The sequence below is a fragment of the Prionailurus bengalensis genome, chromosome B2 (assembly GCF_016509475.1).
Source record: "Prionailurus bengalensis isolate Pbe53 chromosome B2, Fcat_Pben_1.1_paternal_pri, whole genome shotgun sequence".
NCBI classification, from domain to species: Eukaryota; Metazoa; Chordata; class Mammalia; order Carnivora; family Felidae; genus Prionailurus; species Prionailurus bengalensis.
The window spans coordinates 30,962,655-31,101,698 of record NC_057349.1 but is presented as its reverse complement, the minus strand read 5'-3'; the positions used below and the strand labels follow the sequence as shown (position 1 = coordinate 31,101,698).

The window sequence follows — 139,044 nt, the reverse complement described above, 5'->3', positions numbered from 1 at the left end:
AATTGATTAAAGTACCCCACCTGACGTAAGGGGTCAGAAATGAATGGTAACTGCAGAGAAATGGTGTCAAGTCCGTTTCCTTGTTTGATTGTGGAGGGGTTGATGTTGATTCCTTGTTGTGACTGTGTAATTATTGGAAACCACAGAGTGAGTTTGCTCCATGACAGTGTACTCATATTTTTCTCTTGTGTTTGCTCCAGGGAGAATGGTGGATTTTCCAGGATACAGTCTGTCTGGTGTGGTTGCCTCTTTCTTCTTCGTACTGTTCACCATGAGGCAGCCAGGTACAATGAATGCCCTTCTTCCTTTTACTGTATGCCCAAATGTCCCAGCGATACAGTCAACATGCAGAGTTCCAAGTCAAAAGGGCTAGGACAATATTAGGACTGGGGATCCAGGAACCAAAGCATCTATGTTCCAGAAAGGGTCCTCCACTTCCAGCTGTGCTATCTTTGGGAAGTTACTTGAGTACCTTCTCCCTTAGTTTCCTTGTCTCTATGATAAGAATAACAGTATATCTGTGTCTTATAGGCTAGGACAGACTTTAGGATTAAATGAGGCTTCACATAAAATACTACCAGGGATGCATTAAGATATTCATCCACCTTCCTACTTCCATGCAAGACAGCACTTTGGAGACAAGACAATCGACTGCTTCTTAGCATAAATTAAACAGCATGAAAATACTTGGAAACAAGAAATAGAAGAGATTTCCAAGAAATGGATTTTGAAATCTCAGTAGCTGAATTGTATCTTTAAAAAAGATTATGGGGGCGCCTGGGTGGCTCCGTCGGTTAAGCATCTGACTTCAGCTCAGGTCATGATCTCGCGGTCCGTGAGTTCGAGCCCCGCATCGGGCTCTGTGCTGACCGCTCAGAGCCTGGAGCCTGCTTTGGATTCTGTGTCTCCCTCTCTCTCTGACCCTCCCCTGTTCATGCTCTGTCTCTCCCTGTCTCAAAAATAAAATAAATATTTAAAAAAATTAAAAAATAAAAAAGATTATGAAAATTAGGTGTCAGAGGGAAATGTCAGAGGCCCAAGGAAAATGTAGCATGCAGAAGTGGAAAACATATTAGACAGGGCACCAGAAGGCACAGGCACCAGACTGATTGCTGCCAGAAACTATGTGATATGACGTGGGGATGCCCTGCCCTCTGTGTAATGCAATTTCTTAACCTGTAAAAGACGTCAGCTAGATGCAATGAGTTCAGATCTAGCTTCATATTTGGATTCCATAAATGAAGAACGCAAGCACATCTCTATTCAGTTCTATAGTGATTTTTGACTTGATATTGATCAGCAAGTGAGAGAGTTGAAGCTCCTTTTTAGGATGATTGGATGTGGCAGAGAAAGTGAAAATGGCCCCAGAGCATTTTAGGATAAGAAAGAATATAATAACATGACTTATGAGATTATTAAACTTAATAACAAATAGAATTATTAAATATCTCTTCAATTTGTAGATAACAACAAAGAGGTCAAACTTGACTCAAAATTTGATTAAAAGGCTCAGACTCTCTAGACAAAACACTGCCCTTACTCCACCACAAAATGTCCTTGAAAAAACTGAATTGTACATACATAGCTCCAGTAACTGGAATCTTGCCTACTCCAGACCAAAAATTGTTTAAAGTTAAAAAATAATCCCAGTTCCTTACCTAGGACCAGAGAAATCCTGAAAAGCTGAAAAATCTAATGAATGAATTTATTACCTAAATTTTAGGAAAAATGATTATGAAAGCAGTCATTAACAGTATAGAGTAAAATCACTAACTATAAAATAAATTACTATAAAATATAAAATAAATCACTGACAATGTTCCCAATGTGAAAAATCAATTTATACATTAACTTATTTGAGAATAAAACAACCCAGAAATTGTAGCTTTAGTATCTTAAAGGAGAAGAACTTGAGATTCCAAATCTCAAATCTCACTGGATATAATGGCTTCGCCCCCAAAATCACACAGCTGGTGACAGATATAGTACTGACACTCAATTTTTTTCAACTGCATGTTCTCCTCAATACACAAAATTGTCTTTTTAACAGCAAAATGTGCAAATATTATGCTAGATTTCTTTAAAACACTGAAAATAAAACCCTTCCTTCTCCAGGTGCCTCCATTTTGATAGGTTGGACATCCCAAAGCAAGCATATTAATCTTCCAACTGACATTTCCCAGTTCCTCTTTTTCACTCTGTTTTGTAGATAGCTGGAGAGTGATTGGTCCTGCACATCCTATACTGGCTAGGATTGGGGAAGATGCTCTACTCACCTGTCAAATCCTTCCCAAGAGGGCCATGATGCCCACAAAGATGACATGGTACCGCTCAGATCCCAACGCAGTTGTGTTTGCACAGTGGGATGGACCTGATGTGACTGAGATGCAAATGGAGGAGTACAGAGAAAGGGTAGAGTGGATAAAGGATGATGTTCCTGAGGGAAGTGTGACTCTGAAGATAAACAACATTCGACCATCTGATAATGGGCAATACTGGTGCTGCTTCCAAGAGAAGAACTATTATGAAGAAACAAGCTTGTTGCTTGAAGTAGCAGGTGAATATCTTGGAAAAGACAGAGTCTTGGAAGGAGAGCTTTATTAACTTGTGGTAAGCTTATTGACAGTTGAAGAATTACCTTCTAATCATCAAGGCAATTCCTAATGCCCAGCCCTCTTCATTTGAAGAGGAATGCCTTCATTCGAAGGCAGATAGTTCTGAAGTCTTCAAAGCAAGCTCACCTAAAACAGTCTTCTCAAATTTAACTTACACAGTTTTGACTATTCTTGACAATGGAATGGCAATCTGTGACATCCGGTCATTAACAGTTTTTTCTGAGCCACAGATTTGTGGTATATCAGGCCAATGTGTTAGGGTAAGTCAATCACTGAGTGAGTGAGTCTAGCTGATTGCCCAGCAGTCATATCTCAATGGAATGGGTTGTTCTCTACCTGACCTCCAATATGCAGTAAATTAAATGTGAAAATTGTGTTTCATTGTGGAATGCCCCCCAGTTAGAAAACTAGTGCTGAGAACAAAGTGGTTAAGAACTTTGTGCTTTTATGGAGACTACCAAATATTAGTGTTCAATGAATTGAGGACTTCCAGACGCATTTGGACATATCCACTGTGATGCTCTTGTATTAGCAAAGTGAGAAACAGTTGAGAAAAAGGGGATGATTGACCAAACGATTTGTGCTAGGGAAAAAACCACGCATCTGAAAAGTAAATAATCATATGGTTCCCTGACAGGAATAACTCCTTCATATGCTAATGAGAAAATCAGGCAAATCCACTTATCTTCTCAGGGAAATAGTTCTCTGGAGATGTTACCATCTCTGACTCACGCTAAAAATGTTCCCTAACACTGTTTTTTCTTAATACCTACAACTACGATCATTATTTTTATGTTCTAGGTGATTGAAGATGGATGAAAGAGCATATTATTTCTGAGATGTGAAGAGAGGGAGGCAGCTGTTCACTATCAGGAACCTTTGAAAATAAGCCACACATTTCCTAGGGCTTTAGGTGAAGGGAGTGAGTCTCTTTCCCCCAGCAAGTGATAGAGTCAGAATTATCATCTATGGGGACCCCTTTGTTTGCGTTTGAGAGTGATGTTGGATAAAGAAAGAATTTCATGATTACATATAACTGGGATTTCTCAAAAACATTTTCCCATTTACTGGAAGGAAGATTTAGAAACAAGAGCTCCTCATGGGGCATCCCATTCTACATGTGCAGGTTATCTACTTGCTCCCCAAGGAGCAAGAATAGTCCCCATGTAGATGATTTCTGGCTTTATACTTATTAAACATTCTAATTAATCAGAGTCAAGGTATCATCTAAAATGTCGGACAGAGTTTGTGGCATTGGGAAGCTCAATGAATAAATTATAACACATCTTTCCTGGCAGTACTAGTGACATAAGCAAAATGTCATTATGTCCCTTTCTCTATTCTCCTCTGTTTGGATCTGAAGAAAAATACGTATGCTAAAGTTTATACATCCAGACTGGAGAACAAAGTGAATATGAACTCCAGTTTGAATGCGAAGAAGATTTTGGACTACTTCTTGCTCCCCAGACCTATGAACTCTTGCCCCCTCCCTATAAGCCATGTCACTGGGATCTCAGTTTCTATGATTTGTGCCTCCCTGGGTTCCAGGCCTCAGGGCTGTGTCTTCCTTCCACAGGTGTGGGATCTTCCCCTTACATCCACATGGAGGGACCTATAGAAAGTGGAGTCCAGCTTGTGTGCACTGCAAAAGGCTGGTTCCCAGAGCCCCAGGTCTATTGGGAAGATGCCACAGGAAAGAAGTTGCTGTCTGTCTCCGAGCATTCCATCCAAGATGAGAACGGCCTGTTCTATGTGGAAGCCACTCTTGTGGTGAGGAATGCCTCTTTGGAGACCGTGTCCTGCTTCATCCACAACCCTATCCTCAATGAGGAGAAGAGCTCAGTCATCTCCATTCCAGGTCAGAGCTCTGCCTCTAGTACTAATGTGCTCAGATTAACAAGAAAGGTTCAAGGGACTGTTCCTTAGCACTGAATATTCTTTTTATCAAGGAAAATATCTAAAATTTAATAATATGTATTAAAAGGTATAAACTATTAATGGTTGGAATTTTGATTGAATATTTTGATTGAATAGCTATTGTGAATGATATTCCAGTTATTTTCAAGTTCTACCTTTTCTTTTTGAATTAATTTTCTTTACTCACAAGTATGCATCACGTGACAAAGAAAATAAAACTATATTCTTTCAATTAAAATGTTTTCCTATGCCACATTGTGCCAATTACTTCTGGAAACCTATCATGTGATGATTATCAGAGATGGAGACAACTATTTACATAATAGCATCTTATCTATAACCTTATTTATAAATAGCAACAAAAACAGCAAAAAAGGCACAATACAACAGTGGAGTGTTGTGTCTTATGTTATTATAAATTATAGTATTGATGCAAAATGATATTTTCAAATGATTTTAATGGTTGAAAAATCCTCATGATGGACTATTAATGAAGATTATACCTATCTACCTACTTACGTATCTATCTATCTATAAACATTCACAATCATGTGAAGAATAATGGCTTTTAAATAACTTAAAACAGCACTAAGACTTTGGGACACTTTCTTATATTTAGATATTAAGATATAGTTATTCTTACTCATATAAATGGATATGTGAAAGAATTTAAAGTAAACATTACATGTGAATTTTTTTTGTCTTTTTTAAAATGTTTATTTTTTTTTGAGAATGAGAGACAGAGTGTGAGCAGGGGAGGGGCAGAGAGAGGGAGACACAGAATCCAAAGCAGGCTCCAGGCTCTGAGCTGTCAGCACAGAGCCTGACGTAGGCCTCGAACCCACAAACTGTGAGATCATAACCTGAGCTGAAGTCAGCCCCTTAACCGACTGAGCCACCCAGGGGCCCCCACATGTGAATGTTAAAAGGAGCTGAATATATATATTACATGCTTTATATATATAAATGCTTTATATATATGTTTAATCTGTCAGTTTGGAATTTGAGGTAATAATTGTGTATGCCCATATATTTTTATACTTTCCATGCACTTATAAGAAGAATATGTATTATTTTTATAAGATATTAAATTTCAATATGTTAAATATCAGGAAAAACAAACAATTTTTTGTGTGTGTGCAAAAAAAAGGAAACACAGCTGGGTCACAAAATGATCTATGGGAAAGAATATTTTTCTGCATTTAATTTCTTTTTTATAAATTCAGCTTTTCAATTCAAAGTAGAACTTTTTTGTTTTCTTTTCCTTTTATTTTCTTTTCTTTTAATAGTTTCTCTCCTTTCCTTAGATCAAATTCTTTAATATATTATTTTCATTCTTTTTACAGAGAAACTCCAGAATGAGCTAGGTAAGTAGACATTGGATGCACAAATGTAGAAAAGACTTTGCCTCCCAAAAGGAAAGTGGTAATCCCTGGACAAAGCCAGCAGGAGCTACCATGACAGCTCGTGATCCAGATGAGAAACTGAGGCAAGACTTTACCAAGTATCAAGTTCAGTTACTACCAAAGGTGACTAGCCAAATGCAGGCCTCCACAGCCTCCTTCAGGCACCATTGCACAGTGTAACCTTTGACTTTAAGTGTTCACAGGGACCCCAGTGAGCTTCAGATAGACACCCGTAAGGGGCACAGACATAATCTCTGCTCTATTTGACTGGAGGAAAGGGTGGTGTCCTTAGACACCATTCCTTTGTGTCTAAGGAATGGTATAGGACAGGCGGTGGGGCTCTGGAGGTCCTTTTAAAATATTTTAGTGTGAAGGGGCAGTGTCATGGTAACTGGAAGTCACTACCCATCACCTTAACCCTCTGGCCTGCTATGGTTTCTGCACCTTCTCCTCACCCCAGTGGATGGGAGCCTCATCACTATTGGATGGGAGCCATTACTTTCCCAGATCAGGCTGGAACAATGTGCTGGGTCAATCAATCATTTCCTGTTTTTCTGTTTCTTTTTTTTACTTAGTAGTTGGACTGCAGTATTATTATTTTACTGTACCTAAGATAAAGATAAATGGTTTAAAAAGTAACCAACTGATATTTGAGTCTCTTTCAGTTTTTCCTTTACTTCCTTACCATCTTCCTCCTTTCTGTGATGTCTTCTCCCAAACCATGATAACCAGCCTGCTCCCTGCCCAGATGCATATGACCTTGTATCACTTATTTTCTCCATCAATATCTGCTCTCTCTCAAATCACCAGTTACAGGAATGTATGTATGTGTGTGTGTGTGTGTGTGTGTGCCTATGTGCACATTAGATGAGCTTAAGCATACTTTTCAGTCTATGTAGGAATTTTTGAGGAAAATCATGGTGGCAAACACACCTCAATCTCTGCCAGAGTCTAGTGTGACACTTTCGACCCTATTGAGCCATAAAGATAAAGGGAAGGGCCTTGGGAAGGTCAAAGGTAATGCCACAATCTGAGGAGAACTTCACCCCTGTGAGTCTTACCTTCTAAGTTAGATCCCTTTCTGCCTGGGTGGTATCTGCTTATGAGCAGTCAGAAACCTTAACCAACAAAACTTGTTAGTTACAGATCAGAAAGTCAAGCCAGTGTTTGGGGCAGGTTGGCATATGTCTCTCTCTGTCCCCCAGGAAGACTTTAGGTAAAGAGTCACTCCTCCAAGTTATCTGAATCTATTTGACATGTCCATTGCAGACCCAGCACACAAAATGCAATCTGATGTTGTGCTGTTCCTAGTTGTGCTGACCTTCTGGGACCACAGTAAAACTTGAAGAAAATATGGAGCTCCCCTGGCTTCCTGTCAGGTGGGGATTACAGGGCTGCACCTCCAGGAGCTTTGAGGGTTGGTGATCATTGGTCTCTATTTTCCTCACCTTCAGAATGAACGTGTTGAATTTAATCTCTAATGTAGTGTCAGGCCCTAAGAGTCTGGATATGATATGATATAATTAACTTAATATTATATTATATATATATATATATATATATATTTCACTTAATTGAATATGCTGATTGAAAGAGGATTACATGACATATGATGGGATTATCAGGTTTTAAGGAATTGGTGTATTATGCAGTAAACTGCACTCTCCAGAGAATATTTAATTTTCAGTGAATATTCAGAGGGCATTTCAGTAACATACATACAATACCACCACATAAAACAAAACAACATATGTCATCACAAATTGTGTGGAAGGGTATGGACAAAACTATATAGAGAAAGGGAATTATGCAGAGCTTCTCACAAGGAACTTGTATTCTAGTAGAATATCAATTATTAACCGATTGCACTACATGATTTTTTTCCCTGCACTTTAAACTTTATTTTTTACTTGGATATTGGAAAAACAGGAGTTTCATATATGTATGATACACCTACTCATATGGGTAATAGAGATAAGGAAATCGTCTGTTTTATTAAGCAATTTACTGTAAAATACATGGATAGAGAAAGAGCAGCAGACTAACCCCTAGTTCATTTTTTCTGACTCCTACTTCTCCCTTAAGATTTTAAAAGATATATATGCAATGGAGATAATATTATTTTAGGTAAAATTGAAGGATAAAGCAAACAAAATGCTGGAAATAATTGGGAGTCAAATTTTAGCTAGAATAGAAAGGAATAATCTGAAAATTAGGATTGTGTTGACAGAAAGTTTCCTTTCTAAAGAAGTACCTGGCAGATTTTGGCTAATTACATAATGAGGACATTTTTGCCATTGACTCCCATCCAGACAATACACGAATTTATGCCTGTATTTCTATTATAAATGATCACAACCTATGTGAAAACATTTTTACCACTTGATAGAAAAGGTTGACTCTCAATTTAGAACAAAGCAAAACTGGCATGGTCAGAGCCTGATGAACTGAAAGTGTAACATAGCTTGGGTCCGGGAAAGCCACCAGAGAATATCTCCCATTTTCACAATGGGAGGATTAGGACTCTTTTGTGTATTTGTTGTTGTTTTATGTTTTGTATTTTAACAACCTCCCCAATTCTTGATCTTATAATGCTTCGCAAAATAATCTGATGACATTGAACTTGATGTGTGTTTAGAATTCCACATATGTGGGACCTCAGGGAACTAAAATATAACACCTTATAAGGTGTTATAAAAATCAAACCAGGGGAAGGTTTCTTGATATTTCATTACTAAAAATCCACCTGACACTCATTCTTATCCCCTCTCATTATCAAGACAGAAAGAATGGTTACGGTGCCCTTGAGTCTCATGGTCTGCATGCCTCCACTCACATTGTTTGATCATCCAAGAGGTTTATATAGATTTTTGTGTATAACTCCAGAACAATCTTATTATTTTGATAGTGATATACTTATTTTACAGTTTAAGAAACTGAGGCATACACAGATTGAGTAGTTTAAAGAGGTCATATAGATGTGAAGTGATAAAATACTAATTTTATTCTAGAAGTAGTAATTGCAAAATTATTTTATTGGGGTGTAATCTGAATAAAATTATAAGTAAGGGCAGGTGTGGGTTCCATTAGTAGTTCTTTTTTTTTTTTTTCAGACTGACACACATCATGGGATGGTTCTACCTTGGACAGGGACAGCCTCTATCCTGATTCCACCAAACTTCCCCCTCTCTAAAGGATGACCTTGTGCCTCACAGCTTCCCTGGGATGCCCATGGGTTCTAAACACCACTGGAGATGTTCTTACTGATGGCACTATTTGTTTCATTTTGTTTCTTTCATTGTGTTTTGTCTGCTGTATTTCATAGCTTCCTTAAAAGTGATTGGACCTTCCCAGCCCATCCTTGTCAGAGTGGGAGAAGACATACAACTAACCTGTTGTCTGTCCCCCAAGACTAATGCACAAAGCATGGAGGTGAGGTGGCTCCAATCACACCATTATCCTGCTGTTTATGTGTATGCGGATGGGGAACATGTGACTGAAGAGCAGATGACAGAATATAGAGGGAGGACAGCCTTGGTGAGTGATGCCATCAATGAGGGGAGACTGACCCTGCAGATACACAACGCCACAACGTCAGATAATGGGCAGTACCGGTGCCGTTTTGAAAAAGATGGTGTCTACCAGGAGGCCAGTTTGGATCTGAAGATAGTAGGTAAGGATTCCAGATGTTTTGGTTTCAACCTCTGTTCCTACTGCTTTAACATGCTAGTTCCTGGAAATTTCCCTGGTACCTGAAATTTTCTGAATGACCATTCATTTGTCAAATTTATATTGAACACTCTGATGCACAGGAACTGTAGTACATACTTATAAGTTCACAAACTCAAATGAACCAGATTTAATTCTCTGGGTATAAAATCTGTGCACATACCAGGATCTCCATAAAATGACCACATGTTTACTAAAATTGGAGAATTTTACTCCATAACTTTACACAAAACTAATTATTTCACAGAGTGTTATTAAAATTCTGGAAAATGTGTAGTTACTAGGAAGTATAACTATGCGAAGATTAAACTAGATCCACATATCAGTTAAAATAATAAGTATCAACAGAATTGGCAGGATGGAAGAGGAAAGACAAAATCACTCCCTGAATGATAATTTCCCACTGCTTATATTGTGAGTTAGAATTGATTTTTCAAGGTTAGCAAATGCCATTGAAGACACAGGTCAACATCTTAGATAAGTGATTTGTTTCCCTCATAGATTTTGTGTCCCCGTTCATAAACATATTCATGACATATCCATAGGGGCACACGTTGAGAAGTTAAATGGACTCCATCATTTTCTGCCACTGGACACACATATTTCTAAAATCTTGATCTTTAAGAATATTCTCTTAATCATTTTCTTTTATCCTGTCCATGAGATTTGTGTCATGGTCAAACTTATTTTGTTCACAGATACAGAAAAGATTGGATTTAAAATTTATTGTTCCTCTGACTCTCCCTGAGGATTGAATTTAGGAAGACAAAAAATAAAAAACAAAACAATAAACCACTCCAGCCAATGTCATCTCTCAGTGGAATATAATTCCACTATAAGCTTTGTTCTCTTCCCAAACCTTTGACTTGCCAAGCTCTTTCCTCTCAGTGAAGTTACTGGCCATATAACCACTTGGCAGATACTTGAGGTTTTGTTCCTTGATCTTTATTCCCCAGGTCTAGGTTCTTCCCCGCTGATTACCATAATAGGACAGAAGGATGGAGAAATAGAGTTGATGTGCAGTTCAGAAGGGTGGTTCCCAAAGCCCCATGTGCAGTGGAAGGACATGGAAGCAAAGATAATACCATCATTTTCAGAGGTTCTGACTCAAGGAAGTCATGGGCTTTTCCATGTGAAGACATCTCTATTGGTCACAAACAGCTTTATTGTGAATGTAACCTGCTCCATTAGCAACCCCCTTCTTGGTGAGGAGAAAATGGCAACTTTTTCTCTCTCAGGTTGGTGACTCCATGTGTTCCTCTCAACTGTGGAAAATAAATATGAAGACAAATGCAGACTTACTTATTTTATTGCTCTACCATATTTTAATTTTTATTTTATTCTCTCTGATAAAATCTCCACTATCTCTTGCAAAACTGGTCTTCAGGACACCTGGAGATCCTATCGATATCCCTTGACTAAAGTCCTAAGGTTATATTGTTGTGTATACACTAACTTTTAAGAATTGACTCTACTGTTACTCTAAGGACAAAGTCTTTTCTTCTGATGTAAAAACAATATCACTCTTGGTGTTCTTTTTTCTTTATTGTGGATTGTCTTCAGAATTAGAAACTAGTTTTCCTTAACATCATCTTCATGCCTGTGGATTAAATAATTTTATCCTTTTGTTACCCTCATTACTCCAGCGATGGTGATATAATTGGAAAAGAGAAGGGAAAGAAATGTGTGCGTGCGTGTGTGTGTGTGTGTGTGTGTGTGTATTTCTGACAGGAGCAAACAATAAAGCTAGCATAAACTTTGGGTCTCTCCTCAGCTTCTGCAGAGCAGGGAGGAATTGACCAGCTATCTCCTTGAGAGACCCACTTCTCATCCTCCTTTCTAGCCCAGGAGTTGTTCAGATAAAAAGAACAATCTTTGAATTTTCCCAGGTTCATGACTTAATGAGCTTATGGGTTTTCCATTTTAGAGTCCATGATGACTTTTTCATGGAAGACAGTGCTTATTTGTGGATTGCTTCTTGCTGCAGCTGTAGGCCTGGTCATGAGGAAGAGCTATAAAAAAGGTAAGTCAGGTAAATAGAAATGGTATGGAGCATACTTTGTAATGGGAACCTTGCTGTGCACTTTCCCTAGCCTCTCTTTTCAGCAACCGCATAGGGGAGGCTTTCAGTGAACATTCAGTAATTAATGAAACATAAGGTCCATGGTTTTACATTCATGTAATGGAGGATTGGTATTGACTGATATCAGAGTTTACAAGTAGCAAAAGAATTAAAAGACAATAATTGGATCCCACTATGAACATTCCCAAGTGATCTAGTTAAGGAGAGGATGAAAAAAGTAGCATAGTCATCTATGCTTTCAAGACTGATAGCTGAGACTTGACTGAGGTTCTGTTGGCATGAACATTTCACTAAGATCTTTAAAAATATGGTGACTCACTTATTGGTGGTTCTTGTTCTGTGGATAAAGGGCCCTTATGTGTTGACATAGAGATTGTTTTTTGTGCCCTATAAAGTTTCTTCACTTCAAATTTCTTATGTCACTGTAACTTTGGTTTGCCTGTTTGGATGTTAATGTAATGAAATTTATATTTTAAAATACTCCACATTGATTATTATCATAATGGATTTTCTTTCTCTATAATGAACATGACATTGGATCCAAATAGAGCTCACCCAGAATGATACTTTCTGAGGAGAACAAGCATATGACCCCTGAACACTCATGCAGCCATACATCCTATGGAGATTTGACAACTTGCTCAATGTGCCAAGCCAGGAGGGGCTCATGTGAGGGAAGTGGTACTGTGAGGTGGAGGTTGGGGACAAGACAGTATGGGTCTCAGGTGTTGCCAAGGATAATGTAGCAAGGGAGTCATCCCTGTGTTACCTAAGAATGTGTTCAGGCAATGAGTCACTATAGAAACCAGTACGGGGCCCTTACCTTTCTTCCAAGCATCCTCTCCATGGCTCCAGGATGGGTCAGAATCTCCCTTGAAGAGCCTCTGGATACCTTTCCTTTTATAATGTGACCAACAAGTGCTCTATCTACACTTTTCCTCAAGTTTTCTTCTCTGAAACTACACTCCTTCATTTTCATTCTTTGATCCTTTAATGTGGGTTCTCCTGACATCTTTCCTGCACCCATGAAATTTTGCAACATCTCCAAGGGAAATAACAACCTTGGATTCTGGAAACAAGGATTATATTCTAAGTCCCAGCTCTTCTCCTTTTACCAGCTGCTTGAAAGGTTTCACACCATCGTCAAGCTACCAAATCAAGATGCTTTAATGTCAGTCTGGCTTCAAATCTGATCTGGAGACTGATCCTTCAGAGAACTATCCTCTCCCAAGCTGTCTGATATCCTGCCACTCATCACAACCTGATATGTGATGACCAAAGATTCTTAGAAAATCCAACGGGAAATGCAATTAGGCCTATAGGAGGAAATGCAAGGAATTATTATTTGATATGTTTCTTTACGAAGGTGACAATTTTCCAAGTGGGGCTAAGTAAATGAAAAATACTGTTGAAAAGAGTAAGAGAAAATACAGCTAAATGGAAAGAGAAAAATATGATAACTGAGATATAATCTTGAATATCATATGAAATGTGGAATTCCTGTTCCAGACTTTTTCAAAAAGTTAATAGAGAACTTGAAGTGAAAAAATTTTTCAGAAATTCTAGTTCAAGACAAATGCCATATGATTTAATTTATGTGTGGAATCCAAAAGCAAAACAAATGAATAAATAAACAAAAAGCAGAATCATATCTATGAATACAGAGAACAAACTGATGGTTACCATAGAGAAGGGGTAGGGGTATGAGCAAAATGGGTGAAGGGGAGTGGGAGACATAGGCTTCCAGCTATGGAATGAATAAGTACAAAAATTAAAGGTACACCATAGGAAATACAGTCAATAATATTACAGTAGTATTGTATGGTGACATATGGTGAGCATAGCATAATATACAGACTTGTTGAATCACTATGTTGTAAACCTGAAATTAATGTAACATTGTGTGTCAACTCTCCTCAAATAAAAAAAGATTTAAGTAAAAGAAATTCTAGTCCAAGAAAAAAATTAATTTCTTTTCATTGTATCTATATGAGATGATAGATGTTAACTAAACCTAGTGTGGTAAACATTTCCACAATATATACAAAATGAATCATCATGCCGTGGACCTTACTCTTATATAGTGATATATGTCAATTATTTAACAATAAAAGGAAAAAAAGAGAAAAATTCATTGTGCCATGTATATGAAGATATCAGTTTTATTTTTAGAGTAAAAAAAGTGCACAATTAAAATTTATAATTCCAAGATAAATATACATAAGCGATAAATGCAACACATAGCAAAATTTTTTTTAAAGTCATAATGAATTAAAGAAGAGAAGCTACATGTGGAAGAGGAAAGGTTCTGGAAAAGGGAAGACTTGGAAAAAGTCTTAAAGTCTTCTGAAGTGACAATGAGGAATACCTACTAATAGCACTCTGTTGTTTTTTAGGATGACAGCCATCACAGTAATCACTGTCCTTTGAAAATCATTCATTTGTTGCATCCTGGAGAGTCTCTTTTGGCTCATAGTATTTTTTTCTCTTTTTTTTTAAGTCATACATTTATGTTTGAAACTATGTATTATTCTCCCACTGGTATTTACACATTTATATTACTTAGTTTTAAATTTTTCAGTTGTGAAATACACATAACACAAAACTTATTCTTTTAGCCATTTTAAAGTATACAATTCAGTGGTATTTATGCCTTCATAATTTTGTGCAGCCATCTTCAGCATCCAGTTCCAGAATATTGTTCCAGAAGAAAATTCTATAACGATTAAGCAGTCACTATCCATAGTCTCCTCTCCCCAGCCTTTGGAAACCACTAATCTCACGAATCTACTTTCTGTCCCTATGAATTTGCCTATACTAGATATTTAATATAAATGGAATTGTAAAATATATGGATTTTGTTTTTAGTGTCTGGCTTTTTTTTTTTTTACTTAGCATAGTGTTTTTAAGGTTCATCCATGTTGTAGCATGTACCAGTACTTCATTCCTTTTTTCTGTTAAAAAATTTTATTTTTTTAAGAGCTGTTTTACTTTTACTACAAAATTGAGTGGAAAATTCAGAGCATTCTCATATCCCTCCTCTCTTTCCTCACAATGTCCTCTACTATTAATACCTTGCACTGGTGTAGTACATTTGTTACAACAGATGAATTGATGCAGATGCATCATTTCCAACAGATGCATTATTTCCAACTACAGTTCATAGGTAGGGTTCACATCAGGGTTCACTTTTTGTGTTGTACATTCTGTAGGGTTTGGCCAATGACTTACCATTTTTGGTACATTAATATACCCTGATATACTCTATATTTTGAAGACAAACTTATTAGTAGATATGTTAGTTTTGCCTTAAAATATTTTTAATGTTACTCTATTGTGATCTAATATAATTTAAAATGTTTTGTCTAATAAAGTCTGAAAGTTAACTATCCCTTTATTTATTTATTTTTTGTTGTCCTTCCTGATCAGTCTTTTTGCTTGTTAGTTTTATGTACTTGTGCCAGCCCTATATATAAACATATAGGTTTTCCCTAGGAAGGTCTCAAGAAAATGTGTTTTTTATCAGTCACATTCTTTCACTATGTATTAAGAAACCTGTTTTTCTTTAGCTCACCAAATTAGGGATTAATTTATTTTCTCAGTTCCAATGCCACTTGGGAAAATCATGGGGAAGGAGAATGATTGGTGGCTTGACTAAAACACCCCAATCATTGAGCCATCACTGTGGCTGATGGATGGGTTGGCCATCAAGGATCATGTTCCCTGACACTCCTGATGCATAGGTAGCTGGTCATAGTCATGAAAAGCATGGGGACTCTCAGAAGAGATGTACAGATTGGATGGATCTCAATTTAAAGGAGAGGACTGGAGGAAACCAGAGACTTTAAGTTCCATTAGGGCAGTGATTGTGTGTGTGTGTGTGTGTGTGTGTCCTCACAAAAAGTGACATATATTAGTTGATCAATAAACATTTATGAAATAGAGGAATAGATTCATAAACAGGATATTTATAAGATATTTTATCTGTATAATGCACTGCGGTCAGCTGTAGAGATAAAGTGATTAGTAAGGCTCATTCCTGCCCTAAGATATTTTTTTATTCTAGTAAGGTGTCTCTTTGTTTTTTGAATGTCTTATCATTCCTTTCTAGGCTCTATTCAGAATGGGATTGCCAGAGTGGTCCAGCAATAAATAATTAATTGATGGAGTCAGATGGTGAATTCAAGGTCACTACTTTGTCAGGAACTATGGGCTACTTGGAGATCCTTCATTGCTCGTTGATTTACTCATAGCAGAAATGAGGATATGATGGAGGATGCTACCCCTCACATTTCTACAACTGTGATCCCAGCAGAAAATTAGCCTTCATATTTTCTTTCATTGCCACCTCTAGCCTATGTTCTTTAAGATCTAAGCTTAGAAGGACAAAACCCATTAAAATGAGTGGAGGAATAGGGGCGCCTGGCTGGCTCAGTGGTGAAGCATATGACTCTTAATCTCAGAGTCCTGACTTCATTAGAGCTTACTTAACACCACCACAACAATGAAAACAACATTTCAGAGCCAGGGAGCTGCCCCCCAGGCCCACAGTGGGTCTGCCTGTCTGCCCAGCCTCTGCTGCAGCCATTGGAGTGCAGGAGGAGACCATCTCCCCTGGAGGTGGGTGAACCTTGTCCAAGCATGGTCAGACGTATGTGGTGTACTACCCAGTGATACTTGAAGATGGAAAAAAATTGTATTCTTCCCAGGATAGAAACAATCCCTTTACATTTATGCTAGGCATGTAGGAGGTGATCCGAGGTTGGGAAGAAAGGATTGCCCAGGTGAGTGTGGGTCAGAGAGTAAAATTGTCTCCCTAGACTACATCTACAGTGTGGTGCCACAGGGAACCCAGCCATCATCCCACCAAATGCTACTGTCCTCTTTTGCATGGAGCTTCTGAAACTGGAATGACAGGAATGACAGGGCCTCCTCCCCATTCTTAGATGTGTCTTGGAGGGATCCAGTGCCTCCAGAAGCACATGTGAATCATATGGAGCTTTTCCTGACATTCCACAACACTCTGTATAAACATGACCCTGACTGAATATGTTCTGGCACCCAGCTCTTTGCTCTTTCCCTTTCTTCCCCTAAGTGTGTTGAACTAAACTATATGCCATAAATGTCGTTACTCATTTTATTTAGTTTTTGCTTTTGGGGTGAAGGTTCAGTTTCAGTCTTTTGGATCTAAGTTTCCATGTAAGTATTAGTCAAGTATTAACAGCACAGGTAATGGGTTAACATTAGAATAGGAATTGGTGTGGGTTGGGTGGGGGAGAATGCAAGAATCTTTATTTTATTATTTTGGATGAAATTTTTATCTGTCATATATTAAACATTCTTGCTGCTGCACTGCTAAGTCATAGCAGATTTGAGGTGTTATTGAAGGCCTGCTCTCCAAGTTGAGACATGTCCTTGGGTCAAATTAAAAGTCCTACCTAAAACTAAAGTGGGGAGTGGGAGATCCTTGCCTCCAATATACCATGCCAGTCTCCCGTTAAACCCTCTGCCTTTTTGTTTGTTTGGTTGGTTTTGGTTTTTTTAATATAATTTATTGTCAAGTTGGCTTACATATAACACCCAGTGCTCATCCCAACAAGTGCTCTCCTCAATGCCCATCACCCATTGTCCCCTCTCTCCCATCCCCCATCCACTCTCAGTTTGTTATCTGTATTCAAGAGTCTCTTGTGGTTTGCCTCCCTCCCTCTCAGTTTGTTTGTAATTAATTTTTTCCCCTTCTCTTCCCCCATGGTCTTCTGTTAAGTTTCTCAAGATCCACATATGAGTGAAAACATATGATATCTGTCCTTCTCTGACTGACTTATCTCACTCAGCATAATACCTTCCAGTTCCATCCATGTTGCTGCAAATGGCATGATTTCATTCTTTCTCATTGTCAAGTAGTATTCCATTGTATATATAAACCACATCTTCTTCATTCATTCATCATTCATCCATTCATCAGTTGATGGACATTTAGGCTCTTTCCATAACTTGGCTATTGTTGAATGTGCTGCTATAAACATTCGGGTACATGTGGCCCTATGCATCAGCATTCCTGTATCCCTTGGGTAAATTCCTAGCAGCGCTATTGCTGGACCATAGGCAGATCATTCTCACTGAGTTGCTGGACACTACAGGTATCTGTGCCCAGGCTAGGAGGGACCTCTGAAACCTTCTTTGTGGCCTGGCTTATTATTACTATTTTTTTCCATCCTGTGGTTTTTTTAATGGATATCCAGGACTTTTGTAATTTCATAGCTATCCAAGCTCTACTTCCCCAATTGTAAGAACTTTAATCAAAAGTTTAAAATGAAAGGACACCTGGGTGGCCCAGTTGGCTGAGTGTCTGACTCTTGATTTTGGCTCTGGTCACCATGCTTCATGAGATTGAGCCCTGTGTCAGGCTCTGTGTTGATAACATGGAACCTGCTTGGGATGTTCTCTCTCCATCTCTCCTTGGCCCTCCCCCACTCTTTGTCTCTCAAAATAAACATTTTATTAAACATTTTTTAACATTTTTATTTATTTTTGAGAGAGAGAGACAGAGTGCAAGCGGAGGAGGAGCAGAGAAAGAGGGAGACACACAATCCGAAGCAGGTTCCAGGCTCCAAGCTGTCAGCACAGAACCCCACACAGGGATCAAACCCACAAACCATGAGATCATGACCTGAGCCAAAGTCAGATGCTTAACCGATGGAGCCACTCAGGCATCCCAATAAACATTTTTTTTAAGTTTAAAGTGATGGGGCGTCTGGGTGGCTCAGTCAGTTAATTAGGTATCTGACTTCGACTCAGGTCATGATATCATGGTCCGTCCATGGATTTGAGCCCTATGTCGGGCTCTGTGCTAACAGCTGAGAGCCTGGAGATTGCTTTGGATTCTGTGTCTCCCTCTCTCTCTGCCCCTCCCCTGTTTGCCCCTCCCCCCCTCAAAAACAAATAAATGTTAAAAATTTTTTTTAGAGTTTAAATTGAAGGTGCTGGTTATAGTCATCCAATGAAAGTCCAGACATCATGACAAACCCTTGAGTGTTGTCTTGACAAAAGCTTCAGTGTCTCCTGGTTTTGGATGTTCAGCTACCCCTGCTGATGTTTCCTTGCTTTTCTTCCCCCCTCTCACCCTTTGCTCTCCTGTATAATGATTTGGTGAGAGAAATTATTGCTGTCTACCCACTCCCACCTCCCCACACTACATATGCATGTCAAGTTTTATTATTGCAATAAAAGTGCTTTTATGCTGGCCTTTCTAAAACAAAAAAATGAGTGGAGGAGTAACAGGTGGAAGCATTCTGTAGTTTCTTCAGTTGAGATACTTAAAAACACATCTGGAAACCTTATGCTGATTGTCCAGGGTATATAACAAACGTAAAATATCCAAAACTCAACCTGTTATCCTTCCTGTTCTATATCACAGTTTCAATCCCATTTGTTCCTATTTTGTGGTTATCTCCATGTAAAGGGTTCTTATGTCCAGAAATCCCTTCTCATCCACCATGTCCATTTGATTATGGCTATTAATGCTTGTCCACCATTCATTTGCCTCTCTCCTGCCTCTATTTTTGCTTGCTTATTATATAAGCCCTCCGTTTACTGTCAGTAAATTTAATATTCTGGGCTCTGGTTTCATTCTTCCTGGGTTTCAATACTGGCTATAATGCATCAGCAGAATGTTGCTAAGGAGATACATCTTCCAAGAGAGGTTGATAATGAGACGTATGGTTTAAAGATCTGTTAATAGTGTATACAAATCTAAGTGGATCTCTTCTATCTCCAGGAAGAGGGAGCTTGTTTAACAGGAGAAGCTCATATTTTATATCCTTGAAGACATAGGCTTAGTTGCATTAAAGGGAAAGAAACCCTGAAGAGTGGGAAGAAGATGGTCAGAAAGAAAAAAAAATTATATATATATATATATATATATATATATACATATCAGCATTCTCAATGACTTTTTCTCCATGAAGCCTGTAGATGTTTCTTCATTCTTATTTGACTATTTTTCTCTAAAAACATAAACTGCAACATCAATTCCTTTTTCATTCACATACTCACATAGGGCACAATTCAGGACCTGCTAACCGGTGAGAATTTGGTAAAAAACAACAACAAAAAGGGTGTGTGTGTGTGTGGGGGGGGGGTGGGTAGGTTTCTCTCACAGAAGTCTTGGGCTCCTGCTCAAATGGTTTATAGTTTTATATTAGTCCTCCCTACCCCATGGCAGACTCCAAGTTTAGAGGTCAATGGCTGAAGAAAGGACGAGCTGAGCTATTAACTTTCACAAAACTTGGACAGTTTTGTGTATCTCTAACACTAGTAACATGTATCAAGAATTTACTCAACTGTGATTCTTCCCTTCAAACACCACCCCCTCCTTCATATTTGATAACAAAACTAGTAAGAAGAGAGATTTTTCTCTTTAAATGCAGTTTCTTTAAATGTTTATTTATTTTTTAGACAAAGAGAGTGTGACCAGGAAGGGACAGAGAAAGGGGGGACAGAGGATTGAAATCAGGCTCTGCGCTGACAGTAGAGAGCCCAATGCAGGCCTCGAAGTTATGAACCAAACTGTGAGATCATGACCTGAGCTGAAGTCAGATGCTTAACTGACTGAGCCACCCAGGCACCCCTCTTTAAATGTAGTTTTAAAAATACTACTTCAACACACACAACAGAAGAGAGGCCATGCACTTGTTTGGGATTTTCTTGCTGCTGCTCAAAAAAGACACTGAATTTCCCCAAAACCAATGCGAGAGGAAACTCCCCCAGACATTTTGTAGTTGTCCCATTTCTCTTTCTGCCTCTCTTTTTGAAAGGGGCTGAAAATGTACCTAGTGAAGCTGACCTACTCTCCACGCAGGGACAGCTTTCTTTTTTTTTTCTTTTAATGTTTATTTATTTTTGAGAGAGAGAACAGTGTGCAAGTGGGGGAAGGGCAGAGAGAGAGGGAGACACAGAATCTGAAACAGGCTCCAGGCTCTGAGCTGTCTGCATAGAGCCCAGCGTGGGGCTTGAACTCAAGAACTGTGAGATCATTACCTGAGCCAAAGTCAGACACTTAACTGGCTGAGCCACCCAGGCGCCCAGGGCAGCTTTCTTTGAGAATATACTTATAAGAAGCCTGAGCAGAGACAGCAGAAGTGCTGACATTTCACCTCTTATGAAGGTAATAGAGGATTAGCTTCTTGGGCAACACCCGTATCACGACTCTTTAAATGAGTCTTTGGAGAAGACTCAGGGTAATTTTCAGTGTCATCTGAAGCTGAGCAGATGGTCACATATGTGCCAGCACACTGAAGGCTTAAATAAGGACGGAGGGTCTCATAGAAGGTGATTCCAGTAAAGGAATAGATGTGGGATCCATCAACCATGTTGTAAAAGGACACATCCTTATCCTCCAAGTCCAGGAAAACTCCTATCCTTTGAGGATGCTGTCTCAGTGACAGAGACTCTGGGCAGGAGATGAGAACTCCTTTGTTATATGCTATCACCCAGAAATTCTTCTCTGGACTTTCTACAAACCACCCATCTCTCTCCGCTGTATCTGAGCAAACACCCACAGCCCATCTAGGTTCAAGTCCAACTTCTGTGCCTATATTGACTTCTATCTCCCAGTAATGTCTCCCTGTGGTAAAGCAATTCTGACCCAGAACACTGAAGATGGTTTCAGATTCCCCTTGTCCTTGGTGTACTGAAGCATCACAATTCTGAGGAGCATTTCCCATTAAAGAAACTTGTTTTCTATTCTCAGATAGGATGAGGTTGTGATGAGCTGTGTCTGGATCCAGAGTAACAGCAACTGCAAATGTGGGGCGGGGGGGGGGAGAATAGGTCATTCCACAGTGGAAAGTGGTTGTCCTTAGGAAAGATGCTGTCACTTTATGCTCGCTCTGAGTAATTAGGCCCTGTCATATTCCAGTCACAGTGTATCTACTTTCATTTAAGCTTCTTTGGTATCATTTTAATTTGGAATCATTTATTATGTAATAATTAAGTCACCCACTTCTCATGCACTCTTATTAGATTTCTAATGGCTGAAATCTTAGGCTCTGTAGCCAGAAAGATTTGAATTTTGATAATCACTCTGTCTTTAGTAAGTGTGATCTTGAAATTACTTTGTTTCTCTCAGCTTCACTTTACCCTCATAATCATGGACACAATTATGATACCCCAGCATAGGACTGTTGTGAGAAATAAACAAGATAATGTGTAGAGAACTCAGAACTAGGTCTTGCCCATGATGAACACTTGGTAAATTTTTTAGCTTCCAATATTTATAGTAACACTAATACCAGTAGTAACAGCAGACTCCAGTACTGATACCAGCAATAATTAATCTGTTCTTCTGAAATCAAACATCGACAATAGTCAGAATTTTTCTCATAAGAATTTGTATGTGGGAATACTAGAATGTGCTTTAATTTGGGGAGGATTGAATTAACTAGGAAACATTTGTGGATGCAGGGATATTCAGAGTAAAGCAACATGTACTAGAAACTGATAATCAACTCATAATTCTGGAAAGACTCTAAGATAGTTTTTCACTTACACTGAGATACAATGAGCTAGTCCCTGTCTCAGGCTGATGTAATAGACTTCCTTCTTACTGAACTGCTCTTGCAGTGTTATTCACGCGAATAAATCCACCGTATCACTAAGTCCCAGATTGAGAAGTCAATTCCTCAGGGAAACTCCTTTAATCCACCATATTTTTCTCATGGAAATCTCTTGTTCTTTCATAACCTTCATTACAACTTGTACATGTATTTTTCCATGAAATCAGAGATCAGATATCCTTTATTTATTTGACCCTGAATAAACAGTTCTATAAATTAATTGTAAATGAATGAATGATATCAGAAAAGTAAGAAATCTGTTCACATTTCAGCATGAGATTGAGACTGAACTGAAAGCCATGAAATGAAAAACCAACCAGGTTTTATTGAGAGTTTATATAAATATAAGAGTTTCTAATTTGTGATAGAAGAGATTGTGCGGGTCAAAATAATAAGGTCACTCACCTGCTTCAAACTGTTCTTTTCTCCAGTCTAAAACGAAAAAAAATTCATATAAGAAAATACATCAAGAACATGTCTTCTCACCTGGGTGACTCAGTTGGCAAAGCGTGGGACTTTGGCTCAGTTCATGATCTCACAGCTCGTGAGTTCGAGCCCCGCGTCAGGCTCCGTGCTGACAGCTCAGAGCCTGGAGCCTGCTTCCAATTCTGTATTTCTCTCTTGCTCTGCCTCTCCCCTGCTTATGCTCTGTCTCTCTCTCTCTCTCTCTCTCTCTGTCTCTCTCTCAAGAACAAATAAAACATTAAAAAGTTTTTGAAAAAAAAGAACATGTCTTCTCAACTAGGAGAGAGAATCCCCTGTATTTTTTTGAAGTCCCACATTCAAAATCAATTTTCCAGAATATAGCATGTCTTTGAAAAATGCCCTAGAATTGCCTCATGAAATCCTGGGGTGCCTGAAGTCCCAAGACATCTGTTACTCACCAGCATATAACTTTGCTTTTCTCCAGTCTGAAATAAAACAAAGGAATTAGATTCTCTCATCCTTAGGACCTTCACTCCAGACTATTAAATTGTTACAACCACATGAGATATGAAGATTTATAATAGTACTATATTTCTGTATTCATCACCTCAATGACAACTCTGGGGTATTTGTCTCCTTCAGTCTCCTGTTCTATTTCTCACATTTTCCACATTCCGCCAACATATCTGTGATAGAATAGGAGGTTCTGATTTTTTTGGGAGAAGGATAAGATAAACTTGAATTGTGAGAGTGTATTGTAAAGCCTAAAACTTCATGTGCTGCCTTGACATCTTTGGATCTCACAGGGCTCTAAACGCCATAAGCTCCCCTTCTCTCACCAGACATGCCTCCACTCAGCAGGAAAATCTCCACATTCAACTAATTTCCCTACCAGTCAAGCCAGCTGAACCCCACCTGGTCCTCAACCTAATGGCTTTCACCTTCCTATCAGCCTGAAAAGTTACTCAGACAAGCCAATCATATACTTCCAAGGAGACTAGTAGAATTTCTTCTTATCATTACTAAAAAGCCTGCTTCCCTCAGGCCCTGCTGGTTCAATCTGTTCCCAAGTGAAAACCCATGTGGTCTGCATGACTTGTGGTGTCCTCCTCCCCCAGGATAGGAGTATGGGTGATTAATAAACTGCTGTCAAGCTCATATGTCCAGTGTTGGATGTCATGTGTCTAACCATCTTATCCTAATTAGGGTGGGGGATCCCTTCCTCACTAGCAAGGTGAATAGGGTATGATAAGAACAGAGGGACAGATGAGATGACTGGTCCAACCACAACACTGATATAACTTACCTTGTTGATATAATTGCTTTCTTCTCCCTGAAAAGGAATAACAACCTGTGAGATGCAAAGTACCAGCATGGAGTAAGGACTCTATTTCTTGTACTAGAGCAAAGAAAAATGGAAAACTTACCAAGCTCTTTCTCAAGTGATTCTAAAAAGGAAAGAAAATAACAAAACATTTTATGGAAAAAAAGTCCAGACTACATTTCCTAAGCTCAGGTCCTGAACACTACTTTTCCATATACCTAGATCAAGAAATTCACCTTAATTGAGAATTACTGTGACCATTTTTTTTTCTAACTCCATGTTTATAGCAGTGAGTTTTCTCTCTCCATTGGAGAGAAGATACTAGGCTCTATGTCTTACTGGAGGTCTTGGGACTCTAAGTACACTCCTATCTCTATGTTCCTATAGATGACATCTATATATACAGCCAACAGGGGAAGATGGCAGTGTAGGAGGACGCTCGGCTCACCGCGTCCTGCTGATCACTTAGATTCCACCTACACCTGCCTAAATAACCCAGAAAACCACCAGAAGACTTGCAGAACGGAGTCTCTGGAGCCAAGCACAGGTGAGAGGCCCACGGAAGAGGGTAGGAAGGGCGGCGAGGTGGTGCACACTCCACAGATTGGTGGGAGAGAGCCGGGGTGGAGGGGCGGCCCGCTGGCCAAGCAGAGTCTGGCTTGCAAAAGTGGAGGGGCCAGACGGAGTGTGTTCTGACAGCAAGCGGGACTTAACATCTGGAAGGTTATAAGCTAACAGCTCTGCTTGGAGAATGGGAGGGCTGGAAGACAACGGGAGGGAGAGTTGTTGAGCCCCGGACAACAGAGCTCAGCTTGGTGGGGAACAAAGGCACTCCCCAGCGCCATCTCCCTTGCCCATCTCCCAGCCAAAATCCCAAAGGGAACCAGTTCCTGCCAGGGAACTTGCTTGCACCACCCAACGCTGTGCTTCTGCGGATCCATCCCTCCAGTGGTGGGTCTGACTCCCTCCCGGTGTCGCAGGGCCCCTCCCGAAGTGGATCTCCGAAGGAAAAGCGAGCTGAGCCTGCCCCTCCCACCCCTGTGCACCTTGCCGATCCACCCCAGCTAATATGCCAGATCCCCAGCACCACAAGCCTGGCAGTGTCCAAGTAGCCCAGATGGGCCATGCCACCCCACAGTGAATCCCGTCCCTAGGAGAGGGGAAGAGAAGGTACACACCAGTCTGACTGTGGCCCCAGCAGTGGGCTGGGGGCAGACATCAGGTCTGACTGCAGCCCTGCCCACCAAAACAAGGTATTCAAGACAGCACAGGGGAAGTGCCCTGCAGTTCCACACCACTCCAGGGACTATCCAAAATGATGAAACGGAAGAATTCCCCTCAAAAAAACGTCCCAGAAATAACAACAGCTAATGAACTAATCAAAAACGGTTTAAACAATATAACAGAAAGTGAATTTAGAAAAATAGTCATAAAATTAATCGCTGGGCTTGAAAACAGTATAAAGGACAGCAGAGAATCTATTGCTACAGAGATCAAGGGACTAAGGAACAGTCAGGAGGAGCTTAAAAATGCTATAAACGAGCTGCAAAATAAAATGGAAACGACCACAGCTCGGATTGAAGAGGCAGAGGAGAGAATAGGTGAACTAGAAGATAAAATTATGGAAAAAGAGGAAGCTGAGAAATAGAGAGATAAAAAAATCCAGGAGTATGGGGGAAAATTAGAGAACTAAGTGATGCACTAAAGAGAAATAATCTACTCATAATTGGTATCCCAGAGGAGGAAGAGAGAGGGAAAGGTGCTGAAGGTATACTTGAAGAAATCATAGCTGAGAACTTCCCTGATCTGGGGAAGGAAAAAGGCATTGAAATCCAAGAGGCACAGAGAACTCCCTTCAGATGTAACTTGAATCGATCTTCTGCACAACATATCATAGTGAAACTGGCAAAATACAAGGATAAAGAGAAAATTCTGAAAGCAGCTAGGGATAAACACGCTCTAACATATAAAGGGAGACCTATAAGACTCATGACTGAACTCTCTACTGAAACTTGGCAGGCCAGAAAGGAATGGCAGGAGATCTTCAATGTGATGAACAGAAAAAATATGCAGCCGAAAAATCCTTTTTCCAGCAAGTCTGTCAGTTAGAATAGAAGGAGAGATAAAGGTCTTCCCAAACAAACAAAAACTGAAGGAATTTGTCACCACTAAACCAGCCCTACAAGAGATCCTAAGGGGGACCCTGTGAGACAAAGTACCAGAGACATCGCTACAAGCATGAAACCTACGGACATCACAATGACTCTACACCCATATCTTTCTATAATAACACTGAATGTAAATGGATTAAATGCACCAACCAAAAGACATAGGGTATCAGAATGGATAAAAAAACAAGACCCATCTATTTGCTGTCTACAAGAGACTCATTTTAGACCTGAGGACACCTTCAGATTGAGAGTGAGGGGATGGAGAACTATTTATCATGCCACTGGAAGTCACAAGAAAGCTGGCATAGCCATACTTCTATCAGACAAACTAGACTTTAAATTAAAGGCTGTCACAAGAGATGAAGAAGGGCATTATATAATAATTACAGGGTCTATCCATCAGGAAGAGCTAACAATTATACATGTCTATGCGCCGAATACGAGAGCCCCCAAATATATAAAACAATTACTCACAAACACAAGCAACCTTATTGATAAGAATGTGGTAATTGCAGGGGACTTTAACACTCCACTTACAGAAATGGATAGATCATCTAGACACATGGTCAATAAAGAAACAAGGGCCCTGAATGATACATTAGATCAGATGGACTTGACAGATATATTTAGAACTCTGCATCCCAAAGCAACAGAATAGACTTTCTTCTCGAGTGCACATGGAACATTCTCCAAGTTAGATCACATACTGGGTCACAAAACAGCCCTTCATAAGTATACAAGAATTGAGATCATACCATGCATACTTTTATATATACAGCCAACAAACCCATAAATTCACAGATCCCACCAAGTCTGATTCACAGTTTTACCTTTGTCTTTACTTTCTTTCTCTTTTTCTGTCTGGGCTTCCTGTGTTCTCTTCTTCTCCTGTCGTTCTTTCCAGGCCAAAAACACAACAGCACCCAGGAATATCCCAAGTATGATAAAAGTCACAGCAAATGCCGTCATCCAAGGAGAGGTCCTAGGGAAGAAGGATTCTGATACAGAGGTCCCAAAGACTTGATTAAAAACATACACCAAGCAATCCTACTCCATCCTAGTTCTTAAATGTCCCCTCCTTACCCTTATCCTGTCCCCCAAATGAGCAACACTGACCTGGGATAGAAATGGTTTCCACCTGCTCTTGTCCAAAGAAGGGGTTCTTCATGGAGCAGGACACTTCTCTCTTTGAACTGTCTCTTACAATGAGGGATGCCTCTATTTGAAATAACCCATCATCATCCTGGGTCTCAACCTCAGAAAGAGATGGTATCTTCTCTCCCATTGCATCTTTCCATTGCACCTCAGGCTGGGGAAACCACCTCTTGCCTGTGCATGTCAGTCTTATTCCTGTACCTTCTGGACCTACCATGAAAACATGAGGACCAGAACCCAGACCTGGAGAGGAGAAAGTCATTCATTTGAGACCTGGACACTTTTGTCCCAGAAGTCCCTAATTTATACAGTAACACCAGAGTGGGGATATGGACAAAGCACCATCATTCTTGGTGGGAGGAGAGGGTTTGTTTTCTTCTCTTATGAGATAAACGGGTAATTGTAGTAAAATCTCAAGAGATTTGAAGCTGACACTAGGTCTTCATACTGATGCCTATCACATTTTCTCTACCCAGCATATCTTCAATTGGCCATAGAAGGAAAAAAGCAGAGCAAATTTTACCAATGTTAATTTCTTTCAGTAACACACCAATATATCTATATCTATCCATTCCACTTACTGAAGTCTCTAGGACCACTACCTTTCTGTGATTAAACTGAGTCTTGTAGTCACTTCCTTAAACAATCTCATTTTGTAATGTTTTCCAAATTTTCTTTCTTCCTCTGAGTACAGAATAACAAAAAGATGAAGATAGCCAGGTGAAATGATTCCATGAAGGAGTCAATATGTTTTTCACTTTTACACTCTCATTTATTTTCCCTCCACAACCTCTCCTTTTCAACTTTTCACAGGTTGGGTCTACTAATGGATCCAGCACCCATATTAAAACATTACACTACTAGAATGTTAGAAGAATCCACTGTCTCTGAGAATAATGGCTATCCTGGCTTCTAAGGCTATATATTATTTTGTACTTTTTAAACTTATCTCCTGACATGGTTCCTCTTAGTTCTGGCTCAGTCCTACTCCAATTCCTCAGATGTAGGAAATATATTATAAACCTCAGAGACATTGTCTTTTTTGGCTAAAAATTATAATGAAACTATTAATTTTTACTGTCAGATACTGACTTGCCTGGGAAGGACACACTTGTAAAAAATAGAAAGCAACTGAAAGAAAATCTTCAGAATTACTTGAGGGAGGTGCCAACTCTCTTGAACAAAGGAAATGAATAGAAGTGAGTAAAACGGTTCATGAGCAAAACAGATTCTTAACTATAGAGAATAAACTAATGGTTATGAGAGAGGAAGTGGGGTGGATGGGTGAAAAAGATGAAGGAGATTAAAGAGTATACTTATCATGATGAGCACTGAGTAATGTATAGAGTTGTTGAATCACTATATTGTACACCTGAAACTAATATTACATTGTATGTTAACTACCTGGAATTTAAATAAAAACTTTAAAAAAATAAATTAAGCAAGTTTATGTGAATGAAAAGAAAAGAAAAAAAGAAATATAATATTCAATGTCATCAAAAGTATAGATAAATACTGTTAAGAATAAAAACTGGAACAATTATTAGACTGTCAGGGTGACATTATGGTTATCCTGAAACCGGAATTATTAAAGTATAGGATAAAAAAGTTATAAGTTATAGGGGAGCCTGGGTGGCTCAATTGGCTAAGCGTCTGGCTTCAGGTTGTGTCATGATCTCATGGTTTGTGAATTCAAGCCCCGCATTGGGCTCTGTGCTGACCCCTGAGCCTGGAGCCTGCTTTGGATTCTGTGTCTCCTTCTCTCTCTGCCCCTCCCCCACTCACGCTGTCTCTCAAAAATAAATAAACATTTAAAAAATTATGTTATAAAGTTAATTGTTTGAGAAGTTTATATTATATCAATTTATATTGCCGCATATTTTCATGCAAATATATGTATTTTATGATTTTTGCGATAATATAAAATTGAAAATTGTCAATGTTCATTAAAAAGTAAATATTAACATAAATTATGGAATTTCTATATAATGAAAATATGTTTAGACGTTAAAAAGCAAAATTTTTTATAATCTGTCTCATATATTGTAAAGGAGAAAAAGGCAAGTTATAGAAAAATATATCATGAAATATTGTAAATAATATTAGTGTGTGTATTTGGAGCAGAAAATTACTTGACACTTTAATGTGTTAACTGTGCTAAATTAACTTACTTAAGTTTTCCTCTAAACTTTCCCCTCTCCTGATTCCAACTGTAATATTTCAGCTTCAGGAATATTTTTTTTTTGCTTAAAGCATAACTGAATGAAGACGACTCTCTTGCTGTATTGCTGAGTGTACAAATTAGTGAAAGTAATTGTGCAGTATGGGTGGAAAGAAGAATGTTGATGAGCTAGTGTCCATACGGGGAACAGAAGGAAGCTTTGGTAGATTGAATGGGAGGTTTCTCAAAACCTAACAAAGAGACAGAGATCTTCAGGGCTTCTAGAAGGGTAGCATCAAAAGTTTTTAATAATATCCGTAACTTAATCTTTGCAGTTAATGGAAGAGATTAACAAAGTCTGGGATGATGATCATCCTAGCACTAACCAGTGAGGGCCCAAGACTGGAGCTGAATCCTGAATGCTTTGGGCTGCATAGGACCTTTGCACAATGATTACTCAAGAGAAAGAGGGGCAGGAAGCCCCAGTAAGAATTAAGACAAAGCTTCACACTAGCCCGATTGGCTGGGGGCTCAAAGATTCAATTTTGTATTTAAACAAGCTACAATAAACATTTTAAAGGTTAGTTTATGAACAGAGATTAAGGTCTGCTACATAAATATATTATAATAATTATATAATATATAACATATATTATAATATATAATATATAATAAAATAATATAATCATATTTTGTTATATTATATAATATATACTATATTATTGTACTATTATTTTATTATGTATAATTATATATTACTATATATAATTATATATTATATATAATAATATATTACTATATATAATTATATATTATTATATATAATATTATATGTAATTAGTGATATCTTTATATAAATATATAACTGGAAGGACATAGAACAATCTGGTATTGATAGTTACTTTGGAGGAGAAAAAGGAATATTGAAAGGACAGAAGGATTATCAACTTATATTTTATATATTTTTTGAATTATTGGAGTTTGATACAATGAGTTATAATTTTATTGTAATTAAAAATAAAACAGCACCAATGGTGCCAAAATTGACAGTGGCCAATTCAACGTCCTATGGACCAAGGCTCAGTCATTCCAGCTTTTCACACTGGTCTCTCTCTTCAAGGCCTTTTTATTTCCCAAAAGCTACGCAGTTGATGGTTTTCTGTACTTCTGCTTCACTTAGTCACTGAGCGTCAGTTATTTTCTGGCCTCAATCCTCTAGTGACAACTTTTGTTCTCTGCAATACCTGTCCACCCTGCCCAACCCCCATAGTCACTTCCTCCAAACAGTTCATTCAAGACTCAACCACTGACATTCCCAGCTGAGCCTCTACCCAACACAGCAGCCAACTAGGACTCTGGTCTCTGATGGTAATTTTAGGGAATCATGGCGTCTTCCTTCAAAATGTGTGAGGAGAGACATATCAGAGAAATAAATGATCTATTTTTTATGGCAGATACTTATGGAAGTCATTGAATATTAAAGTACAGCACAATAAATGTATAAATAGATTAAGAGAATTTCGGATTAAACCCAGGGTCAAGGACGTTGACCAGCTCCGAGAATATGACCATTTTGTCTCTGTTCTGTTCACCATCCTCCCCAGAAATCAAATGCAGAGCACTTCCATTCCCTTAGAACGATCTGTGTTCTCAGATAATTACTCACCGATCACCTTCAGCTCCAAAGTGGCTTCTTGAAATTCACTGCCTTTTTTAAAAAAACACTTGTATATTCCACTGTCCGAGACCCGGAGACTGTAGATTCTCACAGATACTCTTCCCTCAGTGATGTAATCTTTCACCAACTCTGCTCTCCCTTTGAAATCTACCAGCTGTTCTCCCACCTGCTCCATTCCATCCTGATATACATACACAGCCTCTGAGAATTCAGAACGGAACCACCGCAGCTCCATATTCTCTGCACTCATGGCCGGGGACACGTGACAGGGCAGCACTGTGTCCATGCCCAGCATGGCTACAATTGGCTCTGAGGGGCTGATAACCAAGAATGAATCTGTGGAATAGAGCCATAGTGAAAAGAATATCAATGACCTGTCTGGACATTTTGGAATACAGCATCATTATTGGCCCAGTAGAAGCCCGTAGACATTGTCATTCATACACTAGTTTCTGTAGCAAACATTCAGACTGAAGATGGTGGTACACAAGACAAAGAGTATCTCTACCCAATCAATAGGGTAATCTCTTATTGAACAAATAATTTTTTAATTGCAATGGTGAGAAAGTCTATGAAGAAGTAGGGAAGAGTGTTGGGAAATCATGAAACCAGGGTTTTTAATTAGGTCTTGGACTCAGAAAAATGTGTTCTTCATGAAGCAGAGACCTGAGTGAATTAGAAGGCATTAGTGAAATAATTCCAGCTGGTCTTTCTCTCTAAACTAATCATATAATGGCCTATTTGCCCTCATGTATGGGCAGATAAATCATTATATCAAAATGAAGGATTTGTAATTAACCCAGGCATATAGTGATAGGGTAATTTACTCCTTCTGTTCGGAGAATAAAAGAATCCAAGAATATAAAGTATAAAATATAAAATATTCTTACCTGAGCCCCACATGGACACCTGGAGAAGTAGGAGAGAGAAGAAGTCTCTTAGCAGAGAGAAGTCCAGGAAACCCACCATCTTTCCCAGAGCAGACAACAGTATGACACAGAGTAAGGTCCTGAAAATAGCTAGGGTAAACACAAAAATGGGATCCATAAGGTAAAAAAAAAAAAAAAAAAAAAAAAAAAAAAAGTCATAGTTAAGACAATTTGCAGTGATTTTAAGAAATGGCCTCCAGAAGCTCTCAAACAACTGTAGTGTGTCTCTCAGAGAACATCAGAGAAGCCTTTAACACTCCCAAAAAAAGAAATTTTGTTTCCCTTTTCAAGGGAACAGTCTGTTTTAAAGTTTATTTATTTATTTTGAGAGAGAGAGCAGGGGGAGGAGCAGAGAGAGAAAATCCCAAGCAGGCTCCATGCTGAGCCCCGACACGGGGCTTGATCCCACAAACAATGAGACCATGACCTGAGCCGAAATCAAGAGTTGGATGCTTAACTAACTGAACCACCCAGTGAACAGTCCCTCCAAGTGAACAGTCTTCATCTCAACAGCCAAGTTCTCCAATGACAAATCTGTCCACAATCTCTCTAAATTCTTCTCTAACTCAATATTTTTTCCAATGGACAAAGAGACAGAAGGGAGGCAACGAGCAACCACAGAAAGAGATGGCTTTAGTACAAACATTAATTTGGCTTCAACAAATTCTACTTCCCCTCACCGCCCACCCCCCACCACATTCCTATCTGATGGAGGAGCACATATAACTTGGTTTGTCCTCTGTCAGCCCTTAGGATCCTTGCCCAAATGCTCTCACTTCCCTCTCTCTTGCCCATCACCCACAAAAATGCAACACTCACATCTTTTACATTCTTCTTACAGAAGTGAAGACATTCTGAAACTTCTCAGACTCAGGCCACAGGCACCATGGATAAATACTCTCATCCATTCCTTCCAGTTACCTGCTCTTGGCTGCCAACAGGTATCTCCAAGATGCCAAGAGGATATCAGACTTTGCAAAACATGGGGTCTAGGAGGAAGCCTGGGGTGGTTTTTTAAGGGGTTTGAGACAACTGGAAGAAAGACGGCCCCTACATAGGAATCTCTCAGCAGTATACTTCTCTTTGACGATACTGACACACTCAAAACCGAAAGTAAAATAAGATAAGGAAAGAAAACTTTGACCTGTCATGTATAGTAAATCTATCTAATGGTTACTTATAAAATATAGACAGGATCAAAAGCAAGTCATTTCTTTCTTTCTGAGAAGTATATTGTCTAGGTTAATAGCATAGATATTAGAACTTGACTACCTGAATTAAGACTACCTGGTGAGGCTATTTACAACTTATGATTTTAAGCAAGTTACAAACCTATCTGTGCCTCAGTTTCCTCATGTGACAATGGGTTGGATAATAGTATGTACCCCATTTTGGGTGAGGAGTACACAAGTGTATGTAAAGCACTTAGAAGAGTGTCAATAACTTATAGATTATGTGTAAGTTGTTAGCAATTTTTATTTTAATGTCTTGCTCATTCACCACAATATGTCTGCCATTCTGATGAGAATTTTGGACTCCCTCATTTCATTAGGCAGGGAACTGAGAAGACATGGGCACATTCATACTCTCTAACTCATCTCCCAGACAGAAATTTTCTCCACTAACATCCAGATTTTATCCATCTCAACAAGGATAAAAGAAAAACAGTATTAAAATTTCCCAAATGATCCTCTTAGATTTTCATCTTCATTCAATGCTATAAATAATGGGAGAGGTAAGGGTGAGATTACTGTCCCCTGTCTACATAAATCATTTTTGTTTTGAAGATCCTTTAAGGTCTATGAATTCTAGAATAATTGTTTCTTGCTTAGAATGACAGAAATTCTGAGTTAGAGACTAAAAATGTTTTTAAAACTCTAATTTACATTTTTGAAACTCTGTGTCTAAGATTAAATATCTATAAATGGTTTATAAGAGACATAGAGAACAAGAAATAAATACAAACCAGACACATTCTAATACAGTTGTAGATATGGTGCTATTAATTTTTTAAAAAATAACATTCAGAGAAATTCAAAGAAACAAAATTGTCTTTTCAAATAGATACATTTAGTAACAACAAAGACTTTTGGATGGTGCTAATAGCATACAGTTGAATTAAAAAATGCAAAATCAGGGGCACCTGGGGAACTCAAAAAGGAATTTTAGGGGGCGCCTGGGTGGCTCAGTCAGTTGAGCGTCCGACTTCAGCCCGGGTCACGATCTCGCGTCTGTGAGTTCGAGCCCCGCGTCAGGCTCTGGGCTGATGGCTCAGAGCCTGGAGCCTGCTTCTGATTCTGTGTCTCCCTCTCTTTCTGCCCCTCCCCCGTTCATGCTCTGTCTCTCTCTGTCTCAAGAATAAATAAACGTTAAAAAAAATTTTTTTTAATAAAAAAAAGGAATTTTAGTTATAATTTAGTCAGAAATTAACAGAACTATTATAGAAACATATAAATGAAGTTATAGAAGTTATGTTATATAAACCATGCTATATCAAACCTTTATGACTTTGTGAGATCCAACAATTTCTCTTAATTTTTGATTAATATAAATCCACTGCAGACAATTAACATGGATTAGTAGAAATGACCCAGTGTGACACTTATCTAACTCCTTCCTCCACTGTGCTGGGAGTTCCAGATCTTTTCCAGCTGTTCTTATATAAACAAATACCAAAATATCTGCTTATTTCAAGCATTCTTTTTGAAACTTGCTTAAGTATGTAATCTCAATAGGGATTTGGATTTACATTTTCTAAACAGTCAGGGATTCAACATGAATGTGAATGATACTTGAATTTAAATTTATGAAATAAGTCACTACCACAGAAAAGCCACACAGTTTCTCTTGGAGGCAACTGCTCTTTTGGGAGAGGCTACCAGAAAAACAAAAACACAAAGTCAGCATGTGGCTCCTCCATTCCTAGGTAGCTAACTTCAGTAGACAACATCTACCAAATCTCCTATCTTTCCACCTTACTCCAACCCAAGTGGAGTAAACAGAGCAGGAGATGTATCTCCAAACCTCCCTGCTCCAAGCCCCTGTGGTCAAAACCTCCAACTCTTCACTCTTTACATAAGAGAAGTTTTGTGAGGGGGAAACTTCTGATTCCTTACTTGTCCAGAAATGTCTTTTGCCCTTACATTTAGATGTTCATTTCGTCACTTAGATAATTCTAGTTTCTACTCAGGGATGTAAAGACTACTTTGAATTGTTTTCTAGCAAATAATTTAACATTCAACATGGCAGATGTATGATAGAATCTGATTCTTCTCTTGTACATGAGGGATTTTTTTGGACTTTGGAAGCTTTGAGATTCTTTTTTATTTGTTTGGGATTCTAAAACTTTTTAAAAATTCATGCATAAGTGACATCTTTTTTCCCTCCAATAATCTAACTCTTTACGAAGTACTCTTTCTTCTGATTCTGGGCCCTAATCTGCTTCCCAGTTTGGAAAACCTATTAGATGAATGTTGAAGTTCTGGATCTAATGCACTTAATTTAACTTATGTTTCTTAGATTTTATCTCTTTGATTTAAAATATCAGATTCTGGAAGAATCCAGTAACCCGTTTTTCTAGCCCAATATATTCTTTTAAGTTTTAATTTAAATTCCTGTTAGTTAACATACAGTGTAAGTTTCAGGTGTGCAGTTTAGTGATGCAACATTCCATGTTACACCAAGTGCTCTCGCCCAATATTTTGACCTTCAGCAGTGTCTACTCCCATATCTGAGCCTTTCACTTGGTTTCTACTTTAAGCCAGTTTTTCACTCCCAGGAATGTTGACTGTTTCTTCAGTCCTGCGTTTCCTACAAATGAATCCTTCCTATTGTACTTCACATTTGTATTTTTAAAAATCTTTATATACATATTATTCTTCACTTTTTTATGTGAGAGAAATTTGAAAATTCAAGATAAGCAAAAATAACAGATAGAAACACCCATATTTGAGAGTCTCTTATAGTTTGGCTCTCTCCCTAACTCTTTTTTTCCTTCCCCTCCCCCATGGTCTTCTGTTAAGTTTCTCAGGATCCACATAAGAGTGAAATGTATGGTATCTGTCTTTCTCTGTATGACTTATTTCACTTAGCATAACACTCTCCAGTTCCATCCACGTTGCTACAAAAGGCCATATTTCATTCTTTCTCATTGCCAAGTAGTATCCCATTGTGTATATAAACCACAATTTCTTTATCCATGATGGGAGGGTGGGGAGGATGAATGATGGGCATAGAGGAAGGCACCTGTTGAGATGAGCACTGGGTGTTGTATGGAAACCAATTTGACAATAAATTTCATATTAAAAAAAAACACCCATTTTTGGGGCGCCTGGATGGCTCAGTAAGTTAAGCGGCCAACTTCGGCTCAGGTCATGATCTCACAGTTTGTGGGTTTAAGCCCTGCATGGGACTTAAGCTCAGAGCTTGGAAACTGCTTCAAATTCTATGTCTCCCTCTCTCTCTCTCTCCCCCTCCCCTGTTCACACTCTGTCTCCCTCTGTCTCTCAAAAATGAATAAACATTTAAATATATATATAAAAAAGAAACACCCATATTTGTATCACTCAAAAATAAATACCACAGGATACCTTTTTTTGTGATTTCGATGTCTATCCTTTCATATTTCTTAAGCAAATAAGACCATACTGTTCACACTGTCTTAAAACTGCTTTTCGAAATGAATAATATCTTGTAGTGCTCACTTATCCTCCCTCCTCACCTTTCCCCTTAAAAACATGAACACTGCTATAGACATGATGTAATTCCCTTAAAATATTCTCCACAGATTGACTTTCCTCAAACAATTCTCTATTATTAGGAAAAATGTCTTAATATATATATGAATTTTTCACATTTATTTTCTAGCTTTGTTGGAAATGTATATTGATCTATTTACATTTGGGAACAGAATACACACACAAGCATATTCAGAAATCACAAAGTAAACAAGAGGTAAGTAGTATCTTTAACCCTCACTTTTTTTCTGTCAGTGTTCCCTTCTCATTCCCAAATACTTCAAACTTAACGTATTAGGTGGATGTCAGAGCTCAGTGCTCAGTGGGGAGGGCTGCCCTACATGATGGGAGAGGGCTTGAGTGGACGAGTAGGGAGTGAGAGAGGTGGGAAAGCAACCCTGAAAAGAACTGTAGAAAAATATATTGTAGGGGCACCTGGTGGCTCAGTCAGTTGAGCATCTGACTTCGGCTCAGGTCATGATCTCATGAGTTCAAGCCCAGCATCAGGCTTTGTGCTGACAGCTCAGAGCCTGGAGCTTGCTTCAGATTCTATGTCTCCATCTCTCTCTGACCCTCCTCTGCTCACACTCTTGTCTCTCGCTCTCAAAAATAAATAAACATTAAAAAAATTTTTTTTAAAAAGAACATATTGTACTATAATCAATGCCATATTATGCAGCAATAAAAAAAAATTTTAAATGTGCTGATACAACATGGTTGAATCTCCAAAAAAAAAACCATTTTGCTTATACAAAGAAGCCAAATGCTAAAGCAGACATGCTGTATGATTTTTTTTTATTGTTTTTGAAGTTTTAGGAAAGGCAATATTAAGCTATGATGATTCATATCAAAATACTGTTTGTTTTTCCTGGAATGAATTGGCTGACAGTAAAGATGAGGGAAATTTTCAGGAGACAAACATGTTCCATATTTTGAGGGAAGTGGTAGTTCTATGAGTGTAAGCATTTGTAAGACTTCACTGGCATGTACATTTCAAATCCATACATTCCATTGCATGCAAATTATATCTCCATAAATTTTATTTTTAAAGAGTCAAATGTACCTCACTGTCTCTAGAGAATATTTATTTAGAATCTTGGTATCCCTTTCACCAGACTGCTAGTGGCTTACATACTAATATTTACACAATTGCTATTTGTGTCCCTAATTATCTGTCAACTTTGTGTGATATGAAAAAAACATGACTTGGACTTGGAAAGAATGTGAAATGGAAAGAAACGCCTTTTGAGCACATCCTATGTCTGGGACTGTACAATTGTGTTATTATTTCCATGTTACTTTAGGGAGCCCTAAAGTTTTTGGATGTACAGCCCTAAGTTCCTCAGAGTACAGAGCCCTCCATTTCCGACCTCTTGTTTTCCCCTGCACAGCACAGCATGTGGCTTCCAGTGTCATTTGGGGTGTGATAGGAGGAAGCCTGTATCTGTGGTTCTTATTCTCTTAATCAGTTAACTTTGTGAGTTAAACATTGGGATGACCAACATCCCTGAATATCACACAGGAAAGGGATTCTCCCTCCCTGAATAATGTGATTTCAGCCCTTTGCAGGTAGGAAGACGTGAGCATTTTTTTACCAAAGCACACCTTAGACTTCCTATCATTTTATATCTTAGCCCAGTCCAAAGTCCCCTAGGATTAATTCTATTACCTCTACTTTTCAAAGCAACAGGAAGAGCTGCAGGCAGGCTGTGACTTCCTCATTCGACTCCTTCTAGGGGAGGCATTCACCTGTCAGCGCCTCTTGGCAGATCCATTTGCCCCCCTTCCTAAGTACATTTTCCAATCCAGGGATGGGTTAGAAACCTGCTGCTCCCAGCACCTACAGCCACACCTTTGGATGCTGACCACAAGAACAACCAGGTACCAATTGTCTCTGGAGCTGGGCCTTGTAGTTGCACTGAGGAGATCAGGAGTTTCCAGGAAGCCCCTGGCTCAATCTGGATGTGAGAAAGAAATGTGTGGTGATGTGGAGGTGAGTTTGTGGGAAATATGGATCCCAAAAACAAAAGGGCTTGAGCTCCAGGTCACATGGAGAGAAAACTCCTTTCTCTTTCTGGAGTTAAGCCACAAATGTATTTGTAGTCAAATAAATAAATGTATGAATGAATCAGTGAATAAATGCAAGAAGGAGGAAGTTAGATCAGCTAAAAGGAGTGGACTAATTTTGTGTCTGCTTTCATTTCTCAAAATGAACTCAAGGTTTTCAATTTCAAGAGAGCTTTGGTGAGAGGATGAGTCCATAGATAAACAAGAGAACCCCCAGGGCACAAGACAATGGTTTATAGTTTCTCTGCTGGAGAAACAGTTTTCAGAAAGAAGAGAGGGAAGGAAAGCCCATTGGGGAGGGGTTGGAATTGGTAGTGGTCTGTCAGGAATAACAGCCAAAAAACTGTGTATGAAAGTAAATCTTTGAACAGGGGATTTTTTTTCCCCTAAAAGCCTTCTTCCTGCTAACTTACTCACAAGCTTCTCCTACAGAGTGCTTCTTCCTTGTCAGAGTGAATATTTTGTGCTTTTACTTTCTGTTCTGAAGAAGATGGTGGGCCCTCCTGGCTATTATGCTGGCTTCCTCCTTCCTGTCCTCCTTCTCCAGGTGTCTACATGGTACTCAACAGGTCAGTGTTCTCCCTCAGGCTTTTTATTTATTGGCTTGTTTTCAATGGCTCTTCTCAGATGATGAAAATACTTGGTCATTCATCAGTCGCCAGTGTATCTCTTCTCAAGGGCAGTCAATACTGGGGGAAAACCATGACTGTGTTCACACTAGCAGAATGCTGGAAAGTTCTGGCCAAGAATGGGAGTGATCTTTGTATCAACACCCCTTATTACTTTGGGTAGACCTTAAAAAAACTCATAGCTATGTTTATCTAAATCTTTATTGAGTATGGGTGATTTTAGCCTGCTTAATTTTGATGTAATTATCAGTTAAAAACATACTTTATAATGTTCACACTGCCAAGAAAACCCAAGTCTGAGCATAAACAATTTGGACTCAGGATCTCTGGGCTCTATCTGGTTATGACGCTTGACAAAAAAATTTTTTTCTGGGACTTGAGTCCTTCCATAAATACGAAGGTCCCTCAGGAAGTTTTCAGACTCGAGGTTTATAGACAAACCAGGCATGAGTTTACAATAATGATATTTTTTTGTTAACATCTCTTTAATTTGATGTCAGTTAGGCAGGGAATATTAAAATATTTCATTTATATACATGTTGATTCAGCAATTCTACAAGAATTTATCATAAAGAAAAGCTCTTCCTTGTGTGTACGTATATATGTATTAAATGGAGGAACCTGGGTTGGCTCAATGGGTTAAGCAACTGACTCTTGATTTCTTCTCAGGTCATGATCTCACAGTGTGGAAATGGAGCCCCAAGTCAGGCTCCATGCTGAATGTGAAGCTGCTTGGGATTCTTTCTCTCCCTCTCTCTTTGCCCTTCCTCTTGTGTGTGCACATGTGTGCATGGGCACACGTGCTCTCTCTCAAAAAAAAAAAAATCTTAAAAAAAAGAAAAATGCAGTTGGGGCTTTTGTCTCCCCCTCTCTCATTCCCCCAATCTGTCTGATTTTCATGCAGTGTCCGGGTTTTCTGTAAATGGACCGGTTGAGCCAACCGTGGTTCTGCTAGGGACAGATGCCACTCTGCCTTGCCAGCTGTCCCCTGAGCAGAGTGCAACCCACATGGACATCCGGTGGTACCGAGCCCAACTCTCCCCTGCTGTGCTTGTGTACCAGAATGGACAGGAACAAAGTGGGGAGCAAATGCTGGAATACCGTGGCAGGACAGAGTTGGTGAGGGACTCCATCAGCAAAGGGGGTGTGGCCCTGCTGATCCAACATGTCCGTGCTTCTGATCATGGCCAGTACCGGTGTCATTTTAAGGATGGTCACAGTTCCCAAGAAGCCGTTGTGGAGCTGCATGTTATAGGTATGTCAACTTGGCATAGAAGTGTGCTTCATGGTGTAAAGCAAAGAGAAAAATGAGGACATTTCTTATGATCTTCCATATATCGATATTGATATGCTAATTTACCTTGCAGGATATCAGTTTCCTAAACTATACAGTGAGGATATGACTACATACTCTATTCACTTTTAAACACCAAAAAGGGCAATATTTTTAGGGTTGTTTTGGTATCCTAAAAGACTCCAGAAAATAAACTAATATTAATTCAGATTGGTACTGACACCCTCAGACATTAGTAGAATTTTATACATTCAGTAGGAAAAGACAATTTATAGAATTAAACTCCTTCTATAGCTTTAATTGTACCTGTTTTTTCCTATCCGTGAAATGACCCCAAAGCTTTCTTAGTCCAAATATAGTGCAAAGGCATCAAGTTGATTTCAAAAAGGAATCACAGTTTGGCCTAACACTCACTACAAGAGGTTTCTTGACCTCTGAGCTTCAGTTTGCTCATCAGTCTAGTGAGGGCACTTTGGCCTTCAGCCTTAGGGGCTTCTAAACCCCAAGGACCACAGGCCTTAGGAACATGCCTTCTCTTCTCAGGGTTGGGCTCTGTGCCTCATGTTCACATGATGGGGCCTGAGGATGGTGGGATACGAGTACTGTGCTCTGCAGAAGGCTGGTTCCCAAAACCCAGGGTACAGTGGAGTGACATGATGGGTGTGAAGTTACAGTCTCTCACTGAGTCTCACACCCAAGATGAAGATGGGCTCTTCCATGTGGAAGCATCTCTTGTGGTCACAGACAGCTCTCTGGGCAATGTGACCTGTTCCATCCAGAATCCCCTCTCTGGTCAGGAGAAAGTGTCAGCCATCTTCCTCCCAGGTGAGTGAGGCACAAACCCCAAGGCAGAGCTGGGGTGTGGGGAGGGGAGGGAGGGGGGAAACAGAGTTGAGGGAGCCCTGGAGAGAGGGCAGGATAGCCTCTAGGCTAGTCTCACTGTGTCTTCACATGCCTGTGTCAGAGCCCTTCTTCCCCAGGATGTCTCCATGGAAGGCAGCCCTGGTTGGGACAGTCCCTACGCTGGTGCTCCTCCTCACTGGGATCAGCTACATTGGCTGGAGAGAACACCAAGCCAAAGAAAGAGAAGTAAAGAAAAGGAAGAAAGAATCTCAGGAAAGAGATCAGATGGAGAATGAAAAGGAATTGGCACTTAAGGCAAAAGGTAAATTGGAACAGCAGGACAAATCAGATGTTCATGGAACAGCTGGGGGTATAGGATGTATAATGTACATGGGAAAATATAAGGTTGCCAAGGGACCCCAGGGAAAATAGAGGGTACCAAGAATTCCATAAAGCTGGGAATCCTATGGAAAGGAGAAAACCATGTGGGAAGCTTGGAGATTTGTGGGCAGTGATCATCAGGCCTCTAAGGTGGGGCTCCTCAAACCACACCATGCCCTTCATGCATCTGTACCCAACCTATGCTGCTGTTTCTCCTTGTGTAAATGTCTTCCCCCATCTTCTCCTCCTATTCTTCCTTCGAGAATAAGCTTCTGAAGAACCTAAAAATTCCTACCTTCTCATGAAGCATAGGCCCTCCTTCCTCAGTGACCCCATGACATTTCCCATGTAACTTTTCTTAGCACTTGTCATTTTTAGATTGTCATTTCCTAGCACTTGTCAAGATTAGATTGCTAATCTTTCTCACCTACTTAACTATGGACCTTTAAGGGAAAGCCACATGCAATTGATTCAGCTACTCCATGAACTCAAGAGCAGCTAAAACCCAGTTTGATGGATTTTTTATCTCTTCTTTCAGAGAACCTCAAGAAAGAACTTGGTGAGTCTTGCTTCTTCTCATGCCCTGTATAGAATTTGCTCCCCTGTCGACATCTGTTCTGGGTCTCTCACTGAATGTCATTTCTTTCAGAACAGCGAAAGGCACTATACCATGAAGGTAAGCAACTGGGTTTCCCACACCACTCAATGTTTTGATGTCCAACACTTTCTCAGCTCCCTCTCCTCAGAGGGAAAGACTGAAAGATTTAATAGTGATTGGTGGAAAAAATTAAGGGGGAAGGAGAAGAATGTGAGGCTCTGGATGTCTTGGCTTGCCTTAACTGGATTTGTTCTGTTTTAGTTTGGAAGAAGGCCCTGCTGTATCCTGGTAAGTAACTCTCTGACTTAGCTCTTTCCATGAGCCTCTGATATTATGAGTATAATAAGCGGAGACATAAACACACACAAGCACACATCCACTTGCAAGATGTGAAGATTTATTTGGTACCAATCTATAGTATTTTGTATTTGGGAGCTCAAATATTCAATTATTTTTCAGAGCTAAAAAGAAATAACTGTTGACTGGTAAATTCCACATGAATAGAGTAGGACTTGACATAAATTGTTAACCTATCCACAATGGAGAAGGAAGAGAAAGAATTCAGAGCGATTTTGATGAGACTTAAGAAGAATAAAGAATATCCTATATGATATCAACACTCCTATACTGTGAATAAAGCTCAAAAGAGAAGATAATGTTACATTTCACATTTGGAGAAAAAGATATTATGATTTTATTTATTTTACCTATAAATAAAGAAAGTAAAGTTCAGTACACAAGAACAAGGTTTAAGTTTGAAAACGATCTCTCAAAATATTTTAATATTATTTGTAAAAATATGTTTATCTGGTAGTAGAGGGAATTGGCTATTTTATATCTTCTAATACCTGTGCCCATGTACTGTATGTGTTTAAGACAGTGTATGTGCATATGTAATACAGAGTTAGACCTCAAAAGCATACTAGGTCACTCCTTAAACATACAGTTGTGCAATTTTTATATGCCAGATATTGTGTTAGATGTTGGTGCATAGCCATGATCTCTGACCATTTAGAACTTGAGTGGTCTTAAACTTGGGGTGGGAGGGATGAGTAAGCTAAGAATCAGGCAAATGCACACAGTCTGGTAAATGCTTTGGTAAGAGAGGATCAAGAAGCCCCTCTCAAAGGCTAAAGTCAGGTAAGCAGTTTCTATTAAAAGCTTTCTTTCCGGAGCTGCTTTAACATGTTCCATGATTCTACAAGAGAGAGCAAAGTATAGTATAGTAGGGATGAGGATATGTGGGTTTTAGTTCCAAATCTATCAGTTAATTACAGCTGAGGAATTCAGTCATTTTTGCTTTCTTTACCTCAGCCTCCTTATTTCTAAGATGAAGAGATTGGAATACATGATCACAGATGTCCTTCTTGACTCACATATTCATTGATTCTGTATATAGAGTACTACCCTTCTTAGAAGAAGGCAGGTCTTGGGGTGCCTGGGTGGCGCAGTCGGTTAAGCGTCCGACATCAGCCAGGTCATGATCTCGCGGTCCGTGAGTTCGAGCCCCGCGTCAGGCTCTGGGCTGATGGCTCAGAGCCTGGAGCCTGTTTCCGATTCTGTGTCTCCCTCTCTCTCTGCCCCTCCCCCGTTCATGCTCTGCCTCTGTCTGTCCCAAAAATAAATTTTAAAAAATGTTGAAAAAAAAATTAAAAAAAAAATAATAAAAAAGAAGAGGGCAGGTCAGTGAGAGACCATCAAGAATTATGGATAAGTTCTTATCTGCCTATTGCCCCAAGACACTAAGAGAATATCCAATCTTTAAATAAAATCATAAATCTTATCATAAGAGAAGTGGCCCCAGGCAGAAGCAGATGTAGTTCTATCCCCCATGAGAAGTCTGTCTCTGGAGAAAAATATTAAAAATCTGATTACAAGTATCCAAATAAAAGAGCTTAGTTTAAAAACCTTGGTCATAAATTTAACTCTACTCTGAAGTGGTCATAGGCTGGGAAAACCCTAAAACAAACAAAACAAAACAAAACAAAACAAAACAAAATAAAATATACAATGACATTTTATAACTTTCATCCTCAGTGAGGAGTGCCACAAAAGTCTTAGGTGCCTAGGACACTAGACCCTGCTCCAAGTGTTCTCCAGACTTATTTCTGCAGCATCAGCTCAATTGAGGGGATTGTTTCTAATCTGAGACAGCAGGCAGGAAGTACATCCTTTGTCTTATAGTTTCTGGACACTGCCGTTGTTCAAGGGGCTCAGCAGAGGACGGAAAGAGAGCTGAGAAGAGACAGCAATGATCCAGGAGAGGAAGTGTGTATCTCATCTTCATTCTGTGGGTATGCTTCTATCACAGTCTCAATTTGTATTGCTCTTTTACAGACTGGAGGAAGGAACAGTTCCAGCCTGGTGAGTGGCTCTTTGTTTATTTTTCTGACTCCTTTCCAACCTACCTGAGGGTACCCTGTTTTTCCCTCCTAACACCTCCTAGTTGAAAAGACAGAAGTACGATTGTTCTGGTAAAGAGAAGCAAGAACATGAAGATCATTAACTGTTGGCCTGAACTGAAAATTGCTGCTGGGATTAGCTACTCTGGTTGCATTTCTGCTTTCATATAATGGCCACGCTTTCTCATCTCTGTGTGTGTATGTGCATGTGGTGGGGGTTCCACTTGGTTCTGAACAGAAATTGTAGCCCCTGTTGAGGAGATCCCCAACTGAGTAACAAGTGCTCAAAATGGTGAGAGTAACTCAACTCTTCTTTTTAAAGAGGTCAGCTGACATGGAGTCTGTTACTAATTGAAGAACATGGTTCTAATTTGAAAAGAACATGGAAAAACACTATTCTCAAGTAAACACTACAAGTCTCAGCTCATTCTGGCACTCTGCCAAGACATTGATAATAACATAGGTAATATAAGAAGAGATAAGTAAATTGCACCCAAGGTGAGAGCACTCCACAGCTCTACCTCCCCCAGTACACACACATTCAGGGGATAGGTGTTCTTTCACTACTTGATCCTGTTTTTCCAAGGTTTCGCTTGCACAACAACTTTCTGAAATATATAATGTTGGCCCTTCCCTTCCCTTTTCTTTACCCTCAGCCACTGTGACTGTAAATCAGGAAATCTTTCATCAGAATAATTCTGACCCAGAGAGAAAAGAGAACTTCAAAGAGGAAACACACGATCTATCTCTCAGGGATAAGCAAGGAGACTGCAACCTTATCACACTGAATCAGGAAGACTTCACCTCAGGAAAACATTACTGGGAAGTGGATGTTAAGGACGCTGATGAGTGGACTCTAGGCATTTATGAGAATCCCACAGACAGCAGGGAGTTATCCGAAGATCTACAAAACAAGAAATTCAGAGTCTTAGAGAAGAAAGGATGTGAATACAGGGCTCTCACCTATTGCCTCCAAAACATTTCTCTGCAAGAGTGTCTCTTGATAAAAAAGTGTCCACAAAAGATTGTGATTTTTTTGGATTATGAGGATAATGACATTTCTTTCTATGACATGATTGAGGGTACCCACATCTTCTCCTTCACCCAGGCAAGTTTCTCTGGGTCACTCTATCCTTACTTCAACCTTAAATCCATGAAGCTCTCCTTATAGGTGTAATATTAAGTGACTTAAAGGAAGAACCCATACTGTGAGGATAATAGCCCATTCTCTCTAAACTCTAGATTGCTAGGGTGTTTTTTTTTTTAAGTTTGTTTATGTATTTTGAGAGAGAGAGAGAGAGTGGGGGAGGGGGATAGAGGGAGGGAGAGAGAGAGAGAATTTCAAGCAGGCTCCACACTGTCAATGCAGAGCCGATGCAGGGCTTGACCTCACGAAGCATGTGAGTGCCAGAAGACCATGACCTGAGCCAAAGTTAGATGCTTAATCGACTGAGCCACCCAGATTACAGTTCTGATGGGTGACCTCAGGCTCACTGATTATGAGGCCTCTTGGCCTGAAGGTCCATGAGTCCCTGTGACCAGAGTTTCTGACTATATCCAGCAGTGTTTCTGAATTGCAGAGAAGAATCTTTTTGTTGTAGTTATTGTTATAAGTGCTGTTTATTGCTTTATATTTAATATATCACAGACTGATAATTTTCTAAAACAAATTATTGTAAAAATGAAGTCAATAAAAAACAAATGCATACAATTACAAGTTGTAATTATTGTTAGAGTCAACATTCTTAAAATTTCTCTGTCAATTTACTCTAAATGTTAGAAATACTCTATTTCTATATTTATCTTGTAAAGAAGTGGTAAGAAACAGTTAATATAGTTCACTGGTGTGTGAACCATACTTTAAGTAACACTTCTAAAGCAGTATTCAAAGGAGTGAAAGTTAGATAAACCTCTTCACATTTCCCATTGCAACACTGAATAAAAGTGACAAAATAGTGCTATTTTCAAATGCTGAAGGAGAAAAGTTAAATTATAATTTGATGCAAGCTAAGCTATATCTTAAATGCAAGGATAATTTGAGGAAAGAAAAAATAAATATCAATCACAATCCAATTCTAACAAATGTGATGATGTCAACATGATAGCAGTCTGGGAAAACTAATGCAGTGAGAGCATATTGAAGTATTTATCTTATTAAAGAAAGAGAGAGACATTTTATTACTGCTTTGCCCAAGATATTAATAAGGGAAATAACTATATATTTTGGGGAATTCTAAGTATAGACACCAGCAGAGGTAAGGAAAGGGCCTTCTTCTCCTTCCAATCAAAACTGTCATATTAAAATGAAATGACTAGAGGAAACAATAATTAGTGTTTAAATAGGGGTAAGAAGAGAATGTGCTCTTGTGAACTATACTGAAAAACCTGGTAAATTCTGTGGATATGGAGTAGAGTACCCAGAAGAGTCTTGCCCCAGTGGCAGGGAATAATTAGACCTAAACTGATCCAATACTGATGAACAAACCTTAAAAGCAAAGCTCAAGAGGATCAAATTATTTATAAGTATCTAACTTTATTCCAGAGCAGAGTTCAAGTTAAAATTCACAGCCAATCGAAAATTACGAGGCTTGGAAAGAAGCAGGAAATCCAACTCATAATGAACAGAAAATCAATAAATTAAAAGTGACATGGAACTGATGAAAGTGTTAGAGATTTAACAGACAAGGAGAGGGGCGCCTGGGTGGCTCAGTCGGCTAAGTGGCCGACTTCAGCTCAGGTCACGATCTTGCAGTTTGTGGGTTCGAGCCCCGCGTCCGGCTCTGTGCTGACAGCTCAGAGCCAGGAGCCTGTTTCAGATTCTGTGTCTCCCTCTCTCTCTGACCCACCCCGTTCATACTCTATCTCTCTCTGTCTTAAAAATAAATAAACGTTTAAAAAAATAAAAAAAAATAGACAAGGAGATTAAAACAGATGTTGTAACTATATTCCAGATATTTAAAAAGTTCACTGTATTCTAGATATTCAAAAAGTTCACTAGAAATATGCATTTAAAAGAAAGACCCAAATTCAAATTCTTTAGTTGGAAAAGACCATGAATGAGATGAAAATTACATTGGCTATGACTGGCAGCAGATTAAGGTTACAGAAATAAATGATTAGTAAACTTGAATAAATAAAAATGGAAACGATCCAAAATAAACCGCACATTTTTTTAAAGTATTTTTTAAATAGTATCCGTGAGTTGTGGGAAAACTTTAAAGGACCGAATACAAAGGTAATTGAAGTTTTTGAAAAGAAGAGAAGGGAGGACAGAAAAAGAATTTGAGAAAATAAGAGCCAAATATATATTCTAAATTTGATCATTATAAACTCCAGATCCAAAAAGCTGTACTAGTCTGTTTGGGCTGCTATAACAAAAATACCACAGACTCAGTGACATACAAACTACAGAAATTCATTTTTCATGATTCTGGAGGCTGAGAATTCCAAGATCAAGGTGCCTTTAGATTTGGTGTCTAGTGAGAGCTAGTTGCCTGGTTTGTAGATGGTTGTCTTCTCACTGTGTCTTCACATGGTTGAAGGGATTATGGAGCTTTGTGGGGTCTCCTTTTTAAGGACACTAATGCCATTCATAAAGGCTCCACTCTCATGTTTTAATTGCTTTCCAAAGGTGGAAATACTAAACACCATCATCACTTTGGGGATTAGGCTTCAACCTATGTATTTTGGGAGAACATAAACATTCATTCCATAGCAAAGTTCAATGAGCTCAAAGAACAAAAATACAGAGAATACATAGCATATGCAAATCAAATTGCTTAAAATCAGAGATTTAAAGATGCCAAAGTAAAAAAACTAAATTATGTTCAGAAAAACAAAGATAAAGATGACAACATATTTCTCATTGTAAACAGTGTAAGTGAGAAACATGGAAAAAATATATATCATCAGAATAGCATTTAATACCCAGTGAAAAATTTTCAAAAGCAAATGTGAAATAAAGATGTTTTCATTCATAGACAAGCAAAAAAAAGCAATCATCACCAGCAGACCCACACTACAAGAATGGTAAAAGCAGTCCCTTTAAACAGAAGGAAAATGGTAACCAATGGAAATTTGTATCTACACAAAGGAATTAAGAGCACCGGAAATGGTATCTGTATAAGGAATTATAAAATGATTTCTTTTGCTTGTTTAAAAGTTTTAAAAGATAAGAGACACTTTAAACAAAAATAATAACAATGAAGAATGGGATTTATAACAGAAGAAAAAATTTAATGTATAACAACAAGAGCACAAAAACCAGGAGGGAGGACATGAAAAAATACTGCTGTAAGTCTCCTACTAGACATGAAGTAGTATTAACAGCATTTGAGGTTAGAACGTTGTAAGTTAAAAGTGAATGCTATAAACTGTGAACATTCACTAAAATAACAACAAAAGACAGTTATTAAGCCAGAAATGGAAATAAAATGAATCATTAAAAAATAATCAGCTTGGGGCACTGGGTGGCTCAGTTGGTTAAACATAGGACTCTTAGTTTTGGCTCAAGTCATGATCTCACAGTCTGTGAGTTTGGGCCCATATCACGCTCCATGCTGACAGCAAGGGACCTGCTTGGGATTCTGTCTCTTTCCATCTCTCTCTGCCCGTCCCCTGCTCACACGCTCACGCTCTCTCTCTCTCTCAAAATAAAATTAAAGATGTGGTTTATATATATAATGGAATACTACTTGGCAAAAAGAAAGAATGAAATCCTGCCATTTGCAGCAACGTGGATGGAACTGGAGGGTATTATGCTAAGTGAAACAAGTCAGTCAGAGAAATACAAATATCATATGTTTCCATTCATATGCAGAACTGGAGAAACTTAACAAAAGACCATGGGGGAAGGGGGAAAAAATAGTTACAAACAGAGGGAAGGAAGCAAACCATAAGAGACTGTTAAATACAGAAAACAAACTGAGGATTGATGCGGAGTAGGGGAGAGGGGAAAAATGGGTGATGGGCATTGAGAAGAGCACTTGTTGGGATGAGCACTGAGTGTTGTATGTAAGCGATGAATCATGGGAATCTACCCCCAAAACCAAGAGCACACTATACACACTGTATGTTAGCCAATGTGGCAATAAATTATATTAATTTTTTTAAATAATCAGCTAACTCAAACAGAAAGAGGAAAAAGTTAATGTAGTATAGATAGAACAAATAGAAAATAAACAAATGATAGACTTGAACCATATCAATAATGACATTAAATACAAAGGCAGATTGTTGGGTTGGTTAAGAAAGTAAATCCTTGGGGCACTTCAGTGAATCAGTTGGTTGGGCCTCCGACTACGGCTTGGGTCATGATCTTACAGTTCGTGAATTCGAGCCCTGTGTCAGGCTCTGTGATGACAGCTCAGAGCCTGGAGCCTGCTTCAGATTCTGTGTCTCCCTCTCTCTCTGCCCCTCCCCCGCTAATGCTCTGTCTCTGTCTCTCAAAAATGAATAAACATTTAAAAAATTTAAAAAAAAAGAAAATAAATACCCAAATATACGCTGACCACAAGAAAAATAAATATAAAAACACAAATAGGTTAAAATTAAAAGGATGGGAAAAGACATATTATACAAATATTAATGAAAAGATAGCTGGAATGGCTCTATTAACATTAAAGTGGATTACAGAACAAAGAAAGAATATTATCCAGGATAAAGAAGGCCATTCTATAACATTAAAGGGATCAATTCATCAAGAGAACATTACAATACTAAATGTTTAGATAACAATAATCATTTGCAGTAAACATAAACAATACATGATGAATATTATCTAACAGTCATTTAAATTTTATAAATAAAAATCTGATAAAATTAGGAGAAACAGACAAATCCGTAAATATAGTCAAAGACTTTAATACCTTTTTCTCAATAATTGATGGAATAAGTAGATTATAAGGACATAGAAGACTTGAATGAAACCACCAACTAACATGACCTAATTGACATTTATACAACATACCACACAGCAAGAAAAAGCACATTCTATTCATATTCATGCAGAATATTTACAAAGAGAGATCATTTTCTGAGCCACAAATTATATCTCAACATATTTAAAAAGATTCACATTGTAGGAAGTATCTTCTCTGTTCACAGTAAAATTAAATTAGAAAGCAACCTGGGAAGATACCTGCAAAAATCCCCACATATTTGGAAACTAAATAACATACTTCTATAAACTTTGGGACAAATAAGAAATAAGAAAGGAAAGGAAGGAAAGGAAATTAGAATTGGAATCTAGAAAACAGTACATGGTGAAACCCCAAGGCCTAGGACAACAGAAGACAGCAGAAGAAGTTAAAGCCATTAGTGCCTATCCTACAGAAAACATTAAATACAGCTCAATTTCTATCAGATTAACATAAATCTTCTCACTAAAGGCCTAATTGCTTTAGTTCCTATTACCTCATCCAACACTTATGACTTTCAGCAAAAAATTGCAAGGCATGCCAAAAGGCAAAAACAAAACAAAATAACACACACAAATACACAACAAAAAACAAACAAACAAACAAAAGTCTGAAGAGGCAAATTCAGCATCAGAATGAGACTCAAATATGACATAGAAGTTGTAATTATCAGACAGGAAACTTAAAATAATTATAAATAAAATGGTTAAGGGTTCCAGTGGGGAAAAAAAGAAACATGTAATATAAGCAGGGGTACAGAAATTGTAAAAATAAACCCAATGGAAATGCTAGAAGTAAAAGGTACAGTAACAGATATGAGGAATGCATTTGATGGCATTTTTTTTGTCAGTAAACTCAAAATGGCCAAGGAAAAAGTCAGTGAACCTGAAGAGAGGTGAATAGAAATTTCCCAAATAAAATCCAAGAAAAAAGAAAAAAGAACGACTAAAAGAGAACAGAATATCCAATAATTGTGGCACAATATGTGACATCTGTACACATATACCAGAAGGAGAATACCAGAAGGAGAAAAGAGAAAGCAGAAGAAATATTTGAAGTAATAATGGCTGACAGCTCACCAAACATTTTAACAGACACAGAGACACAGATACAGACAGCTCAAAAAACACCCAAAAAAAGGATAAACACTAAAAACATCACATTTAAGCACATTATAGTCAAACTGTATAAAACCAAAGACAAATAGAAAATTTCAAAGGAAGCTACAGGAGAAAAACATATTGTCCATAGGGGAACAAGGGTAAGAATTACAGCTAACTTCTTGTCGGAAACCATGTAAGCAAGAAGAGAGTGAATTACGGGGCGCGTGGGTGGCTCAGTCAGTTAAGCATCCAACTTCAGCTTAGGTCATGTTCTCACAGTCCGTGAGTTCGAGCCCCGCGTTGGGCTCTGTGCTGACAGTTCAGAGCCTGGAGCCTGCTTCAGATTCTATGTCTCCCTCTCTCTCTCTGCCCCTCCCCTGCTCATGCTCTGTCTCTGTCTCAAAAATAAAAACATTTAAAAAATTAAAAAAAAAAGAGAGAGAGAGAGTGAATTGGAATCTTTCAGTGGAATGGAATGAATTATATATCCAGCAAAAACAGTGTGCTAAGTAAAAAAAGCCAGACACAAGAGGTCACAAATGGTACAATGCAATTTATATGAAATATATGGAATGGCTCAGACAAGAAGCAGAGTAGTGGTTTCGAGGGATGAAGAGAGGAAGTAATGAAGACTGACTGCTTCATGAGCAGGAAGTCCCCTTCAGGAGACTGTGATTTTCCCAGGTGATCAGATTGTTTTTCTGAAAGAGCATATTTGTACTCATGTTGACTAGCTGCTCTTCTACATCATATTGTTATTCCTTCTGATAGTGATTCTAGGGTTAATGATGGAACCATCTCAGAACAATTACAGATTTTTAGTGGTTTTATAATGTCTTCTAAATCATGTAATCTAATTTGAGTCAGATGCTAATGTTAATGAGATACTGTAGTAGTCACTGCTATTTTTCTGACAACTGACTGAAATCTTAAAGCCTGCATACCTCTTCTTAAAGTGGTGAGTGTGCAAAATCTGGAGTTCCTCTGCTGTTTCTTTATATAGGTAGATAGGGCTGTCAATTATTTCCTATTTAGATGTATTGACTTTCATCCATATTTAAATACACAGGTCATTAGCTTATTATAATTTGACTATTTATACTACTATTTATTTATGTATGTATGTATGTATGTATTTGAGAGAGAGAGAGAAAGAGTGTGTGAGCAGGGGAGAGGGGCAGAAGGAGAGAGAGAGAGAGAGAGAGAGAGAGAGAGAGAGAGAATCTTAAGCAGGCTCCAGGCCCAGCACGGAGCCTGACATGGGGCTCGATCCCACTACCCTGAGGTCATAACGTGAGCTGAAATCAAGAGACAGATGCTTAACTGACTGAGCCACCCAGGTGCCCCTATTTACATTACTTTCAACTTAATGGAGTATAAATAAAACTTCCAGAGCACACATGAGGTGGATATTGGATACATAGATTAAGATTTGGGGTGTGCTTTCTGTGGGTTATATGTAGAACTCACATATTTAATATTCATTGTTTTACATGACCAATGCTAGTATGAGGAGAATGCAGCGCCAATACTTGGACTATTTTTAAACTAGTGTAATAACCCTAGTCATACTGTTCAATGTTTGCTTTTTAAAATAAGTAGTTACAATTAAGTGTTCTAACCCTTACATTTCAAAAAAGCTGGTCTTTACTTTCAGTTATCTGTTAGTTCTTTCTTTTTTTTAAGTTTATCCATTTTTGAGAGAGAAAGACAGAGAAAGAGAGTGAGCAGGGGACGGGCAGAGAGAGGGAGACACAGAATACAGAGCGGGGTTCAGGCTCTGAGCTGTCAGCACAGAGCCCAACTCAGGGCTTGAACTCACAAACCGTGAGATCATGACCTGAGCCAAAGTCAGATGTTTAAGTGACTGAGCCACCCAGGCGCCCCAATTGTCTGTTAGTTCTGTTTAAGAGGGATGTTAAAAACTTTGAGTCTGAAAGAATTCTCAACCAAATTTAGTCTTGTCTCTCATCTTGATTAGATTAATTCCATAATGATTCAGTCCACAATAGCTCAGAGGGATGAATAATTTGCCTTAATAAATTACTTTGTTGTTTACTCAACACTTTGGGAGTTGTCAGACCCCAGACTGTCAGTTACTCAAGGGGCAAGAACCATATCTTCTCCAAGCTGTGTAAATGTTCTGAGGTGCTTGGCAGCATTCTGTACCCTGTGGGGTACTCAGTACCTTCTGCTTGATGTTGCTCACAAGACTGAAAAACTAATCCCATAAAGTACCTACTATTAAAATGTAGCAAAACTGAAGAAAAAAAAAAGATTTACAGACAAACAAAAAACAAAAGAATTCACTGTTAGTATACTTGGCCTGCAAAAAAATGTGAAAAGGAGTTTTTCAGGCAGGAAAAAAAAAATGACATAGATCAGAAAATTACATCTGCATAAAAAAAGAAAGGTCAGGGGCACCCAGGTGGCTCAGGCACCTGAGTATTGGGGTTGAATGTCTGACTTCTGCTCAGGTCATGACCTCGAGGTTTCTGAGTTTGAGCTCTGCATTGGGCTCTGTACTGACATCCCAGAGTCTAGAGCCTGCGTCGGATTCTGTGTCACCCCCTCTCTCTGCCCCTCCCATGCTCATGCTGTCTCTCTCAAAAATAAACAAGCATTAAAAAAAATTTTTTAGGGGCGCCTGGGTGGCGCAGTCGGTTAAGCGTCCGACTTCAGCCAGGTCACGATCTCGCGGTCCGTGAGTTCGAGTCCCGCGTCGGGCTCTGTGCTGACAGCTCAGAGCCTGGAGCCTGTTTCAGATTCTGTGTCTCCCTCTCTCTGACCCTCCCCCGTTCATCTCTGTCTCTCTCTGTCTCAAAAATAAGTAAACGTTAAAAAAAATTAAAAAAAAAATTTTAATGAAAATAAAATTAAACCTTCTTTTTTTCTTATTATTAACAGATATAAAATATAACTGCTCAAAGCAATAATAACACTGTTTTGGGTGATTATAGTATATGGATAAATAAAATGAGTGACAGCAATATCACAAGGTATAGGAAAGAGGATTTGGGAGTACTCTATTACAAAATATTCACATTGTACATGAAGTGATATAGTGTTATTTGAGGTGAGCTTAGATTATTTAAAAATATATATGTTAAGCTTCAGGTAAATTCCTAAAAGGTTTAAAGGAGGTATAAATGATATGCTAAAGGAGACAGTAAAACGCAATCATTTAAAAAGTTCTGTTAAAACCAGAAAAGGCAGAAAAAGGGAAAGGGAGATAAAATAAAAGAAAAATGCAATGAATAGGAAACAGTTACAAAGATAGTAGATACTAATCTGACTATATAAAAAAGTATCCCAAATATGAATGGGCTAAATACACCAATCAAATGACAGCAATTGTCAGCATAGATAAAAAAGACAACACCCAGCTATACATTGTCACTAAGAAACTCACTTTAAATGATAAAGACTCAGATACTTAGAAGCAAAGGAATAAGGAAAGATAAATCATATTAGCATTAGTTGAAAACAAGCCGAAGTATTTAGATTAATAAATACATAGGATAAATGAGTTAATTCCCCAAGAAGATATAACAATCCTTAGATGTAAGTGTTGAATCGCTAAATTCTACACCTGAAACTAATATTACACTATGTGTTACCTAACTGGAATTTACATAAAAACTTGAGGAAACAAGAATAATCCTAAACACATATGCACCTACATCAGAATATCAGAGTACATGGGGCAAAAACTTATAGAACTAAATAGACAGACAAACTATAACAGTTTGAGTTTTAAACACCCTTATAATAGTCTTATATTGCTGTTCTAACATACTGCCACAAATTTAGTAGCTTGCAAATTATCTCACAAATTACCATATTAAATTTCTGAAGTCTGACAGGTCTCACTGGGCTAAAATCAAGGTGTTGGCAGGATTCCATTCTTCCCTTCTGGAAGCTGTAGTGTAGAATCTGTCACCTTGGCTTTCCAGCTTCTAAAGGCTGCTCATATTCTTTGGCTCATGGTTTCCATCCTTCATCTTCAAACCAGAAATGGTAGGTTAAGTTCATCTCATATGGCATCACTCTGACCTTTTGTTCTATCTCCATCTCCCTTTTTTTTTTTTTTAGTATTTATTTTGAGAGAGAAAAAGAGAGAGCATGCAATGGGAGGGCAGAGAGAGAGAGAGAGAGAGAGAGAGAGAGAGAGAAAGAGAGAGAATCCCAAGCAGACTCCACACTATCAGCACAGAGCCTGACATGGGGCTCAGTCCCACGATTGTGGGATCATGACCTGACCTGAAATCAAGAGTAGGAAGTTAAACCAACTGAGCCACCCAGGTGCCCCATCCCTCTTCCACTTTTAAAGATCTTTGTCATAACATTAGGCCCACTCAGATAACCCTGGATAATCTTCTTGGTCAGCTGATTGGCAACGTTAATCTTTTCTGCTATCTTAATCCCTATTTGCTCTGTAATATAACATATTTTTCAGATTCTGAGGATTAGGATGATCCAGATTAAGATCAAGCAATGAAGATTAACATTAAAAGTGATAAGTCATGTTGACTTTATATATCTTCAAAATGATGTGATGAGAACTGTCCTCATTCAACAGAGTGTGGGCTTCATCCACCAATATCTAACTCTTGTCTAACCATTTAAGAAAAATGAAGACAAACCCAAATTGAAGGACATTGTATAAAATGCTTTGTCAGAACTCTTCAAACTGTCAAGGTCATTAAAAATAAAGTCTGAGAAACTATCACAGCCAAGAGTAACCAAGGTTTACATGACAAATTAATGTCATATGGTATTCTGGATAGAATCCTAGAACAGAAAAAGAGAATTAGGTAAAAACTAAAGAAATCTGAATAAAATATGAACTTCAGTTAATAATAATGCATCAACATTGGTTCATTAGTGGGACTATAGCACCACACAAATGTAAAAAATGCTAATGAGGGGAAAGGAGGATGGAGTACATGGCAACACCTGCACTCACTCTGAACTCGTCTATAAATCTAAAACCATTCTAAAATTGGGTGGAGGAATGAGCGAAATGGGTGAAGGGGATTAAGAGGTACAAACTTCCAGTCATAAAATAGAGTTATCATGGGGATGGGAAGTACAGCATAGGGAATATAGTTAATAATATTGTAATAATATATGGTGACATATAGCAACTACACTTATTGTGATGAGCATTGTGTAATGTATAGAATTGTCAAATCACTATGTTGTACACCTAAATTAATATAATATTGTGCACCAACTATACTTCAATAAAAATTTATTATAAATGCATGTAAATAGACACATAGTGGAGTCCACCATTCTTAAAATTCATTAACTTATTTATAAATTAAGAAAGAATTTATTAAAAATGAGAACAGTAAAAAGAAAAATATTTATACATAATATATTATTATACGTATAATATACTCATAATTTATATATGTATGATATATATATAAAGAAATATTCAGCACCTAAAAAAAGAGAATCTTCCAGAAATGAGGGAAGATCAGAGTCTTCAGATTGAAAACACTCAACAGATGGCCAGAATACTGGGACAGAGGGAAAACTTCACCAAGTAAATCTCTATGAAAAAACTACCTATAAAAGGACATGAATCAAACTGGCATCTCGTTTTCCATCAGCAACATTATGTAATAGTAACCAGTGGAACAATGTCTTCTAATTTATGAAGTGTTTAAGAAGTTAATAATTAGCTAGAGTATAAATTAAATAGTATTTTAAGGAAAATAATATTTCAGTTATGTATGGTTGCAGAAATTTTACCTACTACATGTGCCTCTAGGAAGATCCTGAAGATAATACTCCAGAGAAATGAGGCCTAAACCAAGAAAATGGATCCAACCCAGTTGAAAACTGAAAAGAATTCCAAAGTAACAAAGAGCCAGAGATTCAGAGGAAAATATTTCAAGTTTGGGGAAACTGTGATTCCATCAATATTATAAACTGGAAAGGAAAGGATCTACTTCTGCCAAGTTTTAGCTACAAAGGTTTGTATTAAAGGATATTACATGGCACACAAACTACTTGGTAATTAGAAAGCTAGACTCTGATGAACATGGGCAGTAATAAAACGCCTCGCCCTCATAGGAGTTGTTTAGTGGAAACACACTGTATCACCACTGTCTGTATTCCACCAAGACGGGAAAGCCTGTAATGTGGGAAGATTACAGTAACTAGGGAGAGTGTTCAAAGACAGTGGAAGACCACAAATGACAACTGTCCAAGATGTAAGTGCATAACATTCAGAGAACAAATTATCCTGGGGGAAAAATATATATATATATATATATATATATATATACACACACACACACTTATGTAGGAATGGGGAGCTTGGTAGAAAAGATAGTTTGACAAAAATTGAAGTATGTTAAAGAAGTATAAGGCATGATCTTAAGCGATTGCTGAAGTATAAGAACAGATACATGATCTGGTATGATACTAGACTCCATTAGTCTACCCAGGAGCTATGGCACTGAACCTGGAAAAAAAAAAAAAAAAGCAACTTTTATATAATCATAAAGTGAATGTTTTCTGTCAGTACTCAGATTGGAGGTAACCAGTTAGCAAAAGGGAAGACGTGTGTATACAAAAAAGAATATCAATATTAATATCCTTAACAATATAGAAGCAAAAGTGTAACTGGTGTAAAATGGGGCAACATCTGACTGGTTCAGTCCACAGAGCATGAGACTCTTGATCTTGGAGACTCATGATTTTGAGCCCCAAGTTGGGTATAGAGATGACTTAAAATATAAATAAATAAACTTACAAAAAAAGACTGGGCAAATACGTTTGAGTGGGTGGTAGGGAGAAAATGTGGAGGAAAGTCATAAGGAGTGAAGAGTTTGATAAAATGTACAACTCTGCTCCTTTAGAGCACCTCTTTACTTGCTAGATGGGGTACTCCCTGATTCATGAATTGTTTATTAAAGCTAATTAGATCTTCAAATTTACTTGGTTGAATCTTGTTGTTTAACAGTATAAAGTAGGTCTTCTATGAGTAGTAAATTCTGTTTATGTGTAAGACATACACAATAATAATTAGTATATATCCCTGGAATAATGGGAGAAAACTAATGCTGGAAATTTTGGTACTGTCAGTAGCAATTTTTTATTTTATTTTTAAAAATTTTTAAAGATTACTTGTTTGTTTATTTATTTATTTATTTTTGAGAGAGAGAGAGAGCATAAGGGAGGGGCAGAGAGAGAGGGAGAGAGAGAATCCCAAGCAGGCTCTGTACTGTCTGAGCAGAGCCTGATGCAGGGCTCAAATCCATGAACTGTGAGATCATGACCTGCGTCAAAATCAAGAGTCGGACACTTAACTGACTGAGCCACCTAGGTGCCCCAATAGCACCTTTTAAATTAGGCATTTGAAGGCAGAGTACTAGAGGATGCTTTAATATCTGCTTAGGAAAAAGGAAAAGAGAAAAGAGGTAGGTAGTAGAACCATCTGTGACAGAAGTGATGCAGGCTGGCTGGGTCCAAGGACCCAGACGGGGTTCCCTCAGAACCAGCCCAAAGGGTCCTTGACTTTGCACAGGGTGGAATCAAACATGAGCTGAGAGAAAGTGAGAGCAGAGCTTATGGAAGACATAGAGAGCAGATACAGACAGAGTGTCTGGGAGACTGAGAAAGGAAAGGAGAGAGAGTTTCATCTTTTCTTGGGGCCTGGAGCTTTTACTGAGGATTGTGGTCTGGTGTACCTATCTTCTCTGGTATCCAGGAGCTGCTTAAAACAAAGAGGAGTGTTTAGGTGTCCTCAATAAGTCACTTATGCCTGGGAGCCACGGGTCATGGTGTCAGTGGTCTGGAAAGTGTAAATGATGACCCCACCCAGTCACTCCTTAGATGTTATCTATTGCCCTGGAAGACTCCAAAGAAATCATTAACTCCTTGACCTTTATAAGGAAGACATATATTATCTGAACCATAAGGCCTAAGGTGGAGGTGCAGATAAAAACAGTTTAGTTTTCATGGAGCCCCTTCAGTTTCCCTATCCCAGAGGGATAAGCAAAGCCCCCAGTGAGAGTCCGTAAGAAAGAAGAGGAAACAGCAGGGTTCAAAGAGTAATGTTTTGACTAAAAAAATAAAGTTTATATATATACCATGGTCAATGTGAAAGAAGTAGAGCGAGAGTTTTCTAACATTCCATAGTTGGTATTTTCTACTCTATATCTTAAAATAAATATGTGTTATATTTTCACACCAAGCATCCTCTCCTAATTTTTCTCCTGAGAACGCCAAAATTCTTTTGAGAAATCTTGTTTTCATATTTTTGACACATGAATTTTGAGTGAGGCTCAAAACCCCAGACTTTGGGTTAAATAAGTGATTAAGGCACAGAGCGCCTGGGTGGCTCAGTCAGTTAAGCATCCAACTTCAGCTCAGGTCATGACCTCACCATTTGTGAGCCTGATCAGGCTCTGTGCTGACAGCTCAGAGGTTGGAGCCTGCTTCGGATTCTGTCTCACTCTCTCTCTCTGCCCCTTGCCCCCGTCAAAAATAAATAAACAGTAAAAAATTGTTTCAATAAAAAATAAGTGATTAAGGCTGAACCAGTTCATATATCAAATCTCCTCAGCCACAGTAACTATTTTGGGAAGAAGCATTCTATCCAAGTTGATCTCTTCAGAGGGAATTCTGGACTTATGAGAGCTTTAAGATGGAAAGCTCTGTATCTTTTATTGGACATAAATCTGTTAAGACATGAGGCTAGCAATACTGTGGACTACCCTAAAGATGGACCCTAACTTGATCTGAAGTCCCCTTGAAGGACAGCAGAACCAAGAGATGGAGGCATGGTCCTGCCATCATGCCACATCTGGAAGGCATTTGTTTTCTGTCACAGAAGACACCAAATTCATTTTTTGCATAAATTAGATGTTTCATTATTTTAAAAAATATAAATCTCTAGCAGATATATCAATATTATTTATTGTTGCTGCTGAATAATTAATACATGGGGAATTATTTTGGTAACTACAAGGATTTTCTTTTCCTTCTGCTTTTTTCAAGCAGTCTATGCCACTGCTTAATGGCAAATGCTGCCAGTGGTATCATATAAATCTAGACTCGCTGAAGTCAGTTCTGTGTTCCATATCCCCCACACGAGGGCATTCCACAGTCCCATTTATTTACTTATTTATTTGTTTATTTATTTAAAATTTTAATTCCAATATAGTTAACATACAGTGTTATATAGTTTCAGGTGTACAATATTCCACTATCCTCTTGATTTTGTAAACCAAAGCCACAATCTCTGCATCAAGATTTTATTTGTGAAAATCACACTTTTTCCTGAAATATAGTTTGTGTTGTTGGATATCTAAACTCATGTACTATATACTATTTGAACAGGAGTTCTGCCAGTTTAAGAGAAAAAAAATGGTTAACCGTGCAATAAATTTTTTTGGTGAAAATGTCTTGACTGATTTATGAAGTTAACCATTTATTCATTTACTCTAAGAGAGCTATGCAGGTGAACCAAGGATGCACAGTTATAAAATTGAAAACTTTTGTATTAATAATGAAGTCAGGAAGGAATCAAAGACAAGAACAATATAATTTACCCATAAATTAATGCCAGGCCTTTTTGGTTGGCTATGGTTCTGATTACATATAAAGTAATAAAAATGGCATTTATATACATTCTCAGATCACTGCTTGCAAAAACGTATAGGTAGTTTGTGATAACTAAACATCAATGGAAGAAATATGCTGAAGAGGCTATTAGCAAAAGAAAAAAAATTTTTTTCAAACATGGTCGTGTTCCCTGAAAGGTCAGGGCAAGGGGTCTTACTACATGGATTACCTCATTTTCCTTTGGGAGACTGAGGGCCCTTGTGACAAATCACCTCATTGATGCTGACTGGAAAATTCCAGATAGATTGGCTTAAAATCCTACTCTTGGCAAGTTGAAATTGCAATTAAGTCGTGGTTTGCTGTCCTGGGGGCAAATGACTCCATTTTGGGCCTGTGGATTTCTTGTTAATACCAGTATCCTTTTGACAATTAATAACCAAAGCCAAAACTAATATTCAGTGTTTTCACAGTGCCCAATTAACATTTTTCTTTCTTTTTTTTTTTTTTTTGAGAGAGAGGGCATAAGTGAGTGAGGGCCAGAGAGAGAATCCCATGAGGGACAGAGTGGGGGAGGGGAGAGAGAGACAGAGGGAGAGAGAGAGAGAGAGAGAGAGAAAGAGAGAGAAAGAGAGAGAAAGAGAGAGAGAGAGAGAGAAGCAAGGGTCACCCGAAGCGTGGTGCCTATTGTTTTTTTACCTGAAGTGGGGCTTGTGTTCACCTGAAGTGGGGCTCAAGTTCACCTGAAGAGAGACTCGAGGTCACCCAAAGCGAGGCTGATGCTCACCTGAAGCAGAGCTCGAACTCACCTGAAGTGGGTCTCGTGCTCACGCAATATGGAACTTGAACTCACGAACCATGAGATCAAGACCTAAGCTGAAGTCAGATGCTTAATGACTGAGCTACCCAGGCGCCCAATACTATGTAATTTCATGTATAGCATTTCATTGGATCTTTACAATACCTCGTGAATTTGGTATTATTTCCATTTTATAGGTGAAGAAAGCAAGACTTAAAATGTATAAACTGGAAAATGGTAAATCAAACTCTAACTAGTTCAGCTCCAGCATTCACTATCCACTACAGAGAGAATGTTTAAAATGAGAATGCAGCTGTCCTGAGACCAGTAATTCCAAATGTCAGGATGCAGTGCAAACCAATATTTCTTGACCATCGCCATGCAAACCCCCTTATACTGCAGTCCTTTTTATTAAGGGTACTTACCTTATGATCATCTATTGCACCGCCCCGTCCTATACTCAAGCATCCATTGTGGACTATTAAAAACAAAACAAAAACCACCAGAAGTGACCCATTATTAAGTAATGATTGAAGCTACATTTATAATTTTGGAAAATCCATGAAGGAAAAAAATCAAGCCATTTGTTTTGGAAATTTAAAAATGGTATCTAAGACATTAGTAGCCTGGCTGGAGTTAGAATTTCTTCCTCTTTTAATAGAAATTCCTCTCTAAGCTTACAGACAGACAAAAAAAGGATGTCTGAAATGTTCAGCAGTCTATATTTCAGACCACAACTTTTTAAATCCTCCAATTTTGGTGTAGAGATGGAATTTCAATGGTTATCAGTAGATCTGAGATCACGAGAAGATTTTTCTAAAGGTTACAAGTTGAGATGAAAAACTGTAGACACTCCAATATACTACACTTTACAGAATATTTCCTTCTTTCTTCCTTTTTTTTTCTTTTACAGAATATTTCAAGTTAGAAACAATGAAGGTCCTCATCAGAAGATTATCCACAGTTTATAAACTTACATGCTAGAATGACAGATAGAGCTCCCAATCTTCTAATTTATCTATAAATAACTCAGAAAAAAATATTATGTTTTATTTATTCATCTGCTTATTTTATTTTTTAATTTTATTTTAATCCAAGTTAGTTAACATATAGTGCAATAAGATTTCAGGAGTAGAATTAAGTGATTCATCATTTACATATAACACCCAGTGTTCATCCCAACAAGTGCCCTTCTTAACGCCCATCACCCATTTAGCCCATCCCCCCACCAAAACCCCTCCAGTAACCCTCAGTTTGTTCTCTATATTAAAGAGTCCCTTATGGTTTGCCTCCCTCTCTCTTTATTTTTGAGGGTGAGAGCATGAGCAGGGGAGGTGCAGAGGGAGAGGAGGAACAGGGGATCCAAAGTGAACTCTGTGCTGACAGCAGCAAGCCCAATGTGGGGTTCGAACTCATGAACCCTGAGATCATGAACTGAGCTGAAGTCGGATGTTCAAATGACTGAGCTACCCAGGTGCCCCTCAGGAAAAAAAAAAATTAAGTAGACTAATTAATATAATAGATATAAGTCATGTGAAATGTTGGGTTCAGTAGCAAATTGTCAAGAAAGAATTCTTCAGAAGTCTTTAGTGCAAAAAGGGTGGCTTTATTAAAGCATGGGTACAAGACGTGTGGGCAGAAAGCTGCACTGGGGTTGTGAGGAGTGACTGTTTATATACTTTCAAGTTGGGAGACGGTTAGGGATAGTGTAAGTCTCTATGGAATTTGGAAGCAAAGTTTTCAGGACCTTGAGGGGTCATCTACTGTGTATGTAAAACCTTAGTCATGAGACACTTCAAATGTATGTCAGTGGGCCATATGTTTAGAGGATGATTGCTATCATATATCTTGGGTGGTAGAGATGAAGGAAATTTCCACAGGGATTTTTACAGGATCTTGGAGATCAGTCTAATGTCAAGCTGAGGTTGCCTTTTGCTTCTAGCAAAGTATTAACATTGACCCAGTTGTGTTCCTGGAAGAGGGTCACCCTGCCTCATCGCAAGTACTTGTCAATGGGCTGTAAGTTATAAGGAAGTTTAATTTTTTTTCTAGATTTCTTTTGCCTTTGTTCTCATATGGAAGTCTGGACTGGCTTCTCTACATTTATAAGATGGCTATAAATTTTATTTGGTGTAATTACAGAGTAATGATCTTCAGTTTCTTCATAAGCAAGCTCTTATTTGTGCAATCTTATTTCAAAGGTCACTCTTGACTAATGTATTCTTTGAAGTCAAAGTATTTAGAAGATAAAGAAAAGGAAATGACACATTCAAGATGGAACCAAAGGACTCTACCATAACTTTACTCCAAGGCCAGTTATACTTTAATTACCCTGAGGCACCACAGTATCTTTACACTCATGAAGATAGTGATATTGATAAAGAACACTCAGTTAATTGTGGGTGAAGCTCTTAATGAGAAGAACAGAGTTCCAATATTGATAAGAGGGTCCTTGAACTATGCATTCCCTTCCACCTCACTCTGCCTTGAAGGCTCAGCCTGAGCCACTAGATAAAGAATAGGAGGCATGGACATGTCAGCCTAGGTCTGTGGGTGCACAGTAAAATCACTTGAGAATATTTTGTAAATTACCAATTCATAGCCCTAATTTCTGTTTTTCTCCCACCGTCCCAAGAGATTTCTATTTGATTAGTCTGAGGTGGGACCTTGGCAATGGTACTTTTTGTAAAGCTCTTCAGATAAACCTAGCAGGAAGTTAGAGTTGAGTACTGCAGATCAAGAAAAAGGATTAATATTTCAAACCAGCTGAGTAGCCAAATGGACTTTGATGCCAGGCTTTACTGTGCTGTACCACTTAGAATATATATTTCTAAGCTAGGACAATGAAAATTGGTACATGGCTTGTTGGCTGACCAAACATTTAAAAAGTTTTGTGTTCTTACTATGCAGAATTTGGGATTAATTTATAATTTTTGAAGGTTGTGATATAGAAGAAGTCTGCAGTTCTTTTCCTAACTCCATTTCCTCTGCCTGCTTTCTCATTCCACCCAAGGCAGATAAGAGGTTATGAAGTATCCTAATTCAAGAATAATAGGATACATTAGAGGATACTTCCTCTATTAAGATTATTCTTGGTCTTTCTAAAAGGTTAGGAAAGAAAGAAGAAAATAAAGCTTCTGTACATAAAGCCAGACAGGTAAAAATGTTTGAAGAAGGTAAAGCTCCAATTGTCACTGCCTAAGAAACATTGAGGCAAGTAGTATAGACGAATTCTGCTTTAGGTTTTGGGTGAACATTCTTGGAAAATAACACTGGTGAGTAGATTCCTTCCAGGCAAGCATTTCCTTACCATCAATAGGTTAAATAGAGACTTTAAGGGAAAAGAGGAAAAATAACCTTTCTCTTTTAGGTACTGTCAAGAGACCTAAAACATTTTCCATACTTTTGATTGACAACTTACATTTCAAATTAATGGGATAAACCACTTAATTGTGCTGTCCCAAATTATCCTGTGCCTAGGCCCAAGGCATCTATAACTAGGATAGAATGAGGTATAAGGCAAAAATACATAATAGTCCTATAAGAACTCAGTGTCCTTTCTTTCTCTCATTTTCTTCCCATTATTGACTTAGGCTCTTGGATAGGCATGTAGAACAAGGGAAATTGGCATTTGTGGAGGCAAAATCTCACATAGAAATTACTAGTTATCTATAGTGGAGTGAATGTCTATGATTTACCAACCAAACATCAAGCTAGGATAATGCCATGATAAGCAGTATTTTGGAAATAACAGTGAGATTCTTGTATCAGAGGAGATGGGGATTATTTTTTGCAGGTCAAGGCAGGGTATTCTGTGTCTTCAAATATGTAATGTGATTAAGCTGAAAGAAAGTTATATATCAAGTGCAAATCTGCTGCATTTAAAGAAAAAATACTGGATGAATTCTGGACATAGGCATGCATTTCTGGGACCATGATGATAAGTGAGTAACTGTAATCCACAGAAATTATGATGGGATACCAATTAGTTACCTACTACTGTGTAATAAAATACTCCAAAATCTAGTGGCTTAAAAACAACAAATGCATATTATTTCTACTAGTTTCTGACATGAGTAATCTCAAGGACAGGTTAGCTGGGTAGTTTGGCTTGTAGTCTTTCATAAGGTTGCCATCAAGCTTTTGGCTAGACCTGCAGTCATCTGAAGGCTTGACTGCGGATGGAGGATCTGCTTGTAGGAAAGTTCATTCACGTGGCTATTGACTGAAGACCTCAGTTCCTCAACATGCCTGCCTTTCCACTGAGTTATCTAGAATCTTCAAGACATGCAGTTGAGCAAGTGATGAGAGAAAAAAAGAGATCAGAGGTGTAATGTCTTTTATAGCTTGTTCTTGGAAGTGATACACCATCACTTCTGTTCTTTCAGTTAATGATACAGATGTCCAGACCAGTTTTGGTAAAATGTGGGAGAAGACTTTGCAAGAGTGTAGTTACTGGGAGTTGAGGGACATTGGGACCATTGTGGAGGCTGGTTACCATACCCAAAAAGCAAAACATTTTCATTAGTTGCTGCCCCAGTGGTGACAGTAGCTTTGCATTTTTAAAAATAAACCTTATTCTCCCTGTCTGTATATTCTGTTTCTCACATAAAATAGAGGGATTGCCATATTTTACAAGAAAATCACATCTTACTGCTACAGGACTATATTAGTAAAATAGAATTTCTTTCTTTTGAAAAGATGATACTCCTAGGGGAGAATTTCAGGGCTTTGTTCCATATTTGTGAAGCAGAATTTTTAAAAATATGAGACTGACGAAATTGCAGATATGAGAAGGCCTGGTAACAATGAAAGGGTGAAAAATAATTTTCTTTTTTCTCTCTTCCAAGCCAGATGTTAATGTCATAAAGAGAACTAGGATGTGTCTTTCTTATAATTCAATAGTCTTAAAGGTCCAGTAGGATTGTTGGGGGTTCTGCCCTCAAACTGAAAATTGTTCCAGTACCTCTTTTTTTTTTATGACTGAGGTACAATTTATAGACAAATACCTTTATAAGCCCAGATCCTAAGTATAAACTGACAAATTTTGACAAATGTTCATACCCAGATAAACCATACTTCAATGAAGATATAGGATATCAATTTTCCCCAGGCTACCATGGTCTACTTTCTATCCTCAAGGTTTACTTTTGCCTTTTCATGAACTTCTTATAACTGTAATAATACACTATTGTATCTAATTTCTCTCACTCAGCATAATTTTGTTGAGACCATGTATATGGTATAAACTATTTATATGTACATAGTTTATTCCTTTTATATTTTTGAGTTGAAGTCCATGATAAGAATATGCCACAATTTTTCCACCCATTTTCCTGCTAATGGACATTTGGAATGTTTCTGGGTTTGGGCTGCTGTGAATAAAGCTGCTATAAACATTCACTTTAAAGTCTATTGTGGACCTATTTAATTTCTCTTATAATTTTATTTTCATTCCTTGTCATTTATTGTCAAAAAATTTTTGTACCACCTAAGATCACATAGTTTTTGTCGTTACTTGTGCATTATTTATTGGTTTTAATTTTCTTTTTCTTTTTGCTTTATTCTGTTAATATAGTGAATCACATTCATTCTTTTTTTAATGCTATACAAAACTTCCATTTCTAGGATTAAACTGTATTTGTTCATTATGTATTATGGTTTTGATTTATTACTGGTTTTGACTTACTACTACTTTCATTAGCTTTCTTTCATCTGTGCAACCCATTCTGTGGGTTGGCTTTTCACTCTCTTGATAGTGTCTTTTGATGTACAGAAGGTAAAGTAATCTAATTTGTGTAATTTTTCCTTTGTTGCCTGTACTGTTGATGTCATATGGAGGAAATCATTGCAAAAATTCAAAGTCATGAAGATTTTATCTACTTTTATTTTAATAGTTTTATAGTTTTAACTCTTAAATTTAAGGTTTTTTTGAGGCACCTGGGTAGCTCAGTCAGTTAAGCGTTTGACTTCAGCTCAGGTCATGATCTCATGGTTCGTGAGTTCAAGCCCCACATAGGGCTCTGTGCTGAGAGCTGAGTCTGGAGCCTGCTTCAGATTCTGTGTCTCCCTCTCTCTCTCTGTCCCTCCCTGCTTGCACTCTGTCTCTCTGTCTGTATCTCAAAAATAAACATTAAAAAAACATTTTAAATTTAAGGGTTTTTGTCCATTTTAAATTAATTTTTGTATGTATATGGTGTAAGGGTGGGAGTCCAACTTTATTCTTTTGCATATGGATATCAGATTTTCATAGCACCATTTGTTGAAAAGACTATTCTTTTCCCATTGAACGATCTTGGCAATCTCATCGAAAATTATTTTACCATATATGTGAGAGGTTACTTCTGGGCTTTCTGTTCTATTTCATTGCTCTATGTGTCTATCCTTATACCAGTACCATTCTTCTTTGATCACCATGGTTTTGTGGTAAGATTTTAAATCATAAAGTGTGAGTCCACCATCTTTGAGGGTATATATATATATATATATATATATATATATACACATATATATATATAAAACTGTATTTACTTAGAAGCATTCAGAATGTCAACAAAGCAGCTCTAACTTCTTTTTTTCAAATACAGAGCTGTTATTCAGCTAGCAGAACAATTATTTCATATAAGTAGCTTTGGAAGATAAGAAAACTACCATCCCCAACGTAACTAATTTGTGCTATGCACTAACAAGAATCTGCTTTAAATGTCCGTGTCAATTTAAAACCCCTATACTGTACCAGGCAAGGTTAGTGGCTACTGAAAATACCACCAGGACAGGGCTTTCTAAAGACACATTCAGTAGTGTGTTAATTTATACCAAAAAAGACACTGTGCAGTTTAAAAATATATCTTATACAGTCTTACATTTCAATTTTTTTCTTTAAAAGGACTGAGTGTTGTACAGGGGGTGAAATGCTTTATAGACCAAACAAAATGTCTAGAACCAACTTATTCATCACCATCATATTCTTCATCTTCATCTTCTTCATCTTCCTCATCCTCCTCCTCTTCCTTCTTTTTCTTGCTTTTTTCAGCCTCGATGACTCCCTTCTTTGCTGCATCAGGCTTTCCTTTAGTTCACTAGGCAGTAATATCCTTTTTATATTTTTCCTTCAGCTTAGCAGCCTTATTATCATAAGACTGCTTGTCATCTACAACAGTTTTTTCACATCTCTCCCAGTTTCTTTGCAATGTCACCAAAGGATAGGCCAGCATCTTCTCCTTTGGTTTTTGGTTGATACTCAGAACAAAACAAGAGGAAGGCCAAAGGAGGCCTGTTGGGTACATTGGGATCCTTGAACTTCTTTTTTGTTTTCCCTTTAGAGGGGATATAAATTTTCATTCCTCTTTCATAATGGGCCTTGTCTGCCTTTGCCATGTCTTCAACTTTTCCTTTCTCTTTAGTAGACATGATCTTCCAGTTCTCTCAGCACTTCTTAGAAAACTCTGAGAAGTTGACTGAAACATCTATGTGCTTCTTTTTTGTGTCTCTCTTGACAAGTTTTCACAGAGAATGCATATGATGACATTTCCTCTCTGCTTCTTAGGATTTCCTCTGCAAATGTTTAATTATTTTCCTCAGTGAGGCACAGAATTGCCCAGTGCCTTGTTGACTCTCAGTTGCCCCCAAACTATCTCTATTGAGCTCATTGTACTGCAATGGCTATGAGAGTGAGAGCCAGACACAGCATCTTTGTTGTTTTTCAATATTGTTTTAGTTACTTGGCATTTTTTGAAATTCACATAAACCTTAGGATGGCAATGATATTTATTTCTTTTCATGCTTTAAAAATATTATTCCTCTCTCATTTGTCTTACACTATTTTAAGTGAGAAATATGCTGTCATCCTTATATTTGTTCCACTTTATACAATGTTGCTTTTTTCTCTGGATGCTTTTGAGATTTTTTTTAATCCCTGGTTTTGAGAAATTTGATTATAACCTGCTTTGGTTTAGTTTTCTTTGTTTTAAGTATTTGTAGAGATGATCTATGGCCTTAGTTTGCATCGAATTTGAGATAAATTTGGGTCACTATTTTTCAAAACAGATATTTTGGCACATTTGAATTGTCTCACAGCTCACTGATACAATGTTTATTTTCCCCCCAAGTTCTTATTTTCTCAGTATCTCATTTTGTATTGACTCTGTCTTCGAACTCACTAATTTTTTCTTCTGCAATGTCTAACCTGCAGCTAATCACAGCTAATGTAGTTTCCATGTCTAACATTTTAGCTTTCCTACCTAGAATTTTGATTTGGGCCTTTTTAAAGTATCTTCTAGATTTTGACTTAACATGGTCAATCTTTTCTAATCTTCTTGAACATATAAAATATAGTTATACTAACTTTTAATGCCTTTACTAATTCTATTATCTATGTCACTTCTGGTTGCCTGCCAATTGGTAGATTTTTCTCCTATTTGTGGGTCATATTTTCTTGCTTCTTTGAATGGTTGATAACTTTCAACTGGATGTCAAACATTGTTAATTTCCCTTATTAGATGATAGATATTTTTGCATTCCATAGTTTTGAGATTTGTTCTAAAACACAATTTCTTGGCATGATGTGATCCTTTGGGGCATTATTTTTAGGATTATTAGGCAGAATCAAAAACTGTGTTTAGTGTAGAGCTAAATTCTCCCGACTGTAAAGGTAAGGTAAAACTGTAAGGTAAAACTGTTCTGAGTACTCTACCTGATGTCTCATGAGTGGTGAGGTTTTCCACTTCAACTAATAGAAACAAGAACTATTCTGGACCCTGTGTGGACTCCATTGATTGTTTCCTCTAATCTTCTCAGGTGGTTCTTCTCCAACCTTGGGTAGTTTACTTATATATATTCACTGTTCAATGTTCAGTTGAAGACTGAAGGGAAATCTTCTGCAGATTTCTGGGATATTTTCTCCCTGTGTGTGTGCAGTTATTTCTTCTCTGGCACTTTGCAAACTCTAGCAACTTTTGGTTTCCCTGGATTCCTAGATTGATTCATCAAATCAGAGAGAGAAAGTTAGTTTCTTCCAGGGTTCCTGGAAACTTTCTCTAGGCAGTCAGCTGGAATAATTGTAGGACTTCCTTCAATTGTTTTCTACCTCTCAGATATCATTGTCCTTCAATGTCTGATAATGAATGTCTCAAGACTTACTGTTTCATGTATTTTATTCAGGATTTTGTTGTTGTTGTTGTTGTTGTTGTCATTGTTGTTGTTGTTATTTCAAGCCTTTGTTACCCCATCTTGATTGAAAGCAGAAGTCTTATGCTTAGATTTTGATTGAGATTTCATTGAATCCATATACCAATTTTGTGAGAATTTAAATCTCTTTTAATAGTAAATATTTTATTTTATTTTTTAAAATTAATTTATTATTTTTAAATTTACATCCAAGTTAGGTAGCATATAGTGCAACAATGATTTCAGGAGTAGATTTGTTAATGCCCCTTATCCATTTATCTCTTCCTCCCTCCCAAAACCACTCCAGAAACCTGCTGTTTATTCTCTATACTTAAGAGTCTCTTACATTTTGTCCCTCTCTCCATTTTTATATTATTTTTGCTTCCCTTCCCTTATGTTCATCTGTTTTGTATCTTAAATTCCTCATATGAGTGAGGTCATACGATATTTGTTTTCCTCTGACCGACTAATTTCACTTAGCATGATATCTTCCAGTTCCATCCACATAGTTGCAAATGGCAAGATTTCATTCTTTTTGATTGCCAAGTAATACTCCATTGTATGTGTGTATATATACATATATATACATATAAGGTATACATATATACCACATCTTCTTTATCCATTCTTCCATTGAGGGACATTTGGGCTCTTCATACTTTGGCTATTGTTGATAGTGCTGCTATAAACATTGGGGTGCATGTGCCCCTTCAAAACAGCACACCTGTATCCCTTGGATAAATACCTAGTAGTGCAATTACTGGGTTGCAGGGTAGTTCTCTTTTTAATTTTTTGAGGAATATCCATAATGTTTCCCAGAGTGGCTACACCAGTTTGCATTCCCACCACCAGTGCAAAAGAGTTCCTCTTTATCTACATCCTCACCAACATCTATTGTTAACTGAGTTGTTAATGTTAGCCATTCTGACAGGTGTGAGGTGGTATCTCATTGTGGTTTTGATTTGTATTTCCCTAATGATGAGTGATGTTGAGCATTTTTTCACATGTCTGTTAGCTATATGGATGTCTTATTTGGAAAAGTATCTATTCATGTCTTGTGACCATTTCTTCACTGGATTATTTGTTTTTGAGTGTTGAGTTTGATAAGTTCTTTATAGATTATGGATACTAACCCTTTGTCTGATATGTCATTTGCAAATATCTTCTCCCAAATATTGGTTGCCTTTTAGTTTTGCTGATTGTTTCCTTCGCTGTGCAGAAGCTTTTTATTTTGATGAGGTCTCAATAGTTCATTTTTGCTTTTGTTTCCCTTGCCTCTGGAGATGTGTTGAGTAAGAGGTTGCTGTGGCCGAGGTCAAAGAGGTTGTTGCCTTTTTTCTCCTCTAGGATTTTGATGGCTTTCTGTATTACATTTAGGTCTTTCATCCATTTTGAGTTTATTTTTCTGTATGGTCCAGTTTCATTCTTCTGCATGTTGGTGACCAGATTTCCCAGCACTGTTTGCAGAAGAGACTGTCTTTATTCTACTGGATATTCTTTCCTGCTTTTGTCAAAGATTAGTTGGCCATACATTTGTGGGTCCATTTCTGGGTTTTCTATTCTGTTCCATTGATCTGAGTGTCTGTTTTTGTGCCAGTACCATACTGTCTTGATGATTGCAGCTTTATAATACATCTTGAAGTCTGGGATTGTGATGCCTCCAGCTTTGGATTTTTTTTCAAGATTGTTTTGGCTATTTGTGGTCTTTTCTGGTTCCATACAAATTTTAGGATTGTTTGTTCTAGCTCTGTGAAGAATGCTGGTGTTGTTTTAATATGAACTGCATTGAACATGTAGATTGCTTTGGGTAGTATTGACATTTTAACAATGTTTGTTCTTCTAATCCAGGAGGATGGAATAATTTTCCTTTTTTGTGTGTGTCTTCTTCAATTTCTTTCATAAGCTTTGTAGAGTTTACAGTGTATTGATTTTTCACCTCTTTGGTTAGGTTTATTCGTAGGTATTTTATGGTTTTTGGTTTTATTCCATTGTAAATGGGATCGATTCCTTGATTTCTCTTTCTGTTTGCTTCATTACTGGTGTATAAGAATGCAACCGATTTTTGTGCATTGATTTTATATCCTGTGACTTTATTGAATTCACGGATCAGTTCTAGTAGTTTTTGGGTGGAATCTTTTGGGTTTTCCATACAGAGTATCATGTCATCTGTGAAGAGTGAAAAGTTTTACTTCCTCCTAGCTTATTTTGATGCCTTTTATTCCTTTGTGTTACCTGATTGATGATGTTAAGACTTCCAATACTGTGTTGAATGACAGTGGCAAGAGTGCATATCCCTGTCATGTGGGTATCCTGACCTTTGGGGGAAAGCTGTCAGTTCTTCCCTATTGAGAATGATTAGTGGTGGGTCTTTCATATATGGCTTTTATGATCTTGAGGTATGATCCTTCTATCCCTACTTTCCTGAGGGTTTTTCTCAAGAAAGGATGCTAGATTTTGTCAAATGTTTTCTCTGAATCTTTTGAGAGGATCATGTGGTTTTTGTCCTTTCTTTTATTGATTGATGTATCACATTGATTGTTTTGTGAATAATGAACCAGCTCTGCATCCCAGGTATAAATCCTAGGTAGTCGTGGTGAATAATTCTTTTAATGTATTGTTGGATCTGGTTGGCTAGTATCTTGTTGAGGATTTTTGCATCCATGTTCATCAGGGAAATTGGTCTGTAATTCTCCTTTTTAGTGGGGTCTCTGTCTGGTTTTGGAATGAAGGTAATGCTGGCTTCATAGAAAGAGTTTGTTTCCAGTTTCCCTTCCATTTCTATTTTGGAACAGCTTCAAAAGAATAGATGTTAGCTCTTCTTTAAATGTTTGGTAGAATTCCCCTGGAAAGCCATCTGGCCTTGGACTCTTGTTTTTGGGGAGATTTTTAATTACTAATTCAATTTCTTTGCTGGTTATGTATATGTTCAAATTTTCTATTTCTTCCTGTTTGAGTTTTGGTAGTTTATATGTTTCTAGGAATTTGTCCCTTTCTTCCAAGTTGCCATTTTATTGGTGTATAATTGCTCATAATATTCTCTTTTTATTTTTTTGTACTTCTGCAGTGTTGGTTGTGATCTCTCCTCTTTCATTCTTGATTTTATTTATTTGGGTCCTTTTTCTTTTTGATCAAATTGGAGAGTGGTTTATTAATTTTGTTAATTCTTTCAAAGAACCAGCTCCTAATTTCATTGATCTGTTCTACTGTTTTGTTTTGTTTTGTTTTGTTTTGTTTTGTTTGTTTGTCTGTTTGTTTTGGTAGCATTGATGTTTATTATTCCTGTCTTCTAATCTTTATTCTTTATTATTCCTGTCTTCTGCTGGTTTTGGGTCTTATTTGCTGCTCTTTTTCCAGCTCATTAAGGTGTAGGGTTAGGTTGTGTATTGGAGAGCTTTCTTCCTTCTTTAGGATGGCCTGGATGGCTATATACTTCCCTCTTATGACCACCTTTGCTGCATCCCAGAGGTTTTGGGTTGTGGTGCTATCATTTTCATTGGCTTCCATGTACTTTTTAATTTCCTCTTTAACTTCTTGGTTAGCCCATTCATTCTTTAGTAGGATGTTCTTTAGTCTCCAAGTATTTCTTATCTTTCCGAAATTTTTCTTGTGGTTGATTTCGAGTTTCATAGCGTTGCGGTCTGAAAATATGCGCGGTATGATCTCGATCTTTTTGTACTTGTTAAGGGCTGATTTGTGTCCCAGTATGTGACCTATTCTGGAGAATGTTCCATGTGCACTGGAGAAGAATGTGTATTCTGCTGCTTTAAGATGAAATGTTCTGAATATATCTGTTAAATTTATCTGGTCCAGTGCATCATTCAAAGCTATTGTTTCCTTGTTGATTTTTCTGCTTAGATGATCTTTCCATTGTTGTAAGTGGAGTGTTGAAGTCCCCTATTATTATGGTATTATTATCTATGAGTTTCTGTATGTTTGTGATTGATTTACATATTCGGGTGCTTCCACACTTGGAGCATAAATATTTACAATTGTTAGGTCTTCTTGGTGGATAGACCCCTTAATTATGAAATAATGCCCTTCTTCATCTCTTGTTACCATCTTTATTTTAAAATTTAGGTTGTCCCATATAAGTATGGCTTCTCTGCTGTCTTTTGGTGACCATTAGCATGACTGATAATTCTCCATCCCCTTACTTTCAATTTGAAGGTGTTTTTAGGTCTAAAATGGGTTTTTTGTAAACAGCATATAGATAGCTTCAACGGTCTCTACCAAATGTCCTTCCAGCAGTGGAACTGCTTTTCCCCGTGTGGCCCGAGAACCTCCCAGACCCCACTCTGCTCCTGGGGATTCACTCTTCCCACCAGAGCACCACCAGTTATTGAGCTGCGGAGTTTCAGACTCTGCACTCCCCCTGTTTAGAAAGTTTTAATTGAATTTAAACCCCCTCTTTTTGCCTTTTTCCCTTTTTTATTCAGTCTCTTGCAGCTGTTTCTACTCTTCCACTTTCTCTCCAGCTGCTTTTGGGGGAGAGGGTGCTTTTTCCATACTCTACCCCCATCTCCATCCTCTCTCTGCATGAAAAATCAGCTCCCTGCCCTCCGCAGCTTCTCTCTCCCCCAGTTCACCTCTCCACACTGTGTACCTGCTGAGTTCCATTGTTCAGGTTGTGCAGATCGTTGTGTTAATCCTCAAATCAGTTTTCTAGGTGTGCAAGGTGGTTTAGTGTTGATCTGGATGCATTTCAGGGATGAGAGACAAAAAGAACTTCTATGCTGTCCCACCATCTTTGTCCCTCCTGTGATCAAATATTTTAAACATAAACTTAGAATATTGAAGTTTTGAGCCTTTTTCTTAGTATTTATTCAAGTGCAAGTGAAATAACTGTATATTTAGCAACTGCAAAAAATTCCACAGTTAAATTATTAGCATTAATGAGTTTATCAAGGTTATTAGATATAAGAATAGATATAAGAATATAAGAATAAGATACAAGGTTATATAGATATAAGAATAGATATAAGATATAGATATTATAATATAAGATATTAGATATAAGAATATAAATACTATTTCCAAGTATTTTGTAATTTTGATGATAATGTGAATTGTATCCCTTTTTCAAATTGTATGTTCTGTATATTTTGGTTCTATAGAAATGCCTTAGTTCTTAAATATTATTCTCATATCTAATAACTTTGGTAAACTCATGAATTCCAATAATTTAACTGTGGAATTTTTTTGCAGTTAGTAAATATATAATTATTTCAATTGCACATGAGTTTTATTCCCTCTGTTCCAACAATGATTAAAACTCCCAAACTCTATGGTATACGCTTTTATCAGAATTTATGATTGAAATACTAAGATATGCTACATTCCTGTTTTCCAAAAGTTAGGAGATAGAATCAGAACTAAGTCTTGCTAATTGGTTAGGCCCAGATACCTGTCATGTGACTGACTTTTCTTATTAGATCATGGCTAAGCTATGTGGGTTTGAGACCAATATTTTGGAAGCTGAAGGGAGGGAAAAGGTGTGGGAAATCAAATCAATAGGGAAAGGGGCGCCTGGGTGGCTCAGTCGGTTAAGCGGCCAACTTCAGCTCAGGTCATGATTTGCGGTCCGTGAGTTCGAGCCCCGTGTCGGGCTCTGTGCTGACAGCTCAGAGCCTGGAGCTTGTTTCAGATTCTGTGTCTCCCTCTCTCTGACCCTCCCCATTCATGCTCTGTCTCTCTCTGTCTCAAAAATAAATAAATGTTAAAAAAAATTTTTTAAATCAATAGGGAAAGCAAATATTAAAGCAAAGGGGTTAATATTATGATCTACCACACAAGGCCAAGTTACACTCTCATCTAATAAATTCTTATATAAATAATTGCCTTTTAGAAGCCTTCTGATTAGTCAATAAACAACTATGCAATTAGACAGAGGTTTCTTTTCTGGCAACGTCTCACATTTTCTTTCTATTCACCTTTCTTCCTCTCTCCGGTTTTCAGACATTGTCTCAGATACATTCTTAGTCCTTTTAATTCTGGTCGGCATGATATTTCATCCCCATATTTATGTTCTCCTTAATGTCTAGTCATTAAGGGGAAAATCTAAGGGAAAAATTGTTCCAGATTCAACCACAATTCACCACTTTAGCAACCATAAACTAGACAGAGATACCATATATTATTGCCTAGATCACTTTAACAATAGTCTCCTTGTTCTTTTCCTCCCAGTACTGACTAATCTTAATACAACAACAATAACTGTTCAATGTCTTACTAAAGACATAAGTTGGAACATGTCATTTTTCTACTCAATGACCCAAAACATTCCCTATTTCACTCAAGTTAAAAATCAAAGTTGTTATTAGATTACTAGATGTTATATGATCTGTTACTTTTCTGACCTCTTCTCCAATTACTGTACTCCTGTCCCCTTCACACCAGTCACATGACTCTTTCCATTCCTTAAAAACACCAGGCATGTTCCTGTCTTATGAACTTTGTTGTGGTTGCTTCCTCTGACCGGAAAATTCTTCATCCAGAAATCCACTTAGATAACTCCTTTACGTCCTCCAGTTTTTACTCAAGTATTATCTTCTCACTCAGCCTGTCCAGGCTGATCGATTCAAATTGAACCCCACCTTCTCTTGCAACTCCCAGTAGTCCCCATTTATTGCTAATATTTTCTTTTCCCTTAGCAGTTAGCACTTTCTAATGTGCTTCATTCCTGAGTGGTATGCTAACTTCAATAATGGTTCAAATTCTTCATCTTTCTCCATATACATGCTCAGAAAAACTCTCAAAATGATAAAATTATAGATATGGAGAACAGTTTAGCTATTGCCAGGGGTTAGGAACAGAAGGAAGAGACTGGCGCTGGCTATTTAGCATGGCTATAAAGGGATAGCATGAGTGAAATCCTTGTGATGCAACAGCTCCGTGTCATGATTGAGCTGGTGGTTATATGAATTCATACATGTGATAAAATTGCATGGAACTAGACACACACAAATATAAGTGCATGTAACACTGGTCATATATGAATAAAATGGGTTGTATTCATCGTAATTCTTTGGTTTTTACATTGTACTACAATGAATTCAAACAATGATGTTGGGAATGTAAAATGGTACAACCAGTTGGAATTCAGTTTGTCAGAGTCTTACAAATTTCAACTTATTTCTCTGCTATGAGGTAACAATTTCACTCATGATATTTACCCAAGCAAAATGTAAACAAATATACACAAAAAAGTTGTACAACAAGGTTAGGCAGAATTATTCATAAATGCCAAATACTAGAAATAACATAAATGTCTATCAATAGGTAAGTGGATAAGCAATTTTCATATATTCACATGATGAAATAATACCAATAAAGGAAAGAAATTTCTGGTAGATTCAACAACATCAAACAGTTATGATGAATGAAATCAGAACAATATTTGCTTCAGGGTAGAGGAGTGGATGGAAATGAGCGTAAGAAAGCTTTCTGGGATGATCAAAACCCCATCACTTTTTTGGGTTGGTAGAAACAGAGGTGTATATATTTGTCAAAACTCAAAAATCTTGAATGTTATTTTAGATGTAAACTAAATCAATACAATTACAATATTAACTTGTTATATGTTTTAATGAAATCTTCCTACATCTTTAACTAAATAATGTCTGTTCAGTTCATAAGTACAGAGTAAATTTTAATAAAACCCATCACAATGATACTGGTTTTATACATTTTACACTCTTTCAACTGTAATTGTATATGCTGAAATTCTCTTATTTGATGCGTACAAGCTTAAAAGTGTGTTCATTTCTAGTGAATTAAATTCTTTTTTTTAAAGTTTATTTATTTATTTTGAAGATAGAGACAGAGACAGAGAGAGCGTGGGTGCATGAGTGAGGGAGGGGGGCAGAAAGAGGGAGAAAGAGAATCCAAATCTCTCTGCACTGACAGCATAGAGCCTGCCATGGGGCTTCATCTCACAAACCATGAGATCATGACCTGAGCCAAGTCAAGAGTTGTGTGCTTAATCAACTGAGCTGTCCAGGGCCCCTCTAATGAATTGAATTCTGAATATGTCTTGGTTTTTTTTTTTATTTTTCAAAATGCCTTTGTCTCAAAGATTAATTTGTTCCATTTACTTGATAAATTTACAACTGCTTTACTTTGGTATATGGTATAACTATAACTCTTCATATAACCCTTTTCTTTAAATAATATAACCACGTGTATTCTTTTATTTTGTAACTTTTGCTTCTTCAGTCTTATGATGGTAATTAATAATATTATGCAGTGTATATTCCAGGAGCTCATTTTTAAAATCTAATATAGATATGTTTGTATTTTATCTGGAGATTTCAATTAAATCACACTTAGTTTTTGTTATCATTTCTTTGTTTAAGCATTTCATATTTGCTTTCTATTTGCCTACTGAGTTTTTATTCATTATGTCCTTTGTAATGTTCTAGTACACCCTTTCTCACCTGATCTTCCACAAAAGAATTAGGCCCTACAGGGGCGCTTGGGTGGCGCAGTTGGTTAAGCGTCCTACTTCAGCCAGGTCACGATCTTGCTGTCCGTGAGTTCGAGCCCCGCGTCAGGCTCTGGGCTGATGGCTCGGAGCCTGGAGCCTGTTTCCGATTGTGTGTCTCCCTCTCTCTCTGCCCCTCCCCCGTTCATGCTCTGTCTCTCAATGTCCGAAAAATAAATTTAAAAAAAAAACGTTGAAAAAAAAATTTTTAACACTCCACTTACAGAAATGGATAGATCATCTAGACACATGGTCAATAAAGAAACAAGGGCCCTGAATGATACACTGGATCAGATGGACTTGACAGATATATTTAGAACTCTGCATCCCAAAGCAACAGAATAGACTTTCTTCTCAAGTGCACATGGAACATTCTCCAAGATAGATCACATACTGGGTCACAAAACAGCCCTTCATAAGTATACAAGAATTGAAATCATACCATGCATACTTTCAGACCACAATGCTATGAAGCTTGAAATCAACCACAGAAAAAAGTCTGGAAAACCTCCAAGCATGGAGGTTAAAGAACACCCTACTAAAGAATGAATGGGTCAACCAGGCAATTAGAGAAGAAATGAAAATACAACAATCCAAACGCTTTGGGATGCAGTGAAGGCAGTCCTGAGAGGAAAATACATTGCAATCCAGGCCTATCTCAAGAAACAAGAAAAATCCCAAATACAAAAATCTAACAGCACACCTAAAGGAAATAGAAGCAGAACAGCAAAGACAGCCTAAGCCCAGCAGAAGAAGAGAAATAATAAAGATCAGAGCAGAAATAAACAATATAGAACCTAAAAAAACTGTAGAGCAGATCAACGAAAGCAAGAGTTGGTTTTTTGAAAAAATAAACAAAACTGATAAACCTCTGGCCAGGCTTCTCAAGAAGAAAAGGGAGATGACCCAAATAGATAAAATCATGAATGAAAATGGAATGATTACAACCATTCCCTCAGAGATACAAACAATTATCAGGGAATACTATGAAAAATTATATGCCAACAAACTGGACAACCTGGAAGCAATGGACAAATTCCTAAACACCCAAACTCTTCCAAAACTCAATCAGGAGGAAATAGAAAGCTTGAACAGACCCCTAACCAGCGAAGAAATGGAATCAGTCATCAAAAATCTCCCAACAAATAAAAGTCCAGGACCAGATGGCTTCCCAGGGTAGTTCTACCAGACGTTTAAAGCAGAGATAATACCTACCCTTCTCAAGCTATTCCAAAAAATAGAAAGGGAAGGAAAACTTCCAGACTCATTCTATGAAGCCAGTATGACTTTGATTCCTAAACCAGACAGAGACCCATTAAAAAAGAGAACTATAGGCCAATATACCTGAGGAATATGGATACAAGAAATCTCAATAAGATACTAGCAAATCGATTCAACAGCATATAAAAAGAATTATTCACCATGATCAACTGGGATTCATTCCTGGGATGCAGGGCTGGTTCAACATTCGCAAATCAATCAACATGATACATCACATTAATAAAAGAAAAGATAAGAACCATATGATCCTGTCAATCGATGCAGAAAAGGCCTTTGACAAAATTCAGCAACTTTTCTTAATAAAAACCCTCGAGAAAGTCGGAATAGAAGGAACATACTTAAAGATCATAAGAGCCATTTATGAAAAGCCCACAGCTAACATCATCCTCAATGGGGAAAAACTGAGAGCTTTTTCCCTGAGATCAGGAAGACGACAGGGATGCCCACTCTCACCGCTGTTGTTTAACATAGTGTTGGAAGTGCTAGCATCAGCAATCAGACAACAAAACGAAATCAAAGGCATCAAAATTGGCAAAGATGAAGTCAAGCTTTCACTTTTTGCAGATCATATGATATTATACATGGAAAATCTGATAGATTCCACCAGAAGTCTGCTAGAACTGATACATGAATTCAGCAAAGTTGCAGGATACAAAATCAATGTACAGAAATCAGTTGCATTCTTATACACTAACAATGAAGCAACAGAAAGACAAATAAAGAAACTGATCCCATTCACAATTGCACCAAGAAGCATAAAATACATAGGAATAAATCTAACCAAAGATGTACAAGATCCGTATGCTGAAAACTACAGAAAGCTTATGCAGGAAATTGAAGAAGATATAAAGAAATGGAAAAACATTCCGTGCTCATGGATTGGAAGAATAAATATTGCCAAAATGTCAATACTACCCAAAGCTATCTACACATTCAATGCAATCCCAATCAAAATTGCACCAGCATTCTTCTCGAAACTAGAACAAGCAATCCTAAAATTCATATGGAACCACCAAAGGCCCCGAATAGCCAAAGTAATTTTGAAAAAGAAGACCAAAGCAGGAGACATCACAATCCCAGACTTTAGCCTCTACTACAAAGCTGTCATCATCAAGACAGCATGGTATTGGCACCAAAACAGACACATAGACCAATGGAATAGAATAGAAACCCCAGAACTAGACCCACAAACGTATGGCCAACTCATCTTTGATAAAGCAGGAAAGAACATCCAATGGAAAAAAAAGTCTCTTTAACAAATGGTGCTGGGAGAACTGGACAGCAACATGCAGAAGATTGAAACTAGACCACTTTCTCACACCATTCACAAAAATAAGCTCAAAATGGATAAAGGACCTGAATGTGAGACAGGAAACCATCAAAACCCTAGAGGAGAAAGCAGGAAAAGACCTCTCTGACCTCAGCCGTAGCAATTTCTTACTTGACACATCCCCAAAGGCAAGGGAATTAAAAGCAAAAATGAACTACTGGGACCTCATGAAGATAAAAAGCTTCTGCACAGCAAAGGAAACAACCAACAAAACTAAAAGGCAACCAATGGAATGGGAAAAGATATTTGTAAATGACATATCGGACAAAGGGCTAGTATCCAAAATCTATAACGAGCTCACCAAACTCCACACCCAAAAAACAACCCAGTGAAGAAACGGGCAGAAAACATGAATAGACACTTCTCTAAAGAAGACATCCGGATGGCCAACAGGCACAGGAAAAGATGCTCAACGTCGTTCCTCATCAGGGAAATACAAATCAAAACCACACTCAGGTATCACCTCACGCCAGTCAGAGTGGCCAAAATGAACAAATCAGGAGACTATAGATGCTGGAGAGGATGTGGAGAAACGGGAACCCTCTTGCACTGTTGGTGGGAATGCAAATTGGTGCAGCCACTCTGGAAAACAGTGTGGAGGTTCCTCAAAAAATTAAAAATAGAGCTACCCTATGACCCAGCAGTAGCACTGCTAGGAATTTACCCAAAGGATACAGGAGTACTGATGCATAGGGCCACTTGTACCCCAATGTTTCTAGCAGCACTCTCAACAATAGCCAAATTATGGAAAGAGCCTAAATGTCCATCAACTGATGAATGGAGAAAGAAATTGTGGTTTATATACACAATGGAATACTACGTGGCAATGAGAAAGAATGAAATATGGCCCTTTGTAGCAACGTGGATGGAACTGGAGATTGTTATGCTAAGTGAAACAAGCCATACAGAGAAAGACAGATACCATATGTTTTCACTCTTATGTGGATCCTGAGAAACTTAACAGAAACCCATGGGGGAGGGGAAGGAAAAAAAGGGGGGTTAAGGTGGGAGAGAGCCAAAGCATAAGAGAGTCTTAAAAACTGAGAACAAACTGAGGGTTGATGGGGGGAGGGAGGGAGGGGAGGGTGGGTGATGAGTATTGAAGAGGGCACCTTTTGGGATGAGCAGTGGGTGTTGTAAGGAAACCAATTTGACAATAAATTTCATATATTGAAAAAAAACAAAAAATAATACACAGGAAAAACAAAAACTCAATAGAAAATATTCCTGAGGAAATCCAGACATTCGATTTGGTAGGTAAAAACTTTATTTTTTTTTCATTTAGAATTATTTTATTTTATTATAAATGTACAACAGCCTCTCAACTGTACCCATGCACTTACATTGTTTTTTAAGGAAAAATGTTATGCCTTATTACACCATAATCCTAATAGCTTTTCAAAACTTTGAGAAAAATCTTTAAAAAGATTTTACATGTCATCTGAAACTGACAAATTTAACACTATCAAAAAAGAGTGCTTCTATACTCTTAAAAAAACCACTAGAAAGAAATAATAATTATAAAGCTAAGAGACTGTCTCAAAGGAACATTTTTTTTAAGCAATTCTTCTTCCACAGTAGGGTAATGGTATTAAATAATTCAATCCATTCACAAAATGGCTCTCTGCATCTGCTCTGGTCTCTTCTGCCATATCAATGCATATTTATGCATGACTGAGATAAGAGTTTCCTTAACATTGTTATTTCAATAACCTGAAGCTGTTCTGTTAATTCTGAGAGCTTTCATTCTCTCCCATTTATATAGTGAAGCCCATGGCAAATAGGAAGAAGCTGAATTTTGACTTCTTCCCCCATAACCCCCACTTCCTCCACTGCCTGTAGGACCATAGTTGCCTCTAGGACCATAGTTGCCTCCACCATATGGCCTCACATGATCCTGGTACCACCAAAGATTCCACTTTCATTGGACCATAGTTACAAGGTTACTAGGTATAATTTCCAAAACCATTGTAATTTCCACTTCCATAATTTCCTCCTCCACAGTTGTCATAACCACCTCTATAGCCCCCATCCTGGTTGCTACATCCAGGTCCCCCACCACCATATCTTCTTCTTCCTCATCCATAACCAGGGCTACCTCTAAGATTGCCACCTATTGGTTCTCTTCCATACCCATTACAACCATCCCCAAATCCACAACCACTTCATATGAATGAGATCCTCCCCTAAAATTATTTCCTGGTCCTTGTCCAAAATTTCTACCACCACCAGGAGAATCTCCAAAACCAAAGTTTCTTCCTCTTCCACTTCTAGAACTTTGGCCTTCCTGCATTTCTTGTCTACACAAAACCTTTCTTACTTGTGCATTATGACCACTGATGGTATAATATTTCTATAACACAATCTTTTTTTTAACGTTTATTTATTTTTGAGACAGAGGGAGACAGAGTGTAAGTGAGGGAAGGGAAGAGAAAGAGACACACACAGAATCTGAAACAGGCTTCAGGCTCTGAGCTGTCAGCACAGAGCCCGATGCAGGGCTCGAACCCACGAGCCATGAGGTCATGACCTGAGCTGAAGTCGGATGCTTAACCAACTGAGCCACCCAGCGCCCCTGCAACACAATCTTATTCACAGGATCATGATCATCAAAAGTAACAAATCCAAAGCATCTTTTCTTTCAATACTGCTTATCAGTAATTATATCAATGGTATCAATCTTTCCATATTTCTTGAAGTAATCTCTAAGATGATATCCCTCACTGTCTTCATTAGTTCCACCAAAAAACAGCTTCTTTACAGTTACATGAGCCCCTGGTTTTCCAGTTTCCTCTTCTTTTGCAACGGCACATTTTGGCTCAACCACTCTCCCATCAATTGAATGAGGTCTTGCAGCCATGGCAGCATCAACCTCAGTCACAGTTGAAAAAGTTACAAAACCAAATCCTCTTGATCTTTTGCTCACAGAATCACTCATGACCACACAATCTGTAAGTTTTCCCCATTGCTGGTAGTAGTTCTTCAAATTTTCTTCTGTGGTTTCAAAGCTTAAGCCACCAATAAAGGGTAGATAAAAACTCTAAAGTACAGCATGTCTATAGTGCTAAAGAAAATTATAAGAATGATGTCTCACCAATTTGAGAATATCAGTAAAGAGAAATTATGAAAAAGAAACAGAAATTCTGGAATAGTTGAAATAATTTACTCGAGAGACTCAACATCAGGTTTCGGAAGGTATAACACAATCAGTGAATTTAAAAGTGGGCCAGTTGAGATTAACCAGTCTGAAGAACAAAAAGAAAAAAAATAATAATCAACAGAGCCAAAGAGAAATGTCTGAAACCATCAAGTATATCAATAAATATAATGGGACTTCCAGAAGTAGAGGAGAAAAGAAAGGAGCATAAATAATATTTGAAAGACTAGTGACCAAAACCATTCAAAATTTGATGAAAAATTTTAATCTACACATTCAAAAGGCTGAACAAACTCTAAATAGGATAAACTCATCATAAACAAACTGCTGAAATTAAAAAAACAAACATAAAAATAATATTTTCACAGTAGTAATAATGAAATGACTCACAATGGGGAAGTGATCATCTATAAAATTACCAGCTTATTTCTCATCAGAAGCTATGGAGGCCATAGGGTGCCTGGGTGGCTCAGTCGGTTAAGCATCTGACTTCTGCTAAGGTCATGATCTCACAGTTTGTGGGTTCAAGTCCCACATCAGGCTCTGTGCTGACAGTTCAAAGCTGGAGCCTGCTTCAGATTCCGTATCTCCCTCTCTCTGTCCCTCCCCTGCTCCTGCTCTGTCTCTCAAAAATAAATAAATGTTAAAAATGTTTAAAGAAAAAGAAGAAACTATGGAAGTCACAAGCAGTGGAATGACATACTTGAAGAGCTAAAAGCAAAAACTTTTCAAGCAAAAATTTTATATCCAGCAAAACTATTCTTCAAAAAATGAGAGACAAACCAAGACATATTCACATCTACAAAAACTGAGAGTTAGATGCTAATAGATCTATCCCACACACACAAAAATGCTAAAATGATAGGATACTAGACAGTGATTCAAATCTATATAAAGAAATAAATAACACTGGTAAAATTAACTACATAGGTAAATTTAAGACAAATATATATGTATTTTTGCTTATAATTCATTTTTCCTATCTGATTTAAAAAGCAGCTGCATAAAACAATAAATATAAATTAAATTGATGGGCATATAATGCATAAAGATATAATTTGCCATGATAACAGCATAAAAGGGGTGGAGGACCTCAATTTTTTTATACTGTTGAGATCAAATTGCTGTTAATATAAATCAGACTTTTATAAGTTAACAGGTTAGTTGTAGTTCTCAGTGAAATAACTACCAACATAGGCTAAAATTATACAACATGATAACAACAACAAAAAAGAACTAAAATGGCACGTTAGACAATATCATTTGTACACAAAGAAGGCATAAATAGAGGCATTGATGGGGAAAATAAGACACACAGAAGAAAAGGCAAAATTGCAGGTCTTTTTTATTAGTAATTACATAAAATGTAGATGATTATACTCTTCAATAAAAGGCAGACTGGCAGAAAGGATTTAAAAACATGACGGGGTGCCTGGGTGGCTCAGTCGGTTAAGCGTCCGACTTCAGCTCAGGTCATGATCTCGCGGTCTGTGAGTTCGAGTCCTGCGTCGGGCTCTGTGCTGACAGCTCAGAGCCTGGAGCCTGTTTCAGATTCTGTATCTCCCTTTCTCTCTGGCGCTTCCCGTTCATGCTCTGTCTCTCTCTGTCTCAAAAATAAAAAAATAAACGTTAAAAAAAATTAAAAAAAAACATGATATAATTACATATTTTCAATAAAAGACTCACTTTATATTCAAGGACATAAATAGATTGAAAATAAAAGACCATGTGAACAATAAATGAAGGAGAGCTAGAGTGGTGATACTAATATCACACTTTAATATACCTTAAGGCAAACATTGTTACAAGAGTTAAAGAAAAACATTATATAATGAAAGAGCATCAGTCCATAAATAAGATATAGCAATTATAAACATACATGTACCTAACAATTGAGCCCCAAAATACACGAAGGAAAAACTGACAGGATCAAGGGGAGAAATTGTTCAACAATAATAACTGGAGATTTCCATGTTCCACTTTCAATAGATAAAACAACTAGTTTAATTATAATACAGAAATAGAAGACTTTATAAACTAACTGGACAAAATAGACATCTATAGAACACCCCACCCGACAACAGCAGAATACACATTTACAAGACAGAAAATATGTTAGAAACAGTCTTAATAAATGTAAAAAATTAAAGTCGTAAAAATATGTTCTTTTTTGCAATGAAATGAAATTAAAAATAAGTATCAAAATAAAATTCAGGAAACTTACAAATATGTGGGAATTAAACAACACACTCATAAAGAACCCATGAATCAAAGTCACAAGAAGTTAGGAAATACTTTGATATGAAAAAAAATTAAAATGAAAAACACCAAAACTTAAGGTATGTAGTGAAAACAGAGCCAAGAGAGAAATTTATAGCTATAAACAGATACATTAAAAAGAAAAAAAAATAAGATCTCAAACCAATACCCTAAAATTCTACCTTAAGACACTGGGAAATAAAAGAACATACTAAGAGCAAACAGAAAGAAGGAAATAATGAATATTAGAGTGAAGAGACAACAGAAGAATAGAAAAACAATGGAGAAAATAATGAAACCAGAAGCTGGTTTTCTGAAGATTAGCAGAAGTGATAAACATTTAGCAAAAAATAGATGACCCAAAACACTAAAATCAGGAAAGAAGGAGGAGACATTACTATAAGCCTTACAGAACAGGAACGATTATAAAGGAATACTATGAACAAACGCTGATAAACTAGATCAAATAAACTAAATGAAATGAATTCTTAGAAACAAACTACTAAAGTGACTCTAGAAGAAATGGAAAATATGGATATGCCTATAATAATAGATCAAGTTCATATTTTAAAAACTATCAAAGAAAAAAAAAAAGCCCAGCCTAGATGATTTCACTAGTGAATTCGACCAAAGTTTTGAAGAAACATCAACACCAATCTTTCTCAAACTCTTCCACAAAACAGAAAAGGTGGGAACACTTTTTATTCAATCTATGAAGCCAGATTACCCTGATCTCAAAGCCGGAGAAAGGCATTACAAGAAACAAAAACTATAGACCAGTAGCTGTTATGAATATAGATGCAAAAATCCTCAACAAAATATTAGCAAACTGACTCCAGCAGCATATTAAAAGGATTACACATGATAACAAAGTGGGATTTACCCTAGAAGTGCAGAGTTGGCTCAGCATACAAAAACCAATCAGTATAATACACCATATTTAATAGAATGAGAAAAAACACATTACCATCTCAATGGATGTAAAAAAATTTTTTTTACAAAATCCAATGTCTTTTCCTAATTAAAACAGACAAAATAAAACACTTAATACACTAGAAATAGAAGGGAATGTTTTCAAACTGATAAAGGCCATTTATAAAATAACATCATATTAAATGATGAAAGTCGGGCGCCTGGGTGGCGCAGTCGGTTAAGCGTCTGACTTCAACCAGGTCACGATCTCGCGGTCCGTGAGTTTGAGCCCCGCGTCAGGCTCTGGGCTGATGGCTCAGAGCCTGGAGCCTGTTTCCGATTCTGTGTCTCCCTCTCTCTCTGCCCCTCCCCCGTTCATGCTCTGTCTCTCTCTGTCCCAAAAATAAATAAACGTTGAAAAAAAAATTTAAAAAAATGATGAAAGTCTTGGGGCACCTGGGTGGCTCAGTTAAGCATCCCACTTCGGCTCAGGTAATGATCTCACCGTTTGTGAGTTCGAGCCCTGCATGGGGTTCTGTGCTGATAGCTCAGAGCCTGGAGCCTGCTTTAGATTCTGTCTCTCTTTCTCTCTGCCCCTCCCCTGCTCGTGCTCTGTCTCTGTCTCTCTCAAAAACAAATAACATTTAAAAAAATGATGGAAGTCTCAAATCTTTCCTCTAAGGAACAAAAAGGATATCCACCCTTAACACGTCTATTCAACAATGCATTGGAGATCTAGACAGAGGCAAGATAAATTGTGCATGTATTCGAGTAAGTGAACAATCACAACGAAAATATGTTTTATGATTATATAAGGTCCAGAGTCCAGGCTGTCCTGGCTTCTGGAATAAGTTCATACTCCACCTAACTACAGAACTCAGGAACAGCATACCTTTATGTGACTGACACTTCTGTCTGACCCAGGATATTGCCCTGGGTGGCATAATCTTTCATCCCTGTGCTTGTATAAGGAACACAAAGACATTTCAGAATCCTGCCAACGCAGCTCAGAACAGAGTTGGGAATTTCTTTTAGGCCACGAGTGACGGACCTGAAAAGAACTCCTTCCTAAGATGGTGACTCAGCAAACAGGTCTAGATACAAATTCACTTATGAATAATGAGACACATAAAAGTAAGTTTTACTGCTGTTCCTGCTATTATTGTGTGTGTGTGTGTATGTGCGCGCGCGCGCGTGTGTGTGCGCGTGAACGCGCGCATGTATGTGAGCTCATATGTCTAGTGCTTCTAAGAAAAGTATTTGACCACAAAAATAAAGCAGACACTAGGATGCAATTTGCACTAGGGTGCAACTAAGTGTTGGAGCTGTTATTCTCTCAGGGCCGGTCAACCTGACTTCTTATTTCTTCTCATTCCCTAATTACAAACTGTCCCAAAACTCTCAGTTCAATAATCTCTCATTGCATATTTCTTTTTTTTTCCCATGTCATTCTCCTTTCTCATTTTTGCCCACGCAAGTTACTTTGGAGAGTCTCTCTGTCCCTATATTTCCCCTCTTCTATCAGTAATGCTCCTGAGTCAGATGCTTTCTGCATAGTTTAAATTTTGCTTTTCTCTCAACTCTAACCCCACAATTCCAACTCCTAGAGTGATCTCACTTCAATCCATCCTTTTCTGCATGTCATTGGAATGCCATTTATTTCAAATATATATACAGATATTAACATTTAATAAGTGTGGTATTTACATTCTAAAAGGTGAGAAAGATGACTTTATAGGATTGAAAACCAACACTCTCATACTAACCACTCTGTGTAATAATGTAATAAAAGTTTTTTCAAAGGCACGTGTTGCTATGGAATTCTAAAGGACTATTAATATTCATAGTGAATACATTTTAATGTGCATCAACTCAGGGTTTTAGGACTAGAGTAGAGAGCCAACCTATACTGACTGTAGTTCTGATTGTTAGTAGGTTGGGGAAAATATCAATGTGTAATAAGACTGTAAATAAGTGATTAATTTTTCCTGATTGGAAAAATAAATAATCAAGGACTATCCAGATACAGAATGGAAAAAAGTTCTTTCCAGTCATCAGTGGGGTATCATTCAAGTTGTCCTCATATAAGATTTATATTATGCTCCAAAAATGTTTCATGCAAGAATATTATGGCATTGGGCTACTTTGATTTTAACCCCCATGACCTATTCACCTATTCCCCCCACCAATCTTCCCTCTAGTCATCTTCTGTTGGTTCTTTATAGTTAAGAGTCTGTGTTTTGGTTTCTCTCTTTTTTCTTTGTTTTGTTTCTTAAATTCCACATATGAGTGAAATTATATGGTATTTTTCTTTGGCTGACTTATTTTGCTTAGCATTATGCTTTTTAGGTCCATTCACATTGTTGTAAATGGCAAGATTTCTTTTTTTTTTTTCGCCAAATAGTGTTCCGTTGTGTGTGTGTGTGTGTGTGTGTGTGTGTGTGTGTGTATCCCTTCTTCTTTATCCATTTATCTATTGATAGGCCCTAGGCCTGCTTCCATAATTTGGCAATTTTAAATACTGCTCACTATAAACATAGGGATGCATGTATCCCTTTGAATTAGTGTTTTTATGTTTTTGGAGTAAATACCCAGTAATGTGATTACTGGATCATAGGGTAGTTCTATTTTCATTTTTTTGAGAACCTCTATACTATTTTCCAGAGAGGCTGCATCAGTTTACATTTCCACCAACAGTGCAGGAGGGTTTCTATACATCCTCACCAAAACTTGTTTCTGTGTTTTTTATTTTAGCCATTGTGATAGGTGTGAAATAATATCTCTTTGTAGTTTGAGTTTGTATTTCCCTGATGATGAATGATGTTGAACATATTTTCATGTGTATATCTTCTTTGAAGAAATATCTGTTCATGGCTTCTGTACTTTTTAAAAATTTTTTAATGTTTATTTATTTAAAAAAAATTTTTTAACGTTTTATTTATTTTTGAGACAGAGAGAGACAGAGCATGAATGGGGCAGGGGCAGAGAGGAGGGGGGAGGGGCAGAGGGAGACACAGAATCTGAAACAGGCTCCAGGCTCTGAGCCACCAGCCCAGAGCCCGACGCGGGGCTCGAACTCACGGACGCGAGATCGTGACCTGAGCTGAAGTCGGACGCTTTAACCGACTGAGCCACCCAGGCGCCCCTAATGTTTATTTATTTTTGAGAGGGAGAGAGACAGTAGTGAGTAGGGGAGGGGTGGAGAGAGAGGTGGAGACACAGAATCCAAAGCAGGCTCCAAGCTCTGAGCTGTCAGCACAGAGCTCAACGCAGTGCTCAGAACCACAAACCTGGAGATCATGACCTGAGCCAAAGTCGGACACCTAACTGAGCCACCCAGGCTCCCCACTTCTGCATACTTTAAAAAAAAATTTTTTTTTAACATTTATTTATTTTTGAGAGACAGAGCACAAGCAGGGGAGGGGCAGAGAGGGAGAGAGACACAGAATCTGAAGCAGGCTCCAGGCTCTGAGCTGTCAGCACAGAGCCTGATGTGGGGCCTGAACCCACCAACTGTGAGATCATGACCTGAGCCAAAGTCAGATGCTCAACCAACTGAGCCACGCAGGCGCCCCTCTGCACACTTTTTAATTGGATTTTTTGTTTTTTGGCTGTTTAGTTGTATAAGTTCTTTATATATTTTGGATACTAAGTGTTTATCGGATATGTCATTTGCAAATACAGTAAAACCTTGGTTTGCGAGCATAATTCATTCTGGAAACATGTTTGTAATCCAAAACACTTGTATATCAAAAAGGATTTCAAGAACAATTGGCTCAGTTGTGATCATGTGACATTTGGTGTCACGTACCACTAGTATTATAAGACATATTTTGTTTATCAAGTTAAAATTTATTAGACATGTTTGCTCATCTTGCAGAACACTTGCAGAACAAGGTACTTGCAATCCAAGGTTTTACATACTTTAATTCCATAGGTTGCCTTTTAGTTTTGTTTATTGTTTCCTTTACTGTACAGAAGCTTTTTATTTTGATGCAGCCCCAATACTTTTTTTTGCTTTTATTCCTTTTGCCTCAGGAGAAACATCTAGAAAAATGTTATTATGGCAAATGTCAGAAAAATTACTTCCTGTCCTGTCTTCTAGGATTTTTATGGTTTCAGGTCCCACATTTAGGTCCTTAATCCATTTTGAGTTTATTTTTGTGTATGGTGTAAGAAAGTGGTTCAGTGTCATTCTTTTGCATGTAGCTGTCCAGTTTTCCCAGCACCATGTATTGAAGAGACTGTCTTTTTCCCATTGGATATTCTTTCCTGCTTTCTCAAAGATTAATTGACCAGGTAATTGCAGGTTTATTTCTTGGCTTTCTATTCTGTTCTATTGGTCTATGTGTCTGGGTTATTTGTTTTTTTTTTGTTTTTGTTTTTGTTTTTGCCAGTACCATATTATTTTGATTACTACAGCTGTATAGCATATCTTGAAATCTGGAATTGTGATACCCCCAGTTTTGTTCTTCTTTCTCAAGATTGCTTTGGCTCTTCAGGGTCTTCAGTGCTTTCATTAAAAATTTAAGGCTATTTGTTCTAGTTCTGTGAAATGTTGGTATTTTAATAGGGATTGCATTAAATTTGTAGATTGCCTTGGGTACTGTGAACATTTTAACAATATTAATTCTTCCAATCCATGGAATATTCGTGTCATCTTTAATTTCTTTCATCAGTGTTCTATAGACTTCAGACTACAGTTCCTTTGCCTCCTTGGTTAAGTTTATTCCTAGGCATTTTATTATTTTGATGCAATTGTAAATGGGATTGTTTTCTTAATTTCTCTTTCTTCTACTTCATTATTATTGTATAGAAATGCAACAGATTTCTGTACATTGATTTTGTATCCTGTGACTTTACTGGATTCATTTATCAGTTCTGATAGATTTTTGGTGTAGTCTTTTGGGTCTTCTATCTATAATATTATGTCACCTGCAAATTGTGAAAGTTTTACATCTTCCTTGCCAATTTGGATGCCTTTTATTCCTTTTTCTTGTCTGATTGCTGTGCTGGCCTCCACTGACATTCATTCAGGTGAGGAAGGGATACATTGTTAGTTGAGTGAAGGTGAATGTCTAGGCTCCTCGATCATTGCTGAATAGTGGGAGAGGAGTACCAGTTTTTTCTTTGTGTTTGGTTGGCATAGGAGAGTTCTTGCCTGAAAAGTTTCTGTCTTGCTATGTTGCTCATTTCTGGGCCTTTGGCATCAAATGGCAGCCTTTCCTCAAGGATTATTTTATCTTTGCCCATTGACATTTCTGGGTGATTGGTTTCTCCAGTATCCAGTCATGGATATTAGGCAAAAGGAAACCCAGAAAACTCACATGTATCATTTTTTGAGCCTCAAGGTCCCTAGTCTTTCTACCTTTATCTCTCCACCTTTCAGAGTATTCTTGTATTTGTTTTACATATATTACAGGGTTTTAGGCTGTAGTTATTATGAGGAAAAGAGAAATGCGTGTCTGTTCAGTCTTTCTCCAGAACTATATAATGTCTTGGCTTCTTAATTGACTAATGATATTGTTCCCAATGTCTTCAAGTCTTTAAACAAATGTTCTCACCAAAAGACTAATATACTTGTTTATTTTCTCTAGACACATTTTTTGGACTGTTTCAATCAAACACAATTTAATTTAATTCACCATTGGTCAATGCCTTCTCTTGCTTGACTGAAAAATGAGTACCTGGAACTTATTTTGGTTATAGCCTCAATTTCATTTTTTTTAATTTTCATAAAGAACTCCTTCTAACATATTTAATTTAAAATTTTAAAAATTTATCTTAGAGTTGCTTTACCATAATTTGAGAATATTGTGATGAGAGCTACTATGGTAATGCCAATGTATGTTGTTATCTTTTTTTTTCCAGTTTTTATTTTAAATTTCAGTTAGTTAACATATAATGTAATATTAGTTTCATGTGTATAATATAGTGATTCAACAATTCCATACAATACCCAGTGCTCATCACAAGTGTACTCCTTATTCCTCATCACCTATGTAATACATTCTCCCACCCACCTCCTCTTTGGTAACCATCAACTTTTTCTCTATAGTTAACAGTCTATTTCTTTTGCCTCTCTCTCTCTCTTTCCCTTTGCTCATTTGCTTTGTTTCTTAAATTCCACACATGAATGAAATCATTTGGTATTTGTCTTTCTCTGACTGACTTATTTCACTACTGCCTAGTTCCATCCATGTTTTTGCAAGTGGCAAGATTTCATTCTTTTTGATGGCTAAGTAATATTCCTGTGTGTGTGTGTGTGTGTGTGTGTGTGTGTGTGTGTGTACCATATCTTTATCCACTCATCAATGGACACTTGAGCTATTTCCAAATTTGGCTATTGTAAATAATGCTTCTATAAACATTGGGATGCATGTATCCCTTAGATTTAGTATTTTTGTATTCTTTGGATGAATACCTAATAGTGCAATTGCTGGATCATAAGTTAGTTCTATTTTTAATTTTTTACAAACCTCCATACTGTTTTCCAGAACGACTGCACCACTTTGCATTCCCACCAACAGTGCAAGAGGATTCCCCTTTATCCACATCCTTGCAAACACTTCATTTTTGTGTTGTTGATTTTAGCCATTTTGATAGGTGTCAGGTTGTACTTCACATTGTTCTAACTTGTATTTCCCTGAAGATGAGTGATGTTGAGCATCTTTTCATGTATCTATTGGTCATTTGGATATTTTCTTTGGAAAAAATGTCTATTCATGTCTTCTGCCCATTTTTAAATTGGATTATTTATTTTTGGGTGTCAAGCTTTACTAGTTTTTTTTTTTTAATGTTTATTTATTTTTGAGAGAGAGAGAGAGAGAGAGAATGTGAGCAGGGGAGGGGCAAAGAGAGAGGGAGACACAGAATCCGAAGCAGGCTCCCAGCTCTGAGCTGTCAGCACAGAGCCTGACACAGCACTCAAACTCAACAACTGTGAGATCATGACCTGAGCCAAAGTTGGTTGGACACTTAACCAACTGAGCCACCCAGGTGTTCTTATACTAGTTCCTAATGTATTTTGCATACTAACCCTTTATTGGATATGTAATTTGCAAATATCTTCTCCTATTCCATAGGTTGTCTTCTCGTTTTGTTGGTTGCTTCTTTCTCTGTGCAAAAGCTTATTATTTTGCTGTAGTCACAAGAGTTTATTTTTGCTTTTGTTTCCCTTGCCTCAGGAGACATATCTAGAAAGAAGTTGCTATGCCCAATGTCAGAGAAATTACTATCTGTGCTTTCTTCAGGGAATTTTGTGATTTCAGGTCTCACATTCAGGTCTTTATTACACTTTGAGTTATTTTTGTGTGTGGTGAAAGAGAATGGTCCAGTTTCATTCTTTTGCTTGTTGCCAGTTTTCACAACATTTGTTGAAGAGATAATCTTTAGCCAGTGGAAATTCTCTCTTGCTTTGTCAGATATTAATTAACCATATACTTGTGGGTTAGTTTCTTGGTTTTCTATTCTGTTCTATTGATCAATGTGTCTATTTTTGTGCCAGTACCATACTGTTTTGAATACTACAGATTTGTAATGTAATTTGAAGTCCATAATTGTGATGTCTACAAATTTGCTTTGCTTTTTCAAGGTTGCTTTTCCTATTTGGGCCTTTCGTGGTTTCATTAAAATTTTAGGATTGCTTGTTTTAGCTCTGTGAAAAATGCTGGTGGTATTTTGGTAGGGATTTCATAACTGTTTAGATTGCTTTCGGTGGTATCGATATTGTAATGATGTTTGTTTTTCTAATTCACGATCATGGAATGTCTTTCCATTTCTCTGTGTAATCTTCAGTTTCTTTCATCAGTGTTTTATAGTTTTCAGTGTAAAGTTCTTTCACTTCTTTGGGTAGGCTTATTCCTGGGAATCTTATTGTTTTTGGTGCAACTGTAAATAGGATTGATTTAATTTCTCTTTCTGCTACTTCATTATTGGTGTATAGAAATGAAACAGATTTCTATACATTGATTTTGTGACTTTACTGCATTCGTGTATCAGTTCTAGCAGTTTTTTGGTGGAGTCTTTCAAGTTTTCTACATAGAGTATCATGTCATCTGCAAATAATGAGTTTTACTTTTCCTTTGCCTATTTGGATGCCTTTTATTTATTTATTTTTTATTGTTGTTGCCTAATTGCTGTACTAGGACTTCCAGTACTACGTGCATAAAAGTGGTAAGAATGGAAATCCCTGTCTTGTTCCTTAATGTAGAGGAAAAGCTCTCAGTTTTTCCCATTGAGGACAATGTTACCTATGGATTTTCCAGTTATGGCCTTTCTTATGTTGAGGGATGTTCCCTCTAAACCTACTATGTTGAGGGTTTTTATCATGAATTGATGTGTACTTTGTCAAACACTTTTTCTGCATCCATTGAAATGTTCCTATGGTTCTTATGCTTTCTTTCATTAAGGTGGTATATCACATTGATTGATTTGAAAATATTAAACCACCCCTGAAGCCAAGGAATAAATACCACTTCGTGGTGGTGAATGAATTTTTAAATGTATTGGATTTGGTTTGCTAGCATTTGGTTGATTTTTTGCATCTATGTTCATCAGAAATATTGGCCTATAGTGCTCTTTTTTGTGTGGTGTTTTTATCTGGCTTGGTGTCAGGGAAATGATACTCATAGAATGAATTTGGAGGCTTTCCTTCCTTTAGTAATTTTTAGAATAGTTTTAGAGGAATAGCTATTAACTCTTCTTCAAATGTTTGGTAGAATTCGCTTGTGAAACCATCTAGCCTTGGACTTTTGTTGGTTGGGAATTTTTAACTTACTGATTCAATTTCTTTACTGGTTATTGGTCTATTCAAATTTTCTATTTCTTCATGATTCAATTTTGGTAAGTTATATGTTTCTAGCAATTTATCCATTTCTTCCAGGTTGTGTAATTTGTTGGCATGTAATTTTTCACTGTGTTCTCTTGTTAGTATTTCTGTGGTGTTGGTTGTTATTTCTCCTCTCTCATTTGTGATTTTCTTTATTTGAGTCTTCTCTCTCTCTCTTTCTCTCTTTCTTTCTCTCTCATCTCTCTCTCTTATGAGTGTAGTTAGAGGTTTATCAATTTTGCTGATCTTTTCAAAGAACCAGCCCCTGGTTTCATTGATATGTTCTATTGTTTTTTAATTTCTATATCATTTATTTATGCTCTAACATATATTATTTCCTTCCATCTGCTTGTTTGGGGTTTTGTTTCTTGTTCCTTTTCTAGAGTTTTTAGGTGTAAGATCAGGTTTTCTATTTGAGATTTTTTTTCTTTCTTCTTGAGGTAAGCCTGTATTGCAATAAACTTCACTCTTAGTACCACTTTTGCCATGTTCCAAAGGTTTTGAATTATTGTGTTTTCATTTTCATTTGTTTCCACGCACTTTGTGATTTCTTCTTTGATTTCTCGGTTGACACATTCATTGTTTAGTAGTATGTCATTTAACCTCCACATATTTGTGGTCTTTCCAGATATTTTCTTTTGGTTGATTTCTAATTTCAGAGAATTGTTGTCAGAAAAGATGCATGGCACAATTTTGATCATTTTAAATGTGTTGACACTTGTTTTGTGCCTTAATATGTGATCTATTCTGGATAATGTTCCATGTGCACCTGAAAGGAATGTGTATTCTGCTGTTTTAGAATAGAATGTTCTGAATATACCTGTTCAGTTCATCTGGCCCAGTGTGTCATTCAATGCTATTGTCTCCTTGATTTATTTTCACTTTAGATGATCCTTCCATTGATATAAGTGGGTTGTTAAAGCCCCTGTTATTATGGATTATTATCCTTTATGTTGTTATTAATTGGTTTATGTATTTGGGTGCTCTCATATTGGGTGTATAAATATTTACAATTATTATATCTTCTTGTTGTATTGTCCTTTTTATTATTATATTATGTCCTTCCTGGTCTCTTGTTATATTCTTTGTTTTAAAGACCAGTTTGTTTGATATAAATATTGGTATTCTGGCTTTCTTTTGACATTTATTTGTCTGATAAGGGTTTCTGCATCCCCTCACTTTCAATCTGCTGGTATCTTCAGGTCTAAAATGAGTGTCTTGTGGGTAGCCTATGGATAGGTCTTGGGTTTTTTTAATCCATTCTGACACTCTCTGTATTTTGATTGGAGCATTTAGTCCATTTACATTCAAAGTAATTACTGATAGATATGTATTTATTGCCATTTTATTACTGTTTTGTGGTTGTTTCTACAGATTTTCTCTGACCTTATCTTTCTCTTTCATACTTTGGTGATTTTCTATAATGGTATATTTGGATTTCTTTCTCTTTAGTCTTTGCATGTTTATTAGTGTTTTTTGATATATGGTTACCATTAGTTTTTGCATATAACAGTCTATATTAAGTTGATGATCATTTAAGATTGAAGACATTCTTTTCTCCTATCCTCCCCATTATAGGTGTATGTTACCATATTTTATATCCTTTTATTATGAGTTCCTTAACTGATTTTTTATAGAAATGCTCATTTTAATGTTTTTGTATTTTCTACATTTCTACTGTCACTTTTGGTCTCTCCTTTCCAATCAAAGAGTTACCTTTAATATTTCTTGCAGGGCTGGTTTAGTGATCATGAACTCCTGTACTTTTTGTTTGTCTGGGAAACTCTGTATCACTTCTTGTATTCTGAAGGATAGCTGTACTGGATAGAGTATTCTTGGCTGCAGATTTCTCCCATTCATCACTTTGAATATATCTCTTCTGGTTTGCCAAGTTTCTGTTGAGAAATATCCAGCTAGACTTATGGGTCTTCCCTTCCCAAAAGAAGTTAATAACTGTTTTTTGTCCTGCTGCTTTTAAGATTTTTTTTTACACTGTATTTTTCAAATTTATTTACAATATGTCTTGGTATTGGGGCACCTGAGTGGCTCAGTTGGTTGAACATCCTACTTTGCCTCAGGTCATAATCTTGTTATTCATGAGTTCTAGCCCTGCATCAGGCTTGCTGTTGTTAGTGCAGAGCCTACTTCAGATCCTCTGAACCCCCTCTCTCTTTGCCCCTCCCCCACTTTCACTCTCTCTCAAAAATAAATAAACATTTAAAAAAGAAAAAAAACAATATGTCTTGGTGTTCGTCTGCTTTTGTTGATTTTGATGGGAGTTCTCTGTTCCTACCAGACCTGGATGTCTGTTTCCTTCCCCAGATTTGGGAAGTTTTCAGTTATTATTTCTTCAAATAAGTTTTCTGCTTCATTTTCTCTTTGGCAACTCCTATAATACAAATCATGTTTGTTATGTTTGATGGGGTCACTGAGTTCCCTAAGTCTATTCTCCTCTTACATAATTCTTTTCTTTTTGTTCAGCTTCATTATTTTCCATTATATTGTTTTCTAGGTTGCTAATTCATTCCTCTGCTTCTTCTAGCCTGCTATGCATTGCATCAAGCCTGTTTCCAATCTCATTTATTGCATTCTACGCCTCTGATTCTTTTTTTACTTCTTACATCTGTGGTAATGGTCTCCCTGATGGCTTCTTTTCTCAACCCCAGTGAATATCCTTATGACTGTTGCTTTAAATTCTCCATTAGGCATGTTACTTATATCTATTTCAGTCTAGATCTCTGGCTATGGCTTTATCTTGTTCTTTCATTTGGCATTCCTCCATCTTCACATTTTGTCTCAGTCTCTGCCTTCTTCTCTGTGTTAAAAAAGCCAGTTATGTGTCCTGCCCCTGAAAGTAATGGCCTTATGAAGAAGAGGTCATGCAGTTTCCAGGGACTGGAACTTCAGGGAATGTCTCTTGTGTGCTGCATGCACTCTGCTGTTGTGTTTTGGCTGCTCTGTCCTTCATACCAGGAAGTAGTACACAGAGGCTTTCTTTGCCTGCTGTTGGCAATGTTTGGTCCTTGGCCTGAATGTGACCTGTTTTAACTAGGTGCACTCTGGTCTGCTTGTGAAATGAGACCTGTTACCTCCTCCACTGGAGGAGCTCCAGCTCCACTGGAACTGAAATTCTGCAAAATTCTCTGATTGAGAGACATGATGTGGGCAAAAGTTTGTGCTGTCTTCTGGGGAAGGGTCCTGCTGTGCTGGGATCTAAATGAGCTTGACTGAGAAGGGCAATTCCACCACAGTACAAGGGGATGGGGCTTGGTGTATGCAAGTTAAGTAACCAGTGATGGCATTGTGCCAGTTATCATATGTTGTATGTCCATAGGTTGTTTGCCTTCTCTCCAAGAGCAGCCCCAATGTCTGCAGGGTCTTCTGGAGCCAAGCCCACTGATGACAATTAAAGTCCAGGGTAAGTTCTGATCACAAGAACTCATGAAATTCAGTCCCTCTCACTTTCCAAGCCAATGGCTATGGGAAACATTCTCCTTGTTTATTCCCCTGTGTGCTCCTCACACACACACTTCTCCATGGTCAGGGCTCCCTTCCCTTTATAGCAGCCAGTATTCATTTCTCCCCTAAGTCACATCTCTGCATTTCATACCTTCTTCAATGTGGTCTCTCCTCTACCTTTAGTTGTGGAGTTTGTTCTGCTAGTCTTCAGGTCAATTTCTGAGGTATTTAAAATGATTTGATAGTTATCTAAGTGGCATTCATGGTCTGAGGTAAGGCTAGGGTCCTCTTACTATGCCACCATCTTCCCTCTATGTTGTTTTCTTTTAGCACAGCTATAATGCTCTTACATAATAAATACATATAATTCAGTAAGAAAATAACCCACACTCCAATATACTTTAAAATTTTTCATTCAAATCCTACTTTTATCTTCTTTTCTTATTTTGACATGACTGGCATTCCCTGCTAATAAAACAAAGACGTAAAATAAAGTGTTGCTGTGGTGTGATAGTCTAGCCATTCAAATGATGCTCAATTATAACTGTATCACTGCACTACAAGCAGTCTTGATTGCAGCTACTCATCTTTATTATTGTAGTGCAAAACAGTTATAGACTATACACTAAGATTGAACATAGATGAGTTCTATGGGCACTAAAATTTGAATTTCACATTTTTGCATCACGTTTTTTTTCATTTTTTTCAATGATTTTAAAATGTGAAATCTATTCTGAAATCACAAGCCTTCCAAAAATACGTGTCAGACTTCATTTGGTTTGTGGACCAAAGTCTGACTATATCATTTTTGGCTTCATAGAGTATAACAAAGTGATGAGGAGACACATGGAATTTGGCAGAGATTCCCTCATTTACTGTGAGGTGTCCGCACCCACGGTTCTTCAAAACCCATGGGATAACCCTTGGTTTACCCTCAAATATTCAATCCTATTCTGTCTTCTCAGTGGCTGTTGTGATCTGCTGCTGTAGTGTTTGGGAGAAATGGGATCCCTGAGCTTTATCTATAAATATTGAAACTTGCTCAGAGACCTACGGGTTACCTGAATTATATTATAAAACTTCTATTGTAGAAACAGCAATAAAGTTGGTCCAGATGTCAATAAGGAAATTTTCTGTCATTCATTTTTCAGAATTCCACCCTGAAGCAGATGTAAACACCTATCCTCTCTTACGTCTAGGGATCATCATTTTTATTATTTTCCTGTGCAAAAACGAATATTGTAATAGTGGTAAGTTAGTTAACATGTAAAGTCATGGTATCATAAGGGTTCATTACTCTGACCAATTTTGACATGGTTCCTGAATGATGATTATAACAGAGATGAAGGGAATCTGCCTTCTCATTATAAAAACAGAATTAGAAGTAAGAGATGTGACAGTCTCACTTTATTGTTTACTTTTTACTTTTTCACATTTATTTCTAAGCCACCTAATTAAGAGAGATTTTGACAAACTGCAATCCATCAAGTATTTCATTCTCAAAATTGTAAAGTTTCTCAAAACATGTCTTTAAAATTAACAGTATAAATAATGTTTAACAGGAAAATCTGTAATATTTGAATTACTTATGAAATATTTGATTATTTTGATAACAAGTCATTGAAAGAAGATTCTCTCAGTCTCTTGTCTTGTTATTTCAACTGTTAGGATTAGAAATAACTTGGGGCACCTGGGTGGCTCAGTCAGTTGAGTGTCCAACTCTTGAGTTTGGCTCTGGTCATGATCTCACGTTCATGAAATCGAGCCCCATGTCTGGCTCTGCACTGACAGTGTGAAGCTTGCTTGGAAATCTCTCTCTCTCCCTCTCTCTCTGCCCCTACCCTGCTCACATGTGCACCTGTGCTTTCTCTTTTCTCTCGGAAAAATAAGCAAATAAACTTGAAAAAAAAAAGAAATAACTGGTTGAAGTTGTAAAGAGTTTGAACTCTAAAGAGTTCTCTAAAGAGCTCTGTAGAGTTCTTTATATATAAAGAAGAATTTTAATAATAGGATCTTTCTCATTATTGAGTATTTTTATAAAGAAATTTCACTACCACTGATAGCATGTAATCAAAATCTTAATGGTCATATAAATAAATTATTTTCATGATTAGAGAATAGTTCTTCTATTACAGAATGGATTCCTAAGCTAGATGGAGGATTAAAATATATCATAAATAATGTGAAAGTGTAAAAAAGAAATCTTAAATTCTCAAGCAAGATTTATGGGGAAATGTTAAAAAATCTTTACCACATATTTTTCAGAATTTTTACAATTTATAATTTTTACTATTTCCAAAAAAAATTCCTACTTAAAAAAGATATACTCTTCAGTGCCTACAAATTAAAAAATCCTGAATATGCAGAAATTTACAAGTAAATAAATTGGGATTTATTTCAATATAGATTCAAAGAAGGCAATAGGAATCAGTGATTATTAATGAATGAAATCCTATACAATATATTTTATTCTGAAAACAAACACACTGGATTTAAATAAATGCTATTAAATAAAAGCAAGACAAAATTAAAAAAAATTCAATTTAAGTGAATAAACATATAGTCAACCTAACGATAAAAATGGATATTGATACAAAACAGGAAGCAAAATTTGAATAAATATCTTTTAAAGTTCCTAATAATACAGGGTGCCTGGGGGGCTCAGTTGGTTGAACATCTGACTTTGGCTCAGGTCATGATCTCGCGGTTTGTGAGTTCGAGCCCCGCGTCGGGCTCTGTGCTGACAGCTCAGAGCCTGGAGCAGGTTTCTGATTCTGTGTCTCCCTCTCTCTCTGCCCCTCCCCCACTCACACTCTGTCTCTCTCTCCTTCAAAAATAAATAAACATTAAAAACTTTTTTTTAAGTTCCTAATACGTTAAAACAATAAACATACTATTAGAATCTGGTACAAAGTATATAGTCACACAATCTAATTTAAGGAATCAGGCACAATATCTGTATGAGGACTAATTGCAACTATTTCACTGAAGATGATTATAAAGCAGGCATCAGGAAAGCTGCTGTTCTAAAAGCTGTTGTGAAGGGCACCTGGGCGGGTCAGTCAGTTAAGCGTCCATCCTAAGGTTCAGGTCATGAGCTCAAGGTTTGTGGGTCTGAGCCCTGATTCAGGCTCTGTGCTGACAGCTTGGAGCCTGGAGCCTGCCTTGGATTCTGTGTCTCCCTCACTCTCTCTCCCTCCACGGCTCATGCTCTGTCTCTCTCTCTCTCTCTCTCAAAAAATAAATAAACATTAAAAAAAAAATTAAAAGTTGCTGTGATGTAAGCAATGGACTGGTTTTTCTTTGTGTGGCTCTTATAAATCATCACAACTCTAATGGGTAATATTCAGACCTATAGCACTGCAAAGATTCTGCACGGTCAACCCTAGATATAAAAATCAACCAGTCATATCCATGTGTTCTTATGTTAGTCTACAGTTATGTTAGTCTTATGTTATGCTACATATGCACTGGACATGGAACCACTAAAATCCTCCAATGACCTTCTCCATGAAATGGATGGGTTTAGGGCTGGCTTCACAGATACACAATTTATGCAGTTGTTCAGGGCCCACTGCTGAGAATGCCCTCTGCTTGGTATAATGCTGTGCTTTCACTATGCTGGACTTTCCGTAAGTTTGTCTTTGAATATCTGTTTTATAAATAAAGTCCAATGAGGTAATAGACCATGCATATGAGCAGAGGAAGCAGCACACAGTTGTGCTCCAGCAGCAGTCCACACACAGTGGGGTCAGGCCTCTGGCTAACACAGGCAATGCACAAACACTTTAATTGGTGCAATGCGTATCCAAATGCCTGTGGCAAGCAGAATACCATGGGGCTAAGGAAGTGACTGGCACAGGCTTACAAATAGTAACAAAAGTTAAAGACTGTCACATTCAATTTATAAAAGAAACTTATGTTTATACAAAACTTTGGATGGACCAGTTATTAATGAAGACTATATTTAAAACAAATTTTTTAAATGTTTATTTATTTTTGAGAAAGAGAGAGACAGAGCATGAGTGGGGGAGGGGCAGAGAGAGAGGAGACACAGAATTCGAAGCAGGCTCCAGTCTCTGAGCTGTCAGCACAGAGCCCAACATGGTGCCTGAACCCACGAACCGAACCATGAGATCATGACCTGAGGTGAAGTCAGATCCTTAACTGACTGAGTCATCCAAACGCCCCAATGAAGAAGACTATTTTTAAGTTAATTTACCTGGGGATTAAAGATCCAGCATTACAATGCATAAAAAGACATTTTGAGTTATAAACAAATCATGAAGCCACTTTCAGTTTCTTGTACAGCATACACATTACCGAACATGTCAGAGAAACATCAAAATGCCATTACATAAATTTATCTTTAAGGTCAGGACCTCCTGAATGGCAGAGTGAGGATCTCCATAAATACACTTCTCCAAAAAAAGCAATGAAACACTGGCCAAATGGTCAAAATCAGAATTCTGGAAGTTAACCATGATGTACAACAATTCAGGGAGTATTTATTCAGGAAAAACTGCTGAAATTCTTAAGAACAGTAGGAGTTTGTGCCTTGTAACTTGGCCTGCTCCTAACTTGGCTTGCTCCTATCCCTCTCTCTCCAACTCTGTGGTAGCCTTTAAAATAGCAGCCTTGAAACCATGGTAGCTGTGAAACAGAAGCCTTAAGACAACCAGAATATGGCCAGATTGACCTGTTTCATAGCTCCCTGGAAAAGCACCTTTCACTGGACATTGTCATTATTTGATCTGGTTTAGAAATTCTTTCATTGGAAAAACCCTATCTTCAGGGAATTTGTCAAAAACAATCAACTGCATATTTTTACATCTACCTAAAAATATGATATCAGTCAGGCAAATAAGAGGCAGAACAAAACTTTTAAAGGAAGATCTGGGCAATGAGATGTCCAAAGGACACTTTGAAAAACTCTGATTTGGAAATCTAGAAAACTGCATGCATGTGCAGGGCTATGTGCATGTCCAGGAGAGCCTAAGAGGTCTCCAATATCTCAGCTCTGGTTGACTGAGGCTGGAAACGGAAAGCGAAGGCTAAAGCCAAGTTATAAACTTTCTGAGCATCACAGGCATCCCCTAACACACACAGAGCCCCTTAGCAAAAGGTGGGAAATGTTTTGGCTCAAATCAGTAGTAACAAAATCTCTGACCGATCGTTAACTGACCAGTAAGCTAAGTGCTCAGAGACTTCAGTGGCTACACACTACATGGAATTCAGACTTCACAGAGTTACGAAAACCACTTAACCAAATAAAGAGCAGCAACAACAACATGCCTTGGGGGAGGGAGAGGAATCAGATTTCCGGAGTTGACACAGTATATTTTCTAACACTTCTGGTTTTTATCCAAAAATTAGGAGACACAAAGAAGCAGGAAAGTATGGCCCACATGCAGAAAAAAAAAAAAAGACAGAAACTTTCCTGGGGTGGAGGGAGTGGGTCAGTGTTGGACTTATTAGACAAAGATTTTTAAATAAGTTATTATAAATATATCAAAGCTTGCAAGGAAACCAGTTCTTTGAGTTAAATAATTAAAGGCAAGTATGACAGTGATGTCCATAAAACAGATAATAAAGATAGAGAGTAAAGAGATATTATAGAAACTTTTTGTTGAAAAGTGCAAAAAGAATATTTTCTTTCAAGTGCAAATGAGTATTAAGAAGAATAGACCTTATGCTAACCCATAAAACAAGTACTAATATATTTTAAAAGATGAAATCATATACAACATGTTCTTTGACTACAGTGAAGTTATTTTACAAATCAGCAACAGAAGGAAATTTGAGAACAAACATTAGGCACATAAGTTATTATTTTATTTAATTTTTTAATTTTAATTTTTTAAACTTTATTTATTTGAGAGAGAGAAGGAGTGCACATGTATGCACAAGGGAGGGGCATAAAGAGAGGGAGAGAGAGAGAGAGAGAGAGAGAATCCCAAGCAAGCTCTGCACTGTCAGCACGGAGCCCAATGCGGGGCTCGAACTCACAAACTATGAGATCATGACATCAGCCAAAGTTGGATGCTTAATTAAGTGAGCCACCCAGGCACCCCAGGTACATAGGTTTTTTAAATATCCAATGGGTCAAATATGAAATTTTAAGGAAAATAAAATATTTTCATTTGAATAAAAATTAAAACACACTTTCATTCAGTTTCATAACTGAGAATGGTATATCCATTGCATGGGTGTGCCAGATATGGTTTATCCATTTCTCTGTCAATAGATTCTTCAATTCTTCCTGCATCTTTTGCCTACTGTTAACAGTGCTGCTATGACTATTTCTGAATGAGTGTTTGAATACTTGTTTTTAATATTTCCGGGGCATATACTGAAGAGTAATTTTCTGGGTCATATGGTATTATATGTTTAACTTTTTTGGAGAAACATCAAAGTGTTTTTCACAGCAGCAGCACCACTTTACATTCCCACCAGCAATGTACTAGTTTGGATTTCCCAACATCCTCCAGAACACCTGCTGTTCTCCATTTTACAAAAAATTACAGTAGTCCAATTGCATATGAAGTGGTAACTCATTGTGTTTTGATTTGTATCTTCCTAATGACTAATGATATTGAGCATCTCTTCATGTGCTTATTGACCTCCTTGGACAAATGTCTGTTCAAGTCCTTTACACATTTTTTAAAAAAGGGTTGTGGTTTTTTTATTGATGAGTTATAAGAGTTATTTATACATTCTTACTACTAGGTTCTTATCAGATATATAATTTCCAAATATTTTCTCTCAGTCTACAGATTGTTTTTTAACTTTTTTTGACAGAATTCTGTGATGCGCGAAATTTTTAATTTATGAAGTCTAATTTATCTACTCTTTCTCTTGTGCTTTTTGGTGTTATATTTTTTCAATATATGAAATTTATTGTCAAGTTGGTTTCCATACAACACCCAGTGCTCATCCCAAAAGATGCCCTCTTCAATACCCATCACCCACCTTCCCCTCCCTCCCACCCCCCATCAACCCTCAGTTTGTTCTCAGTTTTTAAGACTCTCTTATGCTTTGGCTCTCTCCCACTCTAACCTCTTTTTTTTTTTCCTTCCCCTCCCCCATGGGTTCCTGTTAAGTTTCTCAGGATCCACATAAGAGTGAAACCATATGGTATCTGTCTTTCTCTGTATGGCTTGTTTCACTCAGCATAACACTCTCCAGTTCCATCCACGTTGCTACAAAGGGCCATATTTCATTCTTTCTCATTGCCACGTAGTACTCCATTGTGTATATAAACCACAATTTCTTTATCCATTCATCAGTTGATGGACATTTAGGCTCTTTCCATAATTTGGCTATTGTTGAGAGTGCTGCTATGAACATTGGGGTACAAGTGCCCCTATGCATCAGTACTCCTGTATCCCTTGAGTAAATTCCTAGCAGTGCTATTTCTGGGTCATAGGGTAGCTCTATTTTTAATTTTTTGAGGAACCTCCACACTGTTTTCCAGAGTGGCTGCACCAGTTTTCATTCCCACCAACAGTGCAAGAGGGTTCCCATTTCTCCACATCCTTTCCAGCATCTATAGTCTCCTGATTTGTGTTTGTGCTTTTTGTGCCATTTATAAGAATCCATGGCCAAAACCAAAGTCATGAAGAGGTATCTCTATGTTTTCTTTTTCTTTTATTTTTTAAAATTCTTTAATGTTTATTTACTTTAGAGAGGGAGAGAGAGACAGGGAGAGAGAGAGAGAGAGTGTGTGTGTGTGTGAGCAGGGGCAGGGGAGGGGCAGAGAGAGAGGGAGAAACATAGAACTTGAAGTGGGCTCCAGGCTCCATGCTGTCAGCACAGAGCCAGATGTGGGGCTTGAACTCACTAACTGTGAGATCATGACCTGAGCTGAAATCAGACGCTTAACCGATTGAGCCACCCAGGCGCCCCTCTCTATGTTTTCTTATAAAAGCTTTATAATTTTAGTTCCTGAATTTAAGTCTTTGATCCATTTTAAGTTAATGTACTTTATTTGGGGCGGCCAGAGTCCAACTTCGTTCTTTTGCATGTGGACATCTAGTTGTTTCAACACAATTTGTTGAAGAGATTATTCTGTTCTTATAGAATTGCCTTGGTATCTTTATTAAAAATCAATTGATACTAGATTTATCAGATCAGTTTTGAATTTTTGATTCTATTCCATTGGTCTATATATCTATCTTTATCTCAGTGCCAGACTGTTTTGATCATTGTTGCTTTGCAGTTAGTATTAAAATCAGAAAGTTTTAGTCCTCCAAGTTTATTTTTTTCTTTTTTATGATTGTTTTGGCTATTTTGGGTCCCTTACACTTTCATAAGAACTCTAGTATCAGTGCTTCCATTTCTGTAAAAATAATAATAATAATTAATTAATTAATTAATAATTCTTGGGATTTGATAACAATTGCATTGAATCTGTAGATCTCTTTGGGGAGTATTGCCATATTAGTAATATGAAGCCTTCCATTCAGTGAACATGGGAGATCTTTACATTTATTTAGGCATATGTTAATTTCTTTTAGAAATGCTTTCTACTTTTAAATGTACAAGACCTCTGCCCCCTTGGTTAAATTTATTCCTTTTTTTTTTTCTTTCATGAGCTATTGTTAATGGAATTGTTTTCTTAATCTCAATTTTGGATAGTTTATTGCTTATGTATAGAGGTAAAACCATTTGTATGTTGATCTCATATTCTGCAAATTTGCTGAACTTGTTTAAAAAAATGACCAGAAAAAGGTGGTCTACCAGAACAGAAGAGCTTTTTGACAACACCCACCTTATTCTAGGGCAAATAACAACTGTTTCCCCCAACTTCCCAATACTTTCAGCTTACTTTAAGGAAGAATTAAGCTTCCACTCCTAGCTAGCAGCATAAGGCAGAAGGAGGCTGTACAAAGATGTATTAGGCAGCACTCTGTTTTCATTCCACACTGGTGTCTGTGGGATCCAGCTAAGCTTTCATCTCTGTATAGCAGAGAGATGAGGTGAGGCCATGCTCTGCTTTCCCCAGGAAAGTATCAGTGGGACTAAGGGATAAGCTGAATTGCATTTCCACTAGTAGCAAATGTGGCAGTGATAGTCAGCACTCTGTTTCTACCTGCAACCAATAGGAAACTGAACTTCCAGTCCCATCTTGGAAACACGTTATACATAAATCGCGTGACTGCCTGCCAGTAAAACAGAATAAATAGAATCCACAGCCTCACAACTTAATGCCCAAAGTGTCTAGAATAAAATAAAAATTTCACCCTTCATGTCAAAATCAAAGGCAATCACACCTGAACAACAGTGGACAATTGACAGAAACCAACACTGAGATGACACAGGTATTGGAGGTATCTGACATGGATAGTAGAGTTACAATAATAAAAATGATTCAGTGAGCAATTAAAACTCTTGAAATAAGGGAAAATGGAAAAATTTAGGAGAGAAATAGATTTTATAAATAACCAAAGGGAAATTTTAGAACTAAAAAATATAATAACTGAAATAGAAAAATTACTTGATCTCAATGCATGCTAAATTTAAGATGACAGAGGAAGGAAACTAAACTTAAAGATAGATCAATAGAAATTACCTTATCAGGGAAAAAGTGAGAAAACAGACAAAGAAACAGGGACTTGGAACATGTGGACAATATAAAAGTAATCTATTGTTTGTGTTATCAGAGTCCTCAGAGAGATTACAGAGTATGGGGATGAAAACAAATATAGACAAGATAATGGTGAAATGTAAAACTCTACAGATTCAAGATACTGAAATGTCCACAAATGGGATAAACTTAAAGAAACCCACAGTGAAATCTCACTACACATCTTTAGAATGGATAAAATTTAAAGACAAAACAGAAAAATATCCAGTGATGGTGAGAGTGTGAGGAAACTAGATTTATAACATTGCTGGTGAGCATGTAAAATGGTACAGCCATCTATTAAATAATGTGGCATTTTCTTATAAAAACAAATATGCACTATTGTGTAAATAAAAAATCACACAGGTATTTATTCTAAAGAATAAAGAAATAAAAACTTATGCTCACACAGAATCTTCTATGCAAATATTCAGAACAATTTTACTTGTATTAGCAAAAAAAACCCTGGAAACAAAATAAATACCCTTCAATAAATGAATAGTCAAATAAACTGTGGCAAATGAGTACAGTGAATACTATTCAGCAATAAAATGGACTAGACCATTGATTCATACAACAAATGTGATGGACTTCAATGGCATTGTGCTTAGTGGGCAAAAAAGTCTATCTCAAAAGATTATGTAATGTATGATTCCATTAGTATAACATCTGAAAAATGACAAAAATACAGAGATAGAGTATAGATTAGTGGTTGCCAGGGGACAGGGAAGAGCAAGGGTGGGGAGTGGGAATATAAAGAGACTGCACAAGAGATTTCCTTTGTAGTTATGGGCTAGTTTTATATCTTGATTGTGGTTTCTTGAGTGTATAGATGAGAGAAATTGCATTCACACACACACACACACACACACACACACACACATCAATGCATGGAAAAATGATGAAACTCAAATGTGGCATGCTGTATACTTAACAGTATTATACCCATGTCAATTTTTTGGCTTTGATATTTTGCTACAATTATATAAGATGTTTTCTATCATTAGCAGGGTCTGGGTAAAGGATACACAGGGCTTTATACAAACATTTTAAAAAGAGGGGAAAACTATGGTTGCTGTACTACATGAGGTAAATAAAAAGATTAGAAATGAATGAATGAAAATTCATAGCAGAGAAATAGAAACTAGAAAAATAGTTAAATCAAAATTTGGGAACTGAAAAATATAATATCTGAAATTTAATTACTGCATTAGCACCATAGCAGAATGTAGATGATAAGCAAAAAGACCAGAAAATGGAATACAAAACCACAGAATTTTCCTATCTGAAGAACAGTAATGAAAATATATTGAAACAATGAACAAAGCTGTGGAGGAAGTGTGAGATAATATTAAAAGTTCTATTATGCTAAGCAAATAAGTCAGTCAGAGAAAGACAAATGCCATATGATTTCACTCATATGTAGAATTTAAGAAACAAAACAGATGAACATTAAGAGAAAGGAAGGAAAAACAAAATAAAAACAGAGAGGGAGGAAAACCATAAGAGTCTCTTAAATACAGAGAACAAACTGAGGGTTGCTGGAGGGGTGTGGGAGGGGGATGGGCTAAATGGGTGATGGTCATTAAGGAGGGCACTTGTTCAGATGAGCACTGGGTGTCATATGTAAATGATGAATCACTGGTTTCTACTCCTGAAACCAATATTACACTGTAGGTTAAGTAACTGGAATTTAAATAAATAATATTTTTTTTAATCTGTAAAAAAGAAAGTTCTAATGCAGGAAACAGTCAACAAAACTAAAAGACAGCCTACTGGATGGGGAAAGATATTTGCAAATGGCATATCTGATAAAGAGTTAGTATCCAAAATACATAAAGAACTTATAAAACTGAACACCCAAAAAATAAATCATGCAATTAAAAAATGAATAGAAGGGGCGCCTGGGTGGCTCAGTCGGTTAAGCCTCCGACTTCAGCTCAGGTCACGATCTCACGGTCCGTGAGTTCGAGCCCCGTGTCGGGCTCTGGGCTAATGGCTCAGAGCCTGGAGCCTGCTTCTGATTCTGTGTCTCCCTCTCTCTCTGCCCCTCCCCATTCATGCTCTGTCTCTCTCTGTCTCAAAAATAAATAAACGTTAAAAAAAATTAAAAAAAAATGAATATTAGACATAAACAGAAATTTTTCCAAAAAAATATACAGATGGCCAAAAGACACATGAAAAAATGCTCAATATCTCTCTTTATCAGGGAAATGCAAATCAAAACTACAATGAGATATTACCTAACACCTGTCAGAATGGCTAAAATGAAAAACCCAAGAAACAACAAGTGTTGGTGAGGATGTAGAGAAAAAGGAACCCTCATGCACTGTTGGTGGGAATGCAAACTGGCGCACCCACTCTGGAAAATAGTATGGAAGTTCCTCAAAAAGTTAAAAATGGAACTACCCTATGACCTTGCAATTGTCCTACTGGATATTTACTAAAGAATACAAAAACACTAATTCAAAGTGATACATGCACGCCTATGTGTAACAGCATTATTTACAATAGCTGAAATTATGGAAGCAGCCCAAGTCTCCATCAATAAATGAATGGATAAAGAAGAAATGGAATACATACACAGTAGAATATTATTCAGTTATAAAAAAGAATGAAAACTTGCCATTTGCAACAACATGGATGGATCTAGAGAGTATAATGCTAAGCAAAATAGTCAGAGAAAGACAAATACCATAAGATTTCATTCATATGTGGAATTTAAGAAACAAAATAAATGAACAAAGTAAAAAAAAGAGACAACCCAAAAAACAGACTCTTAACTGCACAGTAAAACCTTGGATTGTGAGTAACTTGTTCTGCGAGTGTTCCACAAGATGAGCAAACATTTCTAATATATTTTAACATGATAAATGAGTGATGTCTTGCAATACAAGTAGTACATGACACTGAATGTCACATGATCACAACTGAGCCAATAGTTCTTGAAATTTGCTTTGATATATGAGTGCTTTGGATTACAAGCATGTTTCTGGAATGAATTATGCTCACAAACCAAGGTTTTGTAGAGAACAAACAGAGGGTTACCAGAGGGGAGGTGGGTGGAGGGATGGGTAAAATAGATGATGGGGATTAAGAGTGTACTTAACATGATGAGCACTGACTAATGTATAGAGTTGTTGAATTAAAATATTGTACACCTGAAACTAATATAACACTGTATTTTCACTATATTAGAATTAAAGTAGGAAACTTAATAAAAAAGAAAAGAAATATTCATGGTGTGTATACGTTTTCTGAATGAATATATTTGGTAATTAAAAAAAACCTTTTAGTGCATAAATAATGAGCTTCCCAGAATGAGAGAGGAAAGATTGGAGCATAAAATTTATTTGAAGAAGAATGTCAAAATTTTCTCAAACTTGGTAAGAGATTTAAATTTAAGGATGCTTGAATGCTTGGCAAAAGTATAAGCAGAATAAACTCAAAGAATACCTATGTTCCTAGAAGCACTGCAATCATAATTTTTAAAAACCAAGATGAGAAATGACTCTTAAAGTTATCTGAAGTAAACCAGGTGATTTCACACCAGAAATCATAGGATCAAGAATACAGTAAAGCAAAATCATTAAAATGCTAAAAGAAAAGACTGTCAACCCAGTAGTCTATATATTCAGTGAAAACAACTTCAGCAGAAAGACAAAGACTAACACATGGAAGAAAGAAAAGTCAAGGAATTAGTTACCAGATTTGTCTCCTAAGAAATGCTAAAGAAACTTCTGCAAGCATGCAAGCATAAGGGAATAACAGAAGGAGCCAATGAGAAGGGAACCACATGTGGATAGAAATGATAGATGAAGAGATTTTGAATCTGAAAATCACAAATTTCTCCTATTTTGTTTTGAAAACGTGAAAAAAGGTGTTTTCTCTTCATCCATAGAGAAAGGATATAATTAATAAATGACCTCATCAATTTTAACTTCTTTTAATTCATTTTTATGTTGTATCTATTAGTTGAAATAAGTTATTTTGTTTAATGCATATATTCAGAGAAAAGGGAGGAATTCAAAGGGAAATTTATCTCCACCAAAATAGAAAACATATCATTGAAGGAAAACCTGTCCTGGATTATATGAAAACAATGCTCTTGGTACTTTGGCATTTTGTAAAAATAGAGCTTGCCCCTAAAAGAACTAATATTTGATCCTCCATGCCATTATTTGTGAATTACTTCAATTATTTTATTTAATCAACATTTCTCATTTGTTTTGCAGAGAAAATAAAAGATGTGAGTTTCAAGTCTTAAATCACTTAGAAAGATATTATTGTAGCAAACTCAGCTTCAGACAGTAACAAGAAAAGGGGTTCAGTATCCTCACATTATACCAAATAAAGATTTCTTCATAGTATATCAATCTACTCCCTTGATACTAAGCCCCTAAAAATATATAATTTGCAGATATTTTCTCCCATTATGTACATTATCTCTTCCCTTTCTTACCTTTTGATACAGTTTTCACTTTTTATGAAGTTAGATTTGTCTATTGTTTTATTTTGTTATTTGTGCATTGGTGTTACCTTTAAGAATCCATTCTTAAATCCTAAATCATGAAGATGTACCTCTGAATTTTTTAAAAAGACTTTTATTGTTTTTAGCTCTTATATTTTGGTCTTTCACCCATTTTAAGTAAATACTATAAATGCAGCAGAACATTAAAAAAATGAGTAAGACAGTCCTGTCTATATAATTTATTAGTTGGAGGTTTTTGCTGACCATTTTTAGAGCATTTTAAGTGCCCTACTCTAATAGAATAAAAGAAGCATGATGTTAAATTGCTAAATGGATTGTCAAATAAAGTGGCTGAAATAAGATAAAACAATAAGTAGCATACTAGCTTTAAGTTTTTGAGAGTCTGCCAAACCTTTTACATAGTATTGCTCTGTACTACATAGTATTACAGAGCAGTACATAGTATTTGGAGACTGCTGCTTTACCCCAATGTTTTGTTGTTTTTTTTTTCTTTTACTGAAAATATCTTTCTCTGGTAATATAATATTCACTTTGGAAAAAATTCCAATTCTGAAATAAAAAACTGGGAAATGCAGCAAGTAATGTAGCCTTGAGCTAATGTTTATTCTTCTGCATAAGTGTCATAACTTCCGAAGAACTTTTGTTGATCAAATGTGATGCTGCTTGCAAAGCATATATCACAGAGCTTAGTGCAAAGAAAGTGCTTAGTGCATGTCAATGGGAATGTCTACGGTAGTGACAATGGTATTGATGATGACGATGACAATGATATTATGCCTAAAGAAGACTTTAGGAAATTATTTTGGGGGATGTTGAGCTCAGTCACAATAAATTTAAAATTATTTTTCTACTTTTTACCATTTGATACAAAGCAATGTGGACCCCCATAGGTTTTTCGAGTAAAACATCTAGAAAATAATTCTAATTTTTTTTCTCTGAAGTGTCTAACCAATTATATATTTCACAATAGGTGAAAAGATTTTTGCAAGATTTTTTTTGTTCATTTTGTTTCTGCTTCATAGTGATTCTTTTATTACTCCTTTTATTTTCCAGATCGATTTAGTACAAAATTAAGTACAAAATTTAGTTCCTATCATCTGTTTCATAGTGATTCTCATATTTATCTGTTTTATTTTTCAGGTGAACTTAGGAAAGAAGATGGTAAAATTTAATGATTATTTACAAAATATGATGTTCCTATCATCTGTTTCATAGTGATTCTCATATTTCTCTGTTTTATTTTTCAGGTGACCTTAGGAAAGAAAATGGTAAAATTTAATGATTATTTACAAAATATGATGTTCCTATCATCTGTTTCATAGTGATTCTCATATTTATCTGTTTTATTTTTCAGGTGAACTTAGGAAAGAAGATGGTAAAATTTAATGATTATTTACAAAATATGATGTTCCTATCATCTGTTTCATAGTGATTCTCATATTTCTCTGTTTTATTTTTCAGGTGATCTTAGGAAAGAAAATGGTAAAATTTAATGATTATTTACAAAATATGATGTTCCTATCATCTGTTTCATAGTGATTCTCATATTTATCTGTTTTATTTTTCAGGTGAACTTAGGAAAGAAAATGGTAAAATTTAATGATTATTTACAAAATATGATGCTCCTATCATCTGTTTCATAGTGATTCTAATATTTCTCTGTTTTATTTTTCAGGTGAACTTAGGAAAGAAAATGGTAAAGTTTAATAACAATTTTTTTATAAAATATGATCTTCCTGTATGGATTTGTGCTTGCTTCTTCCTTTTTCCATGTATTATCTTCCTCTGTATAATTTTCTTTCATGATTTTCATTTATGTTTATTATATTACAACTTCCCTTACCTATTTCTTTCTTTGTTCTTCTCCCATTAGTTAACTCACTTCTCACATTCACCCTTATCTTAATCTAATGTATTATTTTTCATCTGTCTCCATGATGCTAGCAATGACTTCTTCTAGTGGCTTTGATATAAGTGAAATCTAATCTGAGAATATATTTGAAAGAGCTCTCATGGTGCTTGCTGTGCCCACAGTCTGATTCTAAGTAAAACTGAAATTCTTCTATGCAAGGCACTATTAAAAAAAAATGCAATAGGCTGTTCCTTATATAGGACGTCACTATTCTACCTTTTGAATGAAGTCTCAGCTGGCTTGACCAAACATGGAGGATTATGGCATAATGATTGAGTCTTTAATTTGCAGTTTAACATACCTGGGTTCAAGTCATTGTCCATTTACCAACAGAAACTTCATCATGTTACTGACCCCTTTGATTCTCAGATCTTTATTCTGTAAACAGAAGAGCACTACTTCACCATTATTTTGCTAGTATTCAACTGAGTGACTACATAAAACTATTAGATAATCCCTATCTCATTGGAAGCACTGAAAAAACTATAGCTGTTACTGCACAGATGATGGCTAGCATAACAACATTGCAGGTGAAGATATTCATTAATATCAGCATTATAAACTAGTTCAAAAACAATAAACCACTGGGGGATTTGGTAATTTTCTCTTAGACTTCAACTGTAAGATTATTTATGTAAGCATGTGATATATATTTGTTTTGTTTTGAACACGTGTTCTAGAAAAGTGAGGTGTTTTTTTTTTTAACCTTAATGAAGTTACTTATTTCATGTGTAATTCTTCTAAGGAACTTTAATCTTTCTTTTCTCTGTGGTATTAAAATGGGGTTTTCACTTTTGTGTTTCAGAAAAATTTCAAATGGAAATTGGTAATTGTATTCCAATAGTTAAAATATTTGCAAGATATTATACTGTGGAAATCATATGCTTTGCTTTATCCTGTCCCTTTAAGTCTTTATTTTGTGTATCTTTCACATTTTCCTATGGCCTCTCTATATTGCAATTATCATGCTAGGAATGATTTACCTGTTTACCTTGATTAACTCCTAAAAAATCCTGTGATTCAGCTTTATTTTATCCATAAGAAATTTATGAGGGAGCAACAGCTTGCCTAACATGATAGTGATGATTATGATAAACCCCTCAAAGAATGCCTGTCTTTGGTTTTGCATTTTTATCTTTTTGAGAGTCCCAGTCTTCTGTGTACATCTCCTTTCAGATCAAAGAAGAACCCAATTTAGGAATGGTAAGTAATTCAGAAGTTCTTTCATGGCAGTTCTTAAATTCCACAAACAGTAAGACTCCTAACTCCTCTAAACCTCATTCCCAGAAAAAATCAGACATACTCTACAATTGCCTGTGTTCATTGTGTAGGAGCATAAATGGAAGAGAGTCTGTAAAAGTTAATTCACTTTTTCCCTAAGTTGTAATATCCTTTTTTTAATCTCCCTTTCTCAATTTTTATTCCTTCACTCTGTTTTTCCTAATTCCTTCTATTTCTTCTTCCTTTTCTTCTTCTTCTACTTTCCTTCCATTTTCCATCTTTCTTTATTTCCTTTTTTTTAATCTCAAACTATCCATCTTTCTGTCATCACTCCTTCATTTTCCGTTTCTATATTCCTTTCTTCTTTTTGTTTTTAGTTTGCCTTTTTTCTGACTTTATATGTTTTCACACATATACACAACTCAATCATTTTGTATTCAGGAAAGGAATGGTCACATGTTTGTGAAGAAGGAAAGGGACAGAGAGGATAAATATGTAACTGAATACTGAGAGAATGTTAGTGATGAGAAGAGGGAAAAAGATAGAAGGACCATGAAAGGGTAAAAATATTTAATCATTTTGTTCATTCGCAGGCTGGCAGAAGGCATCATTGTACCCTGGTGAGTACATTGTCCTGACCATGATAATTTTCCCTGATTCTGAGGTATATACTTAACCTCCTAAATTCTATAAGATATCATGCTACTAACTACCACTTGACATAGAAAAATGTATTGTATATAACTCTGTTCCATAGAAAACTTACCAAGAATGGTAACTTATAAATTACTTTTCTTTTTATCTTTTTCTTACCTGTGTTTCACGGGACACTTACAATTTAATTAAAGAAGATCTTAAGTAATAAAAACTATCTTGTCAGTTTAAAAAATTTACCTTTTCCTTTTTCACAATTCTAAGGAGGTTTTATATTAATGTGAATTACTTCTAGCTACTCTTTCAAATAAACATCAACACATCAAATAGTTCAGCAAGCTAGACTGTATTTCTAATGTATATACAAAGATTCCTGGTTAAGAAGCTCTACTTGGAAGATGTCCTCTAAGCAATGACTTTGATCTGGACTCTTTCCATTGTGTAACTTCTCAATGTTCTAGATGTCCTTCAATTCCTCAAAATTTTTTGAGAAAAAGAAATGTGAAGATGACCCAAGAATATAGTGTTTTGTAGCAGGGGTTGAAAAGCCATTCACCAGTTCTGCCTACATAGGCCAGTTCTCAGTCATGTGGTTTCACCTAGACACAATGGGAGCTAGGAAAGGTTGTTTAGCTGTTTACCCAGAAAACAGAAAAGCAATAAATATTGCTAGGGTTTTATCATCTCTACAAGCTATCTTTCAGGTAACCAAAGATCAATTTAGTGTTTCTTTCTCTGTATATAACTAACTTGTTCCTTTTTCAAAAAGAGAAGCCAAGGGTCCATGGGGTCACTGCAACTGATTTAAAGGCCAAGATCTCTAAGAGAGATGCTCTTCTTTCAGTTAGTTGATGTAACTCTTCTGGATCTTGTAATCTGTGTACTCAAAGACAGGAATCGTCTGCATCCTCCATTCCATGCTTAGACAAATGAGGATAAAACATGGAATAAAAATTTCTGTTTAGAATAAGGAGAAAGCACAGCAGGCATCATTTACCAATAGAGTACAGATTCCCACCGGGCCATATTTTGAAGGGCTCTATTCTAAAGGTGGAAGAATTTTCCTGATTATTTAGATCCTTATTTTGCTCTTGAGATGCAACTTGCTTTCTATTGTCCTTAGTGACCCTTGACTCTCCCTCACATCAAATGTATAGTGGCATAGCACACTTCTGGCTTGCGGAAATTTCCTATTACAAAATATGCTTTATAGCTTTCATGCTTACAGAATTGTTTACTCTGAGCTCATTTTTTAAAAAGTGTTATTGGATATAATTTATATACCATACATTTATTTAAGTGTTCACTCATTTTTTAAAAATCAATTCAATAATTTTTAAATTCATTTACAGAGTTGAGCAACCATCACCAAATCCAGTTTTATAAGGTTTCCATCATCTCCAAAGATCTTTTGTTTCCATTTTCTGCCAATCCTTTCCTAGACTCAGGCAATCCCTGCTCTTCTTACTCTCTACAGCTTTGCCTTTTGGACATGTATAATTGGAATCATGTAATATATGGTCTTTTATTCTGTCCTTTTCACTTAGCATAAGGTTTTTGAGACTCTTGTTTTAGCATGTTTTAGTATTTTGTTCCTTTATATTGCCAGGCAGTATTCCATTGTATGCATATGCTACATTATGCTTACTCATTCTCCCAGATAATAGGCATTTAGAATACTTCCACTTTTTTTTGCAGTTATAAGTTTTTATTTAAATTCCAGTTAGTTAGCATATAGTGTAATATTAGTTTCAAGAGTAAAACTGAGAGATTCATCATTTATATAATACCTGGTATTCATCACAAGTAACCTCCTTAACTGATATCCATCACCCATTTAACCCATTCCCCCACCCACCTCCCCTCCAGCATCCCTCAGTTTGTTCTGTATAGTGAAAAGTCTGTTTTGTGGTTTGCCTCTTTTTTTCTCCCTATGTTCATCTGTTTCTTTCTTACATTCCACATATCAATGAAATCATATGGTATTTGTCTTTCTCTGACTGACTTACTTCACTTTGCATAATACATTCTATCTCCATCCATGTTGTTGCAAAATGGCAAGATTTCATTCTTTCTTTTGGCAGAGTAATATTGCTTTGTGTGTGTGTGTGTGTGTGTGTGTGTGTACACATATATATACATATATATGCCACATCTTCTTTATCCTTTCATTAGTCAATGGACATTTGGGCTCTTTCCATGGTTTAGCTATTGTAGATAATGCTGCTATAGACATCAGGGTGCATGTATCCCTGTGAATCTGTATTTTTGTATCCTTTGGGTAAATACCTAGCAGTGCAATTGTTGGATTGTAAGGTAGTTTTTTTTTTAGTTTTCTGAGGAACCTCCATAGATTCTCCAGAGTGGCTGCACCAGTTTCTTTGTAATTGTGAATGGAATAGTTTTAATTTCACTTCAGACTGTTCATTGTTAACATATGGTAACATGATTGATTTTTGTATTTTACTTTTTTTAATCCTGTGACCTTACTGAATTCATTAATTTGTTCTAGTTCTAGCAGACTTTTGTGGGCACTTGTATGATATGCTACAGGAATGATGAGTCAACTGGGAATAAAAGGAGATTTGTTGGGGTGCCTAGGTGGCTCAGTCAGTTAAGCATCCAACTCTTGATCTCAGCTCAGGTCTTGATCTCAGGGTCATAGGTTCAATCCCCATGTTGGAGGTGGAGGCTACTTTAAAAAAAAAAAAAAAAAAAGAGGGGCGCCTGGGTGGCGCAGTCGGTTAAGCGTCCGACTTCGCCAGGTCACGATCTCGCGGTCGGTGAGTTCGAGCCCCGCATCAGGCTCTGGGCTGATGGCTCGGAGCCTGGAGCCTGTTTCTGATTCTGTGTCTCCCTCTCTCTCTGCCCCTACCCCGTTCATGCTCTGTCTCTCTGTCCCAAAAATAAATAAACGTTGAAAAAAAAATTAAAAAAAAAAGGAGATTTGCTTCTTTTTTAAAATTTTAATTCTTTTTTTTAACCTGACTGCATAGAATCTCCATTACAATGCTGAATAGAAATAGCAAAAACAGATGTGCTTGTCTTGATCCCTACTATGGTGTAAAAAATTCATTTATTTGCTATTAAGTATTTTGTTTGTTGTAAATTTTTCATAAATACACTTTATCAGGTTGAAAACCGCTCTTCTAATTTAATGATTTTTTGAAATCACAAATAGGTATTAGATTTTATCAAATGCTTTTTCTGTGCTTATTGAGATGATTATGCCATTTTACTGGTTGTTTTATTAGTATAACTTGCTACATTAATTGATTTTCACGCATTAAGCTGATCTTGCATTCTGGGCACAAACCCCATTTGGCAGTGGTCTATAATCTTTTTTGTATGTGTTGTTACACTGTTAATTTTTATTGAGAGTTTTGCACTTCTATTCATGAAGGATATTTGTGTGTCTTTGTCTGGCTTTGGTATCAAGGTAATACTAACTTTTAGAATGAGTTGAGAAATATCTTACCCACTTTTATTTTCTACAAGGTTGTGTTAAATATTGCTATTATTTACTTTTTAAATTTTTTATAAAATACACCAGTAAAGCCAACTGGGCCTGGGAATTTCTTTGTGGGAAGTTTATAATTAATAATTCAAATATCTTACTTGTTAGAGATCTGTCTAGATTTTCTATTTCTTAAGTCATCTTCAGTAATTTGTATTTTAAAGAATTTGTGCATTTCATCTAAGACTAATTTAGTGACATAGGGATTTTCACAGAAATCCCATTTTAGCCTTCTAATTTCTAAGAGCTCAATAATGATGTCCTCTCCTGCAAAACCCTCTTTTGTGTGTGTGTGTGTGTGTGTGTGTTGATTGTTGTGGCTTTATTCATTTACTTCTTTATTTTTGCCTTTTTCTTTAAAATTTTTTATTTAAATTCCAGTTTGTACACCTATGGTATAATGTTAGTTTTAGGTGTACAATTTAGTGATTCAACACTGATGTAAAATACTCAGTGCTCATCAAAACAAGTGCCTGGGGGCACCCGGGTGGCTCAGTTGGTTCGGTATCTGACTTGGGCTCAGGTCATGATCTTCTGGTTTGTGAGTTTGAGCCCCGCATTGGGCTCTGTGCTGACAGTGCAGACTCTGGAGCCTGCTTCAGATTCTGTGTCTCCCCTGTTCATGCTCTCTCTCTGTCGAAAATAATAAATAAACATTAAAAAATGGAAGTGCCTGTGCTTCTTATTGAGCAGTAAACTATGCTGACTTTTCTAAGAAGGAACATTTATTTAACCGAGAAGGTCAATATTAGACTTAGAGTTTTTTCAATTGATTTCTAATATAATTTTATTATTTTCTTACTTTCAATTGCTTCAAGCTCAGTTTACTCTTCACTTTTTAGTCTCTTCAAGAAGCTTAGTTTATTGGTTTAAGATAATTCTCCTTTTCTATATCAAACATTTAAAACTCTATATTTCCCTCCAGGCACTGCTGTTAGCCACATCCAATAAGTTTTTGTATGTAGTGTTTTCATTTTCATTCAATTTAAAATATCTTCTAAACTCTCTTTTCATTTCATTTTTCTTCCATAGATTATTTATAAATATATTGTTTAATATCAAGGTTTTCTTTAGTTCTAAAATTTGCTCCTGTTTTGCTTATTTCCAACACAATTCCATTGTAATCAGAGAATATCCTTTTATGGACATTCTTTTATTAATCATTTTAAATACTTTTCCCTAAATGAGTGTTTCTCAATTTGCTATGTGCCTTTTTTGATTCCCTTTGCGAATTTCCAGAATTCAAAAGTTCCAATTTGAGAACTTTCCCAGTCTTATTGCTGCACTGGGGGAAAGGATTTATGAAGCCATTCATTCAGCCATTCCAGAGATCCTTTGTTTCATGTTATTTTTGACATTTTCCTCCAAATATAGTAAGTTTCTTATACATTTCTCCCAATTAGTTTCATGTATCAATAACCATATCCAAAGTAACTATAGACATATCTGACCATCTAATTTATTTTCTTATATATCTCCCTTTATGTTGGCTCTCTTGAGGCTACTGAAACACCTGTGAAAAGTCCATCATCTTCATTTGTTCTTTTCCTTAATCCCTTTGTTCAATAAAGAAATTGCACTATTCCTTTGTGCTAAAACTGTATTTAATTTCATCTCTTCTCTTGGGTGGTCTAGAAAAGTGATTGCCACATCTGTTCTGTGAAAGGCTATATTGTAAATATTTTAGGGTTCATGGGCTATATGGTCTTCTCACAATTACTCAATGGTAATTGTAGCACAAAGAAGCCATAGACAATACATAATGAATTAGTATGGCTGTCTTCCAATAAAACTGTGTTTACAAAAAACAGTTTGGTGGGCTGATTCTTGGCCTTGTCGCTTTTAAAACTCTGATAATTGCCCATTTTGGGGAGTTTTTATTTATTTTGATTTATTCCAGAAAAAAAGGTGAACGATTATTTTGAAAATGAATAGTTTTTAATAGAATGTCAATAATAGATTCAATGAATGCTCTCTTCTCAAATCAATTCCTTAAGATCTACAGTCTGTTTAGGACATATGATATGCTTTGCAAATGATCATAAAGGCAACAGTTTTAGCAAACGTTTCTCTGCTTATTATGGATGTCCATATTTGTAGTCAGTTTTATCTGTTTTGTCATGTCTATTACCTAATCTCTAAACCAAACCACACATTTTCTTGTTTACAGTACTTCATCTTCATTTTTAGGCAGTACTTTCTGCATTGAGAAGTGTAATTAACTTAGACTTTGATAAAAAGTGACTCCTACATCTCCATGGTCAGCAGAACTGCTTGGTATTCCTCACTCCTGCAAATGATAATATGAATATATCTGGTTCTGTGGCTCTCCTGGGCAACTCTCTTCAAAACAGGAACTCCGAGAGCCAGGAAGTTCCTTCTCTTCTGTATTCTCCATTTTTAGGACTTCTACTCTTAGTTTTATAACCTGGGGAAGAAGTGTTATAGTGAAATTGAGAATGAAAAATAATATCATATGAGCTATTTTGTTGTCAAGCCCAGAAATGGTGTGGTTCCTTCTGTGCACATTTTTATTGGCCATAACTCAGTCACATGAACTCACTTAAATGCAATGGAGTGGGGAGTAGAGACATGTAATTTCACTGCCTGTTCAAGAAGAGGATAACTATCTTGGGGACATCTCTAGTCTATACCACATAAAGTACAAGTTAGAGGAATTCATTCTTATGGGAATATTTAACAAGAAGAGCAGTAGAAATTTTGGGTCAAGCAAAAGTTACCAAATAAATTTGAAACATTAACAAAATAAGGATTAGAGGGAAGAAATTACCTCTTGTGCCAATAAATTCAAATATTAGTTCTGATAATGAATATTTATGTTTTTTTCAGACTGGAGGAAAGAATTTTTCCAGGCTGGTGAGTCATTCCCTGATGGTCTGGTCTAGGAGGGACTCTACTCATTATGCTCCAGCTCAGTCCCAGAAGTTGGAGGGCAAATGAAAAACTCCAATGAGAATATATACACCTTCCACAGCTACAAGATATCTCAGGCTAACACAGCTATCTCTGCTTCCAGGATCATTCTACCCTTTCCAAGAATATTCTGTCTTTCAGAGAATATTATTGTCTTTGCAGTGAATGTTATTCTGGATCCAGCCACAGCCCATGCTGCCCTCGTCTTGTCTGAAGGCAACAAATGTGTAACCTGTGGAGAGGAATCTCAAGATCTACCTAAAGATCCACAGAGATTGAATTCCCTTCCCTGTGTTCTGGGTCACTCAGTATTCACCTCAGGGAGGTGGTACTGGGAAGTAGATGTCAGAGACAGTGGAGCCTGGGACCTGGGAATATGCAGGTCTAATGTAATGAGGCAGGGGAAGATTTGTGTGAAACCTGAGAATGGTTTCTGGGCCATCAGGTCTTACAAGGATGAATACTGGGTACTCACTTCTCCAGAAACGCAGCTTACTCTAAAAGAGCACCCTACCAGAGTGTGTATTTTCTTAGACTATGAAGGTGGATGTATCTCATTCTACAATATGACGGATAAATCCCACATTTACACCTTCTCTCAAGGTCCTTTTAATGTGTCTCTAAGGCCTTTTTTCAGGCTTTGGCTTGGTTATTCAAAAAGTTTGACCATCTGTCCAGTGCCCAATGCATAATCCTTACTGTGGTCCCTCTCCTGTATTAGGAGCATCCTACGACCTGCAGGTCAGTGTAGATTGAAGCATGAGGTCATGACATGAATTCTCCTATACCAAAAGCAAATTATTTTTTTTAATCTTCTTTCTGGTTCTCCCTAACATTTTATCTCCTTCATAAATGACTCCCCAAAGGCATGGGACGGCGTGTTAAAGTATGTTACTTATGCTATGTTTAAAGAAAAAAAATTATATATATATACACACATATACATACATTCATATAATCATATTCATATAGGTATATATGTATATACAATATATATACACACTCATATAATCACATTATTAAACACATTATATACTCACATTATATAATCACATTATTACCATTATTACTATAAATATACACAAGGAACTAGTCTGTGTGATTGCCCATACAATGTTGAAATTTCTTTCATATCTGACAAAGGCAGGGATAGGAGAATAGCCTTTTATTTTATACTCTTTTGTACCTTTTGGTTTTGTACTATGTTTATAAAGTGATATGCAAAAAAATAAAGTTAGTTTCAAATACATGAATAATTGAAGTGTTCTCATTTGTCTAATCAGTAAGACATTCACAGGGAAGCAAATATTTTCTAGTTTATCCTTCAACTTATCCTTCTCTTTGCATGAACTTCATCCTTATACTTTTTATCCTCTTCATTCCCTTATGAGAGATTGATTTATTCTTGCCTTTACTTACCACCATTTATATTTTTAGAGGACATTTTCTTAACTTATATGCAGTAAAACTGACTTTTTATAGACTCACGTGGCCACACTACATTCAGGAGATAAGACAATGACATAAATTCCATTATCTCCATAAGTGCTTTTATGTTGTCCTTTTGTAGTCAAACCTTTCATAAATACCCAACCTGGAAAAAAATTAATCAGGTTTCTGTCCCTACTTTTGTATTTTCCAGGATGTCACAAAAATAAAATCATATAGCATGTTATCTTTTGAGATTGGCTTTTCATTCAGAATGAGGCTTTTGGTTATTCATCCATATTAATAGGCATTAGTACTTCATTCCTAATATTTGCTGAGGTAGTATTCTATTGAATAAATGCATCACAATCTTTGTTCACCCACTGAATGCCACTTATGCTGTTTCCAGGTTAGGGTTGTTATAAACAAAGCTGCTATAAACACTCATGTATACTTTTTTGTGCAAACATTTTTCACTTTTTTATGGCAAATAGCTAAAAATGGGATTACTAGGTCATCTGGTAAGAGTAGTTTCAACCTTGTATAAAACTGCCAAACTCTTCCCAGAGGAGCTCTACCATTGTGAAGTCCCACTAGAAATGTATGAGAGCTCCAGCTGCTCCACATCATTACCAGCATCTGGTACTTTCATTTTATTTTATTACTTATTCTTATTTATGATAATAATTATATAGTGGTATTTCACTAAGTTTTAACTTCAATTTTTCTAATGGGTAATGATGTGCAACATCTTTTCATGCATTTATTTACCATTTAGGTATCTTCTAGATGAAGCGTCTTCAAATCTATAGTTTATTTTCTAAACATTTCAATAGATATTATTCGGAGAGCAGTTTTAGACTTACCAAAATACTGTGCAGAAAATGCAAAAAGTTTACATGTACACAGTTTCACCTAGTAATATCTTGAAGTGGTGAATTTGTTACAACTGATGTTACAAATGAATGTGACCTTATTTGAAAGTAGTGTCTTCATGGACACTTGGAAAGAACATTAGATACATTATCATTATACAAAACTAATGACAGGTAATTTAAAAATGAAATTAAATGCAAATTGATGAACCAATTTGATAGATTATTGTTAACTAAATTGCATCATTTACATTAGGCTCGCTCTTTGAGTTGTACCTTCTATGGGGGTTTTGACAAATGGGTAATGTCATGTATCCATCATTACAGTATCATACAGAATAGTCTTGCACTCCTAAATATGCCCGGTGCTCCACCCATCCATTCTTCCTCTCCTTCTTCTGACTTCTGACAACTCCTGATCTTTTTACCATTCTTATAGTTTTGCCTTTTCCTGAATGTCACATAGTTGAAGTCGTACAGATCTGTCGCTTTTTTAGACTGGCTGCTTTCGCTCAGAAAAAAAATGCATGTAAGGTTTCTCCATGTCTTTTTGTGGCCTGATAGCACATTTCTTCTTAGTGCTCAATAACATTTCATCATAAAAATATACCACACTTAGTGTGTGTATCTATCCTCTTGGTGAAGGACATTCTGGATCCTGCCAACTTAAGGCAATTATGAACAAGGCTGATATAACTACTCAAGTGCAGGTCATTTTGTGGACATAAGTTTTCAACTCATTTGGGTAAATATGAGTAGGAGTATGATTGGGAGATCCCAGTGCCAGACTCTCAGCAAAGAATTAGAGCTGCCGTTGCTTCATATCCTTGACAGTATTCAGTTTTGGCTTCCAGCCATTCTAATAGGTGTGCCATGGTATCTCACCTTTGTTTTAATTTGGAATTCCATAATGACATATGATGTTGGACCTTTTTTCGTTCGCTTTATTAAAAATGTAACGTCTGGGGCGCCTGGGTGGCGCAGTCGGTTAAGCGTCCGACTTCAGCCAGGTCACGATCTCCTGGTCCGTGGGTTTGAGCCCCGCGTCAGGCTCTGGGCTAATGGCTCAGAGCCTGGAGCCTGTTTCCGATTCTGTGTCTCCCTCCCTCTCTGCCCCTCCCCCGTTCATGCTCTGTCTCTCTCTGTCCCAAAAATAAATAAACGTTGAAAAAAAAATTTTTTTTAAATAAAAAAAAAAAATGTAACGTCTACATGTAGATTCATTTTTTCGTATATAGGTGTCCAGTTGTTCCAGCACCATTTGTTGAGAAGACTCTCCTTTCTTCATTGAAATGCCTTTACACCTTTGTCAAAGTTCAGTTGACTATGTATGTGTGGATCTGTTTCTGGAAGTAGCCCATTTGAGAAGCATGTTCATTTCTCATTGTTGAGTTCTAAGACTTCTTTATACATTCTAGATACAAGTCCTTTGTTGGATACATAATTTGCAATTATTTTTTCATCAGCCTGAAGTTTGTCTTTTCATTCTCTTAACATTATATTTTGCAAAGAAAAGTTTTTAAGTTCAGTTTTATGGATCATGCTTTTTGTGATGTTTCAAAAACTTTTTTTTAATCAAAGATTTTATCCTATAATTTTTTTTAAAGTTTAACCATTTAATATTTTATATTCAGATCTATAACCTATTTTCAATTAGATTTTTGTAAGGTGTAGAGTTTGAGTCAAGTTTAACTTTTTTGCATATGAATATCTGTTATGGATTGAGTTATGTCCCCAAAAAAGATATGTTAAAGTCCTAATCCTTGGTAATGATTGTGACCTTATTTGAAAGTAGTGTCTTCATGGACACTTGGAAAGAACATTAGACACATTATCATTATACAAAACTAATGAAATTTTTATGTTCTACCAACAGGTAATTTAAAAATGAAATTAAATGCAATATAACTTAACATGACATGAAAAACATGCACTGCCAAAGAATACATGTAACAAAAGACATGTTATGCACACAAATGGTCAATAAATACATTTAAAAAGTGAGGGGTTTCTTTAGTTTTTATTTTAATCCCAGGTAGCTAACATACATGTTATATTAGTTTCAAGTGTACAATATAATGATTCAACATTTCCATACATCACCTGGCGCTCATCATGCCAAGTGCACTCCCTAATCCCCATCACCTGTTTCACACATCCCTCCACACCCTGCCCCTCCAGTAACCATCAGTTTGTTCTCTATAGTTAAGAGTTTGTTTCTTGGTCTGTCTCTTTCTTTGCTGATTTGTTTTGTTTCTTAAATTCCACATATGAGTGAAGTCACATGATATTTGACTTTCTCTGTCATTTCACTTAACATTATACTCTCTAGCTCCATTCATGTCATTGTCAATGGCAAGATTTTATTCTTTTTTATGGCTGAGTAATAGTCTACTGTGGAATCTTCTTTATCCATTCATCAATTGATAGATGCTTGGGATGCTTCCATTTCTTGGTAAATAATGTAAATAATGCTGTTATAAGTAATACTGCAAGAAACATAGGAGTGTATGTATCCATTAAAAAAAAAGTGTTTAGTATGATGCAAATTAAAACCACACACTACCATAATGAGATGCCACTATCCACCCACCAGTACATGGAATTAAAAAGAGCGACAGCACCAAATGTTGAGAGACTATGAGGCAATGAGAACTTCCATACATTGATGATAGGAATGTATATAAATGATACAAGCACTTTGCACAATATCTGGTAGTTTCTTTAAAAATTGAATATATGCCTGGGAATGCAAGCTGGTGCAGCCACTCTGGAAAACAGTATGGAGGGTCCTCAAAAAACTAAAAATAGAATTACCCTACAACCCAGCAATTGCACTGCTAGGCATTTATCCAAGGGATACAGGTGTGCTGTTTTGAAGGGACACATGCACCCCCATGTTTATAGCAGCACTATCAACAATAGCCAAAGTATGGAAAGAGCCCAAATGTCCATTGATGGATGAATGGATAAAGAAGATGTGGTATATATATACAATGGAGTCTTACTTGGCAATCAAAAAGAATGAAATCTTGCCATTTGCAACTATGTGGATGGAACTGGAGGGTATTATGCTAAGTGAAATTAATCAGTCAGAGAAAGACAAAAATCATATGACTTCACTCATATGAGGACTTTAAGAGACAAAAACAAATGAACATAAGGGAAGGGAAACAAAAATAATATAAAAACAGGGAGGGGGAAAAAACAGAAGAGACATAAATATGGAGAACAAACCCATAAATATGGGTTACTGGAGGGGTTGTGGGAGGGGGGATGGGATAAACGGGTAAGGGGCACTAAAGAATCTACTCCTGAAATCATTGTTGTACTATATGCTAACTAATTTGGATGTAAATTTTAAAAAATTAAAAATAAAATTTAAAAAATAAAATAAAAATAAATAAATTAAAAAATTGGATATATGCCTATCATCTGATCCATCAATATCACCATTAGGTATTTACTCCAAATATGAAAACATGTTCATGAAATGACTTGGCTAAATTATCCAGAATATGTTTACTTATCATTCAATGCTATACTAGAAAGACAAAACACAAAAACTAGGTTCAGAATTGCTCACCCATATACCACTAATAAACAAAAACATTAGCTGTAGTTTAATAAATCTTTATACCTCTCCTCATCATTAGCCTGAGAGTATAAACTCAAAATAACTGTATTTAAAAGTTAATCAGATTAATTGTATTTCCTTTCAGCATGCTCATATCATTAATTAGAAATACAGTTAATTGTATTTGTTACTGTCTGTATTTTAGGGTTACTTTCTCATCTTTGTTGATTTATTTTTAAGTCTATGAGGGAGTAATATGTTTCCAATCAGTTAGAACTGTACAAAATGGGGGCACCTGGGTGGCTCAGTCGGTTGAGCGTTCAACTTCCGCTCAGGTCATGATCTCACAGTTTGTGAGTTTGAGCCCCGCGTCAGGCTCTATGCTGACAGCTCGGAGCCTGGAGCCTGCTTCACATTCTGTGTCTCCCCATCTCTCGGCCCCTCCCCTGCTCATGCTCTGTCTCTGTCTCTCAATCATAAATAAACGTTAAAAAAAATGAAAAAAAAAGAACTGTACAAAATGTATATTATGAGGAGGTTCACACTCTTCCAATAATTCTATCTATATACAGCACTCTTCTTTCCACTCTGATCCCCATCCGTCTCCACTAGGAATCCATTTTGTTAGTTTCTAGTTTATCCTACTTTAAAAATAAAGCCACAATGGGGCGCCTGGGTGGCGCAGTCGTTAAGCGTCTGACTTCAGCCAGGTCACGATCTCGCGGTCCCTGAGTTCGAGCCCCGCGTCGGGCTCTGGGCTGATGGCTTGGAGCCTGGAGCCTGTTTCCGATTCTGTGTCTCCCTCTCTCTCTGCCCCTCCCCCACTCATGCTCTGTCTCTCTCTGTCCCAAAAATAAATAAACGTTGAAAAAAAAAATTTTTTTTTAATAAAAAATAAAAAATAAAAAAAATAAAGCCACAAGCCCAAAATGGTGTCATTTAGGTTAAGGGCCCAAATCAGTAAGTTAAGACTTAATACCTAACTTAACTGTAGTTTCAACACCCCAGAAATGCAACTTTTAACCAGTCAACATGCGATTTTCTGGTCAGCACTATCAAATTTACTGTTAGTTCCCCTTAGGGGAATGATCTTATCTAAACAGTAGATTTTTTGCTAGTAATTTCCTTTTTTCCACTCCCTATCTTTAAAAACTTTTCTTTTTTTCATAGTCTTTTGAAGCTCTCCTCTACTTGCTAGATGTGATACTGCATGAATTAAAATTTACTTGATTGAATGTTTGTTATTTGACAGACTTGGGGTAGTGGTGGGATTTGAAGGGAACTTCCAGCAGCATTTGGAAGTAACAAAAAACACAGGCTTGCTACTTGCAAATCTGCAGAGTTCACTATCTTTCTTGTGTTTCCGAGGGCTGTGGATAAATGCCCCTCAGTTCTGAGTTCTGCTGTTTTTTGCATTCACCACCCCAATCTAATTGGCTTTCCATTACAGGGCAGGTCACTTTGAGCTGGCAGATGATTACACCTGGAGCCCAACTGTGCTGGCACACGGGTCTGCACAGAACCAAGTCCCTTCCTATTCAGGCCCCAATTTCCCAGGTGGAAAACCTCAGGAAGTTTCCACAGGAATTGTCAATGTTACGCACAGGGCCTTCTTGTGGCCAGGACGCAGTCACATCTCTCATGTACTACAGAATTGAGAGGCAGGAGGCAATAATTAAGGTACACATGTTTGTCTTGTGTTGTGTGGATAAAGACTATTGCCAGTAGGGACCTTGGAAACCAACAAGCCACAAAAATTTGTGGGCACAGGTTGAACATTTAAAGGCTGTTAGAATGCTTGCTGCCTTAAGAAGACTCTGTGATAGGATAAGTTGGTCACTGAATGGGTTAGATTGACACTAGATCACCTGCCAACCACAAAAAATCTTTTGTGTAATGAGGTACAGTGTAAAACATGCATAATCCCAACCTTACAACATGTCCCTTCTTAGGTATTAGTGTGGCTCCTATAAATCCAAAGGCTTTAGCTAACAGGATTCTTAAATTCTAAAGAGTCAAGTGTGTTACCTTCTAGCACATCTGCTTATTTTATGTCTAAGAACCGTAGTCCTAGAAGTTGCAAATATCTAACAAAATGACAAAATCAAAACACGCCCAGCGACCTGCGTAACAGGACTCCGACCCTTCCCCAGCCAATCGGCCGAGGCCACGACCCTTCCCCAGCCAATCGGCTGAGGCCACAGCCATTACCTCACCAACTGCCCCTAGACCCCTATAAAACCTTTGTGCTGGGGCGCCTGGGTGGCGCAGTCGGTTAAGCGTCCGACTTCAGCCAGGTCACGATCTCGTGGTCCGGGAGTTCGAGCCCCGAGTCGGGCTCTGGGCTGATGGCTCAGAGCCTGGAGCCTGTTTCCGATTCTGTGTGTCCCTCTCTCTCTGCCCCTCCCCCGTTCATGCTCTGTCTCTCTCTGTCCCCCAAAAAATAAATAAACGTTGAAAAAAAAAATTAAAAAAAAAAACAAAAACCTTTGTGCTTTTGAAACTCACTCTCTCTCACGGCATCTCACTGCTGCGTCGGTGCAGGTAGGGGACTGAGCTCAAGCTAGCTCAAATAAAGGCTCTTTTGCTTTTGCATCGGACTCGGCTCCCTGGTGGTCTTTGGGGATCATGAATTCTGGGCATAACAAGGGGACCCTACCACAACATCACTACCAAACTGCTGCCAGCTCTCAGGGGAACTGCAACCCAGAAATACAATGGCCATTGCAGGGAATGGTCCAATTAGATAAGATGATGTAAGAAGTTCACTTGAAAGCAAGAGTTCCCAAATTAAACAAAATGTGATACATGTTTTAGTTGGCAAGCAGAAGCCTAAAAAGGACTCAAAATTCCAAAGCAGTTTCACTGAAAGATTCACTGCAAAAGGCAAATAAAACATTAAAGATCTTAAGAGGTACCTAAAACAAAAGACTTCGAGACGGATGGAACTCCTACTGTTCTCCTCTTTTCTCCTCTGAGTGTTCATTCTGCCAATTCTCTCTGAATTGTTTTCCACTCTGAAAATACTTCACAACTGTAACTAAAAGCCCACCACATTAATGGTCTCTCAGGCAACCTCATATCTACCTTCAAAGGGGGGGCCCTATCTGGGCCCCTCCCAGAGTTGAAGAAACAGAGATTTTCTGGTAAACTGCAATTTTATTCACTTAAACAGTCTGGTTTAACTCCCTTAAACAGACTGGTAAATGCCAGAGAAGGCAGAAGATAGCCTGGAAAAACTGGCAGCCAGCAAAGTGTGATAATTCTTAACAGTTTCTTCTGAATCTCTATCTGTAGTGCCCAGTAAAGATGAGGAGGGAGCATAAAGCAAGCTGAAGGCAAAGTACAAGCTAGCATACTCCCCCACCCCCCACGTGGGTTATCCCTCAGGCAGGCCTGGCTGCCCAAGAACAAAGGAAAGGAAAGAAAACAAATGGTTAACTCATAGAGATCACAGTCCTGCAGGACCTGAGTCTCCATCAGTTTACAAGTATCTTATTAAATTACAAGAAAACAGCAATCTTATCAATAGCCTCATCACCAGAAGCTTGTAGACTCAGTTTCCTGGAACATCTAATACCACCCTCCTCTCCATAGTGGTGTGGGGAACAAAGGCAAGAAGGAAATGGGAGGTGAAATTAAATATCCTTATAACCTGCAGCCCATTGACAAATACTTGAGGCAAATACAGAATTTAACACTTCTCCAGGAACTTCCTCCTGTCCTAATGTTAATGCCTTACTTGAAAAACAACCTTATCTTGACAATAGCAAGGCCTCAAGTATCTTAGGAGTCCTCTTTAGTATATCAAAGTTCTTCTGGAGGCCTCCCTTTGCCTTTACCTCCCCAAATCCATAGTATATAATCAGTCACTCCTAACAACCCCAGTGCAGCTTTTTCTGTCCACAGGTCCTGTCCCTGTGCTTTAATAAAATCACCTTTCTGCACCAAAGATATCAAGAACCCCATGATCACTCCCAAAACACCATCGAAGAGAGGAAAATAAAATTGACAATTGACACTTGACAATACCTATTGTCTCTTCTTTTCCACATCAAGACCCATTGGTTATTTACCTTTTCTCTCCCCGAGATAGATACTGCCTTCTCACTTGTTTTCTCACTTGTCTTCTCACTTGTTTTGTGGAACTGAGCTTGGCTTTCTTCCTGTTCGGAACGTGCAGGTTGTTGGTTCTTTCTTTTGGCTGCCATTGGAAATGACTCTGGATTTGGGGATGGCAATGTCCTTCACGCCCTCTGGAGACTCTTCTTATACCCAACGGGGGTTACTCAATACTGCCAGAAATATTTAAAATTAAAACTATGACCCAGAGGGAAAGAGGCAGGTTGAGGATACTATAGTTGAATAGGTGGATCAGCACATGATGCCATTTAAGTTACAACCATTGTTTGAAAAAATTGAAAGCAACTTTCCTTATCTTATGAATATTTACTAGAAAACTAGAAATACAACTCTGAAAGCAATTCTACTTATTTCTTTACCAATCCTAATAAGATTATATAATTATAAAATGTTATAAAAGTTTCTTTATCCTTTAAATATTAAATTTCATAATAATCTGTGATCTTATTTAGACAAGTGCTTTAAAACCCATTTTGAGGGGCACCTGGGTGGCTCAGTCAGTTAAGCATCCTATTTTGGCTCAGATCATGATCTCGCGGTTCATGAGTTCAAACCCCAAGTCTGGCTTTGTGGTGCCAGCTCAGAGCCTGGAGCCTGCATCTGATTCTGTGTCTCCCTCTCTCTCTGCCCCTCTCCACTGATGCTCTGTCTCCATCTCTCAAAGATGATTAAACGTCAAAAAAAAATATTAAAACCTGTTTTGATATTTTTGACAAACTTCCAAAAATCAAATTCTATATGAAGTTTTTTTGACCTGGGATATTCCAAAGGATTTGTTAGAGTAATTTGGTTTATTTGATATGTTAAATTACATTGCAAGCAAGTATTGTAAAATAAAAACAGAACCTTTTTTTAAAATGTATTTACAAGACTATGGCACATGTGGATAAAGTCCATTCCTCTTCTGCAAAACATGACTCCTCATTAACAGAGTTTAACCCTGATGTCCTTGTAGCATGACAATAGTTGGCTCCTGAATCAGACACATTAAGGTGGATAAACAATGACTGGAAATTAAACTAATAGTCATGGCTATTAGAAAACCAAACAACTGTTTTATTCTTTCTGGCTCCCTGGCAAACCCAATTTTTTTGGTTTTTACATTCCTTCAACCACAACAGGGCATTTAAGATAATTCAAATTATGAGTAGGCAGTGGTGGGGAGACTTGTATAATATTGCAAAAGCAGTCTACCAGCAATATCTGAATTGTCAGGTCCATAATCCTTGAAAAACTGGTTTTGTTCCCAGAGGCTTTCCCCTGGATCCTCTGAATACCTGCAGCTGAATTTCATTCAATTGACACCTATTATGGACGATCAGTATGTTCTTCTTATTGTTTTTATGTCTTCTGGGTGCATTGAAGCATTTCCCTGCTGCAAGCTTGATGCCCTCAAAGTAGCAAAGGAACTGTTAGAAAACAGATTTCCCACCTAGGGCATACCTTCTATAATCTCCAAGGATTGAGGCACCTTCTTCACTGGGCAAATCGTACAAGCTTTAATGAAAGCTTTGCAAATTTCTTTTATCAGAAAAGATTGAAAGAACTAATGGGCTCCTCAAATTTATCTCTAAATGTGACGAAACTACTAGGCTCCCTTTGTCTAAGGTGTTGCCTCTGGCCTTGGTGACTATTCACAGTACTCCCTTTGTGAAACATTAACTCCACAAGAGATAGTAACTAGCAAATCAATGTGTACTGGTATACAACTTTCTGCTGATCCCTTATCTCATACTAATATATGACCAGTAAGTCCCTAAAGTCTTATGTTAAAGCCTATCGTCAACAGGATAAAGAAGCCACCCTGATTCCAGTTCAAAGATCCTGTTGGTCAAGTCTAGAGTCTGGTGATTTGTCACAGACTCCGGGTATGAAGTTGTCTCTTGTCCAGCAAGAGAGCGGATGCAGGATTAAAATGAGAGAGGGGCTAGTGTCCGGGAGGAGACAAGAGCCCCGACTGAGGGTCCTTGCTCCATTTTTATTAAGATCAGAAGTCTTACAAGCGTGATGGGCGTGCACAAAGAGACAATGAAACATTAACATTAACTCATGGGCGGGGGGAAAGGGGGGTTTTGGAGACATGCGGTGTTAGGGGTTTGGGTCGATACAAAACAAAATTCTGGTGCTGGGTGGAAGGTTATTTACTGCAAACATGAGGCATCACCTCTGTTTACCTAAACTAGTCTAGGGGACAAGAAAGAGCATTCTACCTCAGAGTCAACAAGGCTAATTGCCTTTCTTTTGCTAATTAGCTCTGCTCTGGGCAACTTCACCCTGCTGTGGTCTAAAGTCCTGTTTTCCTGTTTTTGTCCTTCCATACTGTGAAAGCAGCTTTCTGTTATTGTACTAAGTTGGGGGGGGGGGGGTTCTGCCCTGAATACCTAATCTTGTTTACCTCATTTTTGATGCTTTCATTCTGAGGTTTCTCTATTCCTATACCATTGTCCTATACTGAGGGCCTTTGCCCTGTTTATCTAATCTTGTTTACCCAAACTTGGGTGTGTTCATCCTGTGGCTTTCTAATTCTTTATGCCTTGTTAACCCATTAGTGCAAGCTCAGGGAATTCCTAAGCTTATTCCCCACAGTGATTGGGTATTCTGGAAATGTCATCAGAGAAAAATCTTTGAACCTTATTGAAAGGGACCATATCAAGTGTTCCTGATGACAGACACTGCTGCAAAAACAGAAGGTACTGAGCCTTGGGTACACATCACATACCCAAGAAGTCCCATACAGATGCTAGAGACTTCTAAATCAGATTGATGAGGAAGATAAAGTAGCTAACTTCATGGTAGACTGCTTCCATGCAAGACAATGAGTCAAGACTTCATACTTTAACTAAACATAAAACACTTTCTCCTTCTTTTCCTTTCCTTTACTCTGGCATTGGTCCAGAAAGATAACACCCTTATCTGTATCTCCCAGGTCACTGCTAAGGGAGAGTGGGTAACCTATGGAATCTGAAGCAACCTTTTGTTTCAGGCTATGAAAGAAATCTAACCATGCCTCTAAGTATTTGCAAACAAAATTAAGATATCTCATTGATCAGCTCTACTAAATTTGCATCATGAGTTAGAAAGGACTTATCAGGAGGTTTTCATGATTCAGGATTCACCCCTTTTAGGAGGTTTCTGCTCCCCTGGTTAGGAATATGTAAATGAGTCTGTGATCAGGTACTTCTTTCTTTTTTTTTTTTTAAATTAATGAATGTATTTT

General features: G+C 37.1%; 4 protein-coding genes and 3 pseudogenes across 4 annotated transcripts; 4 read left to right on the top strand and 3 right to left on the bottom strand.

Annotated features, from left to right (window-relative positions):
* Nucleotides 1-203: 203 nt before the first annotated feature.
* On the top strand, nt 204-13,360 carry BTNL2 (butyrophilin like 2). Its single transcript, XM_043591083.1, has 8 exons — nt 204-284; nt 2,210-2,557; nt 4,192-4,473; nt 5,879-5,899; nt 9,264-9,611; nt 10,624-10,905; nt 11,595-11,690; nt 12,869-13,360. The coding sequence occupies exons 1-8, from the start codon at nt 206-208 to the stop codon at nt 12,874-12,876; spliced, it is 1,464 nt and encodes a 487-aa protein (XP_043447018.1). The 5' UTR covers nt 204-205; the 3' UTR covers nt 12,877-13,360.
* Nucleotides 13,361-15,958: 2,598 nt separating this feature from the next.
* LOC122490444 lies at nt 15,959-17,287 on the top strand (annotated as a pseudogene).
* Nucleotides 17,288-20,766: 3,479 nt separating this feature from the next.
* On the bottom strand, nt 20,767-32,250 carry LOC122490443 (butyrophilin subfamily 1 member A1-like). The gene is made up of 9 exons (XM_043593150.1): nt 32,172-32,250; nt 31,270-31,617; nt 27,404-27,685; nt 27,096-27,285; nt 25,479-25,491; nt 24,220-24,240; nt 24,099-24,125; nt 22,772-22,798; nt 20,767-21,655 (listed from the first exon to the last, which is right to left on the bottom strand). Exons 1-9 carry the CDS (start codon nt 32,248-32,250, stop codon nt 20,909-20,911), a joined length of 1,734 nt encoding a protein of 577 aa, XP_043449085.1. The 3' UTR covers nt 20,767-20,908.
* A 67-nt stretch (nt 32,251-32,317) lies between these two features.
* On the top strand, nt 32,318-42,211 carry LOC122490442 (butyrophilin-like protein 1). The gene is made up of 7 exons (XM_043593149.1): nt 32,318-32,331; nt 33,052-33,151; nt 38,631-38,939; nt 39,501-39,582; nt 40,547-40,918; nt 41,480-41,761; nt 41,901-42,211. The coding sequence occupies exons 1-7, from the start codon at nt 32,318-32,320 to the stop codon at nt 42,209-42,211; spliced, it is 1,470 nt and encodes a 489-aa protein (XP_043449084.1).
* A 51-nt stretch (nt 42,212-42,262) lies between these two features.
* On the top strand, nt 42,263-46,455 carry LOC122490441 (butyrophilin-like protein 1). Its single transcript, XM_043593147.1, has 4 exons — nt 42,263-42,310; nt 42,699-42,836; nt 45,096-45,122; nt 45,747-46,455. The coding sequence occupies exons 1-4, from the start codon at nt 42,263-42,265 to the stop codon at nt 46,329-46,331; spliced, it is 798 nt and encodes a 265-aa protein (XP_043449082.1). The 3' UTR covers nt 46,332-46,455.
* A 22,839-nt stretch (nt 46,456-69,294) lies between these two features.
* On the bottom strand, nt 69,295-70,127 carry LOC122489364 (annotated as a pseudogene).
* A 13,951-nt stretch (nt 70,128-84,078) lies between these two features.
* Nucleotides 84,079-135,895, bottom strand: LOC122490440 (annotated as a pseudogene).
* Between the last annotated feature and the right edge of the window lie 3,149 nt (nt 135,896-139,044).

Excerpts from the sequence above, each read along its gene's own strand:
- BTNL2 (XM_043591083.1), top strand. The coding sequence starts at position 206 with ATGGTGGATTTTCCAGGATACAGTCTGTCTGGTGTGGTTGCCTCTTTC. Across the intron at positions 5,900-9,263 it reads GAAACTCCAGAATGAGCTAG|CTTCCTTAAAAGTGATTGGA; the intron begins GTAAGTAGACAT and ends TGTATTTCATAG. Across the intron at positions 10,906-11,594 it reads GGCAACTTTTTCTCTCTCAG|AGTCCATGATGACTTTTTCA; the intron begins GTTGGTGACTCC and ends TTTCCATTTTAG.
- LOC122490443 (XM_043593150.1), bottom strand. The coding sequence starts at position 32,250 with ATGGTGGGTTTCCTGGACTTCTCTCTGCTAAGAGACTTCTTCTCTCTC. Across the intron at positions 22,799-24,098 it reads AAAGCAATTATATCAACAAG|ACTGGAGAAAAGAACAGTTT; the intron begins GTAAGTTATATC and ends TTTTCGTTTTAG. Across the intron at positions 21,656-22,771 it reads AAAAGAACAGTTTGAAGCAG|GGCCTAATTACTCAGAGCGA; the intron begins GTGAGTGACCTT and ends GGAATATGACAG.
- LOC122490442 (XM_043593149.1), top strand. Across the intron at positions 38,940-39,500 it reads AAATGTGTGGTGATGTGGAG|AAGATGGTGGGCCCTCCTGG; the intron begins GTGAGTTTGTGG and ends TCTGTTCTGAAG. Across the intron at positions 41,762-41,900 it reads GTCAGCCATCTTCCTCCCAG|AGCCCTTCTTCCCCAGGATG; the intron begins GTGAGTGAGGCA and ends TGCCTGTGTCAG.
- LOC122490441 (XM_043593147.1), top strand. The coding sequence starts at position 42,263 with ATGTGGGAAGCTTGGAGATTTGTGGGCAGTGATCATCAGGCCTCTAAG. Across the intron at positions 42,311-42,698 it reads GTGATCATCAGGCCTCTAAG|AGAACCTCAAGAAAGAACTT; the intron begins GTGGGGCTCCTC and ends CTCTTCTTTCAG. Across the intron at positions 42,837-45,095 it reads AAAGGCACTATACCATGAAG|ACTGGAGGAAGGAACAGTTC; the intron begins GTAAGCAACTGG and ends GCTCTTTTACAG.